The sequence below is a fragment of the Hirundo rustica genome, chromosome 1, assembly GCF_015227805.2.
Source record: "Hirundo rustica isolate bHirRus1 chromosome 1, bHirRus1.pri.v3, whole genome shotgun sequence".
Classification (NCBI taxonomy): Eukaryota; Metazoa; Chordata; class Aves; order Passeriformes; family Hirundinidae; genus Hirundo; species Hirundo rustica.
In genome coordinates, this window is record NC_053450.1 from 154,341,876 (window position 1) to 154,445,388 (window position 103,513).

Consider the following 103,513-nt stretch of genomic DNA (forward strand, 5'->3'; position numbering starts at 1 on the left):
CTTTTTGGAAAGCCCGCGTGTGATTTGCAGGCAAATTTTGGTTATATTTTGAAATAGCTGAGGAAGTCTGTGGATGTTTTGGACCTACCTTGGGAACACTTTCACTTTTTCCCCGCAGAAATTTCCTCCAGCTTTTTGTGCCACCCACAGAATTTCAGCATGGATTTTTTTTTTTTTTTTTTTTTTTTAATATCTTCTCTTTCCTGCCAATCTCCATTCCCAGAAAACTCCTATTAAAAAAACAAAACAAACCCCCAACAAATAAATAAAACCAATCAAACAAACAAAATAAAGGAGAAAATGCCCTGCCCAGACCTGTTTCTCATCCACTATTTTCATGATTTTTTGTTCTTTGCTTTGTTAAAAACTGATCAAACATCCCATTTCCAGTGCAGCCAACAGAGGGAGGATTGTTTAATTGGAATTATTTTATCAGAACAGCAATCAGTTAAAGGAATTCCCAAAAAAACCCCCACAAACCCATGGTGAAATGCAGCACCCACTGACAACGGTTGGAAACTGCCACAGAACTTCAACCAGAAATGAATTTGTAGAGATTTTAAGAGGTTTCTGTTACCTCTCTCCAATGTGACAGCAGCAACCACAGCCAGGGACAGCTGAACTCCAAAAAAATCCAGCCCCCACTCCCTGCTTTCTACTCTTTGTCTGTGAGAGTCAAGAGTTTTCTTCCCACACAAAGTCCTGTACCAGGGTTAAAAGATGAACGGAACTTGCAGATTTTCTGTCTTTAGAGATGTTCATTCAGTTTCTTATCTCAAGGTCCGCACACCGCTAACACCTAGCTTAGTGTGCTGGAAAACACAGCTGGAAGAACCCCAGCTGGAGAATTCCAAGGTGTTTTAAAGGTTTCTAGTCCAAGTAACTCTTAAAACATGCTATATTTACAGTTTTGTGCCAATAATCGCTACCTATTCTAAACACGCAATTTCTGCATCAAACCCATTCCACCAATGTCTCTGTGCCACAGTCACAGCAGAAAATGGAGGAGGAGGAGGAGAAGGAGGAGAAGAAGAAAAAGAAGAGGAAGAAGAAGAAGAAGCAGAAGAAGAAGAAGAAGAAGAAAAAGAAGAAGAAGAAGAAGAAGAAGAAGAAGAAAAGAAGAAGAAAAAGAAGAAGAAGAAGAAGAAGAAGAAGAAGAAGAAGAAGAAGAAGAAGAAGAAGAAGAAGAAGACACTTCCCCAAATCCTCCGTCTTGCTCTCATCTATCTCCATACTAAAACCCCAAAACTATAAATTTTCACCCTGTGACAAACGAAACCACTATTTATTTTAAATCTTCATTGCTTTTAATTCATCTCTCAGTGTTGGAAGTTTTTCCCATGGACTAAGGTCAAAGGCAATGCTTTCCTGGGGTCCCAGCCAGGCTCTCGGACCCCCCAGGGCAGCTTGAGGCCTTTTCCACGTGCCCTGGATTCCAATATTTTTCCCCTTTTTGGTTTTTTTTTTTTTTTTTTGCCCCTTTTTTCTCACATCATCTCATCTCTCCTTTCCCCTCCCAGGGACCGTGTGTGCCCCGCCGTTAAATGCTTTAATGTATGGTCAGGGTAGATATTTAAAAAAAAAATTATTTACCAGCTCTTGGAAACATCACTGAAAAGAAATGTGGGGGGTTTTTCTTGTCAGAACAAAAGGATTGGGCCTTAGCAGAAGCAAGAAGAGGGGAAAAGGAGGGTCATGAAGGCATTCCAAGAGCTGGAGCCCCTCTGCTCTGGAGCTGGGAGAGCTGGGAATGCTCCCCTGGAGAGAAGGCTCCAGGGAGAGCTCCGAGCCCCTGGCAGGGCCTGAAAGGGCTCCAGGAGAGCTGGAGAGGGACTGGGGACAAGGGCTGGAGGGACAAGACACAGGGAATGGCTCCCACTGCCAGAGGGCAGGGAGGGATGGGATGTTGGGAAGGAATTCCTGGCTGGGAGGGTGGGGAGGAGCTGGGCTGGAATTCCCAGAGAAGCTGTGGCTGCTCCTGGATCCCTGGGAGCATCCAAGGCCAGGCTGGATGCAGCTTGGAGCAGCGTGGGATAGTGGGAGGTGTCCTTGCCCATGGCAGGGGTGGAATGGGATGAGCTTTAAGCTCCCTCCCAACCCTTTCATGCTTCCACGATCCTCTGAAGCTCTGTGCAGGCACCTCGAGGTCACTTCATGAAAAGAGGTGAAGGATTGGTGCTTGCTTCTGCTTAACTTGGAAGCAACAGCTTGCTAAATTAGAAGGAAATCTAAAAAAAAAAAAAAAAAAATCCCTAAAAATCACCCCTTTCTCTTCTCGCATGAGACACTTTCAAAGTGTTTTATTGTGTGTCCTGTAATCAGTTGAGGGAGGGGATCTCTGAGGGGAGGGAGGTCCGGGGAAACCTCCCCCTTGCTGAGATTTGCAGGGCTCTGCTGCATTTGGACCACCTTGGCTGATCCTCTTCCCACGGGATTGCCCCATTTGGGGCGGATTCACAGAGGAGCAGGGGAAAATGGAACACATACAGCCCAATAACCACGGCTCTGAGTCCAGGGATTCCAGAGGGATCCCAGGCGGATCCTGGAGGGCGAAGCTGGTGTCTCCACACCTTCTGCAGCAGGGGACACACTCAGCCTTACAACAGCCCCACGTCCCTCCAGCCAGCTCTGTTCTGCACGGAAAGAGTGGGAGAACTGCTCGCATTTGCTTTTCGTTTTCCATGACACCGCAACTGCCCGTTGTCATTTCTTCACTTACAAAAGTGGGAAGTGGCAGGAGCGGGGAGCAGGGCCAGGCTACTCCTTATTCCAGTGATTTGCACGATCCAGAGTTCTGGGGAAGCAGGGATGGTCCCAGTCTGGCTCTCGGCATTCCAGCTGAAAAGAACAGGTGGGTTTTGATCATGTTTTTACCCCTCAGACTCACTGACCCATGGAAGGGATGGAGGTACAACAGCAACAACAGTGGCTGGAGCTCAGAGCTGTCCCCAAGGTGACTCCTGATGGAAAAGGAGCAGGAATGTGGCTTCCAGCCCATGTGTGGTCACTTGAAGGGAGGAAACATCCTGGAAGTCCACATGATGATGAAAAAAAGAGTGACTGGAAATGCAGGAGGTGGTGGTGATACCTCGGGAGGGCTGAGCTGGAACAGAGACTGGACAGAGATGGACAATAAAGCAGAGATTTATTGGAAGGCCTTTAAGGATCCACCTTGGGCAGGACAAGAGCCTGGCCAGGGACACACCCAAGGTGGAACCAAAATGGGCACAAAATGGGCACAAAATGGGCACAACATGGACAAAGGGTCACGAGGTCTCATGCTTTTATAAGTTTTGGTCCATTTGCAAGTTGGGGTTGAATTGTCCAATTCCAGCTCCAGGTTCTCCAGTCCCATCCTTCTTGTTTTCTCCCTCCAGCCACCGTTGTTTGTGCTTTTGGGCTGAACACTTGTCCCAGGTGTCCTTGGTGTGCAGCAGGAGCAGGATTTGTTTTGTGTGGCTGCTGTGTGCAGAGAGCTGAGTGACCCTGGCTGTGAGCTCAGAGCTGCACCCTGGGCACCACGGAATGGGAAACACATGGAAGATAAAGCTGAAGGCATCAGTGGCAGGGAAGGGTGGCACAGCGTTGATCCCAGTGGCACAAACGCTGTCCCGTGGGCAGGCGGCGTTCCCAGCTCCTGTCTGTTATTTCAGCCTCTGTCCAGAGGGCAGGGAAATGCCAGGCCCGCTTCTAATTCAGGAAACTGAGGAAGGGAAATGTGAGTGGCTCCTCTCGGAGGCGATCTGCCGGGAGGAAACTCCGCCGAAGGTTTCTCAGCTATCCCGGGAATGGCCTGGGACACCCAGCCCAGCCCAAGCCCGGTGAGGTCCCCGCCTCTCGCTGCCTCGCTTGGGTTACTCCAACCTGGCAGTCGCTGCCAAATATCTGGTGGGGAATCCATGCAGGACGGGCAGGGAGGGGTGAGCGAGATGAGCTCACGGGTGTTTTCCTTCCCTCTCACCCTCCTGTGAGTCAATCGCCCCGCTGAGCCGGAGCGGCTGCCCTGGAGAGCCTGGAGAGACCTCCGCGGGCAAAGCGCCGAGCTCTCCACAGGGAGCGATTGGGCGGTGTGCTGAACCCGGTGGGGCACTGCAGAGAAAAACACCCGGAGCGAGGCTTTGGGGAGGGGAGGGAAGCCCTTGCCAAATGATGAGCTGAGGTTCCTGCAAAAAAAACCCACACGTGGATGGGAGTGAGGGCTCCTCTGGGATGGGGAAACCTCAGGCAGAGCTGAGTCACGGAGCAGGAAAACTTGGAGTCACCCTCCAGAGCCTGCTGGGGTGGACGCAGCAGTGCTGGCGGAGATCCCGGCACCTGAGCTGCCGGAGGACGGCGTCACCCCCAGGACTGGCACACAGGGCTCACCCTGGCACAGGGAATGGGATATCGGGACCCTGTGCAGGATGCCAGGCTTGGATCCTCGCTCCCACAACCGCTTTGCCTGCAGGAGCACATTCCAGAAGCACAACGGTGGGGTCGGGGTTAGGGGGAGGACACAGGGCTCGTGCTGGTGCCAGACCAGAGGTGACAAAAACGCCGGGGCTCCTCGTCCAGCATCGCCTGGCATCTTTTGATCCCAAAGAAAACAATTGCGGCCCTTCGGAGCTGCCGCTGACACCACCAAACCCCTCGGGCTGCTTCTCTCTGGCTCTGCCGTGTCCCCTTCCATCCCGGAGAGAAAAATTCCCGTGTTCCGAAGCCGTGGCACTGCGCCGATGTGGCACTGCCCTCTGCTGTCGGTGGCTGCGGGGACACCGCCCGAGGCCATGCTCTGAGTAGGAACGCCGAGATTTCTGTCACCCGAGGGATTCCTGGAGGACCTGAAAGCCACAGAGCTGTCCCAGGAAGATGCTGCATCCACGGTCCCCAGGCATGACAAGCAGCAAAGGCCCCGGAGGAGTCAGTGCCTGCTCGGGCTTCCCTTTTTTCCCTGGCTGGAAGCAGAAGTGGGGACTATTTTTGGCGCTGCCTCACTTTGGAAAAGAGTCACGCACGCCCAGGGCATCACCCCGGATCCAGCACCCGGCTGTGGGCAGAGAAAATGAGTAACAGCAAGGGTCTCGCTGCCTTTCCATGACCCACAGCTCTGCCTCGGGGCTGCCTGGAGGAACAGGAGTTTCCTTCCATGTGCTGGGATCACCAGCTTCTTGGGGATGTGTGCGGAAAACGATCCTTAAACTGCTTTTTCCACCAGAGCCTCCCAGTGATAACATTGCTCGCCCTGCCCTCCACCTACAGCCCTTCAGTGCCTTTCCCCAAGCTGGAAGAGCTCGGGTGGCAGGACAAGGACGCTCAGCGTGATCCCGGCGCTGGTCCTACCTCCCAAATTCTCCTCGAGGAAAGGCTTTAGTGACATATTGCCCTGGCCTCCACCAGGCTGTGATGGCCCACGGGGCTTCTGACCCCCAGCACCCACAGGGGGGTGACTCGGTGGCCACTTCACCCCACCCCGACTGGGAGAAGGAAACGGAGATATTCCCAGGTAATGGCCAATCACGTGGATTTGAGGAAGCTGGAATGGATGTGACATCCACGCCGAGCAAGGTTCAGCCCCCACCCCGAGGGCGATGCAGAGCCGCAGTGGGAGCCCCAACATGCCATGCACGGGTGATGTGGGAAGATTTGAACCGTGCTTTGCCACAAGGCCGCTTCTGTTTTGGCAAAAAAATGCAGTCAGGAACGGGGCTGAGATGTTTTAAACATTAAAAAATAAAAAAAGAAATCTTTCCCCTCCTCATCCCCAAGAATAAGCAGAATCCCCACAGTTTACACAATGCTGGGAAGACTGGAAATGCCCAAGGGCATGGTCAGAGGTGAGAATAAATCCACCGTCTCCCCCTGAAAGGCTCATCCACATTAACTCTCCCCCTGTGTGGATCCTGAACTGGTTTGCCCACAGATTCTGGGGCTCAGAAACACCGATGGCCCCATCCCGAGCACCCAAGGTCCTTGCTGCTCATCAGGGACTCAAATATCACCTGCTGGGCACAGCTCGGTGGGGACAGTGGCTTTTGAGATGAGAGCCCAGTGCCAAGTGTCCCCCACGGGGACACGGGGTGGCTCAGCAGTGTGACACACACACACGCTCAGCAGGGGAACCTTCCTGTTCCCGCGAGCTGGAATTGCCTCCAGGATGACGGTGACGGTGACATCGCCAGAGCTGGAAAAACGCTGCCACCGAGCCCGGCCAAAAGGGCGACATTCCGGCCATTAACTGCTTCCCTGCCGGGGTGGCTCGGTGTCCCTGTCCCTGCATCGCTCATGGGGGTGCGGGTGTGCAATCGCTCACGGGTGTGCAATCGCTCACAGGAGTGCGGGTGTGCAATCGCTCATGGGTGTGTGGGTGTGCAATTGCTCAGAGGAGTGTGGGTGTGCAATCGCTCATGGGTGTGAGGGTATGCAATTGCTCAGAGGAGCGTGGGTGTGCAATCGCTCATGGGTGTGCAATCGCTCATGGGTGTGAGGGTATGCAATTGCTCAGAGGAGTGTGGGTGTGCAATTGCTCATGGGTGTGCAATTGCTCATGGGTGTGCAATCTCTCACAGGAGTGCAGGTGTGCAATCGCTCACAGGAGTGCGGGTGTGCAATCACTCATGGGTGTGAGGGTATGCAATTGCTCAGAGGAGTGTGGGTGTGCAATCGCTCATGGGTGTGCAATCGCTCACAGGTGTGCAATCTCTCACAGGAGTGTGGGTGTGCAATAGCTCACAGGAGCATGCGTGTGCAATAGCTCATGGGTGTGCAATTGCTCACAGAAGTGCAGGTGTGCAATCGCTCACCGGTGTGGGTGTGCAATCACTCACGAGTGTGCAATCGCTCACAGGTGTGCAATCGCTCATAGGTGTGTGGGTGTGCAATCGTTCATGGGTGTGGGTGTGCAATCGCTCACGGGTGTGCAATCGCTCACGGGTGTGCAATCGCTCATAGGTGTGTGGGTGTGCAATCGATCACGGGTGTGTGGGTGTGCAATCATTCATGGGTGTGGGTGTGCAATCGCTCACGGGTGTGGGTGTGCAATCACTCACGGGTGTGCAATCACTCACGAGTGTGCAATCGCTCATAGGTGTGCAATCGCTCATAGGTGTGTGGGTGTGCAATCGATCACGGGTGTGTGGGTGTGCAATCGATCACGGGTGTGCAATCACTCACGGGTGTGCAATCGATCACGGGTGTGCAATCGCTCATAGGTGTGTGGGTGTGCAATCGATCACGGGTGTGTGGGTGTGCAATCATTCATGGGTGTGGGTGTGCAATCGCTCACGGGTGTGGGTGTGCAATCACTCACGGGTGTGCAATCACTCACGAGTGTGCAATCGCTCACAGGTGTGCAATCACTCATAGGTGTGTGGGTGTGCAATCGATCACGGGTGTGCAATCGCTCACGGGAGTGCGGCTGTGCACACGAGTGCGCGGTGCCTGTTCCTTCCCAACCTCCGCACGACCGTCCAGATGTGCCACAGCCGCCCACCGCTGGCACCTCCAGCCCTTTCCCGACTCCTCCATTCCTGCACAGCCGTCCAGACGCGGCACAACCGCCGCGATCCTCGCACGACCCCCGAGTCCCTGGCACACCCCAACCTGCCCACCCCCGGAACGCCCACGCCTTGCACACCCGACCCTTGCACTGCTGTCCATCCCTTGCACGCCCATCCCTGGCACACACACCCCGTCTCGCTCAACACCCGCGCTCCCACCCCGTTCTCCCGCTCCGCTCCCCTTCCCCCGCGCTCCCAGCCCGGCATCCCCCGTTTCCCTCGCTCCGCTCCCCTTCCCCCGCGCTCCCAGCCCGGCATCTCCCCGTTCCCCCGCTCCGCTCCCGTTCCCCCGCGCTCCCAGCCCGGTATCCCCCGTTCCCCCGCTCCGCTCCCCTTCCCCCGCGCTCCCAGCCCGGCATCTCCCCGTTTCCCCCGCGCTCCCAGCCCAGCATCCCCCGTTCCCCCGCTCCGCTCCCGTTCCCCCGCGCTCCCAGCCTGGCATCCCCCGTTTCCCCCGCTCCGCTCCCGTTCCCCCGCGCTCCCAGCCCGGCATCTCCCCGTTCCCCCGCGCTCCCAGCCCAGCATCCCCCGTTCTCCCGCTCCGCTCCCCTTCCCCCGCGCTCCCAGCCCAGCATCCCCCGTTCCCCCGCTCCGCTCCCGTTCCCCCGCGCTCCCAGCCCGGCATCTCCCCGTTCTCCCGCTCCGCTCCCGTTCCCCCGCGCTCCCAGCCCGGCATCTCCCCGTTCCCCCGCGCTCCCAGCCCGGCATCCCCCGTTCCCCCGCTCCGCTCCCGTTCCCCCGCGCTCCCAGCCCGGCATCTCCCCGTTTCCCCCGCGCTCCCAGCCCGGCATCCCCCGTTTCCCTCGCTCCGCTCCCGTTCCCCCGCGCTCCCAGCCCGGCATCCCCCGTTCCCCCGCTCCGCTCCCGTTCCCCCGCGCTCTCCCCGCCCCGCCGCTCCGTCCCTCCTCCCGGGGCGTGTCCCCTGGTCCCCCCCCGCCCCTCCGGCCGTGTCCCGCCCCCCCGCCGGCCCCTCCCCGGCCCGCCCCGCCGCCGGTCGGGCTCTCGCCGCCGGCCGCGCTATAAGAAGCGGGGCGGGCGGCGGGGCCGCAGCGGGCGCGGCGGGGGAACGAGATGAGCAGCGCCGGCGCCGCTGCAAGATGCTGGATGGACACGTCCTGCTGGGATGGCTCTCCTCCTGCGCGCTCCTAGGGCTGCTCGCCTGCGCCCCGCGGCCCTCCGCCGCCTACTTCGGGTAGGTGCCTCCCGCTCCTGCTCTTTGAACTTTTTCTCCCAAGTTGATTTCTTTCTTTTTTTTTTTTTTTTTTTTTTTTTTATTTTTTGGGGGTGCTGGAGGGGTTTCGCGCCTTGCGCGTCCCGCACGAGGTGGGGATGCTGCCGCGCTCCTGCGGGCACCCTCCGTCGCTCGGTGGGTGCGGGCATCCCCTCCCGCGGGCGCTGACAGCCGGGCAGGGGCAGCGACAGCGCCGTTCCCGCGGCTGTCCCGCGTCCCGGAGCCCGCAATCCCCTTGGATTATCCATTCGGGACCGGGCTCTCCGGGGAGTCACGGGTGACAACCCCCCGGGGGCCGCGGGCAGGAGCTGCCGGGGGCGAGCGAGCGAGCGCTTCGTTCCGCCGTTCTCCGCGGGGGTGACGCGTACGGAGCGGACCTGGAACCCGCTGCAACACGGGACAGCGCGGAGGAAACTCCTCTCCCCCAGCAGCTCAAGCTCGTGTTTCGGCACCAGCCGGTGGCGGTCGGGTGCCTCGGGTTGGTTTGGGGGTTTTGTGGTTTTTTTGGTGGGGGGGATCCGCGGGTGCGGCCGCCGCATCCCCGGCGCTCACCTGTGCGCGCGGCGGGGCGCGGCCGGCAGGGGGCGCTCCCGGCCCGGCGCGCGCCGCGCAGGTGGATCCCGCTCCCTTCCCGACCCACCTCGCATCCCGGGGGTTTGGATCCCCCTCGTCCCGTCCGTGAAGGGAAGAACCGGTCCGGACAAATCACCCCGAGCTCCCCGCGGGGCCTCAGCTCCGTGCGGGGTTTTACCTCTGCGCTTTTTGGGGTGTCGCCGCTTCTGAGATTTAATTTTAAGCCGTTTGTCCCAAGGTGTTGTCGGTTTGAGAGGGGAGTGGGACGTGAGCACCTGTGTAAGAAGTTTTGGTGTAAGTTTGCACAAGAGTGGTGATTCTTGCCTTTTTTTTTTTTTTTTTTTTTTTTTTTTTCCCCCCCCTCTCTTTTTTGGGGGGGATGTTGTGTTGCGACCGCTGGTAGGAGCCACTGGACCAGCCCTGGAGAATGTTTTAGCAGACCTGAGGTTTTCCCCCCTTCTTTCCAGTAAAACAAATCCTGGTGTTGAGGCTTGTCCATTGCTTGTGGTCTGGCAAAGTTTTCCAAACAGCGCTACTTACATCTCCCGTTTCCAACTCCAGAACCCTTTCACTTCCTGCTGCTGGGGCTGCTTTCCTAAGGAAACAGCCCGTCCTGCGTGTGCAGGTTTTTAGGAAAAGCCCTTCTCTCGCTCGGCAGCACGCGGAGGGCCGTTCCCAGCCCCTTGGCTCGTGTGCCTGCCGAGGACCACCGGCACTGTGCGGCTGAATTGTGCCTTGGGGAACTGACGAGCTCTGGAAGGAGCTTGGCTGTAACTCCCCTATTAATCCCTGCCCTGCTGGTATCTGCTCTGGAGCAGCAGGTAACTCCTTCCAGCTCCTTCTGGGGGTTCTCTCTCGGCTCACGGAGGTTTTCACTCAAGGGGGGACGTTCCGAGCCGAGGGCAGCGTCTGCTGTCCGTCCCGACCGCTTTGGGTTTTTTCTGTGTCTTGGTACGGCTGCTGTTTCTGATTTGAGGCTCCCTCCCTGGCAGTGAGGAGGGGAAAGGAGATGCTGCCAGATGTGCACCCGGCCAGATGTGCGCTCCAAGTGCTCCAGGGCTGCTGTGTGGTGGAGTTTGCTTATGCAGAGCATCGCTGTCTCTGGTTAAAGCCCCAGCGAAGGAGCAGCAGCTGCTGCTGATCCCCTCTTTGTTCTTCCTTAGAGCCGAGGTCGCACTTGCTGAGCTGCTGGGGACACTGGGAGCAGTCAGTGCTGAGATCCCAGGTCCTGATAACCCACGGTGTGTGAGGAGGAGCTGAGCCCTCCTCGCTGTGGGCTTCTGTCTGTTGATAAGGAGGGAAATCCCACCTGGTAAAAATGCTGGATGTTCCTGCAGGACTCGGTGGCCCTGCAAGTGTTGGTATTGATCTTTTTTCCTTATGAAGGAGCTGCTCCAGGTGAGGCAGCGCATCTGTCCATTCTGATAAATCCCTGCTGACAACTCGGCTGCATCACCTGAGCTAAAACACCTTTCCAGGCAGGGGAAGGGATGCTTCTTTTGAGTCCAAGGCAGCACCAAAGCCACCTTTTGGTGCCCTGCTGGCCCCTCTGGGTGCTGGCATCCCTGTGGAGGAGGTGGTGGGGCACAGAGCGAGGCTGTGTGAAGCAGATGTCACGCTGTGGCTGCAGCTTGGCTGCTCCCTTCCTCAGTCTGGAGGGGGATAGGGACAGCTGTGGATGATCCCTCCCCCCCCACCCCAGCCCCAAAGTTTTATTTCAGGGAAAGAATTCCGTGTCTCCAAATGGTGGGGGAATTAGTGCCCGGGGACAGAGATGGGGCATGGTTACACGATAATGAGATTGTGTCAGCATGGAGTTATGTCTGTGCCTGTCCCGGGGGGCGGCAGGAAGGGATGCTGGGCTGGGAAGACCCCGGCTGGAGGCTTCCCTGGAAGCCTGGCTCTGGTGTTCTTGGAGGGATGCACAAGCAGCCAAGCAGGATAAATGCCCTCTGAGAGCAGTGTTTGGAGCGTGTGTGGGAGTTTAAGCTGTGGGGCTCTTGCTGCTGTTTTGCTCCATCCCCAAGCTGCCTGACTGGGAGACGTGCTGAGGGTGACGGTGCATGGAGGGAGACAGATTCTCCCTTTTTCTGAGGGGAATTCTGGCAGCCTGCGTGTTGCTGCCCTCCTCCTCCCTGGAGCAGGTGCCAGCATGAGCCCAGCAGCAGCGCCTGCGGGGATGCTGGTGTGCAGCACCGAGCAGAGCTGAGACCCTGCAGGCACCTGCTCAGGAGGGAATTTGAGGGGTTTGGCCCAGCCTGAACTCCTGGGAAACAGCTGGAGGAGCCTGGCTGCAGGGATCTGGTCATGCTGCACTTCCAAAACCTCATCTGATAAGAAACTTCTTGATAGAGAGAAGAAAAAAAAGTCTGCAAAACTGAGTGCAGCCCTGCTGGCTTTTTGTGCCCCTCAGGAGGATGATGACAGTGGCTGAATTTTGGGGTGGGATGATTGTGGGAGAGGCTGAGCCTGCACCAGAGGGGGAGGCATTGCCTCGGGATCGGTGTCAGCCTGCTGGGATGCACTGGCTGCTTTTATGTCCAGCCACGGCCCCTGCAGCTGGGCTGTCTGAGCACTAATTTGCACCATATTCCAACTGGCTGCTGGGGGGAGCTTGGAGCAGCCCCAGGCTGCCGGGATCCCTGAGAAAGCATTGCATTTCAGTTTTCCTCCCTGCTCTGCTTCCCTGGTGCTCTGGGCGTGGGTGCCTTCCCCTCCTCTCTCAAATGTGGCTGGGGGTGGTGGAAATGCCGGAGTGGCGTCTGGGAATTGTGTTGGGACTTGCACTTTCTGGGCTTTGGAAGTGGCAGGTGATGAGATTAGCCATGCTGGGGTGACAGGGTGGCTGAGGAACTTCAATCCTGCTGTGCCCCGTGCTGGTGGGAAGGGAAACCAGCCCGTAGAAGCTTCTGCTTTCCTGAGCTGCCTGATCCGTGGGTCTGAGGTGACCCGGGCCATAAATCAACCCCCTTATTTCTGGGGGTTCTGATTTAGAGTCTGATTCAGTTTTTATGCACCTCTTTTCTAAAAAAAAAAGAAAATAATTCTTGCTGGAAGAAATGTTGTTTTTTCCCTGCAGGTTGGGATTTGCTCTGCCTTCCCTCAGGGAGCAGAAGGATCCCAGCAGCTCTGCCCCCTCTGCAAACACTTGTCAAGACAGTAGTAATGTTACAAGTGGCTCATGCTTACATAGTGTTTATATTGACAGATTGCAATGTTCTGCATAAATGTAACTGATCTGTCCCCTGCACGCAGGCAACAGGAACCCTCAAATGCTCACGGGGAGGGACAGCGAGGGAGGGGAGGCATAGCTTGCCCTAATTTACCAACACGCCGCTCCCGGGAGCCGCGCTGTGGGGTTTGCAGTGTGGGAAGCGCGATGTATTTTTATTCCCTTCGGCAGGTGCAGGATAGGTGCCCCGCTTCTGCCGCGGGATAGAAACCTCGTCGTTCGGGGTGTCATTTTGTCCAGAGGGACTTGGAAAAGAGCGGGATGTTGGACTCCAAGGGCCGTTCGGGAGCGCTCTGGGGTGGGCTCCTTAGCGGGGTGAGAAGCCGCCGCGAGTCGCCGAGCCCCGTTGTGGCGTCAGCTGGAGTGCCACCTCCGATGACAGCAATCCCACCCGTTTTTCCAGCCTGCGGGACGCTCTGGGCGATGACCCGGCCGTGGCAGGTCCCAGTGTCGCTGCGGGGCCCGGTGTGGGCCCAGGCGGCCATGGCCGCGGCCTGCGCGCTCCTCCGCAGCCCGGCCAGGCCGCGGTGGCTTCGCGGGCTCTGGCGCTGCTGAGACGGAGCAGCTGCTTCCCAGCACGACCCAAAAAAACAAAACCTGGCCTCGGCTGGCGAGGCAGGAATGCGGCACGCAGGCAAACACAGCTGGAGGCAGCGCCCGGAGAGGACGGCTTGGCCATCCCGCCCTCAGCGGTTCTGCCGCTCGTTCTGCCTTTCCCGCGGGGTTTGATGTGCTGGGTTCGGGGCTTTCCTTGGAAAACTGGAAGGGTTTGCCTGGTTTGCGTGTGTGGGGTGGTTTTTTTGCCCCCTCCCTTGCTCTTTTGGAGCTGTGAGTCCTGCCTGGCTTCGCTCCCAAAGTTGGCCTCTCTGGGTCAACTCAAAGCGGTGTTTAACCTCCATTCCTTTGGAAAGGGAACCCCGTGCCCGGGAGCAGCATTTGCTTTGTAGGCGCTTGGAAGTGGCACTGGGTTTGATGAGGTGACAAAGCCGGGGACATTTGGAAAAATAACTGAGCCAGACCTGCATCTTCATCCCCAGGGAGTAGGACTTGTCCCAGATCAGGCTGGGAAGTGCCCGGAAGCTCCTCCCGCCTGCAGAGGATGGAGCAGTGTTAACTCAGGCAGGAATTAGTATTTTTTTACCTTAAGTAGTGGATTGACCATGTTGCTTGATGTTTTGGAGCCACTGTCTTGTGCCTCAGTTTCCCTCCTTCAGAGAGGCTGTTCCTCTCTGAACTCGGGCTCATGATGAGTGCTGTTGCAGCCTCCATGTCCAAATACTGCATTTTTATTTTCCCCAAAGTGCTGTAAATTACACCTTTGAGGGGGAAGATGGGTTGTTAGGAGAATATTGAGGGGATACCTGGCAAAGCAGGAGGCCGGTGACTTCCTTTAGCCTGACTGGTGATGCAGAACCAGAGACCAGGAATCCACAGGACTCTGGTCTCCTGCTGAAAAGGGCCTGGTCAATGATTAACTTGATTTCTGGAAGCTGCTGACAACAATAAAAGGGAGTCCAGCCCCACAACCCCAACACAAAAAGCCCCAGAGTGTTTAATAATTAAAGGCCTTGTGCTTTATCGGGGTAATGAGAATCGCCTTAAGGCTTATTCGGTGGCAGGTAATTGAATTAGGCTCTGGGATCAGGAAGGGGGAGCAAGTTAAGTGGAAAGTCTGGAAGACTGCACGGAGAAGCCTTCTGTGATGCTGCTGAGTCTGAATATTTCTGACCAGAGCAGGTTTTGTCAGTTTTTTTCTGCTTTCTTCATTTTTCTGTCAGATTAATTCATTGTGCTGGCAGACTTGGTGCAGTTGTCTTTTGGAAAATCATGGAATGATTTGCGTTAGAAAAGATTTTCTAGTTCCACTCCCTGCCATGGGCAGGGACACCTTCCACCATTCCAGGTTGCTCCAAGCCCTGTCCAGCCTGGCCTTGGACATTTCCAGGGATCCAGGGACAGCCACAGCTTCTCTGGGCACCCTGTGCCAGGGCCTGCTCACCCTCACAGGGAAGGATTTCCTCCTCATACCTCATCTAAACCTGCTCTCTTTCAATGTAAAACATTCCCACTTATCCTATCACCATCGACCTGTGTAAAAAAAGTTCTCCCCAGCTCTCTTGTGGACATTCCTGGCCCAGGGATGTGCCGATCCATTCCCTTCGTTTAAGGACATTGCTGACAGTGTTGTTATTTCTAATAAAATGTTGATATTTAAGCATTCTTTAAGATTTTTTTTTTTTAAGTGGAAAATCTGAGTCAGAAGAAACCGCTAAACTTAACTTATTGTGGGGGTGGCTGGGCAGCCAGAGGAGATGCTGGACCAGTGAACATCACTGGTATTTCCACAGCAGGAGGCATTCGTGCTCCAGAGCTGCCCGGGGGTAGTGGGGCATGGAAATCCTGCCTCAGGAGAGCTGAAGACTGGATTTGCCTTCCCTGCCTCCTGTTTCATCCCTGTGCCTTGATGCCTTCTGAGAGGGAGTCAGGTTGGAAGGGGATTTTGAAGATGTTACAAGTGGAATATCCCCACTGGGGTGACCACCAGAGGTGGGAGGACGTGTGGTGCCGGAAGCTCTGTGTAGATCCTCTCTGCTCCAGTTGCATGGGATAACGTGGCCCCTTCAGGGCTGGGGTTCTGTGGCCACCTGGGTTCTGTAGAGGAGAAAGAGGTCAACTCTTCCCCCGATGTTTGAGGAGAGGACTTGATGCGTTGAAAGTGTTTTGATCTCTCAGTTTCTGACCCTGTGTTTTTTCCAGCTGCCTCCTCAGACCCCTTCGGGGTGGGATGGCACTGAGTTCACGCTGAAACCTTCTGTTAGGCACCAGCTTCCCAAGTTCCCAACTTCCAGGGGTGCACTGGAGCAAGCCAAGAGCTCTCCTGGACCTGGTTTTCCAACCTGGAACCTGCTGAGGCTCTGGCTTCCCTCCACGCTGAGGCAGCCCCTTCTCTCTGCAGCCAGAACAGCTCTCTCGTGGCTTGCAGCGTGTTCACACAATTGGCTCCTCGACCCGAGGAGCCCTCGGGCACAGGACTCGTTGTTTGCACTCTGAAATGCTCTTGGGGAGCCACTGCTCCTCCTGCAGAACGTGGCTGCAGGTCCTGGACCAACGCAAGCCAGGTAGGATCTTTTTTCCTGACTTTTTCCAGAGCTCAGGAACCAGCTCAAGTCAAGCTGAGAGAACCCGGAAATTATCATTATTATTATGGAAAGGGTTAACCCTTTAGAAGCTTTTTTTTTTTCCTTTTTTTTGACGTCAAGATGCAAATTTTTTCCCTCTTCTCCTGTTTGTAGCTGTGCTTTTTTATGGTTCCTTCAGATGGTGGCTGTAAGTGCTAATGAGCCTTATCTCTCCAGATACTGTCATAAAACACACTTATGAAGTTTATCAGCTCAGCAAACTTTACATTTTATTGTAATGCATGTTTGCACTTCCCCAAGTGGAACAGGGAGTATTTTGACTCCATGGATAAACACAGCAGTTACAGGATTTGCTGGAGCTGATAGAAAAATCTATCCTGTTGAGTTGTTTTTTGGTTTGTTTTTTTTTTTTTTTCTTCCCTGTTCCCCCCTTCAGCTCTTACCAAGAACTCATTTCAAATGAATCAAGCAGCTCCTGATTGTGCTCTGTAGCCTTCCAGTCTGTTATTATAAACCACTCTCTAAAGGTAGTAGAGCATTTTGTGGGGAGCATTTTGTTAATTCAGTTGCTGAAGGATTTTGGGGCAAGGGGAAATGACCGGTTTAATTAAAAAACAATTTTTTTTTTTTTTTTTTTTTTAAAGAATGCAGAGGAAAACCTCTTTTCTCTGCATCCACCACAGGACATGCAAACTCAACAGTGTCTGGCCGTAATGCTGGGTCTGGGATACAGCATGGAACACACAATTCCTGTTGATTCCCAGCAGGCTGGACAGGAGCTGGCAGGAATTTCATGAGCAGATTCATTTGGCCTAGCTGATTAAAGCAGCGTTAATTGGGCAGCCAAACGTGGTCATGGAGTTTGGGGCAAAGCTTGCTCTGATTTCTGCACTTGCCACACGCTGGATGGAGGAATTTCCCAACTGGAGCAGAACTTTTTCTTTCTTGGGAAAACTTCTTGAAGCTTCCCAGCAAAATCAGCCATGGGGTGTAGCAGGGTGTAGCAGACTTTTTGTGATGGGGAGCAGCAGATGATTTCCCCTAAACATAAGATGGGCACACAGGGATGCCTGAGCTTAGCTTAAAGCCCTCCCTGGGTTCTGGCTGAGGCAATCCTTGGAGGAATGGGCAGGAGTTTACCCAGAACATTGGTCTGCTGTTGAAATTCTCTGAATTTCTGTGGAGCAGCCCTCCCAGCACAAAGAGGGTCAAGCCACTGCTGTTTTCAAGGACAAATCCTTTTGGAAGAGATCAGTTGATGAGCAAAAGAAATAATTCTCAGGAGTTAACAGCTTATTTTGAAGTACACAGGGAGGTGTGTGGAGTCTGACCCCCGGGTGATGTGTGGGAGGTGACACAGGTGGCAAAGATGAATTGTTCTGCCTCACAGAGGCCATGGCTTGGCACTGGGATTTCTGCTTCTGGATCTGCAGCACCTCTTCACTCTGGCCATGGAGAGACCTCAGAGAACCTGCCAGGCCCTAAAGGGGCTCCAGGAGAGCTGGAGAGGGACTTTGACAAGGGATGGAGGGACAGGACACAGGGAATGGCGTCACACTGCCAAGGAGCAGGATAAAATGGGGTATTGGAAGGAATTCCACCCTGTGAAGGTGGGCAGGCCCTAGCACAGGGTGCCCGGAGAAGCTGTGGCTGCTCCAGGATCCCTGGAATTGTCCAAGGCCAGGTTGGATGGGGCTTGGAGCACCCTGGGATGGTGGAAGGTGTCCCTGCCCATGGCAGGTTCTTCTCATGACTTGCTGGGATTTTTGTAGCCTTCCCTCACCAGATCCTAAAGGGAACAGCACAGAGGCATTGCTGTGCCCTGCTCCTCACAGCTTTCCTAAGGCTTATTCCCAGCGTAGACCTCAGTGGGAAACCCCTGCTGAGTTTGGGGGTATTGTTTTCTCACTGTTTTAATATCCTCTCTTAAAATTGTCATTTCTCCTCTGCAGATTGCTTTTTTTATATTTATTTATTTATTTTTAGTTAACAATTGTTTGGTGTTGCAGCAAAGCAAAGCAGGCAGCCCTGGGGGTGTAACTGCTGTCATTTTTCTAGAGGTTACAGCTGAAGATTTTAGGTCTCCAGAGGACCCTGTGGGGTTCTCCAGCTCTGTTTTAGGATCACTGTGAGCAAACACCTCGCCCTCCAAAGGGTCCAAGGTGTGAAGATTAATTTTCTGGATGTTGGATGGTTCTCCTTGCCAGTGGCTGAAGCTGGGATTGGGGTGGCCCTGGTGACTATGCAATGCCACACTTGGGATCCATGGGAGATCCCTGGCAGCTGACTGCTCTTGGGGTGAGATTTTTGGGGTGGATTTACCGTGCTGGGCCTTGGCACTGGAGCTCCTCACTGCCTGCAGGAAGGGGGATGCCTTCAGTTTTATCTTCCATGCATTTCCCATTCCGTGGTGCCCAGGTGCAGCTCTGAGCTCACAGCCAGTGTCACTCAGCTCTCTGCACACAGCAGCCACACAAAACAAATCCTGCTCCTGCTGCACACCAAGGACACCTGGGACAAGTGTTCAGCCCAAAAGCACAAACAACGGTGGCTGGAGGGAGAAAACAAGAAGGATGGGACTGGAGAACCTGGAGCTGGAATTGGACAATTCAACCCCAATGTGCAAATGGACCAAAACTTATCAAAGTGTGAGACCTCGTGACCCTTTGTCCATTTTGTGTCCATTTTGTGTCCATTTTGTGCCCATTTTGTGTCCGTTTTGGTTCCACCTTGGGTGTGTCCCTGTCCAGGCTCTTGTCCTGCCCAAGGTGGATCCTTGAAGGCCTTCCAATAAATCTCTGCTTTATTCTCCAGCTCTGTCCAGTCTCTGTTCCAGCTCAGCCTTCCCAAGGCATCAGGGGTGGCTGTGTTGTTTGCAGGAGCTCTGCCAGATTCCCGCAGGGGAAACCATTTTGCTTTGTGTTCAGTGTGTCCTGATTGCTGCAGAAAACCAGCCACTCGTGTCTCCCGTGGGTGCAGAGCCTCTGCTGAGGCGGTGGGGAAGAGTGGGTGAGGGCTCATCAGATGTGGCTTTGAAAATTACTCTGATAATCACAGAAAATGAGTTTCCTCTTGAGTTTAAGGTGGAAATGCTGCCATGTTTTGGCATTTGTCGGCTTCTTCACATCCTGCTTGAGCCTCAGCTCATCCTGGATTGGGAATGTGGGAGCCAGCTCGGTGACTCCACTTGGGTTGAGCGTCCACCTTGGACTGGGTCCACTGGTGTTGGCCGCAGAGCCTCTCCTAGGGCAATCCATGACTTCAGGGGACCTTTCCCAGTCCAGGAACACGGTGTTCAGCTGCTCTCCAGTGCTGCCCATCTCCTCTGACAAGAAACCCAATCCTGCAGCCCAAACCCCCTCTGGGGATCGTTCCCCAGAACAGATACTTGATGTAAAAGAACTGACTTGTTTGGCTTAATCTTGACAAAATTCTTTTCTAGCCCTAATCCTCTCCCGGTGTAAGGTGAGATCTTGAAATACCTGGCAAAGTCAGAGCTCAGCTCTCTCTCTCTCTGCATCTCTGGGCCTCTCTGCAATCAAAGGTGAGGGGGGCAGGGGCATTTCCAGCCCCTGCCAAAGATAAATCTCCTGCTGGGAGCAAGCAGGGAGCTCTTTCCCAGTCTGTGGTTAACGAGTTGATCTGACAGGCCAGAGGTGAAGCAGCCACTTGAGCTGAATTACAGGGTCTGACCAAAGATCCGACACTTCCTCTGGCTCATTAGCACAGCTGTGTTGCATCCCTGGGGACTGCTTCTATCTTCTGGCTTGTCCCGTGTTGACTCTGGAAATCCGGAGGCTTAGCGTGAGTTTGGAGAGAGGACTGGAGCTGAGGAGCTGCCCTTGGGAGGAGGGTGTGAGCTGGGCTGGGGGAGGCTTTGGGCAGTCCCTGTGGTCAGTGTCACGAGCTGTAATGGCCAGACTGGTTTGTGGAGCCAAGGAAAATGCATTTGCAGGCAGAGTCCTGCCCCTCTGCAAGGTGCTGAGCTAAAGGGATGGTGCTTGGCGGGGAGTGGGACCAGCTGCACTCCTGAGCTCGCAGAGGGATCGCCAGCCCATGAAGAAACAAATCTGGGGTCGTGCAGGTGTAACTGCGGTGCCTCTGGGGGGTTTTGGGTTCCCAGCACTCGGGCTGGGTTCAGCAGGGCTGTCCCAGGGGAGGAGAAGGGCATCCCTCCCTCGGCACCACAGCCCTGGGGCTGCTCGAGCCTCATGGAAAATCTGAGAGCTGGAGCTGAGCTGACAGCCTGGCCTGGGCTGACTCACTGGGACAAAAACGCCTCAGTTTGGGGCTGCACCGGCTCGCTGAGCCCGTTACACCGGGGCTCTGGGTGTATTTTAGCCAGGGGCTGGATGTTCCCCCTCACAGACTGGGGCACCTCATGATGAGGAGTTGAGGGGTGACTCCTCTGCTTCCAGAGCCTCTGGAGAGCCAGGGCTGAGGTGAGCTGCTCCCAGGGATGCTGTGCTGCTGCTGGACACGTCTGGGACAGGTCAGTGGCCTTGTCCAAACAGCTGCTCCTCCCTGCCTGTGTGGGGCTGTTTGCTCTGCTCCCAGAGCTCTCTGGAGGCTCCTTTCCAGTGCTTTTGGTTGAAGTGGCTCTGAAGCCGGTGCCTGACCTGTCTGGATCCGTTCAGTTTTACCCCGTGGTGGGTGAAGGGAGCAGAGATTGCTCAGGCTCTGCGTGGCTTTGGGTGCTCCCGCTGTGGCACAGGATTTTTTTCACAGTGAGCAGGCTCTGAGCCGAGTCAGGGGGTTGGTGCACATCCCTTGGTTCTTCTTGGAGCCCCAAAAGGCTGTTGGGCCGTGGATTATGTTTGAAAATGCCTTCAGTTCGTGCCTGACAAAGCAGAGCCTGCTGGGTTGGAGCCTCTTGTTGCAGTAATAAATGGGATCCAAAGGCAAATTCACAGGAATCTTCCTGCTTGACCCGGTGAGGTCTGAAGTGCTTAAAAGCAGGAAACACCGAGCTTCAGCCCACGAGGCTTGGCTGCAAAACAAGATGAGTGGTGCAGGCTTCATTTTCGGGGCGCAGCGTTGCACCTGCTCTCCTTCCCCAGAGCCTGGCTGGGTGATGCGTGGCTGGATTTCCAGGGCAGCTGCTGCCCTTGCTTCAAGCACCCAGCCACATGTTGCTCTGGCTCCTGTCAGCTGCCCGAGCTCCTCTGTTTGTGTGCCTAAAACTTGAGGGCTGGGAGAAGGAAGAAACCTGACCAGTGCAATGGAAACCTTCAATTCCCCGCGGTCCCAGGAGGAGCAGGGCAGCTCCAGGCTGGAGCTAGGAATGAACTCGGTTTGTACGCCGCCTCTGCTCTCCGGGAGGAGCAGCAGCAGCCAGGAAAAATATCAACAGTTCCATTAAAAAGTCTGCTGGTTTGCTAAAGTAGTGGAATAAACATACCTGTAGGTAAAACAGCCCCGACCGCACAGGAAACATTAACGGGAGCGAACACACGCAGCCTCGCTGCCTCTCCCTGTGGATCTCCCCGGTAAAAAACACCGCCTCCATGGCGATGGGGACATCAAACAGCAGCTGGGGGGATTATTCTTAGCTGGGGAAGGACTGGCTTGCATCGAACAGGGGCTCCCTGGTTTCCTAGAAAGGCAAAACCTGGGCTGAGCCTGCCCTGCGCTGCTGCGGGGTTTGGGATGAGGGGAGGGGGACGTGGAGTCGAGGCAGGATGTGGTTTGTGGTGGTTGGTAGCCCTTTGTTTGATTTTTATTGCCCTTCCTAGCTTTCTGGTCCCTGCTTCTGTGGGAACTGTGTGGGGCTGACCTGCTTTTTGCTCTAACCGGTGGAAAAGCTGGGAGGAAAACCAGTGGGAAGTGGGAAACACCCCGGGGGCTGGCAGAAGAGCGGGGTGGGTGTGGTAGCGCTAAATGGGGGATCCAACCACCCCCATCCATCAGTGCAGGGTGGAGCTGGCCCCTTCCCACCTGCACAGACCCCAGATCCATCCTCTGAGCCCTTTGGGACAGGGGGAATGGAGGGAGAGAGCTGTGTTTGGTATTTCGGTGAGGGGACGTGAGCCTCCAGCATGGCTCGAGTGGGAGATGCTGCCCGTAAAACCCAACTTCCCCTCGGCCATGCCCAGCAAATAGGGTCTGGCCCAGAAAACCCACGTGGAAAATGCCTTTGGTTGCAACCAGATGGCACCTGTCAGGCAGGAGGAGACGTTTCTATTAGTGCTCTTATTGGAGTGTTTTGGATCCCTCCCAGGCCCGAGCTGTCCTCCCCGGGGCAGATTGATGGGATTATTGCACGCTAGAGACAGTCCCTGTGCTCCCGGGCCTCATCTGCACAGCCACTTAGCACGACTAATCTGAACTGACTTTTAAAGTGGATTAGTTCAATTACTCTTAACTAGCCCCGGTGGAAACCCTCTCCCTGGGGATTAAAGGTCCTTAATTCACTTTAACGGAGTTGATTTCAATGCAAAGCAGGCTAAACTGAATTAAGGGCACTTCAGGGCCTTGTTTTGGAGGAGGCGCTCCAAAACTGATGTGGTTTAGCCGCCCCACTTCGCATTCCTGGGCTCGATTCGTTCCAGTTGAGCATTGCTGGAGTGTCCCTCGCTGGTGGCTCATACAGGCAGCCTTGAAGATGGAAAGCTGCAAACACTTCACCCCAGCTAATGTCTGAACCAGGTCCTCTGAACACCTCCTGCATCTGCTGGACTGCTCCTTAAAATTGATCTTTTAGAGGTGCTTACTCTCCTTAATTTTTTTCTTTTCTGGATCTTCCCCCCTTTTTTTTTTTTTTCCCCTTTTTTTCCTTCTTTTTTCCTTTTTTCTTTCTTTTTTTTTCTTCTTTTTTCTTTTCTCTCTTTTTTCTTTCTCTTTCTTTTTTTTTCTTTTTTTTTTTTTTTTCTTTTTCTCTTTTCTCTCTTTTTCTTTTTCCTTTTTTTCCTTTTTTCTTCCTTTTTTTTCCTTTTTTTTTTCTTTTTTTTTCTTTTTTCTTCCTTTTTTTTCCTTTTTTTTTTCTTTTTTTTTCTTTTTTCTTCTTTTTTTCCCTTTAACTCTTCAAACCAAGCTCCTTGCTCTTTCACTTAAAAACGCAGGGCAGCGAGTCACACGTCAGCTTTTCCCTGCTCTCCTGAAGTCTTTGGATGAACTGGGAATACTTGACTGACAGCACACTCCTCCTTTAGCTGGGGAGTTTCTCTCCAGTTGAGGGTGAGCTGTGGTTGTGAAAGACTTTCTGGCCTCGGTTTTCCTGAAGTTTTTTTGGTGAAAAAACAGTCGTTCCATGTGGTGCCCTGGATTTGGAGGGAGCTGGGTGGGACAGGGCTTTTCCTCTGCACTTGAAGTGTTGGATGATGTGGGTGTGGAGGAGAAGAGGGGAATCCTGCCAATGCCAGGGAAGATCCCTGAGAGGAAAAATATCATGACTTTTTTTTTTTTTTTTTTTTTTTTTTTTTCCCTTCGTGGTGATTCAAAACATTTTGGCTCTGAAGGGGAGAAGAGGTAGCACTGACCCCTCTGCAGGTGGGGCTCTCCACCCCTCATCCTCGTCCCTACACCCCATTCTCTGCTCTAAAACCATCCTGACCCCTTGCCCTTCCCGGGATACCCCTGCTTTGGATCCAAATTTGATCCCCCAGGAGCGGCTTCCAGCAGATCGTGGAGGGAAGGGCTGCTTGGCACGGCTTTGCCACCTTTCCTTCCCGAGGACAGGAAGGGTTAAACCCAGTGACTAACCGAGTGCCAGCGCTGCTCTGGGTAAGGCTTCTCCAGCGTGCCAGAGCAAGGTTTATTTTACTAATAGCCCTGTGTAACTTCACCCTCCCCTCCTGCTCGGGATATTTCAGCTCCTCTCCTTAGTTCAGCATCCCTTCACAACTGGGGGAGCAGTTTGGGTGGCCAGGGCAGCAGCTGGCAGCCGTGTAAAGATTTTTTTCTCTTTTTTTTTTTGGGTGGGGTGTTGAACAAACCCTGAATTTCTTTAGGTCGGGTTTTTCGTGGCTCTCCCGAAGAGCCCCTGCAGGCTGTGGAGTGGGGAACAGACACTGCACACAGGCAGGACAGGGATGCTGCTGCCGCTGCCCTGATGTGCTGGGGCTGTGAGACCTCTCTGTGCTGCAGCTCAGAAATCCCTCAAAGGCCCCTCTGTGTCTCGCTTATGGCTCTGCCTGAACCCTAAGCTGATTTAATCTCATTTTCTTGCCACCAAGGAACTCCTCCTTCTCTCCCTCCCTCCCTCTCCGCAGCAGCTGAAGGACATCACCAAGCTGCTCCTCAGTCCCTGCTGGCCTTCAGGCTTGGCTGGGAGCTTGGCACAGACCGTGACGATGTGGCTGCTGAGGTTCTGCACTAAATCTGGTTTCTCTGGTGGAGTTTTCTGGAGCGGTGATGGAAATCAGTGGTCAGATCTGGGGAGGGTTTTTTTTTTTTTCTTATTCTTATCATGGAATGGGTTGGGTTGGCAGGAGCCTTAAAGATCATCTTGTTCCACTCCCTGCCATGAGCAGGGATGACTTCCACTATCCCAGGTTGCTCCAAGCCCAGTCCAACCTGGCCTTGGACACTTCCAGGGATCCAGGGGCAGCCACAGCTTCTCTGGGAAACCTGTGCCAGCACCTCCCCACCCTCACAGGGAACAATTTATTTCTAACATCTAATCTAAATCTCTATTCTTGTTCAAAGTGTACCCTCAAAAAGAAATACCTTTTTAAATTTAAATATCTATTTAATTTTGTATGACACTGTTTTTAACTGCCGGGCCATGAGCTCTCTCTCCCTGGGTTTTGGTGGCAATGCCTGGTGAGTTTAGCACCAGGAGGTGCTGGTGTTTCCTTCTTTAGCACACGAGGCCATTAACTTCATATTTAGCATCTCTTAAGACTTTTGGGGACAGTTGCTCTGGGAGATACTGAAAACAAAGACGGCTGAGAACACATCAGCTCTGTGTAAGCGTCCAGCTGAGAAACTCCTCAGGAGGTGCCCGGGTGTTGCTGAGAGCTCCTTCACTTCAGGGCACGTTTTTATTTGGGAGTGGTGATGGTTTTCAGCCTCAGGATCTATGAAGAGGTGCATTAATACCTCCTGCAAAACCTTCTCCTGTCTTGGGGATATCTGGGTGTGCCCCCATCCTTGGAAGTGTTCAGTGGGTTGGAAAGGGCTTGGAGCAACCTGGGACAGTGGAAGGTGTCCCTACCCAGGACAGGGGGTGGAACTGAGTGGTCTTTAAGGTGTTTTCCAGCCCAAAGAATTCCATGATTCTCTGTCTGCTCTAGGGTAGCTTTCTGAAGGCCTCTTTGAGGTCAGGCTCACAAAGTTTGAGTTTGTGACCGTCATCTACAGAGGGAGTCTGACAAGCTGCCTCCGACTGGGAATTGCTCACGTCCAAGAGCAGCCCAGTGCAGTTTTCCATCCCTTGTGGCTTCCCGGTGGGATTGTAGAGCTCCAGAGCTGCTCTTGGAAGTAGCCAGGACTTCTGGAAACCTAAATGCAAGACCTGCCTAGTCCTGGGAGCTGCGTTTTAGACCCGAATTAAATTATTTTGCTTGCGCTGCTGCTTCTCCCATCGTGTGTTGCTGTGACCATTGGGTGGGTGGGCAGAGTAAAGGATCTGCTGGAGTGGCCCTAAAATTGGGCTTTCAGTAGGTAGAAGGTACCTGTCAACACTTAAACTGAATTTTTCTTCCCGTGAACTTTCAGTCTGGGGAATGTTGGCCTGTGGCATTCATGGGATTGGTGAGGTTTTCCGTATTTTCTGTGTAAGTTGCCCCCTTCTTCCTACTCCTGCAGCTTTTTCCACAGGGATGGATCTCCCCCCTGCTGTTGGGGGAGATCCTCAGCTTCCGTCTACAGAAGTGAACTAATCAGTGTCAAAACTGGGAGCAATGGATTGAGTGAGATGTTGGTGTATGGATTTTAGGGCTTTTTTTGTGGTTTTGTGTTGGGAAGAACAAACGTAGGAGGGTTTGAAGAACCTAAGAACTTCACGAGTTCCTGCTGTGATCTAGTGGTGGTTGGGTGGAGGAGCTGAGCAGAATTAAATCTGGAGCAGAGTCACAGCTGCTGCCAAGTCCTGTCCCTGTGACTTTGAGGCTCCAAAGGGGAAATTTCTTTGCAGACCAAGCTCTTGTCCAGTGAGATGAGGCCAGCATCTTCGCCAGTAAGTCCAAACAGAAAGATGATGTTCTCAAAAATCACTGAAAACTCTTGAAATCACTCAAAATCTCTTGCTGTGGGATTTATATGCATCCTGCTTAATGGGTTCACACTGGAACACTTCTTGATCTCTTGCTGCCCTGTTTTCAGCAGCCTCTGGACAACCTGAGGGCCGCTGCATTTGGGTGCCAGGATAATTTGGTAAGGATTTGTCCTTTTTAGTGGTTTCTTTCCCACCTCACTCTTTAAAGCTGCTCTAATTCCATATTGCCCTAATTGTGATATGCAAACTTTAAAAGGAAAATCGCAGCCAATGTATTTTAAGATCCTTTTGGGCAAGCAGCCCCCCGCTTAACGTGATAAATTTGGACAGCTTTTCTCACTAAGGAAAATAAAAAGCTTTCCAAATCGAGAAAATTATGTAAGCAAATCCGATGAGTGTGCTCTAAAATTAAACCTGCCTCGCAAGCTTTGGGACCTTTAGGGTGGAACTAGTGTTGGGATTTTTTGGTTGGGGTGGATTTTTTTTTTTTTTTTTTTTTTCCTGGAAGCCATGAAACTTTTCTGGGGAATGTCCAGTGATTTCTCTCTGATCCACCCGTCCACTTTTTATGACCAACATAGAGTTATCAGGGACCATCCTTGGCCAGGACCCACTTCCCATCATCCTAAATGATCCACATTAGGTATTGGCCCAGAAATTTTATGGAAGCAGTGGTTGACTTGTCCTGTTCCTTCATGGATCTCCTGCCATGCAGTATCCAAAGGCGTGACTGTAGAATTCCAGAATGGCTTGGGTTGGAAGGGACCTCAAAGCCCATCCTATTCCAACCCCCTGCTATGGGCAGGGACAGCTTCCACTATCCCAGGCTGCTCCAAGCCCTGTCCAACCTGGCCTTGGACACTTCCAGGGATCCAGGGGCAGCCACGGCTCCTCTGGGAACGGTGGTGCAGTTGTAGCTCGGTGTGGATTTTCTGTGCTGGAACAAAGTTGTGCTGTCTCCTCATCTGTGACTCGAGTTGTCTTGTGTGAGCTCCCTAAACCTGGAGTTTGCAAACTGCTATGGACGCTCTACAAATGATCATTGTTCCAGGATGAAGGTGGGATAGAAAGGTTTTGCTGGTCACTTTTCCATAAATCCCTGTCTCCTCATTCCACGTGCATTGGGAAATTCTCTTTTCTTGCTGCTGTCCTCATCCTCCCTCCCACTGCATCACCTAAACTCTCCTCCACTTTGTCCAAGGTGTGTTTTTCTGTGGTACGTGGCCAAAGTTGGTTTGGAGACCTTCATTCCCTTGATGCAAACTTGGAAGAGCTCAGCATTATCCTCCAGGGATAGCAGCCCCTCCTCCTGAGGGAATTGGAGGTGCAGGCACTGATCTCCTCTCTGCCGTGACCAGTGACAGCATCCAGGAGAACAGCAGGAAGCTGTTGAGGGGCTCAAGCTGGAGATCAGGAAAAGGTTCTCCCCCCAGGGAATGAGGCTGAGGCTGCCAGAGCTCCAGGAGTGTTTGGACAGCACTCTCAGGCTCAGGGTGGGATTGTTGGGGTGTCTTTGCAGGGCTGGAGTTGGATTGAGGATCCCTGTGGGTCCCTCTCAACTCAGGGTATTCCATGATTTGAGTGTCTCCACGAGGTCTCCCTGTTGGGACTCTGGAAGCATTTGGAAGACAAATGCCCTTCCAGTTCGGAATGGGAGGGAGACCCTCAGCTCTGCATGCAGCTGTTTTCTGCAGCCTGAGCAGGAGTTAATTGACCTTAACATTTGTTCTGAGTCATCTTTGGGCTGTTGATAGCCTGGGGTGACCTTTAGGGGTTCGTGGCACCTTTCCTGGCCAAAGCCAGATATGAACACCTGCGGAACTTCACCGTTTCACCCTACAGAGTCTCACACTCTCCTCTTCACTTGTCTCCCCCAACAGCTGTGTCAGCTCAGCCTCCCAAGGTGTTTCCATGCGGGGAAGATCTCCCCTGATCCTGTTTTCCTCCTCCATCTGCAGCCTGGGGACAGGTTTCCAGCAAACACTCGGAGCAGTTGTTAGCGTTGCTATCCTTCCCCTCTCTCCTTCTTGGCCCTTGGTCCTCCCGAGCTCGTGCAGCCAGGAGACGCTGAAATCCCGACTGTGCAGGACACGGGATGGATAAACATCTTAATCTCACGGATCCTTCAATCTAAATGTTTTCTGGGGCCCTCCTTCAGGCAGGATTAGCCGGGAATGGCGTCCCAAAGGTCGTAGCCTTGCTCTGACTCGCGCCGCTGCTCAGGATGCTGAACGTGTGTGAAAGCCTCGGCAAAAGGCCTGGGATGCCATCACTGTTCTCCGAGGCTCCGGGGAGCATCTGTGTGTCCTCTTGGGCTTTGGACTTTGGTCTTGGAGCTCTGCCTGCCCCTGTTAGCCATTGTGATAGCGTTGCCTGGAGCGCCCAAATGTGACATGTAGCAACTGGCATTTTGGCTACACTTAAGTGTAAGATTTTTCCAGTGTAGGTTTATATCTGGGTTGTAATTTTTTTTTTTTTTTTTTTTTTCTCCCCCTCTTCTCTCAAGTGTGTGCATATTACTGTTATGATTTATTTTCGGGCTCCAACTTGGGTTTTATCACTTGAAATGTTTTGGAAACTTGGAGGGCTTTTTTTTTTTTTTTTTTTTTTTTTTTTTTTTTAATTAGTGGCATGGCCCTCTTTACCTCGGAGGAAAATTCCAGGGTGAAGAATGCTTTTGATTCACGAAGAAATTACCTTAGAAAGGTTTTCCTCTTATCTTTGTGTTCTTTGGGCATTACTTTCCTCCTCGAAGCTGCCATTTGCTTTGCTAAAGTTCACTTTGCTTCTTGACAGCTCTAGAATGGATTAGGGTTTCTTATTGCAATGTCAAAGCCCTCAACGTGGATATCCTCCAGCACAAAGTTGGGTGGGAAGCCGTGACCCTGGGAAAACAGTCTTGAGTTCTTGCTTAAAGGATGGAAGAAATTAATACAAAGAGTATTTTTGATGATAAATAGCAGTGTTTTTGTGCTAGGATGGGTCCTGAGACCTGTAACTACAAAGTGAAGGTCTCCCAGTCGTTCCCTCCCTATAAAATGTGCCTCTGCGATTTTGGTTTCAGTGCTTTTCGTCACTCCAGCTGCCTGTGAGCGACACCTTGATGGGGCACTCTCAACCACCGCTGTTTTGGGGCTGGACAGGGGTAAAACCGGAGGGATTCCTTTCTCCGCCACCAGGAAAACAGATGGCACCCTGGGGAAACGCGGTGGAGCCGGCGGAGCCGCTCTTGTTCCTGCGGTTTGGGCCGCGGGATCGCTCGCTCGCGGGGCTTCGAGGAAGCGAGGTGTGGGAGCTGCAAGGTTGGATTCCCTGGGGATGTGGATCCGGGGATGCTGGACGCCTCCCCAGCCTCGGGAGGAGGTTTGGCAGCGGGGAGCCACCGAGGCTGGGGGTGGGACAGGGCTCTTGACACGGGGCCAGCGGGAAAGTCTCGGGCTCAGATGGAGAGAGGGGCTGGGGAATGTGATCCCGGCTCCCAGGGAAGGACGTGGCCAAGTTCTGTCACAGAGCTCTTGGGTTTCAGCTGCTGCTTCAGCAGCGTGGTGGTGTAGGATTTGCTTAAAAAGCTGGGAATTGTGGCTCGGTTTGTCCACGGAACCAAAGGCAGATCTCACCCTGGGGTCTGTGTCTGCTTAAACTCCAAGCTTCCTTGAGTCTCCTGAATTTCCCTTCAATCTGCATCCATACCCTTCCTTTTAAACATCTTTTGCCACAGGATTCAGGGGGAAAAAAAAAAAAGGACTCAGGCTAAATTTGAGTGCAAGCAGGGCTCAGACAGATTTTAACTTTTTTTGCCCTGAATTGTCTTCATGTGTTGAGTGGGCAGCTCTGGTTCTGTTTATCCTCCCTGCTGAGGACATTTATTCATAAGCAAGTTTTTATTTTAATTTTGAATTGGGAAAACAAGTCTACTCTTGCTCCAGTATCATTATTCATATTTTTCATAGATTTTACTCTACACCTGATCGCCTTTGTGACACTTGGAAATGAAGTTAGATCCTCCTGGTTTTATTTTATTAAGTATTTTTAGCTTATTAGCTCTAATTCTGATAGGCTCCATGTAGCTGTGCCCTGTATCCTCCCGGGAATAATGAGTCAGTCTCCAGATCCACAGAAATAGGTGGGATGTGGGATTTGTACAGCTAAGCCCACGTGCATTTTGGAGACAGATGGAAACTCCATTTCAGGCCGGGGCCGCTCTGGTTGTGATTAGCTCTAATGAGCATCTGTTGATGGAGTAGTTCAAGAGGGGTTCTCAGTGTTCTTTATCCCTGCTTGTGTTGGAATATCGAGAGCTGAGCTGGAAAGGAGGATTCGGGTTGTTTGTGGGGACTTCCAGCAAAGCTGTCTTGCTTGTGGAACGTACCCGACGTGGGGGTTTTAATCCTTATTTTAATTTTGATTTCCCTTGCTGTCATGCTTCCATATCGGACAAATTCCACCTGCGTTGTCAAAAATGGGCACTTTTTATTTATTCACGCCCCAGGATTTCCCTGGTGTGTCTGTATCCTCAGGTGTAGGCTGGACTCCCTGGAATTTGCTTGTCCCTTGTAGTGCTGGACACAATTCCTGGAAAATCCATGAAAAAAAAACCTGAGGATAACCACCGAAGTGCCTCTGCAAGTGAATCCAGCTGTAATTTGTGATTCAATGCCAGCACCTCAGGTATCTGGAGACACCTTTTTTACCGCACAATTAGTGCTAATTAGGAGCTCACAGCTTAATTTGGGAAGCTCCAGAGGAGAACTGAAGGAGTTACCTCAGTCATCCCCTCCGTGCCTGCGCCCTGCCATGGAATTTCATCCCGTGATTCCGTGCGAGGTTTGTTCTGCAATTCCTCACCTCTTTTCAGTGAATGGGCAATTACTGAATATTTCTTTACTGTTCTCATTAACTGCCTGGCCCCGGGGCTGATTTAGAACACATTATCCATGTTCTGTATTCCATGGAAAACACATTTGGGTCCTCGTGGGTGTGTTTAAGGTGCTGTCGGAAACACGGAGCTCAGGGAAAGCTGTCAAGAGTCCACTTACTCCAGCACCCCTCCCGATGCTGAAAATCAGATTTCTTTTCATTACTTTGGACTACTTGGAATTATTATAGGTCATCCCATATTTGGTTGTCACACCAGGGAAACCTAAAGCCTGGAAAATGAGGAATACTGACGACTTGGGAACAACTGTGAATGTTCTTTCCCTGCATTCGCCTTTTATTGTGGCACTAGGTGAATGAATTTTAATGATCAGAAATGAGTTTGCTCCTCCCATTGCCCTCTGCCTCCTTTCCCTCTAGTTGCTCTTTGGGAATTAAGACAAGATGGGAATGTGGAAAAGGACTCTGCTTTTTTCTATTATTTTTAATAGAATTGATTTCCTACTGCATACGCAGAATTAAGCTGATGTTTCCTGGCCCTTGAGTGGCTCAGATACAGGTAATTTGCCTGTAATGATTTTGTTCCTTTTGCTTCTTCCACTTCTGGTTCCCAAAGGAATTCACAGGGAAATAATTTAGACCCCAAACTTTCAAATCTCTTCATCTCTTTCACAGATGGGTTCTGTAGCGTTCTGGCTTTCAGATGAATTTAGGGACGTAGATAATTATTTCAAGTGAGATGTCAGCTAAATGCCTCTGAATCTTTAGAAGGCTGATCGTCCAGGCCTGGACTGGGAATGGATCCTGTATTTTCAACACAAGCAATTTATGCTGTGAGGCAGAACATCCTCTTGGGTCAACGCTCGGTGCCGAGAGCAGAAATTGCACCGGTTGGCTTTTCCCAAATGCGTCGATTACTGGGATATCTCTCAGATGGGACTTCTGGCCTCTCTGTAGCTTCTCACAGATGAAACCTAACGCCCTCCATTCAGCTGAAACTCGACGATCTTTCTAAAGGAAAAAATTCAAACCCTGTACTGGAGATTGGTTGGGGAAACCAACCCAAAGCCCCAGTTTGTTGGGGAAACCAACACAACCCCTCATTTCTGAGGCTGAAAGAGTAAAACTGTTAGTACAAAGGGAAATTATAGAATTATATGGTTTGGATTAGAAGGGTGAAAGGTAAATCATTTCATGCCACCCCCATGCCATGGGTAGGGACACGTTCCACTATCCCAGGTTGCTCCAAGCCCTGTCCAGCCTGGCCTCGGATACTTCCAGGAATCCAGGGGCAGCCACAGCTTCTCTGGGAAAACTGTGCCAGTCCCTCCCCACCCTCACAGACAGGAATTCTTTCCCAATCTCCCATCCATCCCTGCCCTCTGGCAGTTTGAAGCCGTTCCCAGTGTCCTGTCCCTCTCCAGCTCTCTCGGAGGGTACTAGAAGCATTTTCCTTTTTCCTCAAGTTCTTTGGGACTCGGAAATGCCCAGTGAAAGGACACAGTATTCGACCATGGCAGCTTTACTGACCTCTGTCCTGTTCGGCAGGCGAAGATACAGGATCATTTCTTGGGTAACCCATGGTTTAGGAACTGTCTTTCTGCTCTGCTGCTTTTCTGAGCTTTTGAAGGGTGTTTTAGGAAACGGGAACTTGCACAGACAGATTGAAGGTGTTTTGGATGCTCTTTACATCCTGGGATAACTCCAAACCTGTGGACACTCTTTCCCTGAGAGTTTTTCCTCAAAATACCTCCTATCATGTTCTCTCGCACTTTTTAATTAGAATTGAAAATGTTTTCTTCCCTTTAACTGCAGGCTCTGGGGATGCAGAGGATTGGCAGAGGAATAACACAGCGCAGCACTGCTTTTGTTGGGACTTCTCAAACACCCCCAGCTTGCAAATCAAACGCTTTCTTTACCTGCACTGCCGCTCCTGAGGTCACCCTTTTTAGGCAGCGGTTGTAACTCGAGGCTTGCTCTGAGCCGGTTCTTGGAATCGCGGTGGGACAGCCCCAGTCCGATGAAGGATGAGCCTCACAGAGCCGGCGAGCAGCTCTCGGCTCGATGAATATGGATGCAGCTGTGGCATCCCACAACTCCACATCCAGCCCTAAAGCCAGGCTCCGTCGCCCCCCCCAAAAAAAGTAACCCAGAATTTCCCAAAACTCTGTGAGGAACAGCTGCCACATTCAGTGAGGATTGGGCTGGCCAGGCACACAGTGACATAATATGTCTTTGCCCTCTGTAATCTTTTACCCCTTCCACCGTCCAGGCACACAAGAGCCGATTCAATTCTTAATCTCGGTGTAACGAAACCACCTCGTGGTTTGTGTGTTTTGAGTCGATCTAAATTGGGATGGCAGGAGCTCTCTGAATCCGACGGCTTTAAGGCTATTTTAGGTGGTGAAAATCTGCCACTGGCGCTACGGGAGGCATTTATAAGTAACAAGCTAATTATGTAAAATGCACACTGTCCACTTGTTAAGATCTTCTTAAAGTTTCATAATCTAATCAGAATTTGCTATGTATAACACTTGGCTTGTTGTCCTCCCCCCTGCCTTTTTAATGCCGCTTTGTGGGGTGGGGGGGATGATCGATACAGGAAGGAAATGCTTCCCTTAATACTGGTTGGTGGAGTGTGCCCCACATGCTGCTCTAATACAAGGCACAGAGGGTTTTCTTTGCAATCGCCCAGCACGAATGCGTCGCTCCGAGGCGGAGCAGAGAATCAGAGATGGGGTTGGGTTGGAAGGGACTTCAAAATTCCACCCCCTGCCACGGGCAGGGACACCTCCCGCTATCCCAGGTTGCTCCAAGCCTCATTCAGCCTGGCTTTGGACACTTCCAGGGAAGAATTTCTTCCTTAGGTCTAATCAAAATATCTCCTCTTTTAGTTTAAAGCTCGTTCTGCCCATCCCATCACTGTATAAAAAAATGGCTCTCCCTCTTTTCCCCATTTTTTTTAATGGATGCTGTGAGGTCCTGTCTGCACAGCAGCACCCACAGAATAAAACTGTGGCTTTCCCTGGTCTGCAGTATTTTGGTTCACGTGGCTCTTTGTTCAGACAGGCTTTATGTAGTATTTAAAAAAAACCAAAACAGGTATGTGCTGAACTCAGGAAGTATCCTGAGGGTGTTCACCTGAAGTGTTGGCCAGGGTAGGTCTGGCTGAGGTCCTTGCCAATGTTCTGTAGTCAGGTCACAGTGGGAAGGGGGCTGGGGCCTGTTAAAAACATCAGTATTGATCTGTTTGTCCCCTCTGACGAACCCTGGCCGCCCCATCTGCTTCCCTCCCTCAAAAGCGGAGGGAGGTGGTGAGGGAGCATCAGGAGTGTCAGGGCACACTGCTCAATCTTTCCCTTTTCCTCTTGCTGGGACAAGCTGAGGTTTGGGGGGTCTGGGGGAGCCCCAGGGCAGGGGCAGCGCTCAGGGAAGGAAGGAAGGACCACACAGTGCCCCCGAAGCTGGAGCAGAAAAGTGGTTTGCGGTGTTGGTGACTTCCTGGGAACCTGTTCCAGGATGCAGCAGCAAGAACAGGTTTCCCTGCGCTGGTGGCTCGTCCTTTCCTGGGCTTGAAACCTTGGCCAGGGCTGTTTTGTTTAGCTGGAGATTGGACCCTTCAAGTCCCATTTCAGGCTTGTGAAGCCTCAGGACTGCAGGGTTCCATCAGGAATTCACTCACAAGACGCCTTTTGTCATGGGATGAGTTTCCTGCAAGAGCCTTTGGGTGTCTTCCTGTTGAGTTTTGTGAGGGATCGACGTCTGTGCTCACAGGGGATTCCCACAACCTGTGCTGGGGCTCAGGACGAGGATAAACTTCCACCACCCCATCACCCCAATGCCTCTCATGCATCCCGCTCCATCCAGCACCCTGAAAGTTTGTTTTTTCACCTGTTTAGTTTTGAAACCTGCCACGAGGATAATGTGACATTAGAGTGGAAAAGCTATCGGGGCCGTGCAGGGGAGGAATTGCAGACCCGTAAACTGCTCCCAAAATAGCTGAGATGATGTGTCAAACCGCCCAACCATCCCAATCCTCCACGAGCTGACCTCCCAGGGATATCTAATAGGGGCTGGTAACGTCGTGAGGGGAGGGGGAGCTGACCCCCCCCACTCCTCCCTGAATCCACATGCTTGTTTCTAGAAGTTGTCATTTATCCAGAAGTTGACCAAGAGCCAGTCTCTGCTTCCAGCTGGGACCTCCAGGTCCTGGATATAAAACTGGGACTGGGGAAGGAGGAAGAAGCTCATTCTCCAGTTGTTTTTCTGTCCAGATGAACTCGGCGAGCTCCTCACGCTCGCTGCGCTTCCCTCAAAGGTTTAATTTCATTTGCGTTGTCCGGAGAGTAAACTCGATTTCCCCTCGTGCTGCTGGAGCGTCTGTGTGCACGCAGGGACGTCTCCAGGCAGCCGGGGAAGCTGCTGCCTTGGCTCCCAGGAGTTTCTCCCCTGGCTGCCAGGCTCTGTGGTCTGGGCAAGGGCAGCCCTGTGGCCGCAGCATCTGCCGGGAACAGACCGGGCAGTGTTCGGGGCGGACGGCACAACCCATCCCACAGATGGGAAAAGGCAGGGGAAGGCCCAGGCCGGATCCTGCTGCTGCAGAGCTGCTCGGCCTTCGCCCCCTCCTCCCCACAACGCGGACAAAAGGGCGGGCTGAGGTGTGAGGGAGACAAAACGGGGACGGAGTGGGAAGCCAGATGCATTCCCTGGCGGTGGGAGAGTGACACCGACACATGGCCGCGGGAGCCGTGCGAGCCGTGCCCACAGCCCGCCGTGCCCGCGGCTGCCGTGGGTGGGAGCCCTGCCGGGGGACCTGGGAGCCTGGTGCTGGGGTTGCTCCGAGCCCCGGTGTCCGACCTGGCCTTGGACACTTCCAGCGGTGCAGGGGCAGCCGCAGCTTCTCTGGACAAGCTGTTTTCCGCCAGCCGGGAACTTTTTTCGCGGCACCTCACCTAGATCTCTCCTCTTCGTTTAAAACCGTTCCCCCTCGTCCTGTTCCTTTCTTATTATCTGTAAAAAGTCTCTCTTTCTCTCTTTTATAAGCCCTGGAAGGCCCCAATTACAAAAATATCAGTGTGGCGTGTGCTTGACGCCTCTGTCATCCAAAGGGCTCCAAAATTCAGGTGGGTTAAATGTCCGAGTGCTGTGGCTGCAGCAAGAAGCCTCTTGCAGGTGGCTGGGAGCGCACCAGCTGCCAAATGGGGTCGAATCCAAGGTTTCTCCAGGCAGACACGGATCTCTGGGGGATCCAGGGAGAGCTGGCACCAGCGATGTGGCTCCTGACGCGTCCTGCTCGCTCCTGGCAGCCTGTGATTGAAGGCTTCCTGAGCCCTTGTGTTTCATCACCCATCTGGGTGAACCTCCCTTTTTCCTGAGTTTGTTTAATCCCTTTTTGGAGCCTGTTCATCATTTCGGGCTTCATAACATCCGGTGGCAGCGAGCCTTGACGTTTAATGATGTGCAGTTTGGAAAGGAAAAAAAAAAAAAAAAAAAAGGCTCCCTTCTCAATGTCTGCCATTTATTATTGTTATTTTTTTAATTTTTTTATTTTAATTAGTGCTGTGCCTGGTCTGAGTCAAAAGGTGTGATCCCTGCGCTGCCCTGAGCAGAGCTCTCCCTGTGGAACTTCCAGCCCTGGCTGGATCTGCAGGGTTTGGTCACGCCTTGTGTCAGGAGCTTGGGCTGCAGAGAAGGATGGGCAGGAGGCGTTTTGGGAACTGGAATTTCCATTTTGAAGGAATGTCCTTACCCCCCACCATGGGATCTTTTCTGATTTTCTCTTGGTAAGCCTGCTGGAACAAATAAAAAGCAGCATCAGTGCAAGAAGCAGAGGGAGCGAACATTGATGGGGTTTTGGGGCCTCTTTGTTTAGGTTTTGAGTGCCAGATATCATTTATTCCATGCAACTCTTCCCAGATAAGGGAAGCTGGTGGGAAAGACCATGAACTTGGATTTTCTTGGCTTGGAGCAGAAAATCAAAGCTATTTCTGCAGGTTCACGGGTGACATTTTGGCTTCTAGGAACTTGGGATTTGTGGAAGGAGCAGATGGAACAGAGCTTCCGTGGGGCTCAAGTCTGTCACAAGAAACTCGGACCGCTGAGCACCTGGGCCACTTCCTTCCATCTCCTGTCTCTAAAATCTTGTGTAAATTCTTTTGCTGTGTTCTGTCATGTGATCCATGACATCCGTGCTCCTTTCCTGTCCCCGAATCCCACCAAGAGCTGCTCAAAAGCAAGGCAGGGATGATTGTGCGTATTTTCTATAAGTGGCATCAAGAAATGTCCTTTGTTTTGTCATTTTAGGCCCAATTTTAGATTAAAAATCATGTCTTGAGTTGGAAGGGACCCGCAAGGATAGAGTCCAGCTCCTGGCCCTCCACAATCTCACCCTGTGCCTGAGAGCGTGGATTTCTCTAGCCCTGGGCCAGGGATGGAACTGAGATCCTGGGATGAAAGGATATTCAGTAGTGTGAAAAAACAAAACTGCAAACCCACAAACTATTAAATAAACCCCCTCCCCCCCAAAACAAAACCAAAGAAAAGCCCCAATATTCTGAATATCTGTCTCTTTGGGGGGTTTTGGATATTTTTTTCCCTTTCTCCCCTCTAATGGAGTTAATGGGTTCAAACAAAACCTTTTATTCTCTTCTCTGGGTTAATTCTTCATCTCCCATCCCGCCGCTCCCCGTTTTCCTGCTTCCCTGCACCGAAACTCCCAGCTCCTTGTTGCCTACACTGGAGCGTGCTCCGGGCCAAAAGAAATGATGTTAGGCTGAAAAAATAAATTAAATAAAAATAAGCAGTGGCCGGACAAGGAGCAGGCGTTTGGCTTTGGGGTCCAGGAGCTGTCCAGCCGAGGAGGGGACGGCGTGGGGGGATAATTCCTGGCACAGGCTGCCAGGGGCAGAGCTAATGCCTCTTAAATCGGCAGTGAAAGCCCCTGTTGCCGCCTGGCCCGTGCATTCCACTGGCACGGTTGGGTTGAAAATCCTTTGCAAATCTCCCTGATTGTTGTTTCATTCTTGAGAGGATGAAGGGGGAGAGGAAACAACCTTTCCCTCCCCGCCCTCCTTCTCTGCTCCTGCTTGTTTGTGGACAGAGTGGGTTGTTCCAGGGGAATTAGGCCTTGGGGCTGAGGGATTTGCCTAAAATAAAGGTTTTTAAATGTCTTTTGCTCCGCTGGGCTGGAAACTTCCTGAGTAATGCTTGGTGTAAGGAGAGGACGGGGGAAAGAGGAGAAATTCTTCAGCCTTGTGGTTCGGGTGCACCACTGAAGACCCCAAAATCGATTCTTTCCTCTGCTGTGGGACCCCCCGGAGTTTGTTCCCCCTCACTGGAGGAGGGAAGGCAAATCCTTCCTTCAGTGAGTTGCAATCCATAACCTGTGCAGGTCTCCTGCTTTGCAGGAGCAGGGAACGCTGCAGCAGCTCGGAGGAGCTCCTCGTGGTGCTCCCGATGGCCACAGTGCCAGCAGGGCTGTTCCTCATGGCACCTCCACCCCAAAAAGTCCTCTGCAGGAGCGGGAGCACCTCCAGCCCTCCGCAGCTGAATTCAGTCACATCTTCCCTGCTCATCCACTGAGAGGGTTTTTTTTATTTTCCTCTGTGTGTTACACGCCACACTTTTCTGTGATTTGTCCAGGGGAAGGTGAGGGCCTGTTTTGGCAGGAAACCGGACGGAAGCTTCTTTGTGCACGCGCTCCTGTATCTGGGAGAAAACCATCCGTGCCTTGTCCCATTCCCAGAGAAATCCCTCCTGATTTAACAGCCTGCTGGTTGTTGGAGTCCGGTGCTCTCCTCAGTGCAGGCCTGGGGAAATCCCTCAGGAAATCTTCCATGTGAGCTTCAGCTACGGCTAAAACGGGAAACTCTGTGGTGACATCCCACAAGAACTTTGGGGTCAGAGTGGTCGCTGTGAGCAATGGAGGCGTTCAGGGAAATTCGGGAAAAGCTCCGTTGGAAAGGGAAAAGCTGGAGGCTTGCACTGTTGGTTTGTTTTGTCCAGAAGCAGCTGTTGTTTTCCCTTTTTGCTGGATGCTGGAATAACTCTGGGTAGGACACAGGGATTATGGATCCTTCCACGTCCACGTGTCCATCCTAGGAGGATCAGGAAGCCACTGAATGGATCTGTCCAGGAATGGTTGAAGAAAGGCTTGTAAGAGTGAAACCTACAAGAATCTGTGCCATTTTTTCCTAAAAAAACCCACAAACAAACAAAAAAAAGCCCAAAACACACACACAACCCCCCCCCCAAAAACTAATCAACCAACCAACCAAACAAACAAACAAAACACAAAAAAAAAGTCAAACAAAGCTAAAAACAAACAAACAAACAAACAAACAAAAATTCCACCAAAAATCTGTTTGAGCAGATTCCCTGAGGAGGCTGGTGCTTCCTTCCCTGCTAAGTGGGATCTGCTGGGTTGGAATTTCCCCAGTGCTGTCGCTTTTACCCTCTCTCCTCCTCCTTCCCAGCGCTCAGAAGCTGATCCAAGGATTTCCTTCCATCCCAAATCCCAGAACCTTCCACTAGGAAAGCCTACCCGGCGCATGCTGTCCTTTGGAGCAGGACTGTGGGGTTTGGCTGCTTCCCACCTGGATGCCGTGAGGCTGGAAAGCCCTATCGCCTCTACTCTGTGTTTTTGGGAGCGTGTAACGTTGTAGTAGCCTCTGTGTTGTGGGGCTGTGACCCGTGTGGGAGCTGCACCTGAGATCTGGGCGCTGCTGCCTGAGGAGGAAGTGACATTTGAGAGGTTGTCACCTAAAGAAAGCTCTGGCCGGGTTTTGCCGCGCTGTTGAGAGGGAGATAAGGATCAAAACAGCCATTGGGGCGGAATGGTGATGGGAATCGCTGCTGCCGGAGTTTCCAGTTGCTTTGTTTAGTGGTCTCCCACAGCAGGGCACCATTGTTCCAGGCATCATTGTCCCTGAACGGAGGCGAGCCCAGGGCTGGTTGGGGATGGTCCTGAGGGAAGAGAGCTCCCATGGGCATGAGGAGCTCGCAGAGAGGAGTTTTAGCAAAGCTGGGCTTGATTTCTACCCAGGGTAAAGGCCTGGACGGTTTGGATTCCCTCAGGCTGGGAAAAACGCTTTTTTTCTGCTGTCACCTTCCTCGACCCTCACAATGTCACAGCATCCCGTCGGGAGATCGCTGGGAAAATCACACGGGGAAAGGGTTGAGGTAGAAGTGGGGAATTCAGACAGAACAATCCCTGTGAACGCTTGCTGAGATTTCCTTCTGGAAGCCTGAGGTTTGGAGAATCCATAGCCTTATTTTTATGGCTCTGTTTGTCTAAGGAGATATAGGTTATTTTAGAGTTTGGAGTTCATGGGGGCACTTAAAGCTCTAAACACCTAAAAACCCAAACAAGACAGTGCAGGATGAGGTGGTTGAGACTTCAATGTCCAGCTCTTCTTCCAGATGTCAAATCTTCACCACTCACCCTGAAATTCAGATTTTTTTTTTCTTGGACTTTTTGGGTTTTTATACTTTGAATGTTCAATAGCCTTTGTGGGAGGAGGAGTGTGATAAATCAATTTAGGAAAGATTCATGGTGTGGGAATGTGATGATAGGAGAGAGAGAGAGAGAGCAACTGGAGGTTACTGGGTGCAAAATAAAACAACATAGGCCTGGTGTCCAGCACAACTCCGACTCCTTGAGCTGTGCAATCATTAGTTTACGTGTTGTGGTGAAAATTTGTGGTCAAGTTGTCCAATTTTTTTAATTATTAAAGGAAAAGTGGTGGAAGGGGAAGAAAAAGGGCTGAAAGTGTGACAATTTCACAAGAAAAAAATTTATGTGGAAAGTGGAACCAGAGTTAATTCAGTCATTGTACAGATGGACCAAAGAGAAATTTCCTACTGCGGGAGGAAGTGGGATAGGAATGCAGAATTTCAGCAGCCCTGTCATTCCAGATGGGAATAGCAGAGGAAACTGCTCACCTTGGATCCCGTCTCCTGTGGGAAAAGAAACTCTGGGGCACCTCAAAAATGAGGGTGCAGTGACAGGTCTGTGTAGGTGCCTCAAATCTGCCTCATCCCCGCTCAAATCCTCATCAGGAAAGTCCCCACTTAAACGAGGGAAAATCCAGGGGCACTGATGGAGGTGCGAGCTGATGAGGCCGTCAGAACTCTTGACCCCTGAGATGAGCTGGGAAGCAGGATCTGTCTTGAACTGCCTCTTGGAAGGGCAGTAATTCCATGATGTCACAGATAAAACCTGGCCTGTGTAGTGGCAGCAGCTCTGCTTGGGATCCCTCCCAAATCCTTGGGTGATTGTGCTCCAGGAAAAAAAAATATATATATAATTAGCAATGTTCGAGATGAAGTTCACAACCGAGGAAACAGAGTGACACCAACAGGGTGCGTGCAGACCGGAAGGGTCTTGTTTTTTACATCAATTGATGGTGAACCTCGTGATTTCCTGGCTTCAAACTGGTGGAACTGGAATGGGAACAGCACAAATGCTGCTGCAGAGGCTCCTCTCAGCTTGGTGGGTGCAGCCAGGTCCTTCCTGAGGTTTGGACCCTGCACTCGGAGCAGAAATTGGGCAAGGTCAGGTGAAAAAAACCCACAGAATATCCTGGAAGTTGGAGGGGACCCAGGAGGTTCGTCAAAGTGCAAAATTCTGAAGCAGAAGTTCAAAATCCTGAATTCTGTAAACAGCCTCTTGACTCTGGAGGCTGATGTTGCTCTCAGGGAGGCCGGAGTTAACCTCCAGGGAGATAAAGCTCCCTGAGCTGTGTGCAATGTTTGCCCTCCCTCCAGGCTCCTGGTGGACACACACACAATCCTTTAGAATCTCAGAATCCAGCTTAAAACGGTTTGGCTTAGAAGGAACCTTAAGGATCACCCAGTTTCGATATTTTCCCCCTTGGAGGTCGTCCACTCCCCATCTCCCGCTCAGCCCCTTCTTGGAGCAAAATAACACAATCACAGGGCTCTGGCCGGCAGTTCAGCCGTAACAGCCGTGGCTTGGGTGTGTAAAAAACAAAAACACACACACACACACACCTCTCCCCTGAAACATTTCCTTGGAAAGAACAGCTTGGCCTTTGTGAGGAGCTGAGAAAGCGTCCGACTGACACCGTTGCCTTACGGGACCTCTCTCAGCCGAGGTTGCATAAAAGGGCTTTATGGGATTAGAAAGGTTCCATGCAGCAGCAGCAGCAGCAGCAGCAGCGGCGTGTCAGGTGGGGCAGCTCTCCCTGGCTCTGCCTGTGCTTTGTTATTGATGCCACGCTCTGGAAAGTGCCACCTCACCCCTGTTCCCGGGGCCTCCGGAATACGCGTGCGGAGCTGAGGGCGCCGGGAGGGAAAACGCGTTTGTGTGTGGGTGTGGGTCCGTGTGTGTGGCTTCTGCTCTTCACCTGGCAGAGTTTCTGCTTGCTGGTGAGGGAAAAACCCTTTTCCCCCTCAATTTACTCCTTGTCTTGCTCCAGGCGTGCTTCTGAGCAATAATGCAGGCGGGGATGGGCGGATCTCCGTTCGCAATGGTGTTGCAGGGGTTGCTCTTCCAGTCGTGGAAGAGTTGTGGCACCATGAATCCCATTTCCTACCATCTGCCGCTCCCTGGATTTTTATCTTGTGTGTGCTTAGGTGGCTTTTGTTGGAAACAAACACCATTGCTCTCAGCAAGTTTTGGAAGGCTGATCTGTGGGAAACTGCAATTTGAAGTATCCCAAAGCCAAGTACCTGAGGGGGGAAAGGTGGGAAGAGGGTGAAAATCACCAATTGCTCTGCAGAAATCTTGGCTGTAGGATCAATTCCCGTATCCCTCCTCGCTCCGAGAGCCATCAGCTGCTTGGAGCTTTTTTCCAGACCATTTGGGTGAACAATCCCTGCTCAGCTGGAAAGAAAAAATGGGGAGAGAGAGCTTAGGAAATGCTTTGATGCCTCCCTCCCTCACCTTTGCCAGCTGAGGGTCTTGTGCCAGCCGTGAAAAGTTTGCAGGAATGAATCTTTAGAGTACCATGAAAGCCAGGAATGAACATCCTGGAGATTTTGTTTACAGATCTTTGCTTCAGTGAGGCTCAGACTGAGGCACCTCTCTCATGAATGAGCCTCGTGGGAGCTTTGGCTATCGAGGCACCAGGGCTGGGTGATGTCCCCTCTCCTTGGGGAGCAGCTGGGGCAGACCAAAAATGAAAGGGTAAAAATATGCTTCAAATAGACCTTGCTGTTTGGCCTTTCAGATTTTATTATTATTATTATTATTTTGGAGGGAGCAAAACCTGAGGGAAGAGATTTTTCCATGTTTCCCACAAATGGCTCCGTGCTTTTATCGCTGCAGGGTTTTTCTGGAGGTATCAATACCTTTGAATGTAACCGAAGGAGAACATTTTCCTGCCCATCTTTGTTCTAAAAACCCCACCTCGGTCATGTTTTGCTCCCTCCCTGAGATAATCTGATATTAAATCTCCTCATCAATGCCTCAGTAATGGTTGGATCTGTACTGGATGTCCCTGGCTGGGACTCAGGTCAGGATTTTATGCCCATTGTGCACCAAGGTTTGGGAGTTAAAGCATCCTGAGTTGCCTGCCCTCAGGAGCTGTGCTGCTGGCAGGATGCATCCCACTGATTAGAGAGAAACGCTCATTAAAAACAGCGAATCACTGCTCCTGCAGGACAGGTGGGGCTTTAAAGGGTTTCCAGGATCTCAGCACAGGGGGTGAGGGAGTGCTCCCCGTTTTCCCCAGTGCTCCTGCAGCACCGGAGATGTCCGAGCCCCCAGCCCACCCCTCGTGCTCCCCAGTGCAGGACTGCAACATTCCAGCGTGTTTCCAGTTCTGGATTTCTGCCACTCTTCCTTTTTGGCCGGGGAATGTGTCTCCAGGTCCTCTGCGAGCCCGGATAGTGATTCCCATTGACTGTGTGGACTGGCACCTGGCCGGAGCGGGGCAGAGCCAGGACACTGGGGTACAGCAGCCTGGCCAACAAAGCTCTGCTGAGCCCAGCAGATGTTCCTGCAGCCTCTCTGCTCCCTGGGGCCGATGCCAGCCTGGTCCTTTTCCAGCAGCCCGTCACTTGACACCGGGAACAGTCCGCTGGCATCTTCTGTTGCCCACTGTAGAGTCAAGGACCTTGTGCTGGGAGGAGGCAGGGAACAAGGCAAAGGGACACGAATTTCTTCGGGTTATGTGGGTGTCTTTTTCAGGTTTTGAGCTTGTTCTGTCTTGTAAAAGCTTTTGGCAACATCTCCTGGAAATTGTATCCCGCTCTCCAACCTCAGGCCGTGGCTCGCTGCATTTTATGTCAGGATCTCTTCTGCTGAGGGCAGGGTGGCTCTCTGTGCTTTCTCAGGGTGTCTCTTGGGCTTTGATGGGACAAATTATTCTCTGTCCTTTCCCGAGCTGGGTTCTGGCTCTGCTTAATGTGCTAAAATGAATTTTTTTTGTTTATGCCCAGGACAGTGACAGTGGTGCTCGTGTTTTTTTGCCAGTTCCCCAAGTTCGTGCAGAGAGGCACCTGAAACGATTTCTTTCCACTTTCAGTTTTAAACACAGTCCTGTGGTGGAGGTGGCCAAGGGTTTATGTCCAAACAAGCTCTGCGAGAGCTGGCAGGGAGCATAAATCCAAATATTTCCTCTTGCCTTATTCCCACTGTCACCTTGCACACACACACACAGTAAAATCAAGTCCACAGGGATGCTCAGCCAGGAGATGCTGATCCCATTTCTATCACAGGCTGTATTTCGTAGAATCCCAGAATGGTTTGCCCTGGGAGGACCTTAAAGACCATCTAGATCCAAGCCCCTGCCCTGGGTGGGGATGCCGCTCACTAGATCGGTTTCCTCAGTGTCCAGCCTGGCCTTGGACACTTCCAGGGAAGGTGCAACCACAGCTTCTCTACGCAGCTTGTGCCAGGGCCCCACCACCCTCACGGGGAAGAACTTCTCCCAGCAATTCTTGTTTCTCCCGCCCTCACCGCGGTGCCGCTCTTGTTTCTCGGCAGGCTGACGGGCAACGAACCCCTGACCATCCTCCCTCTGACCTCGGAAATGGAGGAGGCGGCCGCCAAGGCCCACTACAAGGTGTGTGACCGCCTGAAGCTGGAGAAGAAGCAGCGCCGCATGTGCCGGCGCGACCCCGGCGTGGCCGAGACCCTGATGGAGGCCATCAGCATGAGCGCCCTGGAGTGCCAGTACCAGTTCCGCTTCGAGCGCTGGAACTGCACCCTGGAGGGCCGCTACCGCGCCAGCCTCCTCAAGAGAGGTGAGTCCGGGCTGTGGTTGGTTTTCTTAGCTTCTTTTCTCCTTCGTGCCAGAGCCAGGATTTAGTACGCGGGAGTCACGGCTTCGTGTTCGGACTCGGTGTTTATTAATTTTTGTCTACATTACAGCCTTGCAGGCAGTGAGCTCTAACGAGCAAGGTAGAAAACTGAGGTGAAATGGAGCGCCTCTCTATCTCTATAAGGTCTTTTCAAGGACAATCCATCCAATTATGAAATACCACCCAAATTGTTTTTACTTCAAACCCAATAACTAACCACTTGAAGTCCGCAATGTTGACTTTACCAACCACAGAGAAACACCCAAACCCATGAAGAAGAAGGTGAAAAAAGAACAGCTAACCTCCACCCCAAAGCCTCCATCTTGCCCCACACATATTACTACACACTATAATCCTAAAATCTAAGTTTCCAGAATTCCAACATGGGGTGTTGGACCTTAGTGTTTCCAAATAACGGGACGGGGCTGCCAGGAGACGTTCCTCGAGCCTTTATTGTGACATCAGCCTCAGCACAGGGTGAGACAAGGAAGATGGCAACAGCTCACGCATCTTGGCAACAGCTGTGTGGGAGCTCTGTGCATGAGCAGGACAGGGCTGAGGTGTTCCTCGAGCTTTTATTGCGGCATCGGTCTCCCAACAGGGTTTGAGAACAATTGAGAGATGGCAACAGCTCACATCTGCCAGCAGCAGCCAAAGATCTCTTTGTTACAGGGCATTTTAAAGGTTTTCCAGCCACTAGCACATTGCTAAAGCTCACAGAAAATCGTTCTAGCCAATCACCATAAGCACAGGTACGCCTGCTTCAAACAACGCTTGCTTGTGTGCTTTCTATTAACAGTAAATAATATTCCATTATTAGGCTTAAAACATTTTGCTATCTTAGAAAAATATGCTATTATTAATATCTAATATGCTATTAGATATTAATAATAGCAGTCCTAAGATCTTTCCTAGCCAAACCTAAGTCTCAGACTATTGTTTCATCTCCTTGCTTGCTGTACTATTGTAACTTCTCCTACTTTCAAGCTTTGCAGTCGCAGCTAATTCTAAATTCTTCTGCTCTTTCTGTTTCTGGGGCCTGCTTTCACAGCTTTCTGAAAGACTTCTCACCTTTAGTATTTCCCACAAACAGCAGCCAAAATTCTCTGTGTTACAAGGCCTTTTAAAAGCTCTCCCGCACTGGGGGTTCTCTGCTGTGCTGGTTTTGCACGGAAGTGACTTTTTCAAGAAGATTGTAGCAAAACCAGTCAGTGACTAGGTTTGAATATTGACATCTGGTAAAGCCAATAGAAAGATGATGCACATTTGTTTTTCTCCTAATCCTTTCTCACAGCAGAAAAAATGTAAGTAATTCTGGTACTAATACTCAGTGACCTTTTCAAGAAAGTCGTAGCAAAACCAGTGACTAGGTTTGGATATTGGCATCTGGTAAAACTAACACAAAGATGATGCACATTTCTTTTTCTCCTAATCCTTTCTCGCAGCATAAAAAAAAGTTGACAATTCTAGCAGACACTCAAGCCACTACACGTAATTTGGGAAACAGAAATAGACAAATTTGCAACCACCTCATCTGCACTCATCTCCTGCCCTGGTGGTCAGTCTGGGCCGTCCTCTGCTGGTGGTGCTCCCCGCGAGGTCCACGAAGAGCTCTGTGGAAAGGCTGGAGCTCATCCCTGGAAGTGCAGGGCGGGCAAAGAATGTGCTAATGGGGGTAATTTATGGGCTTGCCCTGCCTGCTTCCCACTGCTGGCCCTGGCTGCTCTCCTTGGAGGCTGGAGGTGCTTGTGCAGGTCTCCGCAGCCAGGAGCTGCATTTTTCTCCCCACTTCTGCCAGAGGTTGAGCTGCTGCTGGAGGAGAGGATTGGGAAGCTCTCAGAGCTGTCCCCTCTTTCTTTATTCCCTATTTATTTCTCCTATCTATTTTTCCTATTTATTATGCCAGTCTGTCAGGAAAGAAGTAGAGAAAATGCCTTTTTTAAGGAAATAAGACAAACCAGACTGCTCTGTGCTGTTCCTGTTAGAGGGGGCAAGGGGAACCCTGTCACAGTACAGGGCAAAACCTGCAAATGGCTGTGTCCTGTTTCTGCCGTGGACGTGAGCAGTGGGTGATTCCCAGAGCTCTTCCCAGCAGCTCAGGTGGGGATGGCCAGAAGTTGGGAGCACTGGAGGAGAAGGTGATATTTTTATTTATTTTCTTTGTGCTGCCACATGCAGTCCGGCTTCTTCCACCCTCCCAGTAAAACCCAGTTCTTATTTCCAGGCTGCAGCACCATTTTACGGACAGCACGCTGGGGCCTCCAGGGCTTTCCAGAAAGTCCTACACTCAGCAACGGGCCTGGACCTGGGAAAGCCAGGGCGTGAAGTCTTTAAAGATAAGAGCAGACGTTCGCGGGGCTAATTAGTGAGGAGGAGTAATTCAGAAGCACCAGGGCTTAACTAATGCACTGTCACTGGCTGGTGGAAACAAGGAAAGTCCTTATGAAACCCAAGAGGTCCGGCCAGAGCTGCAAGACATTTAAAAATATCCCCGCATGCCGGAGGAGTCCCTGGATTAGTGGTGCCTTGGGGAAGCCAAGCACTTTCTCATGCTGACACCTGGAGGCCGCAGCTCGTTCCTTCAGACCTGCCTGTCCCCTGGGGGGGCACTGCCTGGAGTTAAAACCCCACGGAGACCCCCCCCGTGCCAGCCCTTGTCAGGGAGCCGTGTGATAAACGAGAGCTCTGAGGGTTGCAGGGCTCTGCTGCTGTCTCATTCTGCCGTGGTTTATATCCCTGCAACATCTCTGCCCTGCCCCGGCGCCGTAAATCCTTCAGGTGGTGTTCCCCCAGCAGCAACACGGTGCCCTGTAAATCTTTCTCCTCCTCTCCAGGAGCTGCTGGTTCCTGGCTCAGCGTTGCAGCAAGGGCAAAGGCTCACATGGATCACCCACTAGGACACAGCTTTTCCAAGCTGAGGGCTTTGCAGGGAGAAAGGAAAAAAGGGAGAAGGCCCCACTTATTTTTCACTTTAAAGTTTCTCCCTCTGTTTTTCGGTCACCAGACCAGCGCTGGCTGCTGGTTTGCAGCTTGGGCTGATGCAGCCCCGTTTCTTAAAATAACAGGGGATTGTTTAAGGGACTCGTTATCCTCTTTGGATAGTCGTGCACAGTTTTGGAAATGGCTGAAACTGGATAGCCAGGGCCCGGCAGACTGTCAGTGCACTGGGGCTTAGAATGCCTGCATTGATTTAAAGCTCATTATCTTGTTACAAAATATCTTGGTGCAATCAAATAGTGCGTGGTGGAGATGGCTTTAAAATCTGGCCGGAGCCAAATGTCACATGGAGCTAGTTGGGAGCTGCCTGTGGGTGAGATGATCCCCGTGCTGATGGGCACCGGGAATTTGGGAAGCTTTCAGTGATGGAGAACGGGAGGAGGAGAGACAAAGCTGATGGAAAGGGAGGGGGAACCTGGCAGATGAGCTGCTCCTCCTGGCTTTCTGTCAGGTCTGGAATGTGCTGTGGTCGCACGGCGCTGACTCTCTGCTGGGATTCTACAGCCGCTCCGAATTCGGGAGGGCTTCGGGCAGCCTGGGGGTTGGGGCTGCCTAATTAATCAATTAAGGGTGATGGCCGTGAGTTAAGTGCGCAAGGCCAGCCTGGATGGGGGCTTGGAGCAACCTGGGATAGTGGAAGGTGGCAGGGGATGGGACTGGATGGATCTCAGGGTCCCTTCCAACCTAAACCATGCCACAACTGCAGTCTCAGACCTCAGGGCAGGGTTTGCACACCCCATCCCACTGAGGATTCTCTGTCTGACGCTGGTACCTCTTCATTCTGTGTAGCTGTGGCAAGAATTCTCCAGTCCGGGAGGACAGAGGCTTGGGAATATCTGTCTTTGGTAGTGGCATCCCTCCGACAGGCATGTGGGCAGTCTCACCTGAAAAAAATAGTTTACAAAGGATGAGAGATGCTTAGAAGGCATTTTCTACCCAGAGGAGTCACCTGGGTACGCGTGAGTTTTTGCTGTGCAAATTAAGAATTCCCTCACCACTCCCAGAGAGGTCTTTGCAGTGCTGAAGGTGTTTCTGGGCTGTCAGAGGACATGGTCTGGCTTCAGGGAGAAAACACAATTTGGTATTTTAGCTCTCACCGCTCTTTGTGGTGTCCTCAGTGAGCGCAGAGTTGAACCTGGTTTTTTATTTTAATGTTTCTAGTGAGGAAAAGGTCCCTGTTCTCCTTTTCCAGGTGAGCAGTGGAATGATTGGATAATTCCCACCACAATCTGGGAGGACGTAGAACCTCAGAACCTTTGGGAGGGACAAACCTCAGTGCCCTGGGCTGGATTTTCATCAGTCTTCCTGCTCCTGGGAGTGTTTTGGGAAGGCAGACTCTGGGAATGGCCACACGAGTTTGCTCGGACTGTCATGAACCTCCCAAGGAACAGTTCCAAAAATGACCTGGCAGTGTCTCTGCATGTCCTTGCTTGACACACCAGCTCACAGATATATCCACTACTGTCACCATCCACTTGTGTTATTTTTGAGTGGGGGATTTCTTGAGTCCCATCCAAAGCTGCTCTGGAATTGCATCTCAAACACGCAGTCGTTTACGGCTTCCATAGCTGGAGAATGGGCAGCTATAAATACTGCCATGTTTGCTTTTTATTCCTGGCTTTTATAATTTGGATTGGAACCGTGGGTCCCTCTGGGTGTCGTTTGGCTGTCGGGGGAGTGGATGCCGTCACATCCCTGCAGGTGAGCCTGGAGGTGTGAGGAAAGGCTGTGCATGGAAGGTTTGAGGTGTAAAATGTTTTGGGTTGTTTTTGAGTTGGGTGACGCATCTCCTGCTCCCCAGCCCTCGGCTGTCTTCTGTCAGAAATTCTGCTGGTCTGGAGTAGGAGCCAGTGATTTGATTCAGGAGGAGAGGGAAGAACGAGGAGGACTGGAAGGCCGTGCTGCATTCCTGCTGTTTGTTGTCCCCTGGCAGCAGCAGTGGTGCCCCCGTGTCCTGTCCCACCCTTCACGGAGTCAAACAATGCCTTGGCTTTGAGGGGACCTTAGAGCTCATCCAGCTCCAGCCCCTGCCACGGCCAGGGACCCCTTCCATCAGACCAGGTTGCTCCAAGCTCTGTCCAGCCTCGGCCTGGACACTTCCAGGGACGGGGCAACTCTTGCTCAACTCTTTCCGTTCCCCGGCAGAGACTGTGAGTGACACAGAGTGACAGCCACCGGGCCGGCCAGGTTCCATCTGCATTCCTGACTCCTAGCTTGTGCCGCCTCTGTCCGTCATTCCTTGCCCTCCCCCGTGCCCTCTTCTCCATCGGTGATGCAGGCAGAGCTTGCCGTGCTTTGAGGCTGTCAGGAGCACGGAGCAGGCTTTTCCCAGCAGTGCCCAGCAGTGCCACAGGAGGAACAGTCGGGAGCCGATGCCGCGGAAATTCCGCCTGAAGTTGAGGAAGAACTTCTTTCCTGGGCAGTGACTGAGCACTGGTGTGGAGTCTCCCTCACTGGGGATATTCCAGAGCAGCCTGGATGTAATCCTGAGCCCTGTGCTCTGGGATGGCCCCAGATGCCCCACTCTGGTCCCCTCCTGTCGCTTTTATCTTCTTTTCTGCCAGTCGGGATTAAATGTTCAAGACGGTGTTTCTTGTTCAGACTCAGATGTTTATTAATTCATACCTATGTTACAGTCTCACAAACCGTGACTGCTAGCTAACAAAGTGAAAAATGGCTGCTATCTCTGTACAAGGCCTTTTGAGCACAAACTGTCTAATTACGAGGTGACACCTAAATTGTTTTTACTTTTAACCCAATATCCAACCACCCCTGGCCCGCAATGCGGATTTTTCTACCCAATTATAAAATACCGCCCAGACCCATGAAGAAGGTGAAGAAGGACTGGCCTACACCCTAAATCCTCCATCCTGCTTCATCTCTATTCCTGTATTCTAAACCCTTAAACTCTGAGTTTTGCACCCTGTGATATCACACACTTCTATTGAACTCCGCACCCACAGTCCCAGCGCCGTCACTCAATTTTGGAGCCTTTTCCACGGCCTCAGGCTGGATGCAGTGTTTGCTTGGGGATCAGCGCCTTTCAGCACAGAAAATCCAGAATTCTCAGCGCCCAGGGTTCCAACACCCTCCAACCTTTCTACTCTGCAGCTCTGTGCCACAGCTCACTCTCCTCTCCCAACAGGTTTTCCCTCCATTTCCTAGGGTTGGGGTGTTTTTTTTTTTTTTTTCCTTTCTTTAAGCTGCAATTAGAGCCTGTCCCTCCTGTCCCCGCAGGTTTTAAGGAGACGGCCTTCCTGTACGCCATCTCCTCGGCGGGGCTGACGCACGCCATGGCCAAGGCGTGCAGCGCGGGGCGCATGGAGCGCTGCACCTGCGACGAGGCGCCCGACCTGGAGAACAGGGAGGCCTGGCAGTGGGGAGGCTGCGGGGACAACCTCAAGTACAGCAACAAGTTCGTCAAGGAGTTCCTGGGGAGGAAGCCCAACAAGGACCTGCGAGCCAGGGTGGACTTCCACAACAACCTGGTGGGCATGAAGGTGCGTTGGAGGCGCCGCCGTGGGGTTTTTGGGGGTGGCGGCGCTGGGTTTGTGTTGGAGTCCAGGGCATTCCTTTGGCTGCCCTGGAGGGTCAGGGACCTGGGCAGGGGGGTCTGGGACCCCAGCCCAGAGCCCAGAGCTCAGAGAGACACTGGATTTGATTTCAGTCCATGGGAGAGGCTTCTTGCACTGCAGGAAGCATTGCAGGCCACAAAAGTGTGGAAAATAGTAGTTTAGTATATCACAGGGTGAAAAAACAGTGAGTTTGGGATTTTTGGCATTGAAGTGAATGGGGCAAGATGGAGAATTTGGGGCGTTGTCCCCTTCTTCTTCCTTCTCCTTCCCTCACTCCATTTCTGCAGTGACGTTGGCACAAAGTAGTTAGTGAGGATTGGGTCAGAGTAAAGATGACCTTTCTAGTAATAGTGATAGACATTGGTAATAAATAGTAAATAAAGAATACGTAGCGATTAGTATAAAAGATAAGGACAGCCCAGAGACAGGAGGAGTCACCAGATGTCCGAGCCGCTGCAAACATCTTTTGGACACTGAGAAAATTGTAAGATAAGAACTAATAAACGAAGCACGTAACCTTGAAGACTCCGTCTTTTCCTGCGTTTGGCACAGGGCTTTGCAGAGGGCCAGAACTCTAAAACCACCTGAATGCCGGGGAATTTAAGCTCCTAAAAAGGAGCCCCCGACAACTGGCGTCTCTGGGATGGGCAGAGATGACTGCCGTCTCTGAGATGGGACAAGAAACAACTGGCACCCCAGATGGAACAGAAACAGGTTTGGGTGCGGAATAGGAGCGTTGGGTGTGAAATTAATGGAGCGGCCCTCTTTCTGGAAGGGAGGAGGCTGAGTTGTGGGATTGTGGCCTGGTTTTCAATGTGCAGACCCACTGGAGAGAGAGCAGAAGGGAAAGGAATGGGACTGGCCCGGTCTAGGAAGTATGAGGTGGAGATGAAGATTGCTGGTTTCCCACATGGAGGAGAGGGCTTTGCACCACAAAGGGATGGAAAGAGAGGTTCCTCAGGCTTAGATGAGGTAAGGGTTTTATGCTGCCACAACATGTCCCTGAGGGAGGTTCCTCTTGCAGCTGTTCGGTAGAGCACAGACAGTGTAGCATCTCCTTGGCCAGGTTTCTTTAAGACTGGCTAGAGAAACACCCAGCAGGGAACCAGGGTGGAGAGATTAATTTCTGGCCGGCCTCAGACCTAAAAGTCCCTTCAGTTTTGTCTTTTGGCAGAAACCTTCTCTGTCACCTAGAGCAGGAGACGGTGCTTGGTTGTAGAGTCCCATTTTTCTTTTCCCATCTTTATCCTCTCTTCCTGCTCCTCACACCTTCTCTGGGGCTGCCTGGGAGCTTCCCTGCAGGGCTGACAGAGTTCAGGAAGCGTTTGGACAATGCTCTGGGGCACAACGGTGTGATTTTTGGGTTTGTCCCGTGCAGTGCCAGGATTTGGACTCGATGTTTCCTGTGGGTCCTTTCCAGCTCAGCATTTTCTGTGGCAGATGTAAAGCACAAAGCGTTTTCAAGTGCTGGGTCACCCCAGCTAGGGGGAAAAGGAAAGGGTTTTCCACCTTCTCCCGTAGTATGCTTTGGCTGCACCTAGCCTAGAGTAGCTCCAACACGAAAATCCCTGGGATTGGCCAGCACAGGTGCTTAGGATCAGTGTTTCATTGCACCAACCTCCGAGGGGGACATGCTGTAAGGCCAGAAATAGCCCTCGGGCCTTGTTATTGTCTGTGTGATTGGATGCAGGCTTGGGGCTGGGATGGGGGACCTGGGTCTCCAGTTTCCCAGGCAAATGCAGCCCAGCCAGTTGTGCATTCTAGGAATGGCCACCCCAGCTCAGTTGTTGCTGTGTCTATGTATAAAATGTCATTCCTCGCGACGGAATCAGGGCATCGGGGAATGCCACCGGCCGGGGCTGGCCAGCAAAATGTCTTCTCCCCCTCTCCTCACTGCCAGATGCTCCTAGACAGCGCTGAGATCAGGATTAGAAATATCCTGGATTTAGCTGGTGTCTGGTTTTGGCTGACGGCTTTCCTGCTCTGGATTAAAGGGCTCAGTGTCTCTGAACTCCTGTGGCAGCTCTGTGACGTGTGACTCGGGCTTTGCAGGGTGGTGGGACTTGTCTCGATCCTTGTGTTGGCTGCTCTGTCCCATCTTGTGGGGCTGAGTGTGTAGCAGATGGGAATGCAGTGGGGAAGGTGGCCCGTGGAGTCTGTGACTCCATGCTGGAGGTTTCTGTGGGATGTCTCCTGTCATTCCAGAGTCACACACTACAATCTCATCAAAACCTCCAAGGATGTGACTTTAGCTGACATTGGCAAGGCCTTGTAGCTGCAGAATTATCCACCAACACTGGCAGGGCTAAAAGACCTCCCAGAGGTGTTTGGCCCAGCTCCCAGTGTCCCCAGTCCCAGGAGCTGCAGTCAGGATGTCCATATGGCTGAGGTCACTCTTGGATTTAGGATTTGTGTCCTTAATTATCACCTGTGCTCCACGCTGCGTGACTTTGAGCTGAACGAACTCTGAGGATGAGCTGGAGGGGTTGAACCTTCCCTCCTGTGCCCTGATCCTTGCGCGTTAGCTCCCAGGGGAAGATGCAGGACTCTCCAGCATCCTCTGCCTCCACTTCCCTTGGCACAGTCGGGCTCTGGCCACTGGCAGTGGTTTCAGGGTGTAATATCTGCAGCTAAACAGCTGAGTAACAGTTGTGACGGTTGTCCAGACACCCAGAGCCCTCCTGGCAATCCAAGTCACAGACCTTTGCTGCAGGTCAGTGATCCAGTGTTCCTATTTTCGTCCACCCACAACGTGTCTGTCGAGTTGGGATTGCTGTCTGACAGCTTTCCTTTGCCTGTTTGCCGCAGCAGTTGAAGTGATTTCGCTGTTTGTGCTGCTGGAGTAATCCCTTGTGCCGTGGCGTGGTTGAAAGCCGAGCCAAGCAGCCCACCAGGCTCACAGCACCACCCTGGAGCCAGGCAGGGAAGGAGGGAATGCTGAGAAGGAGGCTTTCAGGAGGGTGGTGGTTGAAGTTCAGGAAAACACACATCTGTACGGTCGGGATACGTGGCCCTAAACCACTGGCACAATTTGGAGTAAAATGATGCAAAAGATCAGTAAAATGATGACCAGAGATGAGGACCCAGGCTGGCTTTGGTGACTACAAAGTCAAAACTTGCAGTGCTTGCTTCAGATTCCAGAATACCGAAACCAGTTTGGCCCTCTTGATGCGGTGGGTGGATTGTCTTTGGCACTGCTTGCTCTCAGGTGTAGATTAATATCAGGTTTGATCTCCGTTCTTCCTCCTGCTCCCACTGCAAGCGCAGGGGTGAGAGGATGGGGGCTGAGAGCACTGCGACATTCCTCGCCGAGTTTATGGATATTTTCCTTGAGGAAAGTAGAGAGTTAAATACGATTCTCAGTTTTCTGTGTCTTCAGAGAAGCTTCTCGCCAGCCAACTCCTGCCGTAAAGGCTTTGCAGCCCTCCAGCAGGGTTTGCTCACCCCGTGACTGCAGCAGCCTGAAACCTCTTTGGGCTAACCTGGTGTGGTTGTTGGAACCATAACTCATCTGGATGCGATTTGGGGTGGATCAAAGGCAGGATGGGAGCGCAGACAGCCTCGACTTGTGCCGTTTTGGAGCCGAGAGGTTTTTGGAGCGGCAGTTCTTGCAGTGTGTGGATGTGTGTGTTCGCTGAGGGAGTGGAGAAGTCTCTGTGAAAGATACAGCACAAGCTTGGTGGTCTCTCACTGATCCTTGACGTGTCACTTTTCCCATCTAATTACTCCCAACCGTGGCAAAACGTACAAATAGTCCCTTGAGACCCAGCAGAAAAAAGGACCTGTGCTGGACTGACTAATTTGGCAAGCAACCTTCTCCCCTCCTGGTCACCACAGCAGTTTCTCCATGGTGTCACACCAGCAAACAATCCGTGCGTTTCTGCGAGGCTGACATGATCCTATCCCGCCTAGTTTTAGTGTCTCCTGGTAGACGTTCTCATTTAATTACGATTTTACTCCTGCTTTTTACAACCTTGATGGGCTGCCTGTAATTTCGCTGCCACCAGTGAAATAATCACTGAACATGTTGTGCCCGTGGTGGCTCACCAAGTTATATGATATGACCTCAGTGGTTAATGAAAGGGCGAGCTTGTCTAGTGCGAGGATGAGGTAATTAGACCAGGACTTCTCCAGCCTTCTCTTTATTGAAAAGCAGGAGCTCTGAATAGACCACTTATTAAAAAAGCAATTTCCCTTCCTTTGCCAGATCTCCTCTCCCTCATTCAGCCATTCTTTCCGAGGGGTCTTGGGTGGAGAGGGTGTTTTGTGGGGGGAGATGTGTGTGTGGAGGGGACGGGGGAGAAGTCAACTGTATTAAAGCCCCGTTGCCAGCAGTGAAGTTTCTGAGTTATATTAAATGAAGCCCAGGCAGCCTTGCTAAAGCTCTCATCTCCTCTCTGTCCTCCCCCCTTTTCCCCCCTGTACACACAAGTGCAGCCCTCTTTTGTAACCCATTAATGAAAAGGCGGAATATTAGAGCACTCAATTAGTTCCACTGGGCTTGAGTAAGTGATGTTTTAATTAAATTTGCCCAGTTTCTCAGCAAAGTATCATTAAACATGACTTTCCAACTCCCTCTCTGGAGCGTTGCTAAGTTTCTTAATCCCAGGAGTGCTGACCTCTTCCAGAGGTATGTCTGGTCAAGCATGTCTTACAGATCCAAGGGGCACAATTAAAAGGGGCTGCTGTTACCCTCAAAAAAAAGGAGAAAATTATCGTGTTCTCAGTGCCTTTTCCCTTCCTCCTTCCAGAAGGAGGGACACAAACCTTTGCCTGAAGTCCGTGTAATACCGCAGCTGTCTTGAGAGCCGAGAGTGTTTAATACAAAATTACGGGGAGGCGGAAACGGTGACCAAGAAAAGGTCTCTCTTTTAAGCAGTTTCCTGCTTTTGAAACTGGTCCTTTTCATGAGGCAGCGTTGTTCTTTGCCCAAGATGTTTTGGTCTGTGCAGAGCAGGTGTTTCTGAAGGATCGCAGAATGCTGGAATGGCTTGGGTTGGAAAGGACCTTAAAGGTCGCCTTGTCCCAAGCCCCTGTCACGGTCCGTGTCACCCTTGTAGGCTTCAAGTCCAGATTCATCCTGAGACAGCTACACCTGAAACCATCTGGGATGCTCTGGAGAGTGGGAGGTACCTGGACTTTCCCTCACCGTTGACTTGCTTATTTTGGAATTCCATGTGAGGAATGGCTTTTCCCCCCCAGGGCAGTGCTGGCAGGGACCTCTCTGTAGGGCTGGAGGTGCACTCTCCATATCAGGGAGATGTTTGCCCAGCTATCATCTGTCTGAGGAACTTGGTGAGCTATCACATAACACGTTATCAGAGCATGCCACCCTCTTCATTTCTGGAGCTCCGTTGGGCAGAGGGGGGAAATTGAGACCCAGAAAGATTAAGTGACTCACTAAAGGTCACGCACAGGCGGAGGGAGGCACAACTCTCCTGTTGCAGAGACAGTGTTTACAAGCACTGGCCATCCAATCTCACACGGTTCCTGCTCATGAACGCGGTTCCAGCCGAACTCCAGGTTTTGCTGCACCCTCGTGACGTGTAATAATTGCCGTTTTGGAGCTTAGCCCACTTGGTGCGTGCAAAAGAAAAAAAAAAAAAAAAAAAGAGACGTAAAGCATCGTTTCTGGCAGTTTTTAGGGATGTGTTTGCAGTGAGAAATGGGGCATCACATGTTTACCAAGGTACAAATCAAACCCAGCAAAGAACAGCCTGAGAAGAGCTCTTAGAGCACAGATCAGTTTTCAGGGCCACCACTGGTATTAATTGCTGCAGGTTATGACAGGTAGGAATGCCCAGGCGTGCTCTCTGGATTTTCCTCTCCTTTCAGGCTGAGAATGGCTCAGCCAAAGCCTTTCTTAGGCCTGGAAATCAATACTCTGGAAAAAAAAAAAAATTTTGCTTGCTATATCCAATAAGTGATTGCAGTTGGTTGTTTATGCGGAGCTTTTTTAGCATGGGAAGCATGCTAGGAATACTGAGCATGGGGAAAATACTTCTGAAGTTCTCAATTTTAAGTAGGGTTATGTTGTTCTACTCTTAAATGTTTGTGTTTTAATACCTATGTCACTCAAATATGACTGTTCCTATTTTTTGAAGAAGGAAGGGCAGTGGGAAGGGAAAACTGTTCTGAAAAAGCAGGTTGAGAACAGGGTGAAAAGAAGGGTTTTGGTTTTTTTTTAAATAAGGTAGAAGAAAAAAGGAAAGGACAACTTCTAGCAACCCGTGAAACTTTTATAATTCAGCCAATGGCACTGGCCAGTGTGAAGGGACAAGTCTGGTCCGCTGGTTGTGTGTGGGGACCGTGGCTGCTGTCCAAACAAACATTAATACTTGAGCTGAGAGAATGCCTAAGCCTATTTAAATTGAAGAGGGCTCTGTCTGCCGGGGTATGGAAGGGACTGGATTTGTGGGGAAGCATCCCGAAGCCCTTTCCGAAGCCAGGCAGGGCTTTTCTCCCGGGACGAGCTGCCTGCGAGGAGGGTTTGCTGCCTCCTCTCCCCCAAACCATAGCGAATGGTTTGAAGCCTCGGAGCCGCAGCCCAGCCATGACGACAGCGGAGCAATAAGCGAGGAATTCCCACGGCTGGGTGTCCGCCCTGGGCTGCTGCTGCCCAGACAAGAGTTGTCTGAAAAAAAAAAAAAAAACAAAAAAAAAAAAAAAAAACCACCGCCAGAGCCCCCGTGACCCAGCTGGGAATGAATGGGAATCCTGTCCTCGGCGTTTCAGCTAAAACACTGAGAAATTGTGTGTTGCAGCATGTCTGAGACTGATCATGACGGGGGCACTTGGTCTGAGCTTCGCAGCGCACCATTGTTGGGGGGAAGGATTACATGTTGCGTAGCAATGCTCTGCTGTGATCCCTCTTCCCCGTGGCTCCTTGTGAAGCCAGTTGGGGAATCGGTCCAGCAGCGCTGTCTGATTTCCTCCGAGCAGAAAACCCCAGGAGGAATGGTTCTGTCTTGCTCTGTGTTTTCCTCATTCTGCGTTTGTCAGTGTTGGGCCTTCTCACAGCAAGGTCAGTGGGAATTTGTGTTCCCAAGTCAAGCTGAATAGCTCAAAAATCCTTATTCTCCTCCCAAACTTTTCCATTTTGGACTGCCAGACCAGGTGGCTGTTGAGAGGAGAGTGGGAGGACAGAATGTCCATGTGTGATGCCATCCCTGACTCGCCACTTGTCTTTTGTTTGGCTTTGTTTTCATGGTAGGAGCTCTCTACAGCACACAGTACAAAAAGGATGCTCCTTGTTGCTGTTACTCCTGAGTTACTACAGCCCTGCTGCTGTGTGGAAGCCGTGGAGCTGGGGCCATGGGGAGCATGAAATATTTCATGCCTTGGATGGAAGCTGAGCCATTCTGTGTCACACCTGTGACAGACGTGCAGGTGGCCACATCCTTGGTGTAGATGAAGTGACCATTCAGTGACTCTTCCACTCATTCACAGAACAGGTTCAGGTCTGTGTAGGATGGAGGTAGATCGGGCTCTGAACTGTGATGAGCCTTGGAAAGAAAGCAGCAGCTACTACAGCTCTTGAAATATGATTTTGTGTGGTAAAACCTCATTCTTCCTCATTTAACCAAGAGTTTTTTTGGGAATAAAAACTGTGTTTTTCTATCCTGGAAGCCCCTCCAGGTTTGAAAGCATGATCCAGACATTTGTCCCAGCATCCAGCCAGCAAAGCTTTCTCCAGCACTGCTCCAAGCAACCTGCTGACTTGGATCAGTCTTGCTCTGCTTCCTGAAGAAATGAGGTGGATTTAAGTGTCTCTGACAGGAGCTTGCAACAAGAGGAGGAAAGGTCGTTGTGGAAGCTGGGGAACGGGACGGGAACCAGAAGGGCTTTGCCAAGATTCATCTTGGCTCGTGGGTGGTTGGGGCCCGGAGGCAGCAGTTCCCCATCACGCAGCGCCTCGAGGAGCTGCAGCGTGACTGACAGCTGCAGGGGAGGCTGCCTGGGCAAGGCATTTTTCTAGGATTTTCACTCTTGCTGCCTCGTAACATTCTTGAGCCCTTCCCGGTCCTTCCAGGAGAAGGTTTACGGGGCGGTTGGGATGCACCGCGCTTGCATGGCAGCCGTGTGAAAATCCACACACTGGATTTCATGAACCGGTGCATTCATGGGGATAAGGGACAATGGAAACCTTTTATGCTTTGGTGCACCAGTGCATGACACCAGAGCTGTCCCAGCCACTGCTTAACAAGGAGCTAGAAGCCAGTCAGGAAAATCCGGACTGGGCTTCGTGTGGAACTTTGAGCCCAGCGATGAGCAGAATAGAATTAATCTACCTAAATGCACTTATTAGTACCCCTTGAGAGACCTTTATGCTGCTTTGAGGAGAATGTTTTAAAGCACCTCAGTGCTAGGTGGAGATATTTTGACACCTGAGTTTGTTAACAAGGAGCTAGAAGTGAGTCAGGAAAATCCAGACTGGGCTTTGTGTGGAACTTTGAGCCCAGTGATGAGCAGAATAGAGTTAATCTACCTAAATACACTTATTAGTACCCCTTGAGAGACCTTTATGCTGCTGGAGGGACAGGTGGTGTGAGGAGTGTTTTAAAGCACCTCAGTTAGTGCTAGGTGGAGATATTTAGACACCTGAGTTTGGCCCAGAGGGTAGGAATTCCTAAACTGAGGTGCCTCCGTGTGAGCTGGGTCCCCAGGCTCCTGTTGGTGATAGAGGTGTGCTCAGCTGCCAGTGGGAGCCTGGAAAGCTGTTCAGTGGAGCAGGTGTTTGCCTCACTGCAGGGTCCTGTCCTGCTTTGGCTCGCCTGGCTCCGACGGGAGTTCTGAGGTGTTTCTCAAACGGAGGTGTTTAAACTCAAGAGTTTGCCTCGGTGAGGTCAACCCTGGCTGGCTGATGTGATTCAAGTGCCTAAACCTACATGCTTACACCTGACTGAAGGTCTTCTGCCCTCAGCCAGCTGCCAATCCATCAGGATCAGGTTTTCCAACACGTGTTGGGCTGTATCCACCAGCCCCATGTGGATGCCTTGGCTGTAGTGCTCCGGCAACGTCAGCACTCCCACGGAGCTCCGGAGAGGTGGCTCCTGACAAGAACAGCCCCGACTCCAGGTTCCCTTCCTGAGTTTCATGACCCTGTCTTGTTCAATCAGCTCCAAGTCCAGGAGCATGGCTACAAGCTGAGCCAGTTCCCGTTGGTTTCTTGCTTTCCCGACTCCTGTACAATGGGGGTTGCCTCCCTTTCCAGGTGGAACAGATGCGAATGTGCTGGAGGAGGAGGAGGAAAGGTTGAGGAAAGCCTGAACTGATGAATGACTGCAGTGTGCAGCCCTTTCCCAAGTATCCCAGCAATTTCTGCCCGGTTTGCTGATGGCGTGGGCGTGAAATCAGGTGGAGGAGCTTTGTTTCACACGAACGCAGCCCTCCCTTCTGGACGAGCAGTGAAACGGGGCTTTACACGAGGGAGGCCGCGGGTGAGGGTTGGGGTTTTCCACACACACACCCCCCTCCTCCCGGTGTTGAAATGTGTTCTGCACGCTCTTGTCTGACATTGTGGGATTTCTTGTGGACTTGGCGAGACACTTTGGCACACAAAGCGTGACAGCCCTTACCCAAGCCATCCCAGCTGAGCGCTATAACCAGCAACACATCTCCCCCTGTAACCCGTCACCGCTTTGAATGCTACTGTGTATTATTGGATTGCGCCTGCAGAGGTCTTTGGCCGTCACAGGAATGAAGTGTGACCGTTGGACGGGCTCTGCTGCAGGCTGCATTTATGCATATTGTCTTTCTAAAAATGTTTCTGGAATATCACAATCGGGCCGGGCCCCAATTCCGAGTCCATGACCTATTGCACGGATGCACATGGGGCTCAGCAGGATTTGTGCAGCCAAATAATTAAGAACCGGATGGTCAGGAAATGGACTGCAGCCAGTCCTCTGCTGTCAGGAGGCCACAATGCAGCCAGATGCCATCATGGGCACGGGGGGAGGTTGTTTTCTTCTTTTTTAGGTACCGTAGATGCCCAAAGGAAGGGCACTTTCAACAGTACTTTGGTACCTTGTCAGGACACAGCTCTGTAAAACAAACTCCGTTCTCACCTGCTATTTTAAGGGGTGGTTTTACCTTACCCATTTAAAGTCAATAGAGCCTAATTTTGGGGAAGGGCCAGGCTGGCAGAATTAGAAATACAAATCTGTGTTTATAATCTGTGGACAAAATAAAATGTGGAGTATTTGTGGCTGTCCAAGTAACGTCTCTGCTCTTGTGTTGCCCATGGAGGTATCCCAGGTGTAAATCTCTCTCTGGAGAAGGGGAGCTGAAACATTCCAATGCTATTTCTAAAGAGGTGGATGTGGTTTTGTGCCGTGAAACTTCTTTATTGCAGTTGATTTGAAAAGGATGGGATCATTGGTTTAGCATCAGTCAGTTGATAATGCTAAACTCAGATTATTTCTGCTCGTGCTTGGGTTTGGGGTCCTGAGGTATGGAGAAGGTTCCTATTATCCACACTCCTGTTCTGGAGCATGTGCCACCTCACCTCTTTCCACTAAACCGACTTCTTCCACTTTTATATCTATTTCTTATTGACAAAGATAAATAGGTCTCTAAAATATATCTCTTGTATCACAGTCTCATCTCTGTCTACACAATGAGCAGCAACACAGGACAATCTCTGTGTACCTTTCTTGTGTCTTTAATTTGCCAATTAAGCAAAGTTTTTGCAGGTAAATGTCATACTCAGGGAACTAAGAGCCTTTTGAAATAAGCATTTCCTGTAGGATGCATCTTCTGTCCGCTTGCAACAGGTATCTTTTATATTGTCATCAACTTTGTGTCCCTGAAGCGTCTCCTAGGAAATGTCGTGTTTTACTCGGTGTTTTGATTTCTTCCGCCATGACTGATTCTCTCTGGGGCCGTGTGTGTGTGTCTGCAGGTCATCAAAGCCGGCGTGGAGACCACCTGCAAATGCCACGGCGTGTCCGGATCCTGCACCGTCCGAACCTGCTGGAGGCAGCTCTCCCCTTTCCACGAGATCGGGAAGCAGCTGAAGCAGAAGTACGAGACCTCGCTCAAGGTGGGCAGCACCACCAACGAGGCCACGGGGGAAGGCGACATCTCCCCCCCTAAAAAATCCATCCCCGGCCACAGCGATCAGATCCCAAGGACTACGGATCTCGTCTACATTGACGACTCCCCGAGCTTCTGCCTGATGAGCCGGTATTCCCCGGGGACCTCGGGACGGAAGTGTTACAAGGACAAGAACTGCGACAGCATCTGCTGCGGCCGGGGGCACAACACGCAGAGCCGGGTGGTGACGCGCCCGTGCCAGTGCCAGGTGCGTTGGTGCTGCTACGTGGAGTGCAAGCAGTGCACCCAGAGAGAGGAGGTTTACACCTGCAAGGACTGACGCAACCCGCGGCTTCTGCTGCGCGGCCGCCCCCGCGGATGGGCCAGCCCGGAGAACTGCCTATGGAGACAAACAGGGTTTGATTGACCTTCTGGGATCTGGAAGCTATGTTGAGACATAAGCACTTTGTAGGGTACAGGTGACCCAGATGTGTTGCTGTTTTGTTTTGGGGGGGTGTTTCTTTGGGGTTTTTTTTGTTTTGTTTTTCCTGTAGACTGAATTTTCATGAGGTCCAACCATGTGGAAATAAGTGCCTGTCACACTGGGGTTAGACGCCAGTTGACCTTCACCTTCGTCGTCTACGCAAGTTTGATGGATCATTTCTCCTTGGAACATTGTTTCAGCCATCCTCCATGAACTCCTGGGCTAAGATATTCCCTTTGGCATAAATATCCTGTACTTCTTTATTCCTGGAGCTCACCAGCTGCTTAGAGAGCTGAGCAGATACAAAAGATCTTTCCGCTTTGAGCGCGGTGGCACGGGAAGCGGACATTTATTTCTCCTCAAGCTGGAGAAGGATTTGTAGGGAATGATGGGGTCTTCCAGTGGAGTTTCTGCACATGGAGCAAACCAGGCTCTGACAAAGAGACCCGCTGGGAGCATCAGCTCTTTAACGACAGCTCCGCATCCGCGTGCATTGTCACCACATACCGCTCAAAAACTTTGGGTCCACCACACTGCAGACAGAAATAGATCCAAGAAAGAGGTTGGGAAGACAGCAGAACACCAGATGTGCCTGTCCCCTTCAGTCCAATCCCATGTTCTTTATTTAAAACAATTCTCCCAAATGCAGGTTCTTTAGCACTATCGCCGTCTTAATTTTTTTTTTTTTATTTTAAAACCACTAGATACTTTTGTTTCATTTTCACTTCGCGCATGATTTATTTTCCTCTCCTCTTCCCGCCTCTTGCTGATGGAGGTCAACCTGTGGTAACTGCTTCAGAAATCCCAACTGGAACTTGCTGAGTCTTATGCCAGCTGAATTTGGACGTGCTTCTCTTGAGCAGGACAAGAGGAATCCGAGTGCATCTTGGAACCGGGGCTGTCTTGAGTTGTGGAACAGCCGTTTTGGCCTGGATCAGACCTCTGGAGGAGCTGACTTTTCTTTCCTGGGTCATCATTCCATTTACTCTAAACCATGGCAGTGGTACATGACACAAGCTGTATGTAAACCCTATGACCTTAAGATGATTTTTTTTTTTTTTTTTTTTTTAACCACTAGATCTAGAACTGTATTTTAAAAACACACCTGCTAAACCCTAGCAAACTCGTGGATTTGGAATAACCAATCGACACAGAGGCAACCTGAGAGAAGCCAGAAATTTGACTGCAGGGGTTGATCACTCCAACGCTGTGAAACACATGGCAACCTCCAGCATTTCTTTTTCGCTTGGAAGAGGAGATTTACAATCCAGGACTTGGTGTGCCAATATTTTTCATATAAAAGTTGATTGGAGGCAGCCAGGGAATGCCTGAACGAAGCTTTCTAAGGAAAAAAATGGGGAGCAGAGGGTGTTCCGTTTGATTTTTGGTAGCAATTTTTGATTGTCCAATAGTAGCAATAATCTCCAAGTTTTTATAAGCCATTGAACATGTGTCCAAAAGAGGAGATTCTCAAGCATTAGTAAAAATTTGTAAAACAAAACGAGAGCAATTTCCCAAGAAGGACCATTATTTTTCAAAGTCTTTTTTTCCTTATTTAATTTAAAATTTCCCCGCCCCCAGATTGTAGCCACTAATATTTAAGCTGTTCATATGCATGGGAAAAGAAAAGATAGGTTTGGGGTTTTTGTAACAAATACCTGCAGTCCAGCCTGGCTTGTTGGCATCAAATCTTGAGGAGGGGGCATGGGGTGGGACAGGGTTTAATGGCATCATGGTTCTGCCAAGTGAAGGAAAATGTCTCTTTTTCGGTGTTTCCTTTTTTGCTGTACAATTCTGGAGGCTGGGATAATGATGGAGGAGTGAAGGTGGAATCCACATGTGGAATTCCCACCTTCCACCCCGGCAAAGCTCCGGGAAGGTCTCGCAGCTTTTGGGAAAATCGCCCGTGAGCAGTTTATCTAATGGTTTAAAAAAGTAATTGCCTAGAAACCTATTATTCAGTGTGTATATATAGATATATATACACACCCTGACACATAAATATATATATATATAAAAATATATAAATATTGAACATTTATTTATTGTAAAGCCCTTCAGAAGGACCTTCTTATGGTTTCAATGTGGTATTATGTTAAATTCTCTTTCTCCCTCTGTCTCTCTCTCTCACACATATGTGCAAACTCACTGTTACATTTTTGTGTGTTCTAGAATAGCTCTTCCCCTCCAAAGTAAAGCCAGATCCAAACCTGCTCAAAACAGGATTTTTGGGGTCTGAATTATTATTTCTGGCTCCATTCTTTCTTTTTTTTTTTTTTTTTTTCCCTAAATCCGTTCTTAATTAAAGGATGGGCCACAATTTATGTGCATTATTATTATTATTATTATTGATATTATTATTATTATTAATTATTATTATTATTATTGTTATATTTAAACCGTGGGCCTCATTTTCCTCCTTTTCACTGGTGTCTCTGTCTCCGTTGACCTCGCTGGAGTAACTCCACATTGCACTGGTGTGAGAGGAGAATGAGTCCCTAGAAGCAGAAGAGAGGGGAGTGTTGGCATGGATATCCTGGCCAAGAAAATGCCAGGATGGGATGGGATGGGATGGGATGGGATAGGATAGGGAAGCTTGGTGTGTTCAGCAGTGTAGGGGAGAGAGAGACGGGTGGGAAATAAGGCAAATTGTCCAAGCTTGTCTAGAAGAGAGCCGCAAAGAGTGAATGAACTACTGAGTGAAAGAGCTCTTCTGTGTATTATAACTCACGCACTGAAGCCTGGATGCTTTCTGTAAGTATTAAAAAAAAAAAAAAAAAAAAAAAAGAAAGAAAGAAATAAAAAAAAACACAAAAAAGAAAAAAAAAATTTAAAAAGAGAGACAAAAAAAAAAGAATAAGAAAAAAAAAAAACCTACCACGAATTGTATTTATGTTCATGTGGATATAGTACTTGCCTGTTGTATATTGTAAATAGCAAGGTTTATTCTCCTGTGGTTAAAAAAAAAAAATTATAAATAACTAAATAGTAGCGAGGCACATGTGTTAAATGTATAGGCAGTGTATAAAATATACTAACACTCTGAAATCAGGAGAACTTGTCTTCTTGGCCTTTTGACCTAGGGTGGTAAAACAAATGTGGGTTATTTTTCTTCTCCTCCCTGCACCACGCTGTGGGTGTGTTTTGGGTGGGGGGTCTTTAGTTCCAGCGTTTTCCAATGTTTGCCTTATCCTTGCAGGAAGAATGGGGGCAAAAGCCTCCTTTTGGAAAAATCCAGTGGAGCTGGGAGAGAGGATGTCAAACCATCTCAAAACCCTTTGGAGTGCTAGGCCTGGGTTTTCTGATGGTGAGAGGTGTGCTGGAGTTGAATTAACTCATGGAGTACGAGTGCCACTCCATCCACAAGTCTGGAAAACCCTAAATAAGACGCTGGGAACTCCTCTGTAAAACACTGGGGAGTGTCCTGTAAAACCTTTTTGTCCCAGCTGGATTAAACTGGATTTTCCCAGAGAGGCTGATTCTGCCACCACACCATTGGATCTCCAGTGCAATTCAGTGAAATTGCTCGGTTTTATAAAACTACTTCAGCGGTGGATTTGGGTCCCTGAAGTTCTTCATGGTGTCATTTCATATATATATATATATTTTAAAAAGTGCAAAGCAACTTCCCCCCTTTTTCAGAAATAGGAATTTGCTCAGATGTAACTGGAGAAGGACGGATGGGTGGAGGGGAGATCTCTGGTTCCTGACCCCCTTTCATCCCCTGTCCCCCCAAAAAGTGTCAAAGTGTTGGTTCTCCTAAGCTGATCCAGCCAGATCAGTTTTGGGGTGGGGGGGGGTGCAACCATTATTTATATAACTTTTTTTATGAGGTTTTTTTTTTTAAAAAAAAGAGAAGTTAGCTGATGGAAGAATATTTTTATTGAATAGTGCATTTTAGTTATGTCAGAAATATAAAAAAAATATATATAATATTTTTGTAAACAAGGCAAACTGAAAACGTTTGCTGTTTTATATTAGAATTTTCTATTAAAAGAAATAAAAACCCACAGAAATAATTGTTGCACCCGTCATCTGTTTTTTAACAAGCTTCTATTCTGTGTGACTGACTCATTTATGCCGGATGTGGAGAAATGCAAAACAACTCCTAAACATTATGTTCTCCTTATCTTCCAGTTATCAAAAACTCCAGTTGGTGAAACAAACAGTGTTTAACCGAAGAGGATTTTTAATTATTGTCATTATTAATGCTAAAAATGTGTTATGAAAATTGAGTAGCTTGGAAGGGAAATGTTAAAAAAAAAAAAAAAAAAAAAAAAAAAAAAAAAAAAAAAAAAAAAACCACTACCCCAAAATGTCAAGTTTACCCTTTTTTAGCTGAATATCCTGGTTTTGAGATGGGTCTGGATGGAGGAAATCCCAAATCTATTTGCAGTAACTGGGGATTTGCCATTGAGCTCCATTGGCTTGGGAAGGACGGATCTTTAAAAAAGGGGGTTGGGGAAAATGAAATCGTAATCTGAGTACTTTGGAAGGTTAAATGAAGAGGACCAAATTCCAGGCTTGATCCAACACAAGCAACTTTCATCTATTTGTATGGGGCAGTGCAAAACCGGGGAGCTGGGGATTTGATCTGCTATTGATTCAGGAAGTTTGTCCATCCCCTTGGGAAGCAGGGAATGATTTATGGACCCCCTGTTTCCTAAGGAACTTTTGGGATTGCTGGTTTGGAGATGTGAGCAGGGGCTAAAATAATTTCTGAGGAGTTTTTGTTGTCAACCAGCTCGTTGACATCTGCCTTCCTTCAGCCCAGGTCTGGAATTCCTTTGTCCATCGTTTTTCAGCTGCCCTGTTTTAGGGAACATACAGTCGGATGCTTTGGCTGGGGTAGGGTTGGATGAGACCCCAGATGAAGGGACAGATTTCTCAAGGGTACTTTCATGGAGTAGATGCTGCTTAAGGTGATTTTCTGGTGGATTATGGTGCCTGTGAAAAATTCCTCAGTTGATGCTGCAGTAAAATCCAGTCTGTTCTGTACCCGATGGAACAGGTGCAGTAAAGCTCCTCATTCCCGGTTTATCCAGCTCTGCGGGCACATCTGTTGGGTCGAGTCTGGCTTCCGTGGCCAGCTCAATCCTGGATTTCAGTTTTTAGGATGCTAATTAGGTGATGACTTTTAGAAAGTGATGTTTTTTCCCACAAGAAATACAAGATATGGCCCTTCTGGGCCACGTCGCCTCAGTACGGCACAGGATCAGGTCCAGAGGAATCATAGGAATCATGGAATGTTTGGGGTTGGAAGGGGTCTTTAAGATCCATCTCATTCCAACCTGCTGGTTGAATCTGTTCGACCCCCTGACACCTGGTCATGGATATTACCACAAAATAGCTTTTATATCTATTTTTCACTGACTAACACTGGATTTGACCAAATTATTTGCAACTTCCACTGACAGGGTATTTCTGAAAAGAGCAAGCGAAAGAAAAAAGGGAATCTTGAGGCTTTGTGGGTGGGGAGGAAAAGAAAATGGATTTGGCAGATTTACTCTGGCTTCCTGTAACTACAATTCCTCAGGTGCAGGGAGGGAGTGGGGAGCGAGACCAGAAATCATGCAGACACATCAAATTCACCTGTCAGGGGAAACATCGGATTTTTGTCTTTTTCTCAGTTGTTGCTGAGTGTTTTCAGAAATGGGAAAGAACCCTTCTTAGCACTGGGCAAGATGGCCCAAAAGGACAGGAGAGGACTTCCCTCAGGAAAGTTGGGAAAGGTGTTGGCGTTGATGTGCGATGGATCTGGAATCACACTCCGCTTAGGAAAGGAGCCCGTGGTCTGCATTCAGTGGAGTGCTGTCACGTCTGGAAGGTGTTTGGCCCACGTGGAGGTGCCAGGTTTCCCTGCTCACAGTAGAAGGGGATAAAGACATCCAGGTTAATAGAGGTGGGATTGAATTCAGGAAAATCAAGATATTGTGTGGATAATCCTTCCAGCTCCCCTTGAGCATGGATCCATCCAAAACACCAATCACCAAACCAGCCCAGGAATTTCCCCTTGGACCACCCCACCTTCAACAATTTGAAGCAGGAATGTAAAGTCTAGGATTTGTTTTGCACACCTGGGATGGCATTTCCTTTCAAAGGGAGGTGGGAATACTAACATGAAGGATTAGTATTTTTCTTGGTTTTTTTTCTTTTTGTTTTGTTTTGTTTATTTTCCAATGTCTTATGGGAGCCTAAGTTATTTTTCTCTACCTCATATGTACAGCTTGTAGGTATAAATCTGATTCTGAGTGACTGTTGAGAATGTATTTAAGTTATTTAACATCTTTGTATAACAAAATAAAAGGAAAAAAAAAAGAACAAATGAAACAATAAATGTATTTTAAATTATACTTGAAGTGTGCTCATCTTCCTTCACATCTGTTGGAGAAGTGTTTGTACAGTGGTTGTGTGAGATCCTCCCTTCAGCCTTACTCATGAGCGTAAGCCTGGCTTTGGGGCTAATTTAAGCCCCAAAAGTGGCACCCTGAGATGGAGAAATGCCTCTCCATCCATTGTAAATGACATCATTAAACAAGCTCGGGAGGCTGAGGGACTCCATCTGCTTCCCATGGGATTCCACGGTCATCATACTTTTCTGGAGAAGTCAGGATACCTGAGCAGAGTGTCACTGTCAGGATGTGATTCCAAAATAACTGGCTGGAGCTCAGAATAGGTTGGACGTGGCCAAATTTAGTCTGGGGGAATGACAACGATTTGAAAAATCACTGTTATCCCAGGCGACACACTGACTTGCTTGATCAGAGGTCCTTTTCTTCACAATGGGCCTCTGGAGCTGTTCAGTTCCTCATTGCAGCTCAGCTTTAAACAACCAGAGTTGGGAGGGACCCATGAGGATCATCCAGTCCAACTCCTGACACCCCACCCTGTCCCTGAGAGCATTGTCCAAATGCTCCTGGAGCTCTGCCAACCTTGGGAACGTTCCCATTCCTTGGGGAGCCTGGTCAGTGCTCCACCACCCTCTGGAGGAAGAACCTTTCCCTGATATCCAACTTAAATCTTGGAACAAGACCATCTTTAAGATCCCCTCCATTCCAGACCATTGTATGATTCCGTCACTTGGAAAACTCTGATTTGTGTCTCCAAAGGGTTTCCAAATTCCCTTTGGTTTTCCAATTATCTCCTTCCCGTGCACACAAAATTCTTGCATTTATACATTTATTTTGCCTTCCAGTCCCATTTCCTGCAGTGGGAAAAGCAGCCAGGCTTTTAATCCACCCTCTCAGAGCTGGTTCCTTTGCACAGAATCAGCGCTGCTCATCCTCAAACATCCAGGAATGCTGGATCTCTGTCCAGGATGATGCCGGTGTTGGTGTTGTTCTCCTCACAGGTCATTATTCACCCAAGGAATTGTTCACTAAATCAGTGAAAACCCTGCACAACCAATGCTCCTCCCGCTTTTGCTTTGCTGTTTCCCTTCTTGTGATGAGAAATATCAGCTCAAAGCCCTGAGGACCCAGGCAAACACTTAGATCCAGGTATTTCTCATACAGTCGTGGAATGGTTTGGGTTGGAAGAGAGCTCCAGGATTATCTAATTCCCACACCCCTGCCATGTTTACACCACTAAACCAGGTGTAGTGGTTTCAGGTTCACCAATTTCTGTTTCCCGAATTATGTGTAGCATTTTGAGTGCCTACTGAAATTTACTCCTTTTCTGCTGTGAGATAGGATTAGGGGAAAAGCAAAGCAGGCTCAAAACTTAAAAGGGTACAAAGACAGGTTTACTAACAAAACTACAAGTGAGAAAAAATTAGTAAGAATTCAGAGTAAAACCTTCGAAACGCTCTCCCTCTCCCACAACTTTCCCTTCTCACAGACAACGTACAGAGACAAAACTCGGAACTCTAGGTCAGTTTACCACCTATAAAATAGTCTTTCATCGCTTCATTTAGAGAGAAGTCTCCTTTGGTCTGCCATGGAAACTTCCCACAAGAAAGCAGCTCAGCTTTTAAGCCAGTAGAGCTGGCGATTGGAGATTACGGGATGGGAGGTGGAACCACCTCTGGTCTGCTTCCCACCAAACCCTGCAGGGTAAACCCCCTGCCGCCCTCAGCTTCCCAACTGACCTCCCATTTGCACTTCCTGGCGGCTGGGTAATGGGAACTGGCAGGTTTGGAACCTCACAGGCAGCCCGGGCAGCCCCTTAAAGAGCTGCTAATGGGAGTCGTAAAGCCGCAGAGCCGAGGATGTGGCAGCGTTTTGACAGCTGTTCCCGCAGAGGAAGTGGGTGACTGCGAGAATGCATTGTAAGAGCTTGGGATTAAAACAAGGATCAGATGAGGGATTTCACCTCCAGAAAAATAAGATGGGTTTCTTCCCTCGTTCTCTCCCGTTGTTTTCCTCAGCATCACTGTGCGATGTCTTGAAGGTGGTTTCAGCCCGGAGATGTGGGCGTGCTGAGCAGAAGGGGAGCATGAGAAGTAAAATCCAGTGAAAACAGAGTTGCCTTTAGCTTGGAAAGAAATAATGACTTGCCTGAATCTCTTACAAGAGTCCAGGTACACTGAGGGATGTCGTTTGTGGGGAGCTGTGTGTAACCCAGCTAGGGAACCAGTGACTGAGCACAGGTGAGTGGAGAAGAGCATGAGAGTAAAAACACAAAATGAGGAGAAAGAGAGAGAAAAAAACGAGGGGACAAATTTTATACCAAGCATCCTCTTAAGCAGGCACAAAAGATTAAAATCTGACTTATTTGGACAAAAACAAAATCAATCACCGAGAGGTGAGATGACAGAGTCAGGTTCCAGGATCACGGAATGGTTTGGGTTGGAAGGGATTAGAGTTCCTCTCATTCCACCCCACTGCCACGGGCATGGGCACTTTCCACTAGACCAGGTTGCTCCAGCCTGGCCTTAAACACTTGATATTGATTCTTCTTCATCATCAACATCATTAACATCATTAACATAGCTCAAGCTGCTTAGTGGTTTTGAACATCTCCTTTTAGAGGTTCTGACCGAGCTGCTTAAGAGACAGAAGGGATGCCTGGATTTTTTAGGTTTTTTTTCAGACAAACACAAGGCCAGAGAGATGAAAGAGGGTCAGAAATGAGACAGAACTTGGCCAAACTCATGCCTTACTCCCTCTGAGAGCTGGGCCTGGGGCGAGGCGGTGGGAAGTGCCCTCAGTGCTGTTTTTGAGATGTGGGGGCTCCACAGGTGAGCAGGGCAGAGCCCCAAGTGGTGCCACATCTCAGAGTTCACATCCTGCCTCGGTGCTGTGCGATGTGGATGGGAGGGCAGCAGGGTTTTCCTGTTTCCCAAGGGATTTGTTCCAAGCTGTCTCCTCCACTTCTGCCAATGGCCAGTCCTGCAGTGGGAACCAGAGCTGGAGACAGTGGTGAAGGTGTGACTCCCTCGCGTGCTGCTGGCTCCAGGGTGTAACTGCTGCCAAGTGCAAAATGGGGGATTTCCCTCAGGATCTGGGATATCCAGGTGGTGGGAAGTTCCTTGGAAAACAGGAGGAGCCATTCAACCTCCTACTTCGTCTCCCAGGCCACCTCTGCTCCTGCTCCCAGGAGTTATTGTCGGTACGTGACACGAAACCGGATTCGCCCGCTAGCTCCCGACAACACATTGTGAGTGGTGTCACTAGAGGACAAGAAAAGAATGATACTCACAGAGTCAAGTTCAGAGCAAAAAGAAGGGAAGTTTATTTCTCTGACCTCGATTGTATAGATCCTGAACAATGACCAGGGATTGGAGAATGAGGTTGCCACCTCTCCTACCCCATTGGTCAAACTAGAAGTCCATCAATTGTCCCTCCTCAGAGAGAAATGCGAAAACAATAATTTTGTTTATGTTACAATCCATGAGAAGGCTCCACTACAAAAATGCAAACAGTCAGAAGGCTGAAAGGATAGGACAACAGAGTGGCTGTTCTCAGAAATGATCTGAGCAACAGCAGAGCAGGACTTGCTCTCTCCGGCACTTTGCTGAGGTGCAGGCAGAAGCAAGGATGAGGGAGAGGTCTTTCATGTGGTTTCTGAGGTGAATACAATTCAAACGCTCCTAATTAAATGTTGAATGATTGCTTTAAGAGTGTTAAAGACCCATGATTGTGCCCTATTAGTTGCTGTATTAAGAATGTTAAATGTGCTGATACCCCAAATGGTTTGTGCCCCATCTGTACCCCAAACCCCTGTTTCTCACCTCCTAAGTCATATGTTACATGTTCCTTCCCCAAAAAGCCTAAAATTCCTTACCTTCCCTCGGGTTAAGCCTCCGCTGCTCCCCCGCCTGCTCTGCACCTGCTCCTCTTCCTACTTCCCGCCGAGGTCCTGCCTGCCCTTTATGGAAATCACCAAAACTCCCATGAGGCCTTGTTGTAAGCGGAAGCATGATCAACACCAAAAATCCCTAGCCAAAACGAGCCGACACAGGATCCAAACGTATAAAGGACAGCACTGAATCAGCAAATCCCTCAGGTATCTGCGTACGGTTTCCCGTATTCTCGCTATGACTTGGAGGGCACCCGGAGAGAGAGACACCCCCGGACCAAGGTGAGCCCTATGAGTTCCTGGGAACCCCTGCGACGGTGAACTCCTGGCTCTGCGGCTCTGCAGCCGGATCGATACGAACCTCCTCCTCGGCGGTGCTCCTGGGAACCCCTGTGACGGTGAACTCCTGGCTCTGCGGCTCTGCAGCAGGATCGATACGAACCTCCTCCTCGGCGGTGCTCCTGGGAACCCCTGCGACGGTGAACTCCTGGCTCTGCGGCTCTGCAGCAGGATCAATACGAACCTCCTCCTCGGCGGTGCTCGAGGGAGCAGCAGCGGCCTAGGTGATCCCTCCTGCCTTCCTTTTTTTTCATAAAGGCATTTAAGGAGTTAATCTCCTGCCCTGATTATTTATATCAGTTTCCAAGGAGGTTTATCTCCAAGGAGGGTCCAGGGATGAGAGACCCTTAACATTGGTGTACGGAGACTTTTATACAGGGGAGGATCTAGGGGAGGGTACAAATTTTCATCCAATAGGGAAAGGAGTGGAGGAGGATCACAAGGCGGGGTTTATAATACCTAAACCAATGACGAGGCGCAGGGGGAGGGAAGAAATCTGAAAGAACCAATGGGGCTTCAAGGAAAAGGGGATTTCCTCGGGATTTCCGAAAGCAAGGGGCCGGGACAAGGCAGGACTGACAGCTGGGTAGGAGGAGGGACAAGGAACATTCTGTAATAAGGGGCATGGTTTAAGGGAAGATGGACAGCTGGGTGGGAGGAGAAAACTTGGACTGAATTAACAACACAGCGGGGAATGGAACAAACCATTATGAATAAAACACACCGCAGCGGGTACAGGGAGTGGATTGGGCTTTTTTGGCTATGGCTCCATGAATTAATTAACAACAGCCCTCCTGCTGATGCCACCTGGCCTAAACCAGCCCACATCCAATCCATGAGATATCCTGGCCTTGCAGAACAAGGTGGCTCTATCCAAAATGTCCCCTGGGAATGGCCCTTGGCCCGTGCCAACTCCCTAGCCATGCCAAGGAATTACTTGGGAGCGTCCTTTTACCTGAGCCAGAAGCGCGCCAGGGATTTTCTCATATTTTAACAATATATTTGAGCGACTTCCAGTGCCCAGGAATGTTCCCTACCACTCTTTAAACGGGCTAAAATCGATGCAGAAATTCAAGTGCTCTGCAAATAACCCTGACAAGCCAAGCCTGAAGTGTTTTGGGTTGGTTCTTTGATTCTGCTGGTGGAGAAACCACATTTCTGGAAGGCTGACTTTCCTGGTTGGACTTAAAGAATTGGTTGAAGGAATTAAAAGCAAGAAACAAGTCCAAGGAGCTGCTCCAGCACAACAGCCTCTAGCTACCCCTGAAGTAATGGTGAGTAAATATAATTGGACCTTACAAAATTTTTTTTTTGTATAAAACATGGCCAGACCTTGAAAAAAAAGCCTCATATCAAATCACAAAGTGGGGGTGATGCATTTGGGGGTTTGTCAGTGTTTGTAGGCCCTTAAAACCCTTCCATTGCTTCATTCCATGTTCTCAACGACTGAAGAGCCATAGCTTCCTTTAATCAATAAATTATTAAATTATTCAAATTTTTCAAATTATTTAAAATATTTAAATTAAATATTTGAATAAATCTTTTAATACCTGTCTAGGAAATGCAGGGGGTGCAACCTCCACCTGGGGTTAATGGGAAGAAAATCAGTGGGAATCAGAAGGAAGAGGTGCCTTTCATCCTCCTCTTCCTCCACTCTTCATGCCTCAGGTTGTTGGTGTGTCTGGCCTCACACCAATTTATTTCTTTCTTGTTTGCATTCCCTGAAAGTGGTGAAAAATGTGTGGCTGTGGCACTTGGGGCATGGTTAAATGGCGAATATGGTGGTGCTGGGTTAAGTTGGACTTGATGATCTTAAAGGTCTTTTCCAACCTTAATGGTTCCACGATTTGCGTTCCCATATCCTATGAAGTTAAAGGCTGGCAGCGTTCCCTGCAGAATTCCGACTCAGGGACTGCTACAAAATCTTCTTGAGTCAACAGACAGACTCTGATGGCCCCTGGCCAGGTCAGAATCTCAGCTCCACGCAACTCATGTCAGAATATCAATTAAAAATGTCAGAATATCAATTATAAATGTCAGAATATCAATTATAATTTATCAGAATATCAATTAGAGATACTAGAATTCAAGCCCAGAGCCTGCTTTTCAATCCATTTCCCACCTCTCCTTCGATGATGAACTCCTCAGAATGGCATTCCTGCCCTGGCTTCTCTTTCATTCCTGGCCTTCTCAGCTTCCCAGGGCAGTGTTGATTTGCAAGGTGCTAATTACAAGAGCACTCAGCCCAAATTAACACTCGTTTCTCCCTCTCACTTACAAGGAAGGATCTCTCGAAAGGATTAGGACAAGCTGGACGGGTTTGGAGCAACCTGGTCTGGTGGGAAGTGTCCCTGCCCATGGGACAGAGATGGTCTTTAAGGTCCTTTCCACTCCAAACCAATCTTTTGAGGCTCTCCCTGAGTCCAGGAGAACTGGGCAGCCTTTTGGGAAGGCTGAGGGAATAAAAATGAAAATAAAGTGGTTGGGCACTGAGGTGTTGACTAAAGGGATCTCCAGCCAAAAGAAATCCCCCCAAACCTGCTGGGAAGTTCCACCAGTTGGCCTTGCTTGGTGATTCAGACAGAAGGCTCTGCTTGTCTGAAATTTCACTTATTTTTATAAGAATTAAGGAGGAAAAAATGGCGTTTGTTACTTCTAACGAGGTAGCACTAAAATTGTCATGGACAGAGCTTAAGAAAAATGCATAAAAAGACATTTGAGACACATTGCCTGACTTGGTGTCTTGGTTATGGATGGCCAAATGTCCCAAACATCATGGTACCATGTTTTCCATGGGGCGCCTCTCTCTTGTTCCTTGATTTTTTGTCTCCTGAGGGAAGGAAACTTCAATAAAACGATAGTTTTCCCTTCCTCAGGTGGGAATGACCTCGCTTGCACCTGTTTTCCTTTGTAATTCCTTGTGACAGTCACTGAGACATGAACTCAGCTCCAAAACTTCAAGGCCACAGTGAGGACAGGGTTTGTTTGTAACTGAAATGTAATTTCTGGATTTCATTTGCCATTAACGTTGAATTTTCCCTCTTAAAAACCCTACTTCTATTGGCTGTCATTGGGGAAAAAAACAAAAAAAACCAAAAACAACAACAACAACAACAAAAAAAACACAAAAAAGCCATTCCTAACTTTTTTGGGGCTGGTTGTAGCCTTGCCCAAACCCTGTTTGGTTGAGTCTTGTTTGGTTTACACTGTCAATAAATTGGATTTTGAGTTAAAGTGGGATCTGTAGCAGGAGGGCTTTGCTGGGGAGAAGCTGAGCTGAAGGTTTCCAGTTTCAGTCACGGTTTGATGCTGCAGAGGTGGCAGAAGCAGGCACAGGTGAGTTTTTCTGAAGCTTCTGCGAGGTTTGGTGACAGAAAATGAGTTGGAACAGGTTATTTCAACAGCATAAACAGATCCTGGTGAGAGTGACTGCTGTGGATTGGATAATGTTTCGGGTTGTTTCCTTTTTAGCTGTGCAAAAATAATTTTTTTTGTTGTTGAAAAACTGAAAAAAAAAAACTTTAGAAAAATCAGCTCTGATGCCTCAAAAATCAGAGTTCAATTATTTCCGTCCCCACTTTCCCCAATGGATTTGCTTCTGGGGCGCAACAGATTATCCAGATGCATGGAATGTCCCCTCCGTGGGAGATGAATTGGCCAGGAAGCTTGGGCTGGATCTCAGAGCAGTGACAGGAGATATCTGAATCTTAATTCTCATCTAAAAAATTAAAATAATACTTTCAGTGCATGGAAGTGCAAAGGAAAGGATAACAGGGAGGAAATCGGATGAAAATAACAATATTTTTCATGAAAATCAAAATATATTTTGTTTAAATTGGTAACTCCACTGCAAGAATTTATGGGGATTTTTAGGTTTTCTGTGGATAAGAGGATTCTCAGGGATCATCAGGTCAGTCCTGAAGCTCCCTGATCCAATTTCTTGGCTCCTGATGCCAAGATCATCCCAAGGCCAACCTCATGAAAACCACTTCAGTTTTACCTCTCTCTCACATGAAATCACATCTGAGATGTGCTGCAGCACTCTCAGAAGGGAAAGGTTGTTTACGTAAATCCATATTTCATTTTTATTTTTGGAATCTGTATTGTGAATTTCTGAGAAATCCAGAGCCGGTTCTAGCAGGTTAAACACACTCAAAATGCAAAACAAGCAGCTGTGTGGGAGGCCTGATAATTTAAGTATTCAGGAGTTATAGAACTGAAAATATGGCTCATAATTTAATTATTATTCATTTTAAATTAGGGCTTTTAAAATTCCTGTTATTTTCTATACAAATGGCCATTCTGGAATATTCTTGCTTTACACAGGGCTTTTAATTCCCTGTTTAAAGTATTTGTGTGGAACGTTTGGTGTAGGAATCACCAATCACAGGAATGTGATAGAGTTAATCCTGATTATTTTGAGGAAAGAAAAGCGTAAAATGGGAGTAGGATGCAAATAAAACCTTTTAGCTGGATGCCCTCCCCAGTGGTCTGTCCAGCCTGGCTCCCACATGAACACCCACCTCAACTGGAATGGGAATTATTACAGCAACTGCCAAATGTCCCTGGGAATTCTCAGCAATTCCTGACTTCCAAGCATTTTGTTTTATTCTGGTTTTGGTGCAGAGACAATGTGGCTCCATCACTTCCTTTTTTCAGGGTGGGGATTCTCTCTGTGCTCTCCTCTGCCCCAGGGAAGAGTCAACTGCACATTCCTTGTTCCATGGGCACCTCTCCCTTCCCACAGGGATGTGCCCTGGAGGGTGGGAGATGTGAAGCAGCAGGAAACACCCATGGAGATCCCGATGGCTGGGGATTGAATTGGATTGGATTGGATTGGATTGGACTAGGTTGGATTGGATTGGATTGGATTGGATTGGATTGGATTGGATTGGATTGGATTGGATTGGATTGGACTAGGTTGGATTGGATTGGATTGGATTGGATTGGACTGGATTGGATTGGATTGGATTGGATTGGATTGGATTGGATTGGACTAGGTTGGATTGGATTGGATTGGATTGGATTGGATTGGATTGGATTGGATTGGACTAGGTTGGATTGGATTGGATTGGATTGGATTGGGACATCTGCTCTGCTGGTCTCCACGTGGCCTTAGCTCAGGACACACTGGAGTGATTCACAGAATAAATGGGATTTCTTTGGGATGCGGGAAGTGTTTGGAAGTGTTGCCATGGCTTTGCCTCCCTTTCCCACACTTTCTGATTCCATATTGTCTCTCTACAACTTCATTGTCGCATTAATCTTCTTTTTGCCAGGGTCGGGATTAAATGCATGAGACAGTATTTCTTGTTCGGACTCAGATGTTTATTATTTCTTATCTATATTACAGACTCACAAACCGTGAGTTCTGCAGCACTTCCAGGTAACAAAGTAAAAATGGAGCCGTATGTCTCTCTCTGCAAGGCCTTTTAAGGATAAATTGTCCAATTAAGAGGTGACACCTACATTATTTTCACTTTTAACCCAATGTCCAACCACCCCCGGCCCGCAGTGCGGATTTTTCTGCCCAGTTCCAAAATCCTACCCAGAGCTGCGGAGAAGAAGGTGAAAAAGAGGGACTCAGCCTCTGCCCTAAATCCTGCATCCTGCTTTATCTCTGTTCCTGCATTCCGAACCCTCCAGCTCTGAGTTTTGCACCCTGTGCTGTCACACACTTCTATTGAACTCCACAGCCACAATCCCAGCGCTGTCACTCCATTCCGGAGCCTTTTCCACAGCCTCAGGTCCAATGCAGTGTTTGCCTGGGGGTCAGAGCCTGGCGGCACAGAAATCCTGGAATTCTCAGTGACCAGAGTTCCAACACTTCATCAGTGCTTCCAAACCTGGAATCAGCCCCTGTAGCTCCCACAACTCTCTACTCCCCACACCCTGATGTTTTTCACACCAGTGACCTCAGCTCCTGGCATGTGGAAGCTGGGGGAAGATCCCAAATGGATGCACCCAGCATTCCCAAGGCATTTCCAGCAAACATAAATAACTGTGTTTTGGAATCAGCTTGATGATAGAAGTCAAAGCATTGCAAGTTTGGGGCTGTGCCATCTTAATTAGCCTTGAGCCAGACCCAGTAATTTTTTGCCAGCTCATGATTTTTGATTCATTACGATGTGTAGAAACGAGATATTTAATAATTAAGAAAAAGTTGGGACTTTTTCATGGTTATTTTTTTCTCTTGACATTTTCTCGGGAATGTATTCGTTATACATTTTTAAATATCAAATTTCTAGCATGCAAAAAAACCCACACCATAATTAATTCCTGCTTTTAGGGAATGTTTTGCATTTCTGCAGCTACCTGGATTTTCTTTGCAATCTTCTTCCTCACTGCTTGGTTTCTTTCTCTCCCTTTCTCTTTTTTATTTTATCTCTCCTTCCTTCTCCCATTTGGTAACAGCAAAAACCAGACAATGATGCTGCTGCTGCCGTTCTAATTGTGTCTGGAGAAAATTGTGTTAAGGCCTGGCCTGAGCTGTATTTTGGACCAGGAACGGACCTGATGCTGCAGATATTTTAATCAGGATTTATTTTTTTAGTCATTCAAGGGGCTTTGAAGGGTCCTGCACTGATCCAGTGTTATCTCATGGTGTCTATCTTATCTTTTTACAACCCCTTATCATTACGGTCGTGTCAAACACACTGATAAGCTGAAGTTATCTGCACCAGCGTGAGGCAGAGGTGCAACCTCCACTCCTTCTTCTGGGAAAAAAAGCAGGACAGGCGAGACACTTCAGGGTCTTTCACAGGACACAAGATGCCCATTTCTGGGCAGCTGAGTTCAGTCTTGGACATCCCAAAGGCCAGTCTTGGAGATTTCATTGCTCTGATCCCACTTGGAGAAGCCTCTGTGGAATCACAGGTTATCCTGAGTTGGAAGGGACCCATCAGCATCATCGAGTCCAGCTCCTGGGCCTGTACAGACCATCCCCAAGAGTCATCCCCTGTGCCCAAAGGTGTTGTCCAAACCCTTCTTGATGTTCTTTCAGGCCAAGAAAAGTCCAGCAAACCCAAGGAAAATACTGGGAACAGCTGCCAGCCCCAGGCTCCCTCTGCTTTCTTCCCTAGTTCCTTCCTCCCAGCTGTGAGTTCCCCATGGCGCTCACCACGGGCAGGGGATGGGGACTGGATTTGCTTCCCTGCGCAGTGAAGGGCTGATCCCACCCCACAGGAGGAGTCACATCGGTGCCACCCAGAGCAAGGGGCTCTCAGCAAAACGGCAACAGCAGAGACAATCCCTGAGCCCTTGGAGCCCAACCTGATGACCACAGCAGCGGCCCAAATGTCCTTTTTGCCACCAGGTGGAGCTGGGAGAGAATTCCTTGGAAGGGGCCAGCTGACAGCACCCCAGGATGAAGGCGCGAACAAAAAGAGGAATTTTTGTTTGTTCATCCGGTTGCTTCCAGTGCTTCTCCCAGAAAAATGCTTGTCTTTCTCACGGAGAAATTTCCTCGCGGAAAGCAAAAAAAGGGGAAATCACAGATTGCTTAATTTGCAGTGAAAAAACTCCTGCACGGCTGGTTGGAACTCGGTGACCTTTAGGATCTCTAAACCCCAAGCACTGTGGGATTCTGGGGCTCTCTGGCTGGCTGTTGGCCGAGAGGAGCGGTGGGTACAACGCTGCCATCGTTTGCCTCATGTGCTGCTGCTCGTGGTCGGTGTTCGCTCCTGCTTGTGGTCATCCCATGGCTCAGGACTGCCCAGACTTCCTGGGAACAAGGCTGGCTTCAAAGCCATTCCCGTGGAACTGCTGTCCCCACCCCGTGGTGACTGCTCAGGGAATGGCAGCAGCATTCCTGAGCATCCTGTTGGTCCAGCCCCAGCCCGGTGGGTGTGGAAAAGCTCTGCGCTTGCTCTTCTCCCATCCACGAGGGCTCTCAACCCCAGGAGACACTGAGGCGGCTTCTCCCACCCAACAGCTCACAGGAGCCACTTCTGTAGACAGGTGGGGGTTAATCTTTCCCCACAGGCAACGAGGAGAAACCTCCCCACCACCAGCTCAAACGTCCCTCACTGGGTCGAGCGGAGAAATGCTTCCCCAGAGCGCTCACAACATCACAGAAACCCAGAATGGTTTGGGTTGAAGGGAGCTGAAAACTCATCCCATTCCACCCCTGCCACGGGCAGGGGCGCCCTCCTTTGCTCCAAGCCTGGCCTTGAGCACTTCCAGGGACATGCACGACTTCCCTGGGCAGCCACCGCCTTCCCAGTAAAGGATTTTTCTCTCTCAGTTTTGCGTACACCCAACCAGGGTGTTTCTAGCCTCTCTCTTTTTTTTTTTTTTTTTTGTTTCCCCCAGCTGTGCCATTCCTTCCTCAAGCTGGTTTATGTCTTTTCCATACACTCGGCATCTTTCACAGGGCTGCTGGAAAGGCTTTGCAAGCTCCCATGGAGGTACCCTAGGCAATAAAATTCATGTTACTGAATGCTGTGCAAACAAGTGAGGTCACCCTGTTTAGTAAATCTGTTTTTCCCCCGACTGAGGATAAAACCTTGTTCTCTCAGAATGCTGGAAAGTCTTAACACCTTCCTTTTTTACCCCCCTCTCTCTCTTTCTCCTTTTTTTTTTTTTTTTTTTTCCTTCTTCTTTTTCTCATTTTCAATTCCCTCCGTCGATTCCCCGTGTGAGTATCCCACCTATTTATCCAATGCTGTTATTGTTGTTGGATGACTGGAAAAGATCTGCCTTTGGTGAGCAGTCTCGCAGCCCACAATGCTGCCTTTTTCTCAGCAAAGACGCTGAGGATCACTAATACCAGCTTTATTTTCCTTGGCACTTCCCAGAGCTGGAGCCACCCAGCCTTTCCTTGCCGAGTGCTTCTTAATCAATATTAAAGGGCTGAGAGTGCAGGCAGCTTCCCTCTGCAAATAATTATTAATCAATGCTGCGGGGCTTTGGTGGGGAAGGGAGTTTAAGGAGCCTTTAGGATGGGAGGGTGCCTGAATTGGGTTTTGGCTGAGGGCATGGGTGTTTATGTCAGGTATCGGTGCTCAGATTAGATAGAAAAAAGGACATTTTTTTACAATGAGGATGGTGAAACACTGGCACAGGGAGGCGGTGGATGCCCCATCCCTGGAAACATTTAAGGACAAGTTGAACAGAGCTCGATTTAGTTGAAGATGTCCCTGCTCCTGTCAGGGAGGTTGGAGTAAATGACCTTTAAAGGTCCCTTCCAACCCAAACCATCCTGTGATTCAAGAATCCACCTCAAGCCCAGACTTAATTTGAAATTCTGGAGTAGCTCAAGTTGTATATTGATGTTTCTTTAATTTAAGGAACATTTAGGTTCTTAATTGAATCAATATATTTTGAAAACCAAGGGTATAAGAATTTAAATTCTGGGAAAATAAAGAATTGGCTCAATCCAAACACTGTTTGAATTTAGTCTTTGGTCCTGCGCTGCTCCTGAATACATTGATTAAAATATTTAAATTCCTTCAATTTAAAAGGATTCAATTCCAATATAATAATTTTCCGTGAAATGCATCTTCTGGGAAAGCAGTAGTTGGGCAGTTGAAATTCTTGGAGAGCTGAAACAAAACCCACTCTTTGTGACCTTGATATTGCAAAGCCCTGCTTGCGAGCCAATGGGAAATTTTCTGCAGGAATGTTTCCCTGTTGGAAAAAGCCGATTTGATAAAACTGATATGGTTTGTAAGCAGCAATTCTGACAAGCTTTCTTTAAAAAGAAAGCTTTTGGTTTTCAGTTTCAGGGGGTGCTTTTATTCTTATTAATTTTTTAGATGCTGCAGCGTATTGTTTATATAAAACCAATAAACCTCAACTCAGACCCAAATTTTGCTTTCATTGACATTCATATCAACTGCAAGTGTCCTTTTCCCTCAGAACCCTGTTTAGTAGGAAATATTGAAAATATTTTGCTTTCCCTTCCATCCAGACTGGAAAGATATTTGAAAGCATGGGATTTACCACAGAATGGAAAGTTGGATTCCTCTCCAGCTCCGGCGCTCGCAGGTAACAGGCGCTTTGCGGCACCTTTTTAGAAAGGACACGGGACCAGATTGTGGAAAAGCCTTTCCAGGAACGTGGTGGAACCCCCTGTTGCTCGAGGAATGTTAAAGCTGATTTGACAAAGCCCCGGAGAATATGTTCTTGAGGGCAATTTGGGGTTGGCAGGCAAGTGGACCGGTTGCCTTAAGACATTCTTTATGCTTCCATGAAGGGAGGACAAAATGTTTATTTTGGTTTCAGGGTTTAATAGGTTTGGAGATATTTCAAGCTACTGGAGGCTTCAAAATTATTCAGCCCAGAGACTTCTCCTTAGTTTTCTTTTTTTTTTTTTTTTCCAGGACTAAGGGCAATCTGGGCAGTAACAAAACTCCGGCTATTGACACAAAACCTCTCTCGTGTCACAGCTGGGGTCAAAAAGCACTTTTCCACCTGAAAAATGAAATTTTAGAGGGCGAGGTTTTCTCCCTCTGTCAACGCACTACTAAATTTCCTGGAACCTTCAGTCAAACTGACTTGGGAAAAGTTCAGTCTGAGAAATAAAATTCCTGAAATGAATATTAATTCCTCAAATGAGCATTAATAGTTGTTTTCTGCAGCAGGGCGAGCGTCTCATGGCCTCCTCGTCTCCGTTTCCGTTGGCTGTTGACGTTTCCGTGAGGCTTTGCAAGGAACCGTGTTTTCTCCAAAACGTGGAGGCTTTCTTGCATTTCAGTTTTCCAACTGCACGTCGGGGAGCCAAAGCCCTTGGAAATGTCAACTCCGAGGGGAAACAGGTGATGTGAACTCGCCATGAGTAAGGCTGGAGGGTGGCTGCAGGAATATGGCATTCCAAGAGTTTTACATGAAAATGCCGATCTGCTGGAGCATGAAACGACCTTGCTGGTCTTTTTTTTGTTGTTTTTTTTTTTTTTTCCCCCTTTTCCCTTTTTTTCCTGCCTCTTTTAATTGTGTGTGTCCTTTTCACTGCACCGTGGGTTGTGTGTTTTGGATGAGGAGGAACCTCCTGCTCTCTCGTGTGACGGGATCCAAGGACGGGCCCACCAAGAGCAGATAAAACCTCGGGAAATCTCCAAATCCAAGTGTGAGTCACCAGAAGAGTTGATTTGAAAGGACAGCTGTACTAACATTGACTAAGATGCCTATTAAAAATATTGGCAGCCATGGAGGGATCACTCAGTATTTGATCATCCATTTTGGAAATTAGTAAAACAATCCGCAGAGATTCTGAATAATATTTTCATGTCAAGATAAGAACTTTTAATTTGTGGGCGTTTTTTAGCGTTTTACGATTTCCTCCCAATTTTACTCAGGAAATCATAGAAACACAACATACTCCTACTTTGGTGGAACTGATATTTGAAACAAAAACAGAAGCCCAGGCTACGTTTGGTGAACCTAATTATGATTTTCCCCCATGATCCATTATTCTCTTTATTAGCCTGTGACAAACTGCCTGAGGTTTCTGGGAAATGAGCAATTAATTCCATGTCCTCGGGGGCTCTGTTTGTGTGTGGTTTAATGCCTGGGCAATGCACAAGGTTTTGGGGGCACTTGAAGCCTTTCTGGGAAAATCCTCAGCGAGGAGGATTCCTGTCCCAAGGGACAAGATGGACATTGCAGGATCTGCTCCATCCCCCAAAGCTCCGTGTTCAGGTGTGGTTTTGGGACCACATCAAAAGGTTTGTCCTTGGACGTAGCAGTCCTAACCCTCCATGGATTTTTGCCATCAGGAATGCCTTGATAAGACCAGGAATGTGTCCATTCATTCGGAGAACCTCTGCAGCCAAGGCTGATCCTCAAATCCTTGGAAATGAGGAGTGGGTTGTTTTCCTGTGTGAATCCCGTGGTGGGATAAACCTGGTTCCTCCTAAAGTCAGGTAGAAACACAGGGAGAGGTTTGGGATGACTTTGGTGAGGAAGGGCCCACAGGCAGATTTCTGGGATCAGGGTGAGCTTCCAGAAGGGATTTTCTTTGAGTTTCTTTCCAGGGAATCCCAGCCTTCAGCCTCTGTCTGTCAATCCTTCCTACTTTCCCATCCCTCGCCGGAGTGGGATGCAGCAGCTTAGGGGCTTTGCTGTTTGCTCTCTGCAGTGATGGCGAGGGGAATGGCAGCACTGGATTCAGTGTGGAGACTTCTTGGGAACCAGGGAATCATGGAATATCCATGGAGAATCTTCTTGTGTTGGAAGGGACACACAAGGATCATCGGAGTCCCACTCCGTAGATGGAACATTTCTACTTTGGCCCACATTTCCTCAGCTCTCTGCTGTGTTGGGGGTTTGGGGGTTGCTTCTGCTGCTTGATGCAATAGAAATTATCATTTTGATGAGAACAAAATTAATTTTTAATATGGAAATCTTCTTTAACTGAAGTTTTAACTGAAGAGATGAAGCTTATATTTCTTGGGGTTTTGTTTTCAGGTTTTTTGGTGCTTTCGTTTTGATTTGGTTTGGGTTTTTTGTATGTTTGTTTGTGGTTTTGTTTTCTATGTATGTCTTTTGTTTATATGTATGGTTGTTCGAGGTTTTGTTTTCTATGTATGTTTTTTGTTTATATGTATGGTTGTTTGAGGTTTTGTTTTCTATGTATGTTTTTTTGAGGTTTTGTCTTATTAGGTTTTTTTTTTCCTCCCAAAGGAGAGAGGGGCAAAACCTCTTTGATTTTGTCAAGGTTAGCAGTTGGACTTTAAGACCTCAGAGGTCTTCTACCTTTCCAACCTTTGAAGAAAATGGGAATGCCTGGTGAAGGAAACCATTGAAAGAGAAGCAGATCTTCATCCCTCTCCCCAAAGTCATCCTCCCTCTCGCCGCCCTGGTACCGGATAAAATTCGGATTTGTGCTACTCCCTGATGAAAATCCATTTTCCCCCCATGCTCCTGTGGACAACCTGCCAGGAAAGGTTATTAGATACTTTCCCTAAAGCCTGTGCACGCTGACCTGGTCCGAAGGAATCAAATGAAAGCCTATTCCCTCCCCAGCCCGGGCCCACCCAGGGAGAAGCAAGCTGGTGGCTTGACAAAACTCGGATTATTCTGTCCAGAAAGCTGCACTTTTAATGGATTAAACATCTCTGTCTTTTGTGGTTGCCTGCTTAAGAAAGAAAATCGTTACAAGAAGAAAATGTTGAACCGGTGTATATTTTCATCTTTTGATTCAGCGTCATTTTTCGTTCCTCCCTGCCTTCCTCCTCTCCTGCTTTTCTCCGTACAGAGGAGTAAATTTTGCCTCCGTGATATTTCCTTGGCTGAACATGATTCAGCACCGCTGGTGCTCTAAATCAAGGTAATCAAAATAATCCTGTTCTTTTAATCCAGCCACTGGACCCAACCCTGTGTTCCCCATATATATATTTTTTTTTTCTGAAAGGCTTGGCTCTGACATCACTGAAATATTGCAGCAAAATATCAGGAATAAACCAGCATTGTTCGTTCCCGCTTTCATCCCCAGCCAAACACCCGCAGCTCTCCGCAGGCCTCAAAGGAGACCTGGCTGCCTAGAAATGCCCAGGCAGAATTCCTTCTCCAGAGCTGCAGGAAGAGGATTCATTAAGGGGAAAAGCTGGAATTAAAGATTCCAAGAGAACCGTACACAGGAAAAGAAAAACCAAAAACCCACAACAATAACACAACAAAAATCAAAGAGGATCCTGGGCCGGCTCTGGGTTGATGTCAACCAGCAAAGCTCTGACAATGTCCAAAGCTATCTCTGCTTAATCCAGATGGAGATTTGACCCGGGATATTCCATCTGAGGCTCCTGTTCGCAATGCAGGGATGTGGAGTCGGTGGTGGTTTTTCCCATGGAGTCCTAAAAACGAGCTCCTGGGTTCATTTTTTCCACATCCACCAAGTTCTGCTGATCCATCCCGAGGTCTGCTGTGCCCTCTCTTCCCTCTCCAGCCCACCCAGGCTGATGTAGGTCACATCCACGGGTGGGAATGGTGGTGCTGGAATGGATTTGCCTCTTGAGGGGGCGGGAGGCTGATAAGGAGTGTGGGAACTCCACCAGCAAGGCGGGTAATTTCTGATATCCCGGTTTTTGGTCTCAGCTTCTGCTCTAAATCTCTTCTTTGCTGCGTGAGTGGCTTTCTCCTCTTGCTTCCACATCTAAACCTCCTGGAAAGCAGAGGTTTTCAGCTCAGATACAACATTTTATCACAACTAGGTTGTTTAAAGGATTAAGCTGATATCTCATATCGTGCCAGAATGGATTATATGAGGAAATTGGACAAAACTAAGTATCAGTGTAGGATTCCATCGCTCGGTGGAGATGTTCCCAAGTTTTGGACCTTTTTTATGAAAGAAAACCCCTGCTGCCTTGCGTGTGACCACTACAGGTGATTACCACCATTTGAAATAGAAGTTTTTGTGCCTAAATCTTAAAATGCAGAAAATTATAGATATAGATGTACCTAATTCCACAGCTTCTGAAAATTCTTCTGTTTGGGGTTTTTTTTGTTTGTTTTTTGGTTTTGTTGTTGTTGTGTTGTTTTGTTGTAGTAGTTGTTGTTTTTGTTTGTTTTTTTCTTTGTTTGGGGTCTTTTTTTTTCTTTTTTTTTTTTGAGAATATGAGGTCTGGAATTCAGCATGAACAGTTGAACAGTTTAAATTTTACACCCAGTCTCTTTCCACTGATATCAGAGAAGCTGCATCAATTCCTCATTTGAAACGTTGGCTCTCTGGGAAGGAACCAGCTCAGAGTTTCAAGGAATCTCATTGTGGAGTTATGAGTAACAGGAAAAAACCAAAGGCTAAAGCTGGCTTTCCAGCTAACCATTTATTTTCCCAGAGAAGTCACTTATTAATTTTTATGGTGCATAAATACCAGAAAATGAGACACCATTAATTAGTGACTGGTTTTGGTCATCATACTCAACTCGGTTCAATCCAAGTCAAACTGGGCTTTTTTTTTCCTTTATTTTTTTTTTTTTTTAAGAGCAAGAGAAAAGTTCATATGTGGGTAGACAGATTTTGGTGTTTGTTTGATTTTCTTGTCCTAATTTAAATTGGTGCAATTTTCCTTTTGTTCCAATCACTGGGACCCTCTCTCAAAAAACCCCATTTTTCTTCACCTCCACCCCAAATACTCCAGGATGTGCAGCACGGCGCTTTGGGGATGGACACAGCACCTGGAAGAGTGAATTCCGTTTGGTTTAGTGTTTGACCCAAAATCCGCCGGCTCCACACAGATATCCGTGGGCATCCTTCGGGTGGTAAGGGAGCCCTTTGGGAAGAGCCTTGCTGAGGTGGATGAGTGTTGGATGTGCAGCCCCTCTCAGACAACATTCCCACTCCAAAGGCAGGACAAAAAAGGGCGGGAGATGATCCCCAGTGGATCCCTGCACAGAGGGCTCCAGCCCAAGAAACATTTTGTCTGCCAGAGTCGCACCAGCACCATCTTCCTCCTCTGAGAGAGGAATCCTTGGAGTTGGCCTTCATCCCTCGTCTCACAAGGGCTGTGACCCCAAGGATTGGGATGGACCCCTCACTGTAATCCAGGGAGACAGATATACCCTGGATATTAGCTGGAGTCTGGAGAAGACATCCCTGACACGCCTGGCCGGTCCTCAGTTTCTCTTTGCTTTCAGTTGCTGACAGGTGCTTTTCCCATGAGGATCTTGTTTTCAGGCTTCCACGCAAGACCCATCCTTCAAAAACTTGCAGATAATCGCACCAAGAATCTGCTCCACGAAATTCCTGAGCCCGAGAGGATTTGAGTGCAGTGCTGGCCACTGGTGCTGGTAAAGGATGATGTTTCTCCAAGCCTGCATCTGGCAGTAAATAACACAGAAGTGTGACTTTTAATCCATTCGTGTTTTGGGGACATGCCTTAGGTGCTGTGTTGGCCCTTCTGTTGTCAGGCTGTGTGTCAGGGCTGGCTGCAGAGCTGGTCCCAGCACGACTTCCAGAAGTCCACAAGAGGCATAGAAAGAGCATTCACCTAAACTCACTTAGATACCAAGGAAAAAAGTAAAATCTAAACATCTAAGCCCAGTTTGGTTTGAAAACCTTGGAGATCGGATTCACTGCAAGGTCACACCCTGTGATGTCTGAACGACACAGCCTCAACCCAAAGCAATAATATCCTCCTGTGGAGACCGAGCTTTGGGTTTTGTGTCAAGGTCCCATTGCAGGTCCAACACTTCTGCTCCGATTTCCCACCAAGTCAGGAAAAGAAATCCACCTCACAAGGTGTTTTTTCTGTATCCTCTACTGTCCCACTGGATGAAAGATTAGATTGGTTACACCTCATACTGGTGTGAGGTGTAAAATTCTTTAGAAATCTCTCCATCTGGAACAGATTTGCCTCATTTAGGGTGAGGGTATTGCTGGAATGTGACTGGTTCCAGGTGAGAGATGAGTTACGTTGGTCACTGCACAGATGGTCCAACAGCCAAGCTACAAATTTACCTTCCAAATAAAGAATTCCTCCTTTTTTTTGCCCCCTTTTTTAAAAATTATAATTGCACAAATGACCTCTCTACTTCTACCAGCTGCAGGAGTGTGCAGGTTTAGCTTGTAAAGGTGGGCAAGGGCTGAAAGTTTCAAAGATTTCTTCACTCCCCAAAAGGAGGGGGTAGAAAAGAGGTAGAACAGACTTTTCCTGCCTTCACTGGGCTGTGGTTTCCTCTCCAGTTCTCAGTGCCCCACCTCACCCACAGCTCTTGTGGAACATCCATCAACCCATCCACGTCATTGTTTGGGTATCTTTCACCACTTTCTGCTCAACGAAATAATTATTAAACAGAAGAATTAATTCCAGAAGCCAATATAAATCAGAGCGAGGGAGGCAGCGCGCTGAAAGCATTTTGCCTCCAGGCTCTGCCAACCCTTTGGAATGAGAAGACAATGTAAAAATTGGAGATCTGGGTGTTCAGACCACAGAGCTGGGAAAATGGAGTTGTCTGAATGTAGGGTGGTGAGAAATGGTGTGAAAATTACAGGTCTTCGGCTCGAGCACAGCTGTAGAGCACCCAGGGGTATGTGCTGCTCTGCCTTTCTGCTATTCTTGGCTCCCCCAGTCCCTCTGAAGTGGCAGATGACATCTCGAGAGTCTCCATGATCCGTGTGCTCTGGGAAAACTCCGTGCAGGATTAACGTGCTGTTTGCTCAGGAGAAAAACCCAGAGGCCGAAACTCGGCGTCCTTCAGGGGGATCCATTCCTCCCAGGAGCTAAGTGGAGCAGCTGGAATTTGGGAGCCTCAAGAAAGGTGTTCACGGTGTTCAGAGGGGTAAATGCTCTCTCTGGGCTCTTCCTGCCCTCTCTGCCAGTGCTGGATTACGTGTGTGGGCAAGGAGAGCTCTTCCAGAGGTTTAGAGCCCGGCGCCTTCCCCAGTAAAACTGGGCTCATTTTTTCAGTATTTGCCTGGAATCACTGTTGACGTTTCTGCTTAACTGAAGACAGACTCACAGACTCACTTGTGGCTTAGGAGATGTAGGTGCAAGTCCCAAGTGGGATTCTGGACAAGCCACTTGAACCTCCCCAATGCCTTGGCTTTTTTTTTTTTTTTTCCCCTCAGAAAATAAATGTTTTGGTTTTAGGCAAAGCTGTTTTCCCCTCTGTAAAACGTTCCTCCATCCCACTTTTATATTTTAGATGGAAAATTTCTAAAAGTTGAGGGTTGTTTTGTTTCGTTTTCCCGGTTCCAGTTCCTGTTGGAGAACTTCTTTTTTTTTTTTTTTTTGTGGAAAACACAACTTTTCCCATAAAGCGTTCTGAACTCTACCAGAGGAAAGCACAATATGAGTTCTATTATTCTTGTGGTGCAGCTGGGGTCAGGACGCATTCACTGGTCACGTAGCCTTACCCACTGTGCTCTACTGGAGTGGGAATGCTGATGGGAGAGGAGCCCTCAAGGACATGGTTTGGGGGTTTTTTGGGTCTATTTGCTCTTTAAACATTTCTAACCTCTTCTTAAATGCAGCCTTCTGCTCCCTTTTTTCAACTGCTTCCAAAGGGAGGCATCCCAAATCCAGTCCTCAAGAGCTGGTTTTGTTTGTTTTTTTTTTTTTTCTGTGTGGAAGTACCACACACAGCTCTCATTACCCTCCTTCACCTCTCCCCCTCCCCACTCTCCATCCTCTTCCCCAGATCCCTCCCAAACACTTGGGCTTGGCTCATTCCCGAAGCCAGTTTGGTTTTCCTTCAAGGAGCCTTTCCGCAGCTCTTGTTGCAAACCACACATTAGCAAAGCAACGAGCTCCTCCGAGCCCCTGTGCTGTTGCGAATCCAGGAAAAAATAATAAAAATTCCTCAAGAATAACAAACATCCTTCCCCCCCTCCTCTGCAGACCCAGTGAAAAATCCGGGATGTTCCCATCCTGACGCAGGAGTTCATCAGGTCGGCATCCCTGAAATCCACGGCGTGAGGGGGATTTTTCAGGGAGCCGTGCCACAGCCCTGAACTCTTTTACCGACCCGTTGGTGGATTCACTCTCTGGTTTGGAGCAGAACCCGTGACCTGGAAGGGAATGTTTAATTTAAAAGGGAACCTGGAGTTTAGCTGTCCTTTGGTTTTGGCTGTGCTGCGAGCTAAGCCCTGGTGTGCGTCTTGCGGAGAGGGAGCAACCCCAAATCTAGTCAGGGCTGATTTGCTTCGGTTTATTTTGTTTAATTCGCACAAACCCAAACCAAAAACGGTTCAAAAGCGGGGTGTCTGAGCAGAGGAGCAGGAATGCGATCAAGGAAAGGGACTGGGGAGTGATTTTCCAGCAGCTCTGTGCGTGCGCATCCCCAGCTCTCAGATCTCCAGCCACAACCTCCGGTTTCTCACTTGCCCCCACACGAGATGGGGAGTCAGGGCTCTAAGGAAGATGCAAGGAGCCTTCTTGAGGCTGCAGTAATGAGCTCTAATTATTAGTTGGATGTCTGGGTTTTGGCATGGGGATGTATCAGCGCAGTCATCTGCGGAGAGGCAGACTGGAAGGCACACACAAAATGTGTGGGATCTGCCTCTGGCTTTGAAGAGAATTCTGTGACTTAGAAAACACTGTAAACTTTCCCAAGAAGTTAATCCCCTTCCTTACCCTCTCTCTCCTCCAGATTGCTCAAATAACATGAATCATTCCACCCTGCGCATGGCAGACGAGGAAATTTTCATCTTAGAGCTTTAATTCTCTATCGGGTTTTTCTTTCCTAGAATAAAGAGTTACCAAAATAAATTTGCTTTCGCATCACATTTCCATCTTTTTATGTGAAAAACAAACTTCCAGATTAAAACCTCTCAGGAGCTTCAACGGCCACCAAGATTCTAACAAATTGTGTCGCTGTTCCTGGTCACTGCTGCCGTAAAAAATATCCACGGTCAGACAGCGTTGTAATGTCTCACTCTGCACCGGTGGGAAAGGCTGTGCAGGGAACATCACTGGCTCTTTTTTGGATACAAACCAAAATTTTTGAGCGGTTCTCCAAGTCACGGGTATCAGTGTCGACTCTCAAATGTTGTGGAGTCCCTCCTTTCTTCTTTTTTATTTTCCCTTGGTTTTTGGCTGAGGTTTTATCAGTTATTTAGGGCTGGCTGTTTCCCCTCGCTCTGCCCAAATCCCTCTTTTTCCCCACTTCCTTGTTTATGTGTATCTCAGTGCCTGGAAGCAATAATTTCAATGATGTTATTCTCAGACACGCACGGACTCGTGAAACCAGAATTTAACACCCATACAACGTACAAGGAGGGAAATATTTTAGGGGAATCTTTGGGGACAGAGCTGGCTTGTCCTGGACACTGTCACCCTTCGGGATGGGATTGGTGGGGTGAGCCTGTTTGCTCCCTGGACACAGGGAGAGGTTTGCTTGCCTTCCAGCATTACTGGGAAAAAAACAAAGGGGGTTTTCCCACTCTTCATCCAGAAGGAATGTTCACACGCTGTTAGAATGGTTTGGGTTGGAAGGGACCCTAAACGTCCTCCAGTTCCACCTTCCACCATCCCAGGTTGCTCCAAGCCCTGTCCAACTTGGCCTTGAACAATTCCGGGGATGCAGGGGGAGTCACAGCCTCTCTGGGAACCCTGTGCCAGGTTTCTTCACCTTTACAGTGAAGAACATCTCAATATTTAATCTAAACCTACCCACCTCCAGCTTAAAATAATTCCCCCTTTTCCTGTCGCTCCAGGGCCTTGTCCAAAGCTCCTCTCCAAGCCCTCTTGCAAGCTCCCTTCAGGCTGGAAGGGGCTCTGAGGTCTCCTGGGAGCCTTCCCTTCTCCAGGATGAGCAGCTCCAGCTTTCCCAGCCTTTTATCCCTGCCCATCTCACGTCCAGCTCCTCCCTGGCTCTGGCTGGGGCAGCCTTTGCCCTGCTCCCACCCCCTGGGTGATAAATGCTTGATAAGAGTCAGGAGCAGATGAATTTTGGGAGGGTGCGGGGAAGTGATGTGGAGTCAAGGAGAGGAGATCAAATCCTGGTTGCGATAAATCATTCCAGAGCTCCTCTGTTCGTTGGAAATTTCTGTACATCCCCGGAAAAAAAAAAATCCACCCAAACCTAATTTTGGTTTTGTTTTTTTGGTTTTTGTTTGTTTGTTTGTTTGTTTTTTGGTTTTTCGGTGGGGGGCGGGGTTGGGTTTTTTTTTTTTGTTTTGTTGGTTGCTTGGTTTTCGGGTTTTTTTGTTGGTGTTTTTGTTGGGTTTTTTTCCTCTGTTTTGGTTTGGTTTGGTTTTTTTGGGGGGGTTATTTATTTTTATTTTGGTTTGGTTTGGTTTGGTTTGGTTTGGTTTGGTTTGGTTTGGTTTGGTTTTTTTCCACGTCTCTGCACCTCCCTTTCAATGACCTCGCGTTTCCTTTGGAGCAAAGGCGTTTTTTGCAGAGTGAGTGGTGTTTTCTCTCCTACCCATCCATTTTCCGGCCTGGAATGTGGGATTAGGTGTTGTAACGTGGCGTTAGGAGCCATAAAGGTCAATATCCTGCCTTCCAAAGTCACTCTTAGGCTCACAGCGCTGTGTTAATAAAAACCCCGTAACCCTCCCCTGCTCCCCTCTCCCTCCCGAGAAAGAGGATTTAGGAAATGGGTCAGGGCGAGACAGGGGGAGGAAAATAATAATGACCAATAAATTAAATAAAGACCAAGCCTTGCCCCGCCATGCACAGGAGTCAGGAGCCCTTCTGCGTTCGAGACACCCAGCAATTACCATCTAATCCACTGGGCAAATGCAAGATGGTGCCTCCAGACATTCTTCCCAGCCCAGCTGGTTTGTGCCGGGAATGTTTGCCGACTGAATTAAGGGACAAGCAGGGAAAAATACCTTCCTTGTTTGCCTCAGGGCAGCAAAGGGGCTGCACAAAGCCTCTTTGGGCTGGAGATTTGGGGGGTGGAGGGTGTCTGGGAAGCCTGGGGGAGGCACGGCGCTTTTGGGGGGAAAATCCCTGGGTGTACCTTGCCCCCCCCTTCCCTGCTGGAGGAATTTATCCTCTGCAATTCCATCCATGGTTCAAGGCAGGTTGGAGCACAAGTTGTCTTGGGAAAGGAAAGGCCGAGGTGCCACAATTGATGCCTGAGCTGGAACAGAGACTGGACAGAGCTGGAGAATAAAGCAGAGATTTATTGAAAGGCCTTTAAGGATCCACCTTGGACAGGACAAGAGCCCGGCCAGGGACACACCCAAGGTGGAACAAAAAATGGACCCAAAAAAGACACAAAATGGGCACAAAATGGGCACAAAATGGTCACAAAATGGGCACAAAATGGGCACAAAATGGTCACAAAATGGTCACAAAAATGGGCACAAAAATGGACACAAAATGGACACAAAATGGACAAACGGTCATGAGGTCTCACACTTTGATAAGTTCTGGTCCATTTGCACATTGGGGTTGAATTGTCCAATTCCAGCTCCAGGTTCTCCAGTCCCATCCTTCTTGTTTTCTCCCTCCAGCCACCGTTGTTTGTGCTTTTGGGCTGAGCACTTGTCCCAGGTGTCCTTGGTGTGCAGCAGGAGCAGGATTTGTTTTGTGTGGCTGCTGTGTGCAGAGAGCTGAGTGACCCTGGCTGTGAGCTCAGAGCTGCACCCTGGGCACCACGGAACGGGAAACACAGGGAAGATAAAACTTCAGGCATCACAATCATGGAAGAACTTTGAGCCATAACTCAGGGATTCGGCTCTGGAAGCTCTAGCAGGGACAGGTGTTGGTGTGGGGAGGGCACTCCGTAGTGAGGTCCTTTTACCTGCCCTCCGGGGATTTGGGGAAGGCTGAGGCTCCTGAGCGCCCAGGAAGGATGCTGTGGTCCCATCCTGATGGCACCCAAGGCTGGAATGGCTCCTTAGCCTTCCTCTGCTTGCTCCTCCTCACTCTGCTAAAGGAGCCCTCTCCTAGGACTGAGGACTTCCATTGCCATTTGGAAAACAGGGCCAAGTTTAGACACATCTGTGCCTAAAAATGAAACAGGTTGAATTTGGAATTACCGTGAGGGTCTGAGCTGTAGAAAACAGAAAACAGAGCCAAGTTCAGCTTTTCTCTTAAAATCCATGGCTGTCAGATAGATGCTGTCAGAATTATTTTTGTTTTTTCTACCTGGATAACTGAGAAATTTGATATTTCTTTGTCTAAAGTCAGCAGAACTTTTCAGGAAACCAAGGAGCTCCAAAGGCAAGGAGATACAAAGGAAGGGTGCCTACAGAGTAAAATTTCTGCGTCATCATAAATCCCAGAAACTGGTCACTGACTCTGTTTTGCTTATCCAATCTGTTTTCCCAAGCTTGGGAATATTTTCCAGGCTCTGATGGGAGATGTTACCTTGAACTTGACACGGTCTGAGGTGGTATCTCCCTGGAAAAACAAGTTTTTCTATGATGGAATAACCTTTTTCCATTAGAAAATTTTCCACCGCAAACAATAATCCCTTTGGAACCGAGCAAATTTCCAAGCGATCTAATCTGAGCAGCATTTACATGTTAATTGAGCAGGATTGTCAAGCTCTAAATAAGTTATAATTTTTCTAGGTCAGAAATATTTTGAAGAGAAAAATCCCAATAAATGATAATATCTCCAAAGAATTAGGAGCATCTGCTCTGGTTATTTCTTGAGTAATTCCATAAAATAAGAACAGTCCTTACTCCTCCTCTGGACTAGGTAGCTTTGTGCCTGTTGTTACTTGGATTCCTATAAAATTCTAATTTCTAATATCCAGGAATGTCCAGTAAAGGGTGAGAATGATCAATGGTAGAGAATTGAGCTGGTATTTCAGGCTTTTTACTTGTTTCTTTTCTTGGTTATGGTATTTTGAAATGGAGAATATCCCCTGGGATTATAATTAATAATCTCGGCATTGATGTCTAGAGATGTTCAAGTGATTGATAAAGCAGTAGATAAATAAATCAGTATATTTATTTGCATTGAATAAATCAATAAATTAGAAGTACCTCAGATATTAAAACCACGTCCCACAGGCTGCCTGGATTTTTTGGGGGGAATATCTTCATAACTTTATCCACGAGAAGCAGTCCACGGTGACACTAAGTTACACAAATCCTTTTTTTTTAGCACCAAGTTTGGATCGAGTCAGAATATTTGAGAGGGCTTTTTTCATTCTCAGGTTTCCAACACCCTCATCAGGAATCCTCTGGGGGCTCCACTCCGAGTATTAAAAACGAGTGTAGCACCCAGCTCCGGTGAGCTGCAGCCATCCGGTGGGAGCGGCAGCGTTTCTCCCGCCCAGCCATGGGAAGTGCCGTAAAAAGCACGGGGAGCTCGGAATGAAAACCCGCGATTGACGGTGCTCGCGAGGGCCGTAGACCCAGAGCTGCTCCAGCGCTCATAAAACGAGGACATTCCACTCGACGGCTCCGAAGGAAAGGTGTCCCTTCAGCACCTTGGCCGTCCTCCAGCTCCAGCAAGACCTCACACAGGGCCACGGAGAAGCCGAGGGAGCAGGGAATAACCTGAGCCTGAGGCCGCGGCATGGCGGGACCCCGAGGGATGAGGGAATGGTGATTAGTCTGGGAGGGTGACTCGTTTCCTTGTGTGCAGAGTTTGTGAGCTGGATGGTGTTGGGAGTGTGAGATTAAAGTCCTGCAGTGGTGGCTTGGAGACCTTAAAGCCTCTGATTAAGCCCAGCTCCAAATGGCCGCACCAACAGAGAAGGGATCTCCTCCGTCCTCTCCTGCTGGGGTTGATTCAGCACTGAACTGATGGGAAAAAAACCAAACAAACCCAAATGTTGTTTTTCTTAATTTATTCTGCTATTGCCTGTCGTGGATCCCCTGGCAAGGGCAGAAGGCAAATCCTGTCAGGGGGACTAATTTGGATAATAATAACTAAAAAAATTACTGCTCGTCAGAGAGCAGAACTTCCCCACAGACCTTTCGTCTATTCCAAATCCTGGATTTTCTGTAACACCTGATGTGGGTCATTGGCTGTTTTTCCTCCTTGGGAATTTCCTAGGGACAACTGGAGACACACAGATAATTCCAGCTGTGATGGACCACGGCGAGTGGTGAAAAGGAATGAAACAGAATACACTGTATTTGGTCTTTGCAGAAGATTTTTTTCATTGGGTTTTGTTTTTTTTTTTCATTGGTTTGGGGTTTTTTCCTGAACGTGGCTCATGTATTTTAAGGAGACATTTGTGAATCTGGATACAATCCTGTTAAAGCTGCAGGATATAGGAATTGTACCAGAGTGTAAAGGAGGGTACAGTGAGTGTGTCATGGTTTTACCAGCACCAGGAGATCGCAGGGAAAGGCGATTTTGTGTGGCAGATCCTGGAGATGGTGGGTGCACTTTTTCTGGGATGATTTTAGGAATGGAATAGCAGAACTTCCAACTCAGTTTGAGTTGGAAGGGGTCTTAAAAACCATCCAGTGTTGTATTTGTACTTTTGAGTGTTTGTGTTTGAAGGGAAAGGGTGTGGAAAGATCCTGGAAGGAGTTCAGGAATACGAGCAGGAATGGCTCGTGAGGCACAGCTTCTATCAAGGGCCTCTTCTGCTCCTCCTCTGTCCAGACTGGCTCCAAACTTCTCCTATCTTTGATCCCACTGCAATTCCCAGGTGCATCATCACCCAGAGAGGGCACAAAGCACTTTAATGAAGTAATCAACGTCCTTCTCTGATCAGCACAGGCTCAGCAGCGTTACTGTGGATGGTGGGAAGAGTGAGGTGTAACCTCTGCTTTAATCCCAACTGATACCACGCTTCCCATAAAATGTGGAACTTAAGGAATTACTCTCAAGAACCAGCTCCAAGTCTAGTAGTCTTAGCCTTTCTTTCAGATTTCTTGTTTTACTGCTTTGTTATATTTGTGCGGCTGATCACATCCGGTGTCACTGGGATCCAGCTGGGAATTCCAGGGTTGTAATTCCAGCTAAGAGAATTCCCTCTAACTTGCATTTGCCTTGGAAAGACGGCTGTGAAAGTAACTCATGAAGCCCACCAGGTAAACACATCCTGTTCTTTGTCTGGATTACACCTGGCTAGATAACAAAGGTCAGATTTTGTTTTTATTCCATCTGTGGAGATTCTGAGAAAGGGTCCCAGTACTGACAACTAAGCAGTGCCACCTGAGAAGTCGGATACGCTTTTATTGTGCCAAATGGAAAATATCCCTCTCCTGTTTTTCCCCTAGTTTGGAGCAGCCCGCTTTGGTTGCAGCGGCCAAAGGCTCTGGAGTGTTGGTGGTGACTGACGTGGAACGGATTTGTGGTCTCAGCCCATTTCCCAGGACGCCCGGGGGCTGTGTCATCCTTAACATCTTTAATTGTGCGGGGGTGCAGCAGGGAAGCCAAGCCCTGCTCCGGAGCAGGGGGTTAATTGATGGTGTTCTGCAGAGCAGACGCAGCGGTTGGGAAGTGGGAAGAGGCACGGCGCTCTGACCCTGATTAAGTGTGGATTTGTGGAGAAAGCCAGCCCCGTTCCTGAACCTCGAGGAAAACCAAAGCAAACCAAACAAAGGAAAGCAAAGAGAATCGCAGGATCGTTTTCAGCTGGAAAGGAGCTCCAAGATCATTGAGTCCAACCATTCGCCCAGCACTGCCAAGGCCATGACTAAACCCTGTCCCCAAGTGCCGAATCCACACATATTTTAAATACCTCTAGGAATGGCTGCTCAACCACTTCCCTGGGCAGCCTCTTCCAGAGCCCAACAACCCCTTCAGGGAAAACATTTTCCCTAATATCAAATCTAAACCTCCCCTGGCCCAGCCTGAGGCCGTTCCCTCTCCTCCTGTCCCTGTTCCTGGACCCCTCCAGCTGTCCCCTCCTGTCAGAGACTTGTGCAGAGCCACAAGGTTCCCCCTGAGCCTCCTTTTCTCCAGGCTGAGCTCCTTTCCCAGCTCCCTCAGCCTCTCCTGGTGCTCCAGACCCTTCCCAACACTGTTCTCTTCTCTGGACATGCTCCAGCCCCTCCATGTCCTAAATAACTTCCTTTCCCCCTTCTCCCACTCCATGTCTGGGAAAAGGAGGAATGTAGCTTTTCAAAGCCTGATTTTGGTTTTTACCCCGGACTGGCGTGTTTTATCCTCATCCAGATTTGCCCTAGATTTACCTCCCAGGACAGCTGAGGGTGGATTTTATCCCCCAGCTCTTTGGGTGGGTGATGTTGTTAATGGCTGATGTCCTCAGGTCGCTCATGGATTGTTGTAGGGTTTTAGGGAAACTATAGGATTTAGATGATGGAATCAATGGTTTGGGTCGGAAAGCGCCTGAGAGGTCACCTTGTTTCATTCCCTGCCATGGCCAGGGACATCTTCCACCATCCCAGGCTGCTCCAAACCCTGCCCAACCTGGCCTTGGACACTTCCAGGGATCCAGGGGCAGCCACCGCCTCTGTTCCAGGCACAGGTGATGTTTGCATTGCATTCACCTTGGAAGGCTTTGCACCCCTCAGCCTTCAGTCTGATAAAAACAGAGTCTGGGGAACACCTTTCTTTCGGCCCAGATTTCCCCGGGAGCTTTCCCAAACAATTAAATTAGAGGGCAGTGTTAGTAATATTCCTGCTCACCTTTTCACGGTGATTGGATGATGGAGTGGATGATTCCATTTATCATTTGATCTGTAACCAAGATAAAGGATTTAGTGCATTGAAGACACTTTAAGCCTCCTCCTGACGAGTCAGTTGTCTTGCCTCAGTTTCCCCAATATGAATAAAAAGTCTTTCATTCCTTGTTTTCCAATATCCATGTTTTTAAGAGTCTTTCCTTTATTGTCCTTAGCAGCTTGCCTGCTGTTCCAGAAGTGCTCCAGGCCCTCGGCACTCCACACTTGGTGGTGGCAAATACATCGTGGGCAAGAGTTGGAGTCCAGGGCATTCCTTTGGCTGCCCTGGAGGGTCAGGGACCTGGGCAGGGGGGTCTGGGACCCCAGCCCAGAGCTCAGAGGGACATTGGCTTTGATCTCAGTCCATGAGAAAAACTTCCTACACTGAGAGAGGGTTTACAGGCCACAAGAGTGCGAAAAATAGTAGTTTAGCTTATCACAGGGTGAAAAAAGTAGTAATTTTAGATTCCTAGCACTGAAGTGAATGGGGACAAGATGGAGAATTTGGGGACTTGCCTCCTTCTTCTTCCTTCTCCTTCCCTCACTCCATTGCTGCATTGACGTGGCACAAAGTAGTTAGTGAGGATTGGGTCAGAGTAAAGATGACCTTTTTAGTAATAGTGATAGATATTGCTAAGAAATAGTAAACAAGAAATACGTAGTAATTAGTATAAAAGATAAGGACGACCCAGCTCGGGGGGAGACGTGAGGAGTCCATGCAGCTGCGAACATCTTGTCGGACTCCGAGGAAATTGTAAGGTAAGAAATAATAAACGAAGTATGCAACCTTGAAAAATCTAAACCTGAAGACTCCGTCTCTTCCTTCGGCTTGGCTCAGAGCTGTGCAGGGGGGCAAAGGACCCTGAAACCACCTGAAAAACGGGGAAAGCCCCCGACAGGCAAGAGCACTAAAATTCCAGCAATTTAGCTGACTCCCGCCTCCTGTCCCATTGTTTCCGATTTCAGGAGCCATTTCTCTGCTGTTTAGCACTTTTATAATTAGCTGATTCCACTGGGGGCCAGAGGCTCCCAGCCAGTGTTTCCCACTGGAAGAGAAGGAGACGTTTTGACCAGGACAAGAATCAAACCCAGGGCTCAGCCCGAAATAGAGAAGCATCTATTTTTGAGAATTCGAATTTCTAGTTTTAATTAAGGAAGCCTTCGGATGGTCAGGGAGCCCTGTGGCTTTGCAGCAAGTACAGGAGGTTCTCGTTTCGGGGGCTGGAGAGCTGACCCCTGCTCTTTGTGGTGGGCTGGGGATGCTTCCAGGGAGAAGTCATCCACACATCCCGAGGGAGCCGGGCTTTGCGGGCTGGCTCTGAGGTTTCCTGGGAGGGGTGAAGGGTTCCTGGGATGGTGTCATAAGGGGAGTGGGACGGTGCCCCCGGGGGAGGGTGACAAGCCCTTTGTGACAGGCATGAGGAGGGCCAAGGGATTTGTCAGAGCTCTGGGACGAGGGCGAGCTGAGAGGGATCCTTTGTGTGGTTAAACGCCGGCGGGGCTGCTATTCCAGCCGGGAGGAGATTTCACCGGGGAGGGAACCCAGCGGCTTTGGGAACAACCCGTGACAGAATCCACCGAGCAGAATCCCTCTGCTGCTCCTGGGAACGGCGCTGCCACCCCTGGCTGGATGCTGGATTTGGGAAGGCTCTCGCTCATCCCGGCGGGATGGACGGGATGCAATCCCTGGCTGCCGGTGACCCCGCCAGAGGCCGGGCTGTGCTGTGTCACTGTCCTTGTCACAGTCACGCTGCCCGCTGTCACAGCCGGGGTGACGAGCTGCCAGAGGCTGCGGATTTGAGGGGAGGGAAATAACCCATGGAAGCAGGAGAGAGGAGCCTGAGGATGTGATGGGAGGGAAAAAAAAACCATGGAAGCAGCACTGGAGAGAGGAGCCTGAGGATGTGATGGGAGGGAAAAAACCCCGTGGAAGCAGCACTGGAGAGGGGAAGCTGAGGACGTGATGGGAGGGAAAAAAACCCATGGAAGCAATTCTGGGGAGCCTGAGGGTTTGATGGGAGGGAAATAATCCATGGAAGCAACCGTGGAAAAGCGAGACTAAGGATTCGATAGGAGGGAAATAATCCATGGAAACAGCCCTGGAAAGAGGAGCCTGAGGATTTAATGGGAGGGAAAAAACCCAAGGAAGCAGCACTGGAGAGGGGAAGCTGAGGATGTGATGGGAGGGAAAGAGCCCATGGAAGCAGCACTGGAAAGGGGAGCCTGAGGATTTGATGGGAGGGAAAAAAACCCATAGAAGCAGTTCTGGGGAGCCTGAGGATGTGATGGGAGGGAAAGAGCCCATGAAAGCAGCACCAGAGAGCCTGAGGATTTCATAGGAGGGAAATAATCCATGGAAGCAGCACTGGAAAGGGGACACTGAGGATGTGATGGGAAGGAAATAACCCAAGGAAGCAGCGCTAGAGAGGGGAGGTTGAGGATGCAATGGGAGGGAAAGAGCCCGTGGAAGCAGTGCTGGAAAGGGGAGCCTGAGAATGTGATGGGAGGGAAAAAACCCATGGAAGCAGCCCTGGGGAGCCTGAGGAGCTGTGGCAGCGCTGCCATGCCTCTGCCAGATGTGGCTGGGATGGATGCAGGGGCATCCAGCTGCTGCTCTGCTCGGGAATGCTCCCTCCAGCTGTTCCTCCTCAGCGGCACGGACAGACCCAGCCCTCACCCTCCCAATGGATCAATATTCCCGGCCTCCAACCCTCGTTCCTCAGGGTCCCTTGGCCAGGGTGGCAACGGGGAAATCAGCTGGGTGGATGTTTTGTTTAATGATGAGGATATATTTGTATAATGACATGTTCACGTCTCAAATAATGAGCTCAGATTATTTTCTTTCTTCTCCCCGCCCCCCCCTCCTTCCCGTTTTT

General features: G+C 49.6%; 1 protein-coding gene across 1 annotated transcript; it reads left to right on the top strand.

Moving 5' to 3' along the window:
• Nucleotides 1-8,583: 8,583 nt before the first annotated feature.
• WNT9A (Wnt family member 9A) lies at nt 8,584-63,411 on the top strand. Its single transcript, XM_040073559.2, has 4 exons — nt 8,584-8,727; nt 44,700-44,959; nt 51,251-51,513; nt 62,492-63,411. The coding sequence occupies exons 1-4, from the start codon at nt 8,633-8,635 to the stop codon at nt 62,963-62,965; spliced, it is 1,092 nt and encodes a 363-aa protein (XP_039929493.1). The 5' UTR covers nt 8,584-8,632; the 3' UTR covers nt 62,966-63,411.
• Nucleotides 63,412-103,513: the final 40,102 nt, after the last annotated feature.

Excerpts from the sequence above, each read along its gene's own strand:
- WNT9A (XM_040073559.2), top strand. The coding sequence starts at position 8,633 with ATGCTGGATGGACACGTCCTGCTGGGATGGCTCTCCTCCTGCGCGCTC. Across the intron at positions 8,728-44,699 it reads CCCTCCGCCGCCTACTTCGG|GCTGACGGGCAACGAACCCC; the intron begins GTAGGTGCCTCC and ends GTTTCTCGGCAG. Across the intron at positions 44,960-51,250 it reads CGCCAGCCTCCTCAAGAGAG|GTTTTAAGGAGACGGCCTTC; the intron begins GTGAGTCCGGGC and ends CTGTCCCCGCAG.